We start from the raw sequence: 144,179 nt of genomic DNA, 5'->3' as shown, positions 1-144,179 counted from the left end.
GTCGCACGCACGCACGCACGCACGCACGCACGCACGCACGTACACACACGCACGCACGCATGCACACACGCACACGCACACGCACACACACACACACACACACACACACACACACACACACACACACACACACACACACACACACACACACACACACACACACACACACACACACACACACACACACACACACACACACCGGGCAGGACCTCTGAAAGAAAATCAGAGTTGAACTATTTGAGGACTGAACCTGATCCCACTCGAAGTGACGTGAAGGTAAACTTGTGGATGTTATGAGAGCAGCCCACTGGTGTTATGAAAATGCACATTTTGCTGTTTACCTGTTGTCAGGTTTTGAGTAAAAAAAGAATCGACAGGAAGTCATCGCCAAGCTAGTTCGTAGCCCATAGGCAGAAGTATCAATAATGATTAGTTTATGAAAAATGTAAAGCTCCATGTTGAAGTTGAAAAATTATTTAACTACTATTGAAAAATCACCTTATCCACATAAGGAATAATAGTGTAGTCCTTTTCTCTCTCTCTCTCTGTCTCTCTCTCTCTCTCTCTCTCTCTCTCTCTCTCTCTCTCTCTATCTCTCTCTCTCTCTCTCTCTCTCTCTGTATATGCACTGTGTGTGTGTGTGTGTGTGTGTGTGTGTGTGTGTGTGTGTGTGTGTGTGTGTGTGTGTGTGTGTGTGTGTACTGTATGTATATAATGTGTACGTATATGTCGCTATTATGTACAGTATGTATGTATGTATGTATGTATGTATGTATGTAATGTGTCTGTGGTGAGTTTGTTGACCTTGTGGTAGATTTCATCTCCGCTACTCATAGGGATGATACAGTTTGCAATGACATCTGTATAGTGTTGAGCAAAAATGAGCAGAACTTCTTGGGTTTGCACCAAGGCATCCTACTTCCCATCCTGTGTGTCTGGTGGTGTGTTCCTTGTCCTTGAAGGTTGAACTGGACTGAGATCCCGTCATGCAGCTTTTCATGGCTGTGTGTGAGAATAGCAGCAGCAGCCAGCAGGGTGGCCGGTATTCCCCTGCGACACCACCACAAGGCACTGATTCATCTGCCTTTACATACACTAGAACATTTGTGAAAGTTTGTGGGTAGGATGTGTGTGTGTGCGTGTGTGTGTGTGTGTGTTTGTGCGCGCTCTCCCTCTCCCTCTCCCTCTCTCTCTCTCTCTCTCTCTCTCTCTCTGCTTCCTCGCTCTTCTCTGATTGTCCACCAGGCAGTGCAGATTTTGCAGCCATGGTAGAAAGTTGAGTGTATTTCCTTTCAAGTTGTCCCCATTTCCCCCCAGAGCTAGCTGCTGGTGGGGCAGTCTGAGGACAAAATGAAGGGAATTTGGTAAAATGTGTTGAAGAACAGGCTCTGAGCCATGCACATAGCTCGACATGAGATAATAATAATAATAAGCAATTTGTAGGCCTACTTGACACAGACTGGCAGGGATGGGACAATACGGTATATCGAAATTCAACATATCACAATACAAAAATGTGACAATAGGCCTATGTATAGTGACCCAGGGAAAAAAAATATTGTGATATTTTATCCACCAAGTAATATAATCTACACAATAGTCACTAATTGTATGAGCATTTATCACGACAAAATAGAGTAGAAAGAGGGCACTGCCAATAGAAAGTCCAGTCATGAACAAATGAGAGAGGTTATAGCTCTGGCTTGTGAGGGACAATTAAAAACAATGTTTGAGGCGTTACGGGTATCTGCTGCCACCTACTGGAAAAAGCTTTTTTTGTGAAGTCCAATTTTCTATCTGGTCATTCATGCTCAGCTGTGATTGAGATCATGGATCCAAGCAAAGAATACTAAGTACAAAGAGCCAACAGTCATCAAGAGCATCATCCCACGTTATGAAATCTTCATTGTGTAAAACATGACAAAGATACAGGTTCTTCACTGCCATCAGTGTCAATAGGTCAAGGTCAAGGTTATCTTTATTATCCACGAGGAGCAATTTGTGGTACAGCCAGCAGTAACAACAACATAAACAATCAAACAAATCATCAAACAACAGAAACAGAACAAGGTGAAAGTTACATACAGTTGTTTAAAAGGCAAATGGCAGCAGGAACAAATGAATTTTAAATCTATTGGTTCTGCATCTTGGCATATACTGTATCTTGGGCCAGACAGGAGCAACATAAACTCTGAGGACAGGGGATGGATGGGGGTCAGGCAAGATAGACTGGGCCTTCCTCAAGGACCTAACCTTGTAGGTTGGGAAGATCACTTAAGCCTTAACCTTGACTATGCTCTGCAGTGTTTTTATTCTTGAGGGTTAGTACCAGCTCACGAAAGCAAAGGTGAGGACTGATTAGATAAAACAAGAATAAAACATTTTCATAAACGTGCTATCCACATTAAAACTGAGATTAAGGTTGAAAAACATGCGCTGATGGGCTTTCTTGCACACAGCATCCGCATGAGGCTCGAAGGTCCACTTGTCATTGATTATATAGTGCCGAGGTACTTATATTGCTGTACGGTCTCTACAGCCTGACCGTTGATCATCACGACCTCTACAGCCTGACCGTTGATCATCATAGGGGAGATGAGTGAGGGGGACTTCCTGTGCTGCACAACCTCTACAGCCTGATCATTGATCATCATGGGGGAGATGATTGAAGGCGACTTCCTGAAAGATTTGCACCACTCAACGAAGTCGTCAACTACAGGGCCATGGTCGGGGTCATCATAACTAAGGATGACAGAGTAATCCGCAACCTTGATAAAATGGCGCTTCGCATGATGGCTTCGACATAAATTAATGTATAAAATAAATAAAAGAGCGGAGAGGACGCACCGCTGGGGCGATCCGGTGACAGAAAAAATAGTATGATAGTATGACAGTATAGTATAGTATAGTATAGTATAGTATAGTATAGTATAGTATGATACAGTGTAATTAAGGTCCTGATAACATTATATCACAGCTTGTAAATAACCTCAATTTAAAGTATGTTTCTAACCCTAACCCTAAACCTGTAAGGTAAATAATGCATACTATTACTAATAGTATATTACTAAATATTATTATTATTATTAGTAATAATAATAATAATAATGACAATAATGATCAGAATTGACTAATTAAATAGTTTCATGATATTATCACCACGATCAAAACAAAATCCATCAAACCTTTTCTGAAACTTAAACTACTAAAACTTTGCTGAAGATAAATCTTATGCCTGTAACTTTCAGTGCTGTACCGATACAGAAAAAAAATCAAACTGTTCTGAAAGTCAAACTAAAGTTTTCTTTAAACAGAGCTAATTGTAGGGGTTCCCTGCGGAAAATATAGTTTTGATGTACAGATACACTAGCAGCCTATGTTTATAATTCTTGTGACTTTCTCTTTGCGACATAATGGATAATACCTCCTCAAGTGAAGTGGTACAAAAATGGAAAATGAAAAGCATCATATGAGGTTACAGCTCATCCTTCTCCTCCTCTTCTTCCTTGTGGAAGATCTTTCCATCTGGCTGCTTCACCCATCTCAGCTTGATGTCTCCATTCAGGCCATGGTCCTTCAGTCTCTGATTCATCTGACAAACATAAACATTCTTTATTATTATTGTCTTGTTGTTTTGTGGCTTCCACTTTATAGCAGCCGCCTTTCCTCTGACATTCAAGCCGGAGATCAGTTTAGTTGGATTGGTAAATGCCTTGTTTTCCTGTCTTAACTTCCTTTCTTCTTTTGCTTAGCTTGTTTCTCATGTTTCACTGCATTTGGCTATTATCTTTCATCAGATGCAAATACAACCAGATTAATTACTACAGTTGTTTTTAGATGTGTCCAGCTAGTTAAAGCTCTTGCTTTGTCTTATGTGCTTGGCGATATACAATGTTCACTATCTGTTTGCACTGAAGCACTTAACAATTGCCTTAGCTACAAAATACTACTACTACTACACAGTTGTGCAGAGTTACGATCTGGAACTCTGCCCTTGGCACTGGAGACTGATAGGTTTAACGCTACCCCTGAAGAAGACATACTCTGTTTACTTTGTGATTTGTGTGAAATTGAGAACGAGATCCATTTTCTATTCTATTGTACAGCTTATGATGATACGATACTTTTCAGTAAAATGTCCTCTATTTATTCAGATTTTTTTTAGATGGATGATTATGAAAAACTTGAGTTGTGTTTCAAGAAAGGGACCGTCTTTGTAGCAAACTTTATTTCCCAGGCCTGGGAGTAAAGGCAGAATGTTCTGTTCAGAAAGTAATGATCTGTTTTGTTGTTTAAGGAGTATATTGTACTGTGATTTAGTTGTATTTTTATAGTTGGCTTATGTTATACTGTATCTTGTGTGTCTTGTAAGCCCATGTGGGCTGGGCACTGCTAAGTGCATGACACAATGAATAAAAACAAATCACTACTACTACTACTACTACTACTACTACTAATAATAATAATAAACGTAATCTTTCTGCATCATGCTCATACATCTTTACCTGCTGCAGGATGGCTTTCTTCTGGTCTTCCAGGTCCACCGAGGAGTCTGTTTTAGTCAGCTTCACTCTCACTCTGATCACCTGCTTTGTCACAGGAACTTTATGGATAGGTATGTTAATAAAATAAACTTTCCATCCATTAAAAAAAAGAAAAAAAGAAAAAAGAAATGAAAACAGAAAGTTTTTGTGAATATTGAATTGTTTGAATTTCAAGATGATTTAATTGTAGATCAGAACTCACCACCACTGTAGCAGGCAAAGAACAATTTGCGACCACATTGCAAATTCTCCCATTCACCAGACGTTGAAGCCACACAAGATTCTGCAATTTTGGAGGTTGGTTGATTGTTCTCAGCATTCCAGTTGGTGAATGACAACATGGCACTCCCATCTGACCACTTCCACGAGTCCCTGAACAGGCCGATCCACGCATAGTTTACCTTCCCTTGCATCTGTCGTATCTCCTCGTTCTCAGTTTGGTTCCTCACACTGGCCATATCTGTGTGGTGCTCCCGGCAGTAGCTCTGAGCCTCGGTCCAGTTCTTTCTTTCTTTGACAAAGATGAATCCGTCCTGGGTCTCTGAAAATATTTTGTAGCAGAAGTCATGATACTGCAGTCTCAATGACCATGAAGTTATTTCTGCACAATACATTTGAAAGCCTTTGCTGGTTTACAGGCTATCCACTCAAAGTAGTAGGCCCAGAGGCCTATTCATAGCTTTCAAGGGGCGTTACGTGCTGCCGGGAACGCCCACCTGACGGTCCAAAAAAAACTTGTTCATTCTGCTGCCCGCCGAGTCGTCTAGTTTCTCACGCTGTTTGTTTTAGAGCTGCACGCTTTGCATATTAAGGACACGTCAATTGACAAGCAGCCGCCCCGTGAAGTACTGTTTGAGCGGAGACAGCCCAGGCATCACTACAGTAGGCTATCTTCTCTTTTAGCAATAGTCTCACTAATCCCACAGTGGTTTACCTGATTTTGAGATCTGCAAAAAATAGTTTGCTTCTGTCTCACCCGTTCTCCCTCTCTCTTCACACGCGACGAGGGCTGTGCTCTCTGTGTCTATAGGCTAGGTAGCGAACACTATGTAGCCTACGCTGAAAGAGAGGAAAGGGATTATGCAGATTAAGGGCCAAATTAAAATATCTGTTGTTCTGTTTACCTATTAGAAATTATGTCAACAAGAGTGTTTGGTCTGTTTGTTTCTATTGTAAATATGAAGACAATAAAATGTGTGGCTGGAGGGAGAGTCAACGCTTCCTGAAATTTCCCCACGTAAATATTTTCCAAACCTCAACCAGGTAACTATTAAAGATTTAAGATGATCTCTCCCACAGTGCAAAGCAAATTCAACCTTTACAGTCTTTTACAGTATATCCTCAGGGAAGATGTTGTTATTGGCTATATGCTTATCATCTGAAGATGGTATCAACTGTTATTTATCAAAATAATGTTTTTGATGATGTTGCTGATTATTAATATGCTTATCATAATGGTTATTATTTTTGTACTTTTTGTCTCACCGTTGTAGCAGGTGAATGGATATGTTACATTGCAACGAACATCTCTCCATTCTCCAGATGATCGTGACAATAAAGCACAGTTCCTAACGTAGGTGTTTCTGGGTGTCATAAGGGGCGTCCTGAACTCGGCCTCTCTTTCACCATAGTAACCCTCCTTTTCAAGAGACCACCTCCAACTGTTAATGTCATCATACAATCCTATCCACACTTGGCCATCATCATATCTGTCAATGATGTAATTCAGCTTGGCCACATCTTCCTGGTTGTCTACAGTGGCCAGGTCAATGAACTTCTCCCTGCAGTAGGTCTGGGCTTCAGTCCAGGTCTTCAGTTCTTCAACAAGGTGGTACTGACGAGGGAAACATGACAGGAGGGTGCACAGTCCTGTGATGAGAATCAAAGCATTTAGTGAAAGCACATTGTACAATGACTCCTGCATTGAATGGAATTGATGTGTGAATGCTGCCTACACTCACTCATTGATATTTATGACTTAAATATGAGATGGGTCAAGAGATACAAGCACAAGGGATGGATAAGGCCTGATTTGTCTCTCTCACACACACACACACACACACACACACACACACGCGCACACGCGCACGCGCACGCACGCACACACACACACACACACACACACACACACACACACACACACACACACACACACACACACACACACACACAGACACACACACACACACACACACACACACACACACACACACAAACAAACACACACACACACACACACACACACACACATTCTCCATCAGCTTGTTTTCTACGGCCAAATCAGATTCCATTTATTTCTTCATGTTCTTGATTACAATAACTCTATGAAATAAGTTTGACGTTAATATTGCTTTGAAAATGTGACCATCAAATTACACTAACCTGATAAGAGCATGATAACAAATGCCTTCCCTTCCATGACGATGCCACAGCTCACTGCACCTTGCTGTCATCAGAATAAGATCATTACTGTCAGAGGAGAGCTGATCAATTATTTTCCCTTTTAAAGCTGCTGTAGATACGTTTGGGAGGAAAGAGAACAAAATCTGCAGAGATTCAAACCAACAAGGATTGACACACCTCCCACTCTTCCCAGTGAGTGAGTGATTGACAGGATGATGGAGTCCCGCCTTCTGCCTCAGACTTCTCCTCATTGGATGGATGTGTTTCTACACATTTCATTTTGAAATCAGGACAAGGGGGAATGGGGCTACGGGCTACCACTGTTTGTAAGACAGTGTTTATGTCCCATTTTTGGCCACCAAATATGGTGATTTGTTGTTTTACCTACTGAAGTTTGTCTAATATTTGAAGAATCTATAATGAAGGACAAACTTGTTTATATCCCTGTAACAAAATGTATTAAAACACTAAAAGATTGTATGACTTTTAGACCAATGCACAAAAGACATGATATGAAGAGTTGTCAACTCTTCATATCATGTATTTTGAAGATTCAAGATTCACATAATAGCTAACTAATCAGATTACAAAGAATGGAATTTGACTTAGTGCAATGCAGTGCAGCAGTCACATCAATAGTAGAACACAAAGCAATACAGAAAAACAATCTCAAATTATAAAGTGGAAAATATACATTTTGTGCATTGGTCTAAAACCCATACATTTAATAACTCTACAAATATACAATAAATTCAACATTCATTCACTGTGTATTTAAATGTAAACTAAACGTATATTTGTGGACTGATGTGATACAGTATGTATAACATAGTCAATTTTCTCTGAAATACATTTAGTGTCTCAAGCAGCTCAGTGTAACATCACAAGTGTTTTGCCATTTTGTGTTAAAGAGTTGATTTTTATACATTTGCATTCGCAACAAACTTCAGAATTATTATTATAAAGAGTTGATTTTTATACATTTGCATTCACAACAAACTTCAGAATTATTATTATAACACTAGCATGACAATTAGCGTACCTGATTGCAATAAATGTAAAATTATCTTTATCAAATAGCTGAGTATTCTTTCAAAAAAGGTTTAAAAAAGGAAAGAAGATGAATCCAAAGAAAATATGCCTTACCCTTTTTTTAGTAAAAGTGTCACTCAATTTTTCTGTCTCTCCTCACTTCTGACAACACTGACTTGGCACTTGGCATTGATGGATTAGACTTTCGATGTTTCCACACAACCTCACCACACGTCCTTGATCACCTTCATTTGTGCTTCTTTCATTTGTATAAGACAGATGCAAAAACATGCATAAACATATTATTTGCATTGCACCTGCAGTCTGGAGTAAGGAGACAGGCAGTCAGGACTCATGAGGTTCTGAAAAAGGAGTGTTACATGCCAAACACTGGGACTGGAGTTTCAGGTGTTCATGTTCAAGCTGTTCTCATTCACTGTTTGTACAATGTACATATACAAAAAGTAATTCACAATTTGTTTGTGCATAATTTGTCCATGTTTGTTTGAACGCGTCACGTCCACCCACACAGGAGCAGAAGTGACATGAGTGTGTGTAGGCTATGCTATGTATCTCCGACAGCTATAGCAAAACATAATGAGAATCGCTGTTGCCTTCTTATGTTATTGAACAAAAACTCAGTGTCGTCCAGATGTGGTGAGATTTACCTGTTCACTTATAGGGTTTCAGGAAAGTTATGCACTGTATGATGGCCTTCCTGATGTTTGTGCAGTCCCTTTCTCCCTTTTGTACAGGTTAAGAAATCTTCTGACTATTACTATTTTTTTCTCTATGCTTGAGTGTTCACACTTGTTTGTGCATCTAGAGAGGACTACACTGAGTTTCTGCTGGACTACATTTCCCAAGTTTAGATCTGAGCTAGAGGAACACAACACACAGGTTGAACACAATGGTTCTATGGATTGCGCTGCTGTTCATGAATGGACCATGTTCATTGTGAATGTTACTTTGCCCTAATGAAGGTCTTGTGACAAAAACCTTGGTATTTTATTGAGTAAAAAGAAACTCACATCTCTGTGCAGAGTCATTCTTCCTCTTGAACATACTACTAAATATTACAATTTGTTCAAATGGAGAGTTTGATTGCCACAAATAGAATACAGAAAACAGAACAGCACAAGAGCACTGTATACTGCTGGGTCATGTCAGATCAACCATGGATGGTTTAGAAAATGTTTGCTGTGGCCTTGGGGGTTCAAAGGATGCAAAAAGGATGTAAAGTCATTGTGCCTCGCCTGATGCAAACCACATGCTAAATTGACTAGTTTGGATTAGTCTACAATCCATCAAGTAAAATATGGGTTATACAAACAAGCATTGTTTAGTCATCTTCCTTGAGTGACTGATTGTATTCTCTCTACGTATCACAGGCACAGTAGCATACAATTAGATAGCTACTGTGCATAACCAAGTGAACTTTGAATGTCTAAATATTAAACTATATATATTTTTATATGCATTCAAATTTCATGACAGAAGGTAACAAAATAAAAATGATTTAGATCCTCTTTATTTTAGAGATACTGAATTATTAACTTCAGGTAGTAATGATTTTACTTCTTAGAGAAAGACAGAGATAGAGAGAGAGAGAGAGAGAGAGAGAGAGAGAGAGAGAGAGAGAGAGAGAGAGAGAGAGAGAGAGAGAGCGAGAAACAGAACAGACAGATAGACAGACAGACAGACAGACAGACAGACAGACAGACAGACAGACCGACAGACAGACAGAGTACTGTACTGTAAGTATTTTCATTACATTACACCACTGGTTTTCATGATGCCAATTCCAACATAATGTAGATAATGTTGTACATACATCCATCCATCCATCCATCCATCCATCCATCCATCCATACAACCATACATACATACATACATATATACATACTGTACATACATACATACATACATAGTTTTGCCCTTTTATGTGTTTTATGTAGATATAATTATATCTCTCTCACACACACACACACACACACACACACACACACGCTCGCGCGCACACGCACGTGCCCGCGCCCGCCTCTGAAACGGGTGCAAGGCTTTATGAATGACCATTATCTTCTGAGTGGATTATGAAGCCAGAAGGTGGAACGGGGGAAAAAGTGAAGGTCTGTGGCGGACGGGAGAGTAATCCTTTGAGCTCCCGGGTGGCGAGATGGAGAGATGTGTAGGAACTCTTTGGTTTCGGTCTTGGTCTTTTTGTAAGGGACTGATGTCCTGAAGAGACAGATCCATGCATTTTGCCTCATACCAGGACGTGGGAATGGCCCTTATAATTTGATGAGGTGAACACGCTTTCCAATATTCTATTTGCTATTTGACACATCGTCAAGGATCAGAGATGGTGCTCAAACTTCTGCTTCCCATTGGTAAGTGTCGTCTGCCTTTTTAGTTGTGGAAGCTATATTGCATCTGTTTTGAACATCAGGCTTCATGCCATAAGAAATCACTGTGTTGACCTGTAGGCCTATATCACATTTTTCTTATAGGGAATTCTGTTATTGTCTATGTGCTATCCCAGAAAGCTGACAGTGACTTTGTCGTAGCCAATCTTACAGTGTTCTGTTCTAATGTAGCCTATGTATCTCCTATGGCATACATGGGCAACATACGGCCCGCGGGCCGTATGCGGCCCGCGGGCGCCCCCTGTGTGGCCCGCGATGGAATTGCAAAAAAAAAAAAAAAAAAAAAAAAAATTTTTTTTTTTTTTTTTTTACAGTGCACTTGAACGCAACATGCAATATACCCGCTGAATAAGTGTCCAAATGTTCATGTCATTCTGGGAAATACTCTTCTGTTATAGCATTTCAGTCTGAAATATGGAATATCTTTCAATAATATTTATGACTAAAAGGCTAAAAGTAATCTCATGTGTAAGAAATGACTGTTCTACATTGAAGTAGAAATTTAAATAATTAACTTGTTGGTTTTGGATTTATTTAGCTTCAAGAGTGCATTTTTGTTCTTGTGTGACCCTCAACACAGGCTTTGAGAATCCCGGGCCACTTACTGATACTTATGCTTAAATTAACCCACTCATATTCTGGTTTATTTCAAGAAAAACATTTCGGCTAGTGGAAATTCTAATTGGCTGGTAACTTTAAAATCTAGCAGCCATATTGGCAGGTGGTGAAAAAAGTTAATTTCAAGCCCTGCAGGGAGAGCAGGTGGTGACATAGGAGTGAGTGAGGAAAAGGATCAAATATTGGTGGTTAAGACTGAATAATGACATCACAATTGTTAATTTAAAATGAGTTATTCCTCTAAACCTGGCTTCAAATGCCCCAAATTTTTCGTGCTGGCGCCGTTCAGCCCTCAGCAAAATCTTGTAGCGAGGACATTTTTTTGTGGCCCTCTCTATCATCAAAGTTGCCCATCCATGGGTTACGGCATGACAATATTTGTTCGGCCCCCGGCAACAATCTGGGTTTCTCATGTGGCCCCCCATGAAAAATAGTTGCCCACCCCTGTCCTATGGTATCACCGTTACATTCCCATATTCCTATAAGGACTTATTAGTTTTCAATGTTATTTGTATCCATCTAAATTTGAGAATTACAGGTATTTTGAATCATATTTGTGTACAATCGCACATTTATCACAATATCTGGATTCAATTCACAGTCTTTTTTCGGATTTCTTCCCCATTTTCTCCCCAATTGTACTTGGCCAATTTTTCCCCTGCTGCCCCGGTCGCTGCTCACCCCTCTGCCGATCTGGGGAGAGCCGATACTAGCACCATGCTTCCTCCGACACATGCACAGTTTCTAGCTGCTTCTTTTCAACTGACAGGGGGAACTTCACCGGCAGCGGCAGGATGTAACATGTGAGAGGAAGGATCACACTATTCCCACCAGTTCCCTGCCACCCTGACCAGGCGCCCTGACCGACCGGAGCAGGAATTCAGTCTTTAATTTAGGCTATGAGTGGGATATCGGTAACCTTGCGAGTCAGCTGGATTCGCGCAAGATCATGAGATCATGATCACATGACAAATCCATCTTGCCATATGCTCCAATCTATTGTTTTGAATCTGAACCACCAGTGGTTCTCACCAATCAGCGTCCAGAGGCAGCTATACGGGTGGGATCTAGGTGTGACGTCGACAGCGAGAAGCGACCCCGTGATAGACGTGATAGACAGATAGTTCATCCAATCACCTGGCAAGTAGCTTTTTGAAAAGTGCCTGCCCCTTTCAAAGGTTTTCAGAGCGTGTTCCCAGATGGTTCTGTGAAAACAAACCATGCGGCAGCATCAGGTTAGGATCCAATGATAATGTAAATTCAGCTCGAGCAGGAGCCTGGCCGTTCACACCAGACACCACCAGACATCATCACAACTTGTACAGACTTCCTGCCTGGCTTGACCCAATCGCTGGTGGCTCGCGCAGCCGGTCTGAACAGTCTAATCTGTTAACAAGGACACTGAAATGAAACTGGCTGTGCTTCCAGAGGCTTTGCTGTGTGTCCAAGTTGCTTCAGCATCTGGTGTGTTTTCAGTGTAATGACAGAATAGCTTTTACCTTTAACTGCATTCTCTTTCTCATTCTCTTATTTCAGTTTTAGCTGCGAGCCTCATCACACCTGAGCTGTCTGCTGCCACAGTTACTAAAACCAAATCTCAAGGTATCACATTTAAGTCATGTTCATCATTATTGCTTTGGGCTCATTGTTCTCCACCAAAGAGAGGAACTATGGATCGTTCTCTGTCCGTCCGTCCGTCCATCCGCCTGTGCCGCTAGGCTAACTGACAACTTGAGTAAAGCCAGTCTCTGTGCATTTATTCAGTGGTATAGGAGTAGTTGAGGTGGTGTCCACATTTTGTATCACAAGTGTGAGTAAATATAAACTCATCTACCATAAGTCAAAGGCAATTAGTGGTTGCGTCCACTATGGTCCAGATCAACATGTTGCCGAGCTGCTTAGACAGGTTTCCAGGTTTCATCTGCTGTCTTGGGGTTTGTTGCAGCAAAATGACACAAAAGCAAACTTAAACCACTCTGTCCTGTGTTTCCAGTAAAGAACAACTCTGGGGTGACACCAGCCGGGCAGTGTGGGGCCTGGGTGAAGGAGCCTGATGGAGGGTCTTTTACCTCGCCCAACTACCCCGAGAAATACCCACCTGAGAGGGAGTGTGTCTACATTCTAGAAGGTGAGACTTCAATAAATATGGAAATGGTGCATGTCTATATCTAAATGATATGAGACCTCACAGAGAAAGCATCATGGCAAACCGAAAAGTTATGGACAAACATATAAGCCTGTAATGCCTGTTCAAAAGGCTGGACCCAATAATGCAGTAGATGGACACACTGGAAACATTTTAGAGTATTTTACTGACTCAAAGGGATCGAAACAGTATGTGGGTTTGATTCCCAGGCAAACAAACAGGCAGAATAATGTGACATGTGACCTGTATGGTTCCTGGGATGAATTAATACCAGTGGTTCCCAAACGTTTTCACATCAAGGACCCCTAAACTGACAGAAATTAGAGCACGGACCCATCCCCCATCTGATACGGTTTTTCCTTTTAGATGTTTTATTACATAAAGTGTATGAAACCCATGACCAAAATAGTCATACATTTAGTCATTGTGTTACACACAGATGGAATTATAGTGAAAATAAATGATTCACTTTGAGAACTACTGCTCTACACATTCCTCTGGGCACAGACTTCTCCCTCTCCCCCGACCAGCCTCCCCCCGACAATGCATCGACTTGTTCTTCGATGAGAAGTATTCCATAGAGCCATCCTGGGAGTGTAAGTTCGACCACATCGAGGTCCGCGACGGCCCCTTCAGCTTCTCGCCCATCATTGGTCGCTACTGTGGTCAGGAGAGCCCTGCGTACGTGCGCTCCAGCGGGAGGTACCTGTACATCAAGTTTGTGGCTGACGGCGAACTGGAGGCCATCGGTTTCTCCGCCCATTACAACTTTACACAAGGTGAGTGGTGAAGCCAATAAGCCAGCCAGAAAGGGTCTGCCGATCAAGTCTTTGAGATGAGCACTGATGTCCTAGAATGTAAGTATGTGTGATGTAGTGAGAAATGTGAGAGAAATAAATTTTTCCATGAAAAATTTCACATGAAAATCAGTGCACTATAAGTAAGGGTGTGGAGGTGTTATCAGTTCTGATTACCCAAGTTCAATTCTCGATGGATGCAGAGATATTTTCTATCACTGAAGTTTTGAGTTGAGAGACGACGCCTACAACCAATACTTTTTCTAGGTGTTTTAGGTCCATAAACCGATATCTGCATGAGGCGTCATATCCCAACTCCAACTTCATTCTTGCGTTACAAGTTACTAATTGGACTGTAAATATTGACCTGCGCACAGAAGAGGAATTCTTGGCTTGGATGTCCGCTGGCTACACCGGAAACCACAAAATATTGGCCGTCGCCCCCGAGTGTACGCCTCTGTCGTCAGACCGATAGAGGATGGGTTCTGATTGTCCCATAATCCAATTTGCGGTGGAGGAATGTGAAGGAATATTCACATAATTTGTCTAACACATAATCTGTATTTCATAATTTGTGTTAATTTAACAAAATTGTATGAGACTGTGTTGGAGAGATACCCAAAATAATATTAAAAGTAATCTTATCGTGACTTAATAGTAATAATAATCATCATCCTCATAATAATCATAATAATCATAATCATAATCAAATTAAGTAATAATTAAATTATAATATATTAACATATAATTAACATTACTAATATAATGACAATGCAGTTGGCCACACAAAACAAATGGTGTACTACACCCCCAGATTATACTGAACATAATTGCAATGCCAATTTCAGGCAAATTGGGTGTGGGGAGGGGGGGGTATTTAGGCAGGAACACACAGGGAGACAGACCAATGTATCCTATTTATATTATATTTTTATATATTTTATGTCAAAAAGTTGCATATTACAGCTTTAACAGAGGTCTGGTTGCATGTCACTGGAAATGGTGCACACCAGCTGAGGTTGGGGCGGGGGGATTTCTTCAAACATGCACACACACACACACACACACACACACACACACACACACACACACACACACACACACACACACACACACACACACACACACACACACAAGCACTTGTTCCCTCAGTCACACACAACAGTTAATGAAAGCTTGTCTTCAGGGGAATCCAGCTTGTCACCGCTGAGCCGCGGGAGCAGCTTAAGGGAGACCCAGGCAAATACTTTAATAACAGCAGATTTTATAGGCCACCTACAATGACGAGAGCCAAAGATTAATCTACATCTCTCCATCCATCCAACCATCCAGCCAGGCAGCCAGCCATCTCTCTCTCTGTTCAATCTGAAGTAGACTTTGGGTGCACAGATAGCTCCCTTGCTTGCTTTCTTTCTTTTTTCTTTCTTTCTTTCTTTCTTTCTTTCTTTCTTTCTTTCTTTCTTTCTTTCTTTCTTTCTTTCTTTCTTTCTTTCTTTCTTTCTTTCTTTCTTTCTAGGATATTAGTTAGGAGTGTTGCTTTAATGCATGTTGCAGATACCATTGATGTTATGTGTATAGTTTGTTTGACTGTTGCACTAGCTGATGGGGACAGATGAGCAATCACCTGCCAATGTGCCGTGAAACACCATTCTGATTGGTCGGCTGACAAGAAGGCAATGCTTCTGCCTTGCAGAGGCTATGGACGCTACTCATTCATTTTAATCTAAAAAGGCAATTTAACAAAAATGTAATATTCTGAACACCCTGAGTTTACATGTTGCATAAATATGACTTGCTAACTAACCCTGAGACTGCCCACATGTTATTCCTGTGCTGTGCCCCACGGACAGTTCAGTTAGTGTTTGTGAATTTGCACTGCTCTTTGAGAACACCATTTGATTTGAGAAATGCGGTGGTGTGGTTGTTAAACTGGTCTTAATTCAGGCTTTAATCTGGGTACAGTTGGCAAATTTTTCCAGTTCAAAATGTACCAGCCTTGATTTTTAGGCCTAGCTGGAGAATTATAGACAGCTCAACAATTAATTAATAAACCTTTAGTGCATCTGTGTGTGTGTGTGTGTGTGTGTGTGTGTGTGTGTGTGTGTGTGTGTGTGTGTGTGTGTGTGTGTGTGTGTGTGTGTGTGTGTGTGTGTGTGTGTGTGTGTGTGTGTGTGTGTGTGTGTGTGTGTGTGTGTGTGTGTGTGGGGTGGGAGGATTTAGGTAAACCATCTTAAATCTCATCTTCATCTGATCTGATCTTTTCTTTTTTTCTTTTTTTGTATCTCTTTATTGGGTGTAAAGCCTCTGTGCACACATAAAGTGCACACGCACACACACACACACACACACACACACACACACACACACACACACAGGAATCAGTGTGAATAATCTGTCATAGGCCGAAGCAGAGGTAAAACACATGAGAGGATTAATAAAAGGGACGCGGTTGGTTGCATGGAGTTCATCACCTCCTCTTACATCATTGATCTTTGACCTTTGCCTGATCTGCAGCCAAAAGTTGCTTAGGAAATTAATTTCTGTTATCTAGCTAAAGAAAGAAATAAACTAGGTAAGAAAGTAGTATAGTGCTCAGCTGACCCACAGTGTTGCCAACTATTTTCCAAGGAAAGTAGTCTCCCTGCTTGTACCCCCCCTCTTCCCTCCACCCCTTGCTCTCAGCTGCATCCCTGCCCCCGCATTTTAGTCAGCAGCATTTCACTCAATCTCTCACTCAGTCACTCAGTCACATAAGCCACTTCTTAACATGCAGTGGAATCCGTATTATAACCTGCTCCTAGCCGGTTGGCCTGCATGTTAAACAACAATTAGCCGGCCTACGCGCACTCCCGCGACTCCGTATCTTATCTACCTCGACCACCGGTATAAGATCCGCTTCCACGCAATCGCACCTCATGTTAAACAGTGGCAGGTCATTATCCGCAGATCTGAGTGGGCGGGTGTGACTCACTTCACTTCACTTCACGTTCACTAGTTTATTAATTAATGAATCGTTCGGGCAATCGCTTATATCAACGTGCAAACTCACGGTTTCCTCAAGTGCTGCAAAAAGGGCTTGAATTGTTTGGCCGTGTGGTCCCAACGCGCTTCAGCTGCAGCCAGGCAGCCAGGTCCATTGCATCAGGAGGGACGCTTACTGCTGCGCTGCTTGCTTGCTCCCATGTCAGAAAAAGCCTAACTTTTGTGGAGAGAAATACATTGAAAACTAGTCAGATATGACTTGAAATGCCACTTGTAAAATAAATCACCCACAGTGATTGACGACAGTCCGACCACTATTTTGACTGGGCGGCTTTATGTAACCTAGGCGAAGCGCTCATTTTTGGCACATTGCCACCCCTCGTTGGAATGGACTCCGTTAAAACGGCACGTTTTTTGAAGTCTCCAGATTTGTCGCTAACGTGATGCAGCCAATTCTATTGTGTGAGGCAGGCAGTGTTGTGTGACTGTGCGTCCACACTGCGGAGAGGATAGGAGCTGACGGACTGATAGGCTATCAAACTTTTGTGGGGAGAAATACATTTAAAACTAGTCAGATATGACTAGTTGCCACTTGTAAAATAAATCACCCACAGTGATTGACGACGGTGCGACCACTATTTTGACTGCCTCATAGCTAAAGCTGTTTCCTATCACATTTCTTGTTTTCGATCCCCCCCCCCCCCCCCGGCCGCCCACTGGCAGAAAAAACGGCTCATATCCAGTTGTTTCTTAACAAAGACCCCTCATGTTTAGAAAGGCAAAACCTGAAAATATCCTGTTCTCTCTAGCTGGACATGATCCAGAGTTCATGTTTAAAAGGCACTTCAGTCACTCAGTCACTCAGTCACTCAGTCACTCAGTCAGTCAGTCAGTCAGTCAGTCACTCACTCACTCACTCACTCACTCACTCACTCTCTCTCTCTCTCTCTCTCTCTCTCACTCACTCACTCACTCACTCAGCATCTGAGAATGTAGAGCTGCCGCCCCGCTATCGCGGGCCAGCTTAAAAACGCCTCCACGTGACTCTGCTATTACATTATATTTACCCTTCTCATGATATTTCTCATAAGGTAACTGGATTTCTCCCTCACACATAATCAAATTGGGTGCTTCTGGGGGAATACTGCAAAATTAAAGCATCTTTCTAGCTGTATTTTATTTTTATTTTATGTTGTTAATATTCTGTGATGATACAGTATTGAAATTTAGTTTTTCACTACTGTATTATTGAAATGATTTTACACTTAACCATCTAAACGAAAACATCAGTAGGACTGTTTATCTTAGTACAGGAAGAATACCAGTATGTTGCAAGTATATAGGTCCGTGTATATACACGGACCTATTATATTTTAGTCATATGCAAAATTTAAAAAACATATGTATTAATTTTTACATTATTGTCATTTGTTTTCAGATGTGTTTCAACATCTACAATTTAAAGAAAATCCCAAAACATGTAGATAACAAATGTTTTTTATTTTATTTTATATATTTTGGTCACAGTATTTTAATTAATATCATCTATGTGTACAAATCCACCCTTTTGGCAATTATCATATTTAAACATATTCTGAAGTATACATGATGTAAAAAAAAAAAGCCATATGGTATTATGGTAAAACCCTGAGACTCAATAATACTAGGCCATTTTGACTTGAGCTATGAGCCCAAGTTAAAGAAACACAATGTTGTTTACATATACTGTGGCCTACTTTGTCTAAATTGTCTCTAACCAGACTGGTGCTGTGTTCTGCTTTTAGATCCTGACTTCAAAGATGTCGGAGCACTGCCACCTCTGCCTTGTGAGTATAGAATGTGTGTAAATAGGCCGTAAATAATATGGACGTATAGGCATGTAGCTACCGTGACGTGACCCATTGATTTTTTTGACTCCTGTTTTGAAGCCTAGTGTGGCTGTCGCCATTCTTCGGGTCCTTGCACAGCTCGCACTAGACAGCACAAGGCGAGCGGGGTTTCCCAGCTGTTGCTATTGGTCCGTAATCAGAAAGCTGCACGATCACTGGACAGGCGACGTGTCAATCAAACCATAGACTTTTCTATCATCTATTTTACTCTAAACAGGGGAGTTCTATAAAAATTCACCCCCGTACAGTTGTTATGAAAGGTGAAATTAGTTATATAGGCCAAAACCGTGTTTTGAACCAGGCTGTAAACATGCTTAATCCTGTTGCAAATTCTGGCATTTTAACATGGACTTCCTTTTGGATAGAGCCTCTCAAGTGGCCATTTTGGCAACTGCAGCTTTCCATATCACTTCCGGCCCGGGGCTTCCTCTGTCAAAGCATAAAGCTAGCCTAGTCCTATCATTAGTATTGACAATATTTAATTTTATTTGCAAATGAAAACAATTTGCGACTTTTTAAGTCAGCCCCTACCCAAAACATACAAACATATACGCATAAATGCAAATATACTACAAACACCAATAAACACACCCATTACTACAAAGACATATACAAATACAAATACAGAATACAAATACATATACATAACTAAATGCAGTAAACAATACCTGATCTCAGTTTGTATATTACAGTATGTTGGTTAGACACATGGGCCTACACAGGCTGAACTAGCCATCTGGCATACCGGAAAAGAAAAAGAAAAAAGGAAAGTTGCTGAGCTTTATTTTTAATCATAGCATTATTTTAAACTTTTACACAAAAACAATGTTGTCCTCCCCAGTTTGTGACTTTGAGTTGAGCGGTCCTGAAGGCTTTGTAGAATCATTCCAGATACCCAGCCAGACCGAGGCAGTGGACTGCAGGTGGTACATCAGAGCTCCGCCAAAAGCTAAGGTCTGTATGTCAACTTGTTGCGTTGGTGGTGGTGGTGGTGGTGGTGGAGTTACCTTTGCTGTTGTGGTTGTTTGCTAAAATAAGGATTACATCTGTACCATTTTGACCTAGAACCGAAACCCATGGCAGCCCAGGATCTGGCATCATTGCTAATAATAAACCCCATTAAAGGGATACGCCAACATTTTGAGAGTTTAGGCCATTTGCCATATTGCCGATATTAATAAGAGACCAAAGGTTGTTTTTGACGTTGAAGGTTGTGAGTAATGACAGGAGGAGCGAATGACATCAAATCTCCATCAAGCCTCTATTTTTATGCACCTGGTCCATTCACTGCACCTTAACTTGGCTCCACGTGACCTTTCATCCGCTAGATCTACCTCCGTTTCATAGAGTATGAGATGCACAATTCCAACGAGTGCAAGCGCAACTTTGTGGCGATCTATGACGGCAGCAGTTCGGTCGAGCACCTGAAGAACAAGTTCTGCTCCACGGTGGCCAACGATGTGATGCTGATTTCCTCCGTGGGCGTGGTGAGGCTGTGGGCAGACGAGGGCAGCAGGAAGAGCAGATTCAAGATCCTCTTCACCACCTTCCATGAGCGTGAGTGAATCCGTCCCGTCAATTCCAGTTCAATGAAAGACATTTCATTCAGAGCAATCCCTACCTGTAGCTGCCGGGCTGTGGTGTCTTTCACTCTTGAAACGGTTAACCAATCAGAAAAGAGGGGTCATTAATATTATAATATTACCTTTGAAGACACAGCGACAGAAACAGCCTGTTGTTGGCAGCTCAGAGAGATGCTGCAAAATGAATGTGTAAAAATGGATTGAGAGCGTTTTTGGTTCATGGCACCACGCACAGGTTTGAATGGACCTCAAGACAAGAAGAAAATAAACACTGGGCAGAATATGGGACTTTATATATATATATATATATATATATATATATATATATATATATATATATATATATATATATATATATATATATATATGCTGTAGTATATATATATATTTCCATTTCCATTTAATACTGCACTCATGATTGTAGAAAAATATTTTCTCTAGTGCTGTTCTCTAGTGCTCTAGTGCTGTTTGATCTATTAGATCACCACCAACAATCTGCTCACAATTTTAAATTGTGGTAATTTGGTTTGACTTTGATTCATACAAACAACCCTTAGATCACTTTTACCTTTTGTTTTTCAGCTCCGTGTGAAGTAGACACTTTCTTTTGCCACAGCAACATGTGCATCAACCACACACTGGTCTGCAATGGCATCCAGAACTGTGTTTACCCTTGGGATGAGAACCACTGCAAAGGTAACCTGACACTGCCAGATGGGGGCGGTATTGTTTTCACAAACCAAACCTCGCAAGAGAATCCAGCTTGCTTGCAAGGTTACTGCAAATGTGCTCTATCAGCAATATAATTGATCAGTGCTACGTGTCAGCTTGAATCTCTTCAAAAACATTTTCTATTTATAATATTTTAACAAATCTCTCTCAGTTTTGGAACAAAATGTGACATTTGTCTGTTTCCCCCTCTAACCAGAGGAGAGGAAAGCCAGTATCCTGGACAGCCTGGATAATACCAACCTCACCATCATTGGAGTAACCTGCAGCCTGGTCGTCATACTACTCATTATCTCTGCCATCATCCAGGTCAAACAGCCTCGCAAGAAATACATAATCTGCAGGTGAAACGTTTTAAATAAAGTAAACATGAATTTCCGATTTTTTTTAAATAGGTGGAAATGTGTCCAACGGAGATTTCGAAATGTTTATGAACGTCAGATGAAAGAAGGGACAGACAGAGGGGATGGCATAACAAAACACTGTGAATGGGTGTAAAAAATCAAATCAAACTTTACTCTAAGAGAGACCTGTGATGGGAGATGATAAAACTTACATTTATTTAAATGCAGATGAGGAAAATGTATTGAAGTTTGCTCAAGCTGTAAACCATTAAATGTCAAATCAAGAATTACAAATCTAACAATAACAAAATTATATTTTGGAAAGAGAGTAAGAAAGTTTACTCTAACAAACCAAAGGAGGGATTTGGGCCCCAGTCCTCCGAAGCTAGCATCGTTTGTTTCCCCATGTTAAAGGATGGCTTTATACCCGCAACCCACTTTATTGTATCATTAATAATCTCGGTAATATAAGCACACGGGCAGTGTTAGGCTACCTCTCTCTGTTTTCCTCACAGAGATCTCCCATTTCCTCCGTTCTGACGCGTTTTATGTCACAATGCGTCACAACGGAGCTGCAGAAGTTCTGCTGGAGACATGGAGGTGCCAAAAATTTCAAATAGCCTAAACAAAAACCAATAAGCAAAATGGAGAACTGAAAGAATGTAACCCCGGGTGACACGGTCTCTGCGTCACTCAAGGGAAAACATTTCTTTAGGTTTAACTCTTTTCCGATCTCGAGAAATAATATAAGCAGCCAATGAGAGTAAACAGTTAGGAATGAGAAATGTGTGTTTTTGCAGGCATTGAGAACATTTAAATGTTTCAGTGTGTCTACCAAACACCTTCAAGGTCAAACTGCACATAAAATGCAAGGCAGTGCAGAGTGCCGATATTTTTTTCTTTCTTTGTTTACCATGTGTGTGTGTGTGTGTGTGTACTGTCCTCTCCCTGTCTACAGAGATGACTTCGACCCCGCCCTCCTCCACCCCGACTTTGAGCCTCCGCACTACGAGCTCTGCACTCTGCGCCGCGCCCCGTCCGGCGACCTGACCGACGCTGCCATGGATGAGGACTTCGAGAAGTCCCAGAAGCTCCGCAGATCCTCCTCCAAGTGCATCCGCGACCACCACTGCGGCTCGCACCACGGGAGCATGCACGGCAGCCGCAGCAACCTGAGCGTAAGTGATGCCACCACTTTGGCCGATGGGGGGCTTGTGGCGCTGCCGTCGATGCCACCGGCGATGGCGGGCGCGCAGGCCTCGCACCTCTCCCACCACGCCACGCCGTCCGGCCGAAGGAGCATCCTGGTGATGAAGCACAGCTACTCTCTGGACGGGGCAGAGGGGTGCGAGGCTGATGACTTGATGCTGGACGATGGCCGCACCACCAGCCAACGCCACATCCACCATCATCAGCTGCACCACAGCTTGTCAGGGCTGCAGGAAACTGTCCACCGCACCATGTCCAATGACCAATTCTAACGTAACGCAGCGCGTGGGAATCAAGCGAGCGGTGGAATAAAGACCCAAATGGAACAGAATTCAAATATATTGCAGGAAAGAATAGCAAGGCTAAAACAAAGGTTTGATTAAAAAGAGGCCATCAGACGCAGACACGCAGTTCTTTATTTATTCAGGTTAGGAATGAAGAGCCAGATACAGTATATAGTAATTTGGAATAGTGTGGACTCATCTTACAGTGTATTGCTAACTGCAGTATGCAGCAGCCTAGAGCTTGGGGAAACCATCTTAAACATGGGAAATACCTTTATTTTATTTTTTGTTTGGCTTTAATTGTCCATCATTATGTTTACATCATACTTGAGGTTATTTTATGACTGATGCAAGGCAGTGTTTCCCATATTTTCAGACCACCAAAACAAGAAAACTGCCATCACTGTTAGATAAATTCTTCTTCTTCTTTCGGCTGCTCCTGTTAGGGGTCGCCACAGCGGATCATTTGTTATCTTTTCGCATAACTTTACCCTCTGGTGTAATCCCACCTCCACCTTGGTCCCAGGTGAAGGGGTTAGACAGGTATAAGATGGCCCAGTGATCCGCATATTTGATTTGGCATATGTTTTACTTTGGATGCCCTTCCTAACGCAACCCTTCCCATTGATCCGGGCTTGGGACCAATTTACGAGATAAATGCGAGATATCATTTATTTGTACATCTAATTGATCCAAATTCCCCCCAAAATGCACAGATATAGATCCATCTAAACCAGTGGTTCCCAACCTGTTTTGTCTTATGTACCCCTTGAGCTGTTTTGCCATGCCAATACCCCCTCACTCATGCGTTTTGATGATTCTCCTAAATTTGTTCTATTAACCTCATATTAAACTTTTAGTAGGCCTCTCTAACACTAATGACTCCCCTTTAATACTATAATAATATATTAGTTAAATGTGTTTGTATGTTTTTTATGAGTCCGTTAATAAAAGTTGATTAATACAATTCTTCCAATTCCAACTGGAAAAAGTCATCAGTTTTACCAAGATGGGCCTTTAAAATTTCTTGGAATATTGTTTTGATAATTTTGGAAATAAATTGTAATCCCCATGTACAATGTGCATGCTCAAGTACCCCTAGGGATACACGTACCCCTGGTTGGGAATCACTAATCTAAACCAGCTTTTGGAAGCACCACAATGAATGCACTCACTGGTAGTTTGTCATTATCATATTCATAGCATTGTCAATTCACAAAATAAATGATTTGCAAGCATGTGAGCTTGTATAGGCTTGAATGATGTCATGGCATATTAATGACAAATTCTGAGATCATTGAGCAATACATCAAATGTATACATGGTGGGATCCGATAATGGAATGGAGTGCAACTTATATTTTCTATTTCTCTGTGAATGGTTCTATGATTTTATTGTTTGTTGAGTATTTGTTAGTGTTCATGTGTCACACTGTTTTGATTCTTAATCTGTGGTGCACCAGTCTTTCTTTTGACTGTTTTATTTATTTATTCATTCATTGATTAAATACTCTCATTAAATACTCCACGCAGTTGTCACTTCTCCATGTATCTCCCAAAGACAGACATTTGTTTTTACTCATGTTTTATCCATTTCATGCTTGTTCCCCTGCTTGTTCCTGCAGATATTTTGCTACCATTGACCAGGGAAAGGCAGAGAGGGTAGGAACCATAGTTAGGTTCAGATGGATCGAACCAGATTTTTTGAGAAGTGGCTGGACACTAGCAGTCTTGAAATGATCGGGAACACAACCGGAAGAAGAACTGTTAATGATTGAACTAAAATTCAAAATTGTGAACTATGAATATGAACTAGTCAATTTCAAGCTGTGTGAACTGAACATTGAGCTAGCTCTTATGTGAGCTTATATTGCATACTTTGTACAAATTATTATTATTGGTTTTCTGAAGTAGAGACCAAGTATAATCCAAAGATAGGGTTTCATGTCTCTGCACATTATTGTCGTTTTCTTTTTTTCTTTTTTTAATAGGCTACCTTAGAGTGTTTTAACCCCCGATTTGTTTATCCCATTTTTATCCCCCTTAGTGCTAATTTACTTTTTTTTTATTTTTTATCCTGGTTGCTACACCCTCTGCCAATCTGGGGAGAGCCGAAACTGGCTCCATGCTTCCTCCGAGACATGGGCAGTTAGCCAGCCGCTTCTTTTCACCTGACAGAGGAAGCTTCACTGGTAGGACATAGCACGTGGGAGGTTCACGCTATTCCAACCGGTTCCCCTCCCTCCGAACAGGCGCCCTTAACGACCAGAGGAGGAACCACATTAGCAACCAGGATATTGCATGTTTTGGTGAAGGGGGTTCCTATATGAAGGAAACCCCCGGGAAGCACGGGGAGAACATGCAAACTCCACACAGAAAGGCCCTTTTGACGACCCCACCCGGGCGGTGGGCACTCGAGGACATGCGGACGGGCACGCATTCCTTCAGCGTTCAACGAAAACGACAATAATGCCTTCAGCGCATTATTGTCGTTTTCGATTTGTCCATGTCTGTTTTTAAAAATGGGCAAATAAAGAAAACTTGCACAACACTGAGTAGCAGCAGTCCGGGTTTAACTAGGCTTGCCCAGTCTTGTCCTTAACTGATAGTTTAACATGTTAACAATCAAGTCGGTTTAATTAACAACAACAACAAAAAAACTTACAAAACACGTTTTTCCCCCCTCGGTTTAAATTTTATTAAAACATTACAAATTAGTGGCACATTAGATGTAACATTCATGTCATGAATCACAAACAAAATTATAACAACAAAAACTAAAGCTCTGGCTTGAAGAGCTGCTCTTGTCCACCTGTCCTTATTCAACAAATGGTGGTGCCATTTACTTGTACTGTATGTCCACTGGTTAATGTAGCGCAGCCCACGAAATCTATCAACATCCACCACATTTATCTGCATGCTTATCGACCATAAAACAAATCCTGAGTTATTGTTTCTGCATGCACATCACTACAACTTCTTCTAGCTACTAACAGATGTGATAGTTTGTTGAGAGGATGCTGTTCGCTGGGACCATCGGGTGCTGACTGTCGTACAACATTAACAATGTACTCGAACTGTATTCGAGAATGGCGTTGCAATATACAGTACGTTTGCATTGTCCTACGCTGACTACATTAGACCATTTCATCTTCCTTCACCGTTTTCCCTGCCCTGTGACTGCTTCTTCTTCTGTTGCATGCACCAGTAGCTTGGGTGAAGTATATGCCCTCTGCTGCGCTGGTATAAAAGTTAATACGGTATGTGAGCTCCAGAGAAATGATACAGAAACCACTAATTGGTTGATACATTTTTAATCCGTTAAATTCATCACGGCAATTAACTCATTGAGTGCCAGCCACTTTTGGAGAACGGACGCTCCCAGTGCCAGAGTTTTCAGAGCGTTTTCAGTGATTTCTCGAGGCCCACAGAATATTGTGTGATATTACTATGTAAACACAGAACACGCAAAAAGAACAAGGAGACTCTATTGTATCATCAGCAAAAAAAAGTTTATTGATACCATTTTCCGTTCTTTAGTTATGAGCCGGAGAAGATAGGTTGTTTTCAGCGTTTTCAGGCATTTCAAATTATAAGCTGAGATATTCAGCCTTTTGTGAAATGCAGCATTTCAAGCACATTCACTGACTCTAGGTAATATTTTCTGATGTAGTGATGTGGTGTAGTTGTGTCCTGCCCTGCGTGCCCCAACCCCCCTCCCCCCCCCTCAGCTGAAAACTCCTCCCCACACTAGTAACACACAGCCTCACGCACGCAGCGTCTATTTTCGGAGTGCTTTTGGTGCGCCGCCTCCCAGGCAGCGCAACATGGAGAAGCCACACGCGGACTGCAGTAAAAGGTTTGGCTTTTCATTGTCGGCTGCTGCTTTTCTAGCGGCTAATCGTGTGGAGAAACTATGCTGACAGACAGACAGAGGCAGAAGGGCTCAGTTGTGTGCGCGGATTGACTGTGTTCGCAGCCCCCGTCAGTTGCAGCCAGAACAATCTACATGGCTCTGGGCTGCAGCATGAGCGGGTTCACTTTGATCACGGCTATTTCAGGCTGTGTATTCCTGACATTTCTGTAATCTGGAGAGCACTGTCGCCACCTAAGGGTTCTGTAAAATAGGTTATAGACCTCCAATAGCTACAATAGTTGTACAGGAAATGCGGAAGGCTTTGATCGACGTCCCACCGTCAAAAAACGCATTGGACGTCGAAAGACGTCCGTGGCACTCTACGTCACTATTTAATTGGACGTTGAAAGACGTCCATGGCACTCAATGAGTTAACCGACTAATGGTTATTCATTCCCTAGTCCAGAGTGAACTATCATCTCAGCAGCTGTCTTTGGCCAGCAGTGTGAGGGTTTCTCTCCATCATCTATCCAACAAGAGACACTGAGGCACCAGACCAAGACCTGGAACCTACCCCAGACTCAAACCCGAACACAGGAAAGAGTGCTTCTGTGAATGTGGAGTGGAAGGTGTGGATGTGGATCAGTGTGTCAGAGGAAACACTGTAGAAGGACAGAGAGCCAGCAGGCCAGTCCAGATACACTGCTACTCTGTGAGAAACAGAGGAGGGGGGAGGTATGAGTGTTCTTCTGTTATTGTGACTGGGAGAGTAACCAACATCAGAGAAGTCCAGACTCCAGGACTTTTCATTCCCTCCAATCCTACACTCATCACCATTTCCTTCCCTACTGATTCCTCTGTAAGTCACTCCTATATCAACCTTTCCTTTCCAATTGACCTCCCAGTAACAGCGACCAGTCAGACCATTTCTACACAGCAGCTGAGGCCAGTAATTAAATCTCTCTGGGTGATTAGGATATCGCTGCTCCTCTGTCACCAATGTCACCTTTCTGTTGTTTTCAGACAGGATGAGGTATGGGTGTGCTGTGTATGGGTCCAGTGTGAGTTCACAGGCATCTGATGGAGAGAACAAGACTTAATACAGCAGCAGATTCCAATCTAATACACATGTTGTGTTTATTATTGGTTGATTTATTAACAGATTGAATCTTCATTTCTTCAGTTTCATGGTGACACATTTTGTCAGCTATATTTTTGATTTGAATGAATAGATGTAGAAACTGAATGTGCTTTGTTATATGAATCAAACTAAATTACACACTTACACTTCATCAGACCTGGTTTCAACCACCGCACTGCATCTTGGTCCACACTAGGGCAAGGCGAGATAAATAAAGTCAGACAGCATAATCTTTGTGACTCTTTGATCATGAAGAAATAACCTTCTATGAGTTGATTTTACAGACGCTGTTACTCATATCCTCCATTCAACATGAAACAATAGTCCCCTGCTATTCAACAGCTCCGTCCACACTGAATTTATGAATCAGAGTGTATGTTCATATGTTGATAAAAACTGGAGCATAGCGGGATTAAATGACCAGAATGATTCTGTAGTACAGACTCTGTATGGTAACAGACCAATATGGCAGCTCCCATCGCCTGTGTTTTCAGTGTACTGGACACCAGTAACACCAGTAAAAAGATGCATCAATTTATCCATCAGATTTTAATAAACCTCCACTCACAGCACATTGTTTTACTGAATCCACTCTCAGATTCAATACAACACCCAAATGTTTTAAGTAGTGAGTTTGGTTGTAGAAACTCTCCTTAAAAACGGAACTGTGTGTGAACTAAACAGAATGAAGCTCCAATGAGGAGTGACAGCTGTATTTAGGTGCAGTGCGGATGCAGCCGGTCTGAGAAAATGTGCGTGACTCTCAGGCAGCCTTCTTGCAGATGTTGCCTCTCCATACCTGAGAGAGTCCAGTGTCCAGCGCAGCTTCATTCCCGAGGCCCCTGGACCATTGTAGCTCAGGTCCAGCTCTCTCAAATGGGAGGGGTTGGAGTTCAGAGCTGATACCAGAGAAGCACAGCCTTCCTCTGTGAGCAGACAGCCTGACAGCCTGCACAGATATATATGTATAGAAAATCGAAAAAACACCTTTTTCAATGTCAGAATTGAGACTTTGACTATCAATTTCTCCAAAATGGCACAGTGAAAATGGCCCATTTCATGACAGTGTATACCCAGGGGTGTAGTGTACACAAATATGTCAGTCATGGTCTGGGCTTATGGAGCTATGTGATTTTACAGTACTTTACAGAAAATCGAAAAAACACCTTTTTCAATGTCAGAATTGAGACTTTGACTATCAATTTCTCCAAAATGATGATGAAATGAAAATGCTTCATTTGATGACAGTCTATAGGTATAGGGATATACTGTGCCCAAATATGTCAGCCTTTGTCTGAACTTATGGACCAATGTGATTTTAAATCTACTTTAATCTAATAAAGAAAGACGATTACAGGGAATAATGATTTTCCAATGGCTTCTGTGTCGAGAGCATTTATTTAGCTCAGAGGTCTAGACTGGAGTCAAATTGTGCTTTTATTTTGAAAAACCAGTCCCGGAAATGCTTGCTTTTCCCCATCTTGTTGATAGCATCAACATGCTAGTACCAAGCGAAACTCCTGCTACGATCGGTCAATAAGGTAGGACTTTTGTGACATATATATATATTTTGTAACAACAATCATTCCATACACTATGTGTGTTGTAATGTCAATCTAGTGTGGTAAAGTAAATGTGACAAAGGATCGCTGAATTGTGACACTCGACTTTTGAGCCCGCTCCGAACACCGGTGAAGCAGCGGTACCGTTACAGCATGAATAGATGCACATCAAAATCCAAGTGGCGGCTGGCTTGACCGTGGTTTCGCAAACGACGGCTCAGTTGACCGGAGTATTTAAAAAAGGGAGGAAGTAGACCCGGCCAGCTACAGACCTATAGCGCTCCAGAATTTTAACAGAAAAGTAATCACTAGCTAATAATTTAGCCAGCTACCCGGCTAAATAAACATTTGTCATCCATCATTCATCCTGATCAGATGGGGTTTATCCCAAACAGGTTATCTTTGTCCAATGTCAGGCGCCTCCTCAACACCATGTACGCAGATCCCAGTAAGACCAGTGGTGCAGCGATCACTTGATGCACAGAAGGCATTTGATCAGGTTAAGTGGCCTTATATGTTCGAATCACTGCACAGATTTGGGTTTGGCAAGTCGTTTATATCCTGGGTAAAGCTCATATATGCTAGTCCAACATGTTCAGTTATATCCAATGGTGACAAGTCAACCAGGTTTCCACTACTTCGCTCGGTCCAGCAGGGGTGCCCCTCTCGCCTGCCCTCTTTGCTGTTGCGCTCAAGCCCCTTTCCTTAAAAATACGTAGTCACCCAAGCCTTGCAGGTCTGGAGGTCGAAGGTATTGAGACACATTAGTTTGTATGCCGACAATGTAATATTATACCTACGCAATTCAGAAAAGTCGATCCCCCCTCTCCTAGAATTAATCACCTCCTTTGGTAAGCTGTCTGGTTACACAATTAACTGGACAAAGAGTGACTTTATGCCCCTATCTGATGTCTTCACTCCGTGTCTGTTGAACTGTACAGTAACATTGATTCTGACCTGAGAGTCGCCAGTCTACAGTTTTGACTTCCCAGTCCAGCAGAGAGCAGCTTCACTCCTGAATCATGCAGGTTGTTGTTACTCAGGTCCAGCTCTCTCAGACTAGAGGACTGGGAGCTGAGAACTGAGGCCAGAGATTCACAGCTTCTCTCTGACAGCTGACAGGCACTCAGCCTGAAGGACAAGGAGACATGTGGAAATATTTATGTTCTGTTATATTTCATGTCATTGTTGTATTATTTCTACTGACAGACTGCATTGATGAGGCTGACTGACCATTATATTTATTGTCATCATTGTATTATTTCTACTCACACATTGTTTTGGTGAGGCTAATTGACCCTTTATTAATGTCATTATTGTATTATTTCTACTGAAAGACTGTATTGATAAGGTTCTGGTCTACAGCAGGTCCCAGTGTGTTTGCATGGTGCTGTATACTACACTGTAGGGATGTCACAACACTAGAATCTCAACTTCGATACCGATACCCATGAAAATATTGATACTTGATACCATTTTCGATACTGAGGGGGGGGGGATGACAACACATCAAGAGTCATAAAAAAGAAACAAAGACAGATGAATGGACAGATGGACAGACAGACATACACTTCTCCATAATCAAGGCCTGTTAAAGCTCATTAACAACTTTACACTCACACAGCAGATTACCCCTGCTCTAGTCATCAGCCTATCAGGAGAACACCTTGAGCTTGTTGAAGCAACAGATACCCACCAATGATAGGCAGGGGGTAATCAGTAGTCTGCTTGATTTTTCATTAAGAGAAAGCACTGCTGGTATACTGTTCTAAATGAGTATTGTATCTGTTTCAAAGTTTTAGTATTGATACTTATTGATACTATCGATACCTGTTGCAAATTAGTATTGTATGTTTCACATTTTTAGTATTGATTTTTATAGATAATAATAATAATAATAATAATAATACATCGGATTTATATAGCGCTTTTCCAAGTGCTCAAAGACGCTTCACAATACAAAACAATACAATACAATAACTTAAGAATAGAGAAGAAAATAAAGAAAATAAATAAAAGGTGAGAGAGGAAGGAGTTCATGGGTTGAAAGCAAGGGTGAAAAGGTGGGTTTTGAGGGCGTGTTTGAATGATGACAGAGTGTCTGCTTGGCGGATATGGCTGGGGAGGGTGTTCCAGAGGGTGGGGGCAGCTGCAGCGAAGGCCCTGTCGCCCCAGGTCCGGAGCTTCGTTCTGGTGGTTTGGAGGAGGTTAGCATCTGCGGACCTGAGGCGACGGGTAGGCGTGTGGAGGTGAAGGAGGTCAGAGAGATAGGAGGGGGCCAGGTTGTTGAGGGCTTTGAAGGTGATGAGTAATAATTTGAATTGAATCCTGTACGTGATGGGGAGCCAGTGGAGATCGTGGAGGATGGGGGTGATGTGGTCGGAGCGGCGGGTGGAGGTGAGCATGCGGGCAGCGGAGTTTTGGACGTATTGGAGTTTTTTGAGGGTTTTGGTGGGTGTGCCGTATAGGATGCTGTTGCAGTAGTCCAGTCGGGATGTGATGAAAGCGTGAGTCAGTGTTTCGGCAGCAGAGAAGGATAGTGAGGGGCGTAGATGGGCAATGTTCCTGAGGTGAAAGAAGGCGGATTTGGTGATCTGGTTGACATGCGGGATGAAGGAGAGGGTGGGGTCGAGAATGATTCCAAGGTTGCGGACTTGGGTGGAGGGGGTGACAGTGGAGACGTCAATGTTGACAGAAAAATCCTGGGTGGAGCGGGTGAGGGAATTTGGGCCAATGATGATGATTTCGGATTTGTCACAGTTGAGTTTCAGAAAGTTTTTTTGCATCCAGATTTTAATGTCAGAAAGGCAGGTGATGAGGGTGGAGTGGGTGGCGGCAGTGATGGTCTTGGTGGAAAGGTAGAGCTGTGTCTCATCTGCGTAACAGTGGAATTGGAGGCCATGTTTACGGAGGATGTGCCCAAGTGGTAGGATGTAGAGGATAAATAGTAGGGGACCAAGTACTGAACCCTGGGGGACACCGTGGGGGACTGGGGCAGTGGGGGATTTGGAGTTATTGGTGAAGATGAATTGGTGTCTGTCGGAGAGGTATGATTTGAACCAGGAGAGGGCAGTGTCGGTGATTCCAATGGTGGACTGGAGGCGAGAGATGAGGATGGAGTGGTTAATGGTGTCGAAGGCGGCGCTGAGGTCGAGGAGGATGAGGATGGAGAGGGAACCAGAGTCCGCGGAAAGTAATATGTCATTGGTGACCTTTAATAGAGCGGTTTCTGTTTCTCCGATACTATCGATACTTTTGACAACGCTACTAAGCTGACGGGAGCACTACCACTGACAGGGAAACTGTTTTCATTCCCATTGTGCCGTCCATGCTAACAATGTATTCACACATGATCAATCATCTACGGTGATTGGACAAATAAATCCACCAAATGGTACATGCTTTGTTACACCGCACGAGCCATAAAAAAAGAAAATAACGTGGATATAAATTAGAAAACAATTAAACAACAAGTGGATATAAAATAATAATACAACATATAAACATGAGAAACAAGATGAAGATGTGAGGAGAGACAAAAAAGATAACAAAATGGCACAAACTTAAGTAAATAAAAGTGTGTTTTACAAAGACTTTTACAGATGATAGTAAAGCGCAGCCTCAGACCCTCAGGAAGGCTTCCCACAGTCTGGAATCCATGAGGACTAAAGTGAAACCACCTTCAGTGTTGAGTTTGGACTGAGAGTCAGGAGGACCTGAAGATCTCCATGGTGTAATTCACGACCAAAACTACCCTGCTTTAAATGTGTTAAGTGACATTTTAAATTATGAATTCTCTATCTAACTGGTAACCAGAGGACATAATTGGGGAGATGATGATGTCACATTACCACTGGTTAACACCTAGCTCCTATATTCTGGATCAGATGAAGATGTGACACTGAATTATGCCTGAGAAGAACAGAGAGAGGTGCGTAATCTAAGTTCATGATATCAGAACATGGATGATCTTCTCACTGAGCTTCACTGATGTGTATGAAGCTGGATAAGTAAAACTCAAATCATGATGTAAAACATACAGGGCTACCTTTCCAGATTCAGGAATCCTGTTTTGATAGAATGGACCTTAGTTTAGAGAAATGTCTCCAATCAACTGAGAAAAACTCTATCTGATTTTACCTGAGACTCTCCAGTCTGCAGTGTGGACTATCCAGTCCAACAGAGATCAGCTTTATTCCTGAATCTTGCAGGTTGTTGATACTCAGGTCCAGCTCTCTCAGATGGGAGGGGTTGGACTTCAGAGCTGAGGCCAAGAGTTCACAGTGAGTCTCTGACAAGCTGCAGCCACTCAATCTGAATAAAGAATAAAGCAAATAGCTTTCAAATAAAATATTCCTGAAAGCTTTCAACAATTCAGTGTTTCATAATCTCTGACTTCTGCATGCTGTCAGTGTGTGAATCAGCATCATGTCGGCCTTATATAGTCTTTCCATCTGAAAGCAGACAGGCTGTCACACCTCTGTCTCAGGGCTGGTCCATTTTCCTTGACCAAATTCTGTCTTTGCCCACATGAATAAATCTGCAGTTTCGGCCCTAAATTCCAAGTTGTTTAAATTAAGTTAGGGTCAAGTTAGAGTTAAGATAGGGTCAAGTTAGAGTTAAGATAGGGTCAAGTTAGGGTCAATTTGAGTCAAGTTAGGTTCAAGTTCCCCATCCCTCCAATCGTCTCTACTGAAGCAACAGATGAGCGTGAATCACTTTTTTTTTATCAAGTCCAGGAAGCTACACCCCAAGGTTGGTTCTGCTACAGTTCACATTGAATTACATTTATGAACAATTCATTTTTACCATGAAGAAATTACCGTACATCAGGAAGATCAAATGTTGCAGACATTAATGCCATATCACCACGCTTAATGTGAAAGATACAAGAGTGTACTAATATGGACACACTTGACTTTTGAATTCCTGAAGATACATAGGAATATACATTATAATACATTGTGTATCCATAGTTTGATCAATACCTCTGTGATTATGTATTCTATATTTACATTCTGGGTAGTTACCACAATAAAAAAAATCTCTAATTTCTTTATTACCCCAACACTCTCACATGAATGTTTTGCCCTCAATAAATTGAGGCCAATTTTGAGCCACTCCTGTATCTTTAAACTATAGAGAATATCATCAACAAAGTTCATCTGATGTACTTCATCGTTATTCATTTAAATACAAAAGGATTGTGTGAAAACGAGGATAATTTGAGATCTAAGCCTCTAAAACCAGATCCTGTCGGATTTCAGGTGGAATGACTATACAAACGTCCTCAAATTATAATATTCATATCAACACATTATTAAATATGATGGCTGACGTGAGAGTCTCCAGACTGCAGTGTGGACTCTCCAGTCCAGCAGAAAGCAGCTTCACTTCTGAATCCCGCAGCTTGTTGTCACTCAGGTCCAGCTCTCTCAGATGGGAGGGGTTGGACTTCAGAGCTGAGGCCAGGACTTCATAGTGAGTCTCTGCCAACCTGCAGAACCTCATTCTGAACAAAGAATAAAGGATCTCAGAGTTGAGACTTCAGAGCTGAGGTCTCTGAGAGTTCACAGCCAGAAAGTCTGTTTATAGATTTAATATACAATGATTATTGAAGCAGTGCCGAGACTAGCATACCAATAAAAACGTATAGTCATCAGTCATCAGAACAACAGTTAATATGGTGTATGTTTGAGGAACTATAGTTATCTCTCGTGTCGACTCTCTCCAACATTGGATATATCTATCTATCGTGATTAGCGGCAGCTGACGTTGATAACACTTTAAGACATAATCACCTCACCTGTTGGTGAATCACTTCACACCTGTGGGTGATTGGGGCGGAGTCCTGATTAGCTGCAGTTTCAATCAAAAAAATCACCACTGGTGATCCGCGGGTGCCCCCTAGTGGTCCGCGAGTAGATTTATATTATATTTCCTTTTCTTTACCTCACACTATCCAATCAGAGAAATGTTTACATTTTCTGGGAAACTCAAGGTCAAGTCACGATGCCTATAAAGGACTATATGTATTTTTTCACCCTGAATCCACGCCACCACCACTGACTCTCTACGACTTACGCTTGCGGAGATACGTCCACTCTGCCTGCAGGGCTACAGGAGAGAGACAGAGTACAGCGGGTGGTTGGGAGTTCCAAGTTACTGACCAAACACTATTTCAGTAATTGCTGTCAGAATATAGAGCCATTTAACACTTATTTGAACACAAAAACATCACTGAATGCAACTTGAAGATGGCAAAAGATAGCCGATTTGACTTTGGCAACATTGCATTTATTGAACTTGAAAAAACTTTCTTTGAACTTTGAAATTTGAACTGAACAGGAGAAATAAATGTAAAAAAAAAAAAAAAGTAAATGGACTAACTAAAATAAATTACATGTATATATTTTTTTATATCGGTTATCTTGTTTTCATAATTGTGGGAAGCCAAAAATTAGATTAATTGTACTGCTATTTGTCATTTAATTTGCATGTAATTTGTAATTTACAGTTGAAGTAGTAGGACTATTGTTTTTGGGAGGATGTTTTGGGAGTTAGGTGGTTTTTTTCATTGGTCTAAGTGGTCCTTGGTCTGAAAAAGTTTGAGAAACACTGTTATAGAGCTATTCAATGTCAGCTGTCGCTAATCAGGATATATCCCAAACATATGGAATGTGTTGATAACTTCGGTTACAATGTAACCAACCAATCTTTATTGTAATTCTGATGGTCAGGTATGAAGGTTGCTCTACACTGTTCTATTGGTATTCACATCAGGACTAACCGAGCTTTCCTGCAGTTCCTCACAGCTGGGATCAGTCTCTGTCGTCCCTCCACAGATGTGTTGTAGGCCTCCAGGTCAAACACATCCAGAACCTCCTCTGACATCTGCAGCATGTAGGCCAGAGCTGAGCAGTGGATCACAGAGAGTTTCTTCTCTGATCTGGTCTCTGACTTCAGGAACTGCTGGATCTCCTGATGTACTGACTGGTCGTTCATCTCCATCAAACAGTGGAAGATGTTGATGCATCTGTCTGGAGAGATTCCGGAGCTTTTCATCTCCTTCAGGTTGCTGATGGCTCTCTGAATGCTTTCTGGTTTGCTCTCTGTCTGACCCAGCAGCTCTCCTAAGAGTCTCTGGCTGGACTCCACTGAGAGGCCATGAAGGAAGCGGACAAAGAGGTCCAGGTGGCCATTTTTACTCTTCAGGGATTTGAGCATCGCTTTCTTCAGGAAGACATCCAGGGATTGTTCACTGTCTTCTCCCAGGAATGCATCCAGTACCTTCTTATCCCTGTTTGTGTGACAGTGGAGCATGTAGACAGCAGCCAGAAACTCCTGAACGCTCAGATGGACAAAGCAGAAGACCTTCTCCTGGTACAGCCCACACTCCTCTTTAAACATCTGTGTGAACACTCCAGAGTACATTGAAGCTGTTGTGATATCAATGCCACACTCTGTCACATCTTTTTCATAGAAGATCAGGTTCCCTTTCTCCAGCTGCTCAAAAGCCAGTTTTCCCAGAGAGAGAATGCTGTCTGTAGTCGAGTGTGGATCTTTCTCAGCTCCCTGATACGTGACGTCCCGTTTGGACTGAACCAGCATGAAGTGGATGTACATCTCAGTCAGGGTCTTGGGCAGGTCTCTTCTCTCACTGGTTTTCAACACATGATCCAGAACGTTAGCTGTCATCCAGCAGAAGACTGGGATGTGGCACATGATGTAGAGGGTTCGTGAAGTCTTGATGTGGGAAATGATTCCACTGGCTTGCTTCTCATCTGTGAATCTCTTCCTGAAGTACTCCTCCTTTTGTGGGTCAGTGAAGCCTCTCACCTCTGTCACCATGTCAACATACTCAGGCGGGATCTTACTGGCTGCTATAGGTCGTGTGGTGAACCAGAGGCGAGCAAGGGGAAGCAGGTTACCCTTGATGAGGTTTGTCAGCAGCACGTCCACTGATGTTGACTCTGTAACATCAGTCAGGATCTCGTTCTTCTGGAAGTCTAGAGGAAGTCGACACTCATCCAGACCGTCAAAGATGAACACAACCTCGAACTCTTCAAATTTGCAGATTCCTGCTTCTTTGGTCTCAGGAAAGAAGCGATGAAGAAGTTCCACCAAGCTGAACTTTCTCCCTTCCAGCACATTCAGGTCTCGGAATGTGAACAGAAATATGAACTGTATATCCTTGTTGGCTTGGTCTTCAGCCCAGTCCAGAGTGAACTTCTGTGTTAAGACTGTTTTCCCAATGCCAGCCACTCCCATTGTAATCAGTATTCTGGTTGGTTTATCCCTTCCCGGTAAAGGTTTAAAGATGTCTTCACATGTGATTGGTGATTCTGGTCTCTGGTTTCTGGATGCTGCTTCAATCTGTCTAACCTCATGTTCATAATTGACCTCTAAACTCTCTCCCTCTGTGATGTAAAGCACTATGTAAATCCGATTCAGAAGAGTTGACTTTCCTGCTTTAGCAATCCATTCAAACACACACAGATACTTTTTCTTCAGGCTTTTTTTGTGTTCACGTTGACACCCAACAGGAGTTTCTAAATGAACAAAGAACAGATGAAATCAATGAGAGGTGAGTAAAGAGTAATGCAAACATGGACTGATAATTTACACCTCACATTCCCAACTTCTTGGACTCTATTCAGCTCATTACTGGTGGGTGGACAAGCAGGTCCTGACTGGGTGGAAGGTATATGATAGCTGTTGTAGAATTGTTTATTATTACTCAACCAAGAGTTTCATGCAACCAATCTGATTCTTTAAGGATTTGGCTGGTGTTTTTTTTATGCATTGCCAACAAATCCTATGAAAATAACAAACTAAACAATGCTTTTGCTTTGCAAATAAGTCGCGTCCATGTAAAAATATATAATAAAAACTCTGTTGTGTTTAAAAAAAAATCACACAGCCTCTTCACCAAACAACTTAACAAGCTGGCTGTAAACACATTTGTGATCTCAGGAAAGTAGTTCTACCACCGAAAATAGAAGAATTTGTTCCCATTTGAATTTGATTTGGTAATATACAACAGCCTGACTTTTCATGGTAACAGGTAATGATTTTTTTTAAAATTGAAACTATGTTTTTGTGAACTGTTTAGCTGTTTAGAAGGCTGTTTGTGCCGCTACGCGTAGGTCATGTCCAGCTCTTTTAACATGCACTAGCTATGTTTTTAAACTTTTCTAAAATATATAGCCATCTAAAGTAAATAAAGGCTTTTTACTTTATGCCAGAAGAGTGCCTTGGACCTTTCTTCTTTTTTTAACCTGTTTAGCTTACAATCGGAGCCAATGATTTCTGGGTTGACGGCTAAAAACAATACGTGGGAAGTCAGAACTTAACAGTTGCATTGTTGATTTCGTTATTTTCATAGGATTTGTTGACAGTAAGCAATGAATGCATTATAAAACACCATGCCTTATCCTTTAACAATCTGTTTTCACTCCCAACTCAAATACTGATGATAGGACCCCTTTTTCATAATTTTTCAACCTGCAGCCCAATATAGTTTTGTAGAACTCCCACAACATCTGAATTCAACGTCATGAGACCGTAGCAAAAAACTATGTCATGCAATGGCCGGTGGTTTATGTTCAATAATTATTTAAAGGTCCAAATTCGTGCAGCTGTATAACCTCTTAAAAACGTGTGTCTCTGGTCCATAAAACATGATTCTGGATTAATTTGTCGAAAATATAGCAACCCCGTTTGTCGTGACGGAGTTGTCCCTTCCTCGTCCCAAGAATGGTCTGTATCTATAATATATTCAGAACTAACAGTTCCCATTGGCCGCTGAGGGAGAGCCCGCCCCAGGCTCCCAGTGGCCAATCAGATTAGCGTCTGTGGACCAGCACGCTAGGTTGTGTCTACAACTAACGCTATCGTTAACTTAACGTTGCTACGCTAAAGAGGACATCTCAAAATGCCTAGACTTACCGAATGCACCTCCGCAGTTGCTGGATCACGTACAGTTGGCGTCGCTCCAGCTAGAAGTGTTAATTTTGTGGCTATAGACAAAATGGTGCAGGTAGCTTGTGTGAGAGAGACCCGCGCAGTATGCGTGAGGAAGCTCGTGACGTCCCAATTCCCCTCTGGGCAAACGAAGCGTTTGGGGGTGTGGCTTGGAGGAGACTGCAGGGGGAAGCTGGATAGGGACAAATCCAACTGTGGCAGTTCTGAGCTTGTGACCACTCATTACAGGGAGGGCTGACAGCAGTATATATGCATTTACAAGTAAAAACAGCTTTTGCACGGAATGGGACCTTTAACATAAAACACGAAAGTGTCCTTGATAACTTAACTTTGTCAGTTTTGGATGATAGCGGAAACAGCTACATTAGCGTGCTCTACCCAATACCCATGATCCTCGGCAAGCATTATGATGGTGAAGCAAGACACCAGATAAGCCATAACATAACCTACACAACCTATGACATCTAACATTTCTCAACACAAAAACACAAAAGTGTCCTTGATAACTCAAGAATATGATAGCTTAATGTTATGGCCATTCGTTTGAATTATTTAGTCTATTTAGTTTAGTATTGTGTATTTGCAGCGTGTTTATTTCAACAGATTCTCATTCCCAGTGCATCAAAATATGTCGATTTGTCACGCCTCCTCAGTGTCATTATTGCCGACGTGAAATGGTACCTTTCCTGTCATATGTGCACATTCCTCCAGGCTCCAACACAGACACCGGCTCTTCCTGGTTCCACGGCTATTGCAGCTACCGGCCTGGTAATGTTTCACGGGAGCCACGGCTTGAATTGCCGGTTAAGATTAGGCAAGCACAACAACTTGGTTGGGTTTAGGCAAGTAAAACAACCTTAGGTTTAGGCAACAAAATCTAGTTGGGGTTAAGGTTATGGTTTGGTTTAGGGTCGGGATTCGAACGAGCTCTCTCATGACAAGAAAGTTACAACTCAGAAACAATACAGGTCTACCACTCCCACCCCTTCTCCCGAGTGCGACTTTGACCTATTTAAACCTCAGACTGTTATTACTGCTGGGGGTCACCACGAGACGGTCCAGCGGTCCTTCTTCTGCATATTCCGATGCAAAAGGTACCATTTTGCACCGAGGGGGCATGACAAATCGGGGCATTTTGACGTTTTGATGTCCCTCACTTTTCATCTGCTCTGTCTCATCCTCCTTGCAGTCCGGCCTGTCCTCCTCTCTGTTCAATATCTTGCACAGCACGCCGAGCATCTCCACCTGCACATCATGCTGCTTCTCCTGCACGTCGAGTGCCTTCACCTGCATGTCGCGATGCTCCACCTGCACATCATGCTGCTTCTCCTGCACGTCGAGGGCCTTCACCTGCAGGTCGCGATGCTCCAACTGCACATCATGCTGCTTTTCCTGCACGTCGAGTGCCTTCGCCTGCAGGTCGCGATGCTCCACCTGCACATCATGCTGCTTCTCCAGCACGTCGAGTGCCTTCGCCTGCAGGTCGCGATGCTCCACCTGCACATCATGCTGCTTCTCCTGCACGTCGAGTGCCTTCGCCAGCAGGTCGCGATGCTCCACCTGCACATCATGCTGCTTCTCCTGCACGTCGAGTGCCTTCGCCTGCAGGTCGCGATGCTCCACCTGCACATCATGCTGCTTCTCCTGCACGTCGAGTGCCTTCGCCTGCAGGTCACGATGCTCCACCTGCACATCATGCTGCTTCTCCTGCACGTCGAGTGCCTTCGCCTGCAGGTCGCGATGCTCCACCTGCACATCATGCTGCTTCTCCTGCATGTCCAGCTGCTTACTCTGCAGACTGCAGGAAAGCACTTTTAAGTGGTTGTCAAGAGCATCGTGCACCTCGCTGAAGTCGCCTCTGTGGCTGCTGCACTTCACCATGCGTATGCACAGGTTGGCTGAGGTGAACTCCTTGATCAGCTTCTCAGCCGACATCAGGGTTTTGAGGAGCTCTTCCAGTGCTTTGTCCATGTCCCGACCCTGCCGCTGCACCTCATCCACCAAATTCTGCACCTCTTGGACATGCTTGGCAACTTTCTGACAGCGCTTCTTATTGGCCCTCACCTGCTCACACAGGCTGTAGATGGATGTCGCTAGACTCGCTACCTTCAGGATGAGGCTGAACTCCATGACCAGCTGGAGAGACAGAGTTAGCACAGAACGCAATGGAATGCATTAATGTCCGTCTGTCTGTCTGTCTGTCTGTCTGTCTGTCTGTCTGTCTGTAAGAAGTCAGCTCAGATCCAGGAAGTGGAACCCGAGCAGGTCGACAGGCGACACTTTTCCATCTACTTCAGCCAGAGAGAATCGGAGCTGTAGGAGTTTTTACCTGTCATTCAGAGGGTGACGCTGAGGTGAAGCTGAGGTGAAGCTGTCTCGTCTCTCCCCATCTCTCTCTGTCACTCTCCGTCACTCTCCATTACTCTCCATCTGACAAAATGAGTTTGACATTTACCTTTCAGCTCTTCCCACTTCCTGTTCCTATTTAAAATTAAAGGCCCATTTTTTTAGCATCAATATTGGCAGCCATAGCGATGTGCTGTATAATGATTGTCTGATACAGACAAAAAGACTCAAATGATTAAAACTGTGTCTCAAGTCCAAGTCATGTGACTTGAGTCCCACCTCTGGCACAGGCTAAACTAAAAGTTGATTTCCTCATGCAGTCAGCTGGACCCGATTCTGGCTCAAACAAAAACTACATTCATGTCACAGTGTTTTGCAAGGTGAAGTTTTTGTTCATCTGTTGGTTGCAAATTCCATGCATTTTCCTTAACCCTCATGCATTTCTAAAAGTCGCGTCACACTATGACGTTTAATTAATCTACTGAATTTTGACAAAAGTTTGCCTCACTGCAGCCTACAGTCAATTCAGAAGTCTGTCACTATATTTTTCAAAATATACTAAATCGATTAACATTAGCATCTATATATTGTAGTGTGATCATAAGACCTACCTGCTATAAAGAAAGAATGTTTCATAGCACTATACTGTATATTTCCCCATATACTTCCACCAACAGGATGCGGGGGCTTTGGAAACAGTCTCCCTTTCCCAGCATCCCTGAGTGCCTTATCAATAGGGTCATAGATACTGTCTCCAGACCCTGTCCGAAAAGGGGGGGTCACTTCCCCCCTTTCTTCTCCTTCCTGAAGTCAAGCTGACTCTCTGAAGATAACTCTTCAAAGAGTCAGATGGGTGACAACAACTGAAGTGGTGAGTCTTCTGGGAAAGGGACAGGGTGTGTGTGTGTGTGTGGGGGGGGGGGGGGGCATTTTCAAAAGAATGTTCAATAACTTTCTGACATGCAGTCAAACCAGTCATGTAGGCTATTGTGCATCTGTTGTGGGGCTGTTTGCCAGACCAAAATGTTGTGCAAAGTGCAAATACCTGAACAGTGTCATTAAAACTGACAGCTGTCTTGATCAGAGGCCAAAAGCTCTGATATGAATCATGCCTCGTAAATCTGAGGCAAATTAATTTTTGCACAATGGCAAGTATCTGGAGCAACAGAAACAAAAAACATACAATGACATAAAACCCACAAACTATGCATACGCATACTGTAGCTTAATCATATTTCCATGTATAAAATGCTGCACCCTGCTTTCGCCATGCTGCAAGAATTTTGCAGAATATGGAGGAGGAAGTGTTTGGAGAGACAATTCAATGGTTGGGTAGCAAGGAAACTGTTCCACCTTTGTTTTCACCTCACGCCCTGATTTCCTGTATTGCTTTCATTGGCTGTTGCTCAAACTAATGAGGCTATGGCCAGTTCAGATTTTGTGCCAAGAATTTAAGTTTGAGAATGTTGAACGCGCCTCTGAACTGTCCCGATTTAAATCAACAGGCCTCTTCTTGTCCTCCAGTATGCACACAAGGAATCAGACAAACACAATTTACTTGTGGGTTTTCCTATCAAAAATGAAAATCTCTGTTTAATCTATCAATAGAGCTGATAAAATCTTTGAAAACTGTATGAACCGTAGCTTTCTTTTCAGGGCTTTTTGTGGTACTAGAGCCCGACCGATATATTTTTGAGACCGGTTTTATCGATTGTAGGCGGGGGGAATTCATCGATTACAGATAGGCAGCCATTATAGTGATTTTGTTGTATGCCAAACATGCCCCAATATTGACATTCTCTAGATAGGATGGTAGATATCACGTGTTTCAAATCGGTCAAATGAGGCTTTCAATATATTGCTGTAATTTGTACTGTGTGCACATTGATTTTCTATTTCATCCAATTTATTAACAAATATCACTAACATATTTGACAATAAATTTGGGAAAAGCACAACAGTTAAATTGTTGGGAAATGTTTAAGTTGTATTACCTCCCTCTCTCTGCCTTCATGCTTGTGAGGTTGGTTTGGCTTCCTGGCTCAGGAGCAGCCAGTGGGTGGGTGTCAGGAAACTACGTGCAACTGGGTAGTTGTGGCTTCTGCAAATATGATGTCATTGCCTCAACTTGTGAGAAGGTAAACCATGCAGCTCCCCATTGGTGCAGGCAAAATGTCACTGGTTTTTACTGCACAAACTGAGCTGGGATAAATAATGATAAAAGGGCATTTTCACAGGGTCACATTTTGGAACCTTCGACTTAAAGGGATAGTTCACATTTTTTAAGGTCTAGCCCTATTTGATACTTACCAATGATGATGTTGATTGGTAGAGTTCTTTCTCAGCACAATCCATGATATTCCTCATAGTAGCTCTGGAAAGTTGTGTTAAAAACGAATGCCAGGTAGCTGGATCACTGAAATTTCATCCACACTTCACACAAAGTAAATTTCACTGAGCCGCAGGAGCGTGACCCCATTGATCTTACATTTCATTTTTGCTCAACTTTCCAGAGCTACTATGAAGAACAACATGGATTGTGCTGAGAAATAAATCTACCAATCAACATCATCGTTGGTAAGTATCAAATAGGGCTAGACTTAAACAAAGTGAACTATCCCTTCAATATGACCTCAATAATAGAATGAATGAATGAATGAATGAATGAATGAATAAGTTTATTTCGGTACATATAAAAGACACCGAAAGGGTGTAGGTAGAAGCAAAGCTTATACTGACCTACCCCTTTTACCTTACAATTATATGATTCTCACAACAAATAAATAAGAAATAAAAAAGAGCAAAGAACAAGATTTGAAATCAATCACAGTGACACTCATTGTCACTGTGTTTTCAAAAGCGTTTTCAATAACTTTCTAGTCTCGCTCGCCAGCCTCCTCTCCCTTCCGTCCGAGGAGTCTGGCGCCGCAGGTCTCCATAACTGGGATAAACCCTCCCCTGCTCTACTCTGCTCTCCCATTTGAGCGACTGTTTCGGTGGCAGCCGGATGTCCGCTCCCGGCTTATTACAAGCTCTGTCATTGGCTCCGACCATGTCAATCAGGCTTCCGCTCCCTCCTCCCTGTGTGTCACTGTAGTGCCCTGCCGCCGCAGTGAAAACAACAACTTAAACTATTTTCCAAGGGCACTGCCGCTAAGCGCAGCCCATCGCAATCCCACTATGGAGACCTGCGGCACCAGACTCCTCAGACGGAAGGGAGAGGAGGCATTTTCAAAAGAATGTTCAATAACTTTCTGACATCCAGTCAAACGTTAGGGTTGTGCTACAACCCGGGTTTTACGAGTGAGAACGAGAGCTCTCACTAGTGCCTACAACGCTGCGACGCAGCCCTATGGAAGACTGTCATTTTGCTCCAAAATTACTTTTCATTAAAACCGACCACCCACCCGTAGGTGGCGTGGTACCCCCCTGGGGCTGACACGGATCCACGTGACTATGTCACGTCCTGTCAGCCCAGGGATAATCACTCTAATTTCTTCCAGCCAGCTGAGATCCGACGCACCCCGTGACGCATCGACACAGCAAGGCTGGGTAGTGAGAGCTCTCGTTCTCACTCGTAAAACCCGGGTTGTAGCACAACCCTAATGTTTTACTTCGTTTCGAACTCAAGCTCTCACTAGTGCCTCAATTCAACCGACCTTGCTGCCGGGAGCACCCACAGGGCGACCCGAAAGGCACCGGTGAACCACGGCCATATGGCAACGTTTATGCCTAACCGAATGACATATTAGAGTGGCAACGATACTACTTTCTTGCCACCGACAGCACCGCGTGCGCGAACTGCGAACCGGACACGTCGAGACTGTAGTACCTGACAAAAGTGTGATGAGAGGACCATGAGGCCGCGGCACACATGTCCTCCACCGACACACAACGCAACAACGCAGAGGATGTCGCAACACCTCGCATAGAATGCGCCTTGATACCCTCCGGGGGAACCTTGCCCATGGCAGAGTATGCCAACGCGATCGCCTCCACTATCCAGTGTGATAAGCGATCCTTGGAAAGGGGTCCGCCCTGGGCCCTTTGCCCAAAGCAAACCAACAGCTGATCTGTAATGCGTAATGAACGCGTCCTGGCCACATAGGCCGAGAGCGCCCTTACGGGGCACAGCATGTGCAAACATCTCTCCTCACCCAAACTGAACGGCGGGGGACAGAATGCCGATAAGACTATAACCATAGACCTATAGCTGGCATTAATGTTCTTGGGCTGGTACGCCGGGTTAGGTCGCAATGTAACCCTGCGCCCATCGTCCCCAAAAACCATACAGGCCTGCTGCACCGAGAGGGCAATCAGGTCACCGACTCTCTTTCCTGACGATAAGGCCAGCAGCAGCGCGGTCTTTAAGGACAGAACCTTCAAATCGGCGGAGTCCAAGGGCTCAAACGGATGACCCGTTAGCCCGTCCAGCACCGTAACCAGGTCCCATTTGGGAAAAACGCACCGCAACGGCGGGCGCAGTTTACGCGCCCCCTTCATGAAGTGCGAGACCAAAGGGCACACCCCCACGGGGGTCCCTTCAATCCCCATGTGGCAAGCCGAAATCCGCTGACACTGAAAGGAGACGGGGATACACCCACAGGTGAATCCCCGCTATGGTTCAGCGCCCCCGACCGCACACCGCCCTGTTTGTTCAGGTGGGCGATCGCTGCCATATTGTCCGAGCGAATAAGCACATGGTGCCCATGTGTGAGCCGCTGGAAGTGTTACCTCCGCAGGCTGGGGGGACTGCGGAGGCAACGTTCTCTTTCGAGTCTGGCCGCACGCGGACTTGTCCGGCAGTGCGGTCCCCAAGAGAGCTCCCAACCAACAATGGGCCCACGGCGCCATTGATGGTGGGCTTGTCCTGAAGCAGAGCCCGGCGAATCGCCTTCAGCTCTAGCACGTTTATGTGGCGAAGCTCCTGAGCCTCCCACCGGCCGTTCGCCGAAAAATGCCCGCAAATCGCACCCCCTCCCCAGAGGGAGGCGTCTGTGCGAATCACCATCCTGAGCGGGACAGGGCCCCACCGAGTACCTCTCAAGAGGTAACGGGGGTCCGCCCATATGGCCAGCGCCTGCCAGGCCTGACCTGTCAGAGGAACCCTGCAATGACGGTCCCCGGCCGAGTCCAGGCGAAGCCTGAGAACCATATTTGGACCACGGGAGCATGTGTAGCCTCCCCAGCGGGAGCACATGCAGTGCTGAGGCCATCAGGCCCAACATCACTGTGCACTGATGCACTGACACCGAGGGCACAGACCTAACGTCCTTGGCTTGCTGTCCGAACCGTGCGAGCCTGTCGCTCTGGCGAAAGGCTCGCAGGAAGTCTAGCTCGAGCCCCAGGAAGGTCGCCCTAAGGTTTGCCGGTGATCGGTCACCACCTTGGTATGTTCCGTGGCACGGACCCTCGAGTCGGCCGCTAAGCGAACGTCATCGAGATATAGGAAGACGCGGATCCCCCTCGCGCGGAGGGGAGCCAAGGCTGTCTCCACACACCGTGAGGGTTCGCGGGCTCAAAGACATGCCGAATGGCAAGACACAGAACTCGTAAGCCTTCCCCAGGAAGGAGAACCTCAGGTATTTCCTGTGTCTCCTGACCACGTGGACATGGAAGAACGCACCTTTCAGATCCCCGGAAGTACGAAATCCCCCTGTCTCAACTCGTTGAACAGGCGGGGAAGAGAGCATTCGCAACGGGACTTCATCAGCGTCTTGTTGAGACGCTGAAGGTCCAATTTTGGGCGCATGGAGCCGTCCTTCTTGGGCACGATAAGTACCTGTGGTAGAAAACCCAAGCGCACATCTGCCTTGGGAACCGAGCGAATCGCCCCTCTGGCGAGGAACGAATAACCTCCTTCTGGAGTATGTCCATGGCCTCCCCCTCCACGGTCGGATCGGGGGTCCCGTCGAACGTGGGTGTGGGCCTGGCAAACTGTAGAGCGTATCCCTTCTGGAGGGTGCGCCGTAATGGGGACGGGGAACATAGATGCTCCCAGGCATCAAGCCTCCCGTCATGAGCATATTGCTGGGCACCGGGACCTTTTGATCCCGTACCCTGATGGGGGGGCGGGACGTGAGAGGCTACGCCCCCCCGCCGCATGGTCAGTTCCGTAGAAGCTGTGCATGCTGGGGGAGAACTTCTTACGCAAGCTCCGCCTACTGACGCGCTGTTGTATCGAAGTAGCCCCCCCCCCTCCTGCCGTGCGACTTTCGCAGGCTGGGGGGACTGCGGAGGTAACGTTTTTTCTCGAGACCGGCCGCACGTGGAGCTGTCCAACAGTGAGCCAACCGGTGGGCTTGACCTGAGCGCTGCCAACCGAGGCCAGGCCGTGGCCATGGACCAAGGTGCGCTGTGCCCCCTGCCAGGCTCCCTGCACTTGCAGGGGGCGCCCCAACAAGGGAGTGCGACCCATGGAGAGCTCCCAACCACCCCGGGCCCTGGGCACCAAGGGCGGTGGGCTTGTCCTTAGAGCTACAAGCCAAAGGCTGGCACTGAGCCCAGACCTTGGCGAGCTATAACCCCTGCTGGACGCGTAGCGCCAGCACGGGGCGGTACGTCTATTGTAGCGGGGGTAGCTCGCGCCCAATGTACACACAGATACTAACTGCATGGGTGCACGCCAGCTATCTGCAACAATACTATAGTTCTGTGCTAAACAGTACTAATGCTATCTGCACGTATGCGAGCTAGCTTTCACACTCTTTTGAGAGCGGACCTTGGTCCGCTGTCAAGAGCTTAGCTGCGGCCCTGGGCGTCGCCCCACGAACTGCTCCCTTGGAGGGCTCGCTCGTGAAGATAGCCCAGCAGCTGCAAGACCGAGGGTTCAAGGCGCCTGTGCAGCGTGCTCATGCCCAAGGCAGAACACGCATTTATCGTGCCGGTTCATACTCGGCCAATGCAGTGATACACACGGCCCATCCCCTCGCTGACTTTCCCTGCTAGTAGCAAGAGAAAGCCGGAAGCTAATCACTAATAGCAAGCTCCCGCGGGCCGCACCCTGTTAGCGGGAGTACCGTTTAAGCAGGCTAGCAGGCTAGCAAGAAGCACAGGCTAGACAGTAAGCAACCCGGAGGCTAGCGAACGTGCGCATGCAACGGTAACGTAAGCAGCAATAGCCCAGCCCGAAGGGGAGGCAACAATACCCACACAGAGGTAGTCGTTACCCTGTCTGGGGACACAGCCAGATAGCTGGAGTGCTACAAGCTAGTCCAGCTAGCTGCACTGAGCAACTCGCTAACTATCTATTTAACGTTACTCCTGGAGTAACGTGCGCGCTCTGACAATATAGCCGGCGCCTAAAACAAGCAAACGGACGCTAACGACACGGGTGCACGCTAGCTTATCCGCAAGAACCAGGCTGGCTAGCCTATGTTCTAGTGCTACACTGTAAGCTAACAGCACGTATGCAACCTAGCCTAACAGTTTTGAGCGCGGACATAAGTCGGCCCTCAAACGATAACGCTGCCCCAGCCAGGGGAGCGAAGCAAAGCTACACAGCGGCAGCAATAACCACTACACAGCGGTAGCAGCAGAACTACACGGCGGTAGCAATAAACAGTTAACTAGGGAAGATACTCTTAGCTTTTAGATGACTTGTTCCGACGCCGCTGGTGAAGGGTACAGGATCGGGTCCCCGAAGCCTGCTTTATCCCGTCCACGCAAACCTCTTGAGGTGGGCAATCAGCCGGAACGAGCCTAGTATCTAAAGCTATGTAAGAGAGCTATACTCAGAGTTAACCGCGGAGCTTTAGAAAACACGTCTTCTCAGCGGCTGGAAGAAAACGTAAGTGATTATCCCTGGGCTGACAGGACGTGACGTAGTCACATGGATCCGTGTCAGCCCCAGGGGGGTACCACGCCACCTACGGGTGGGTGGTTGGTTTTAATGAAAAGTAATTTTGGAGCAAAATGACAGTCTTCCATAGGGCTGCGTCGCAGCGTTGTAGGCACTAGTGAGAGCTTGAGTTCGAAACGAAGTAAAACCAGTCATGTAGGCTATTGTGCATCTGTTGTGGGGTTGTTTGCCAGACTGAAATGTTGTGCAAACACCTGAACAGTGTGTCATTAAAACTGACAGCTGTCTTGATCAGAGGCCAAAAGCTTTGATATGAATCATGCCTCGTAAATCTGAGGCTAATTCATTTTTGCACAATGGCAAATATCTGGAGCAACAGAAACAAAAACATACAATGACATAAAACCCACAAACACTGTCTATGCATACAGTATACACATACTTTATCTTAATCGTACTGTATTTCCATGTATAAAATCCTGCACCCTGCTTTCGCCTGCAGCAAGAATCTTGTAGAGAGGAGGTGTTTGCAGAGACAATTCAATGGTTGGGTAGCAAGGACTCTGTTCCACCTTTGTTTTCACCTCATGCCCTGATTGTGTAGTGCTTACTGCTTTCATTGGCTGTTGCTCATCCCGTCTTCAGGACTTGTCATATGCTGCTTAAACTTGAGACTATGGCCAGTTCAGATTTTGTGCCAAGAATTTAAGTTTGAGAATGTTGGACGCGCCTCTGAACGGTCCCGATTGTTTTCTTAGAATTTCACAGCTAGGACCAATTCTTTACTAGGAAGCTTTGGATACGGCCCCCGATCTCCATTATGCTCATGTAAAGATATAATAATAATAATAATAATAATAATAATAATAATAATAATAATAATAATAATAATAATAATAATAATAACAATAATAACAATAATCATAATCATAATCATAATAATATACAGGTAATAAGGCTCAGACAAAAGACAATAAACCTATCTTTCAAGTGCCATGCAACATGCCTGTTGCAGGTCAGATTTAAAATACAGTAGGTTTTGCCACTGATCACTATTAGCTCATATAGGGAAGAAATTAATCTGGGTTATTCTTGATTTAAGCGATGCAGAGGCTACAGTAGATGTGGCCCAATGTCCATGGGCCACCAGTTGCCCATCATTGATCTAAAAACATAACATAATAATGTATCTTAGAGTATTTGTTAATTAACAATATTAATACATTAATTTATTGACTTACCATGTTGTTTACTGGCCATGTTTGGGAGTGCAGAGTAGATGTGCTGCTGGAGTGTACTGTAGATGCAGACTGCAGTGTCTGTCTACAAATGTCCCTCTTTATATAATAGCTTCATGGACCAACCCATGCCCATGGGTGTGTTATGTCAGAAAATACTGCAGAGTCATCTAAAACATCCCATCCTGTTCACCCCTCCCTCCAGCATTTACAAGTCAAGTGGTTGCAATTCTTTTAAGCAGGTATGAGTGTGTTTGTGACAAATAATGAAATTGACTAGACCAGATCAGACCAGACCAGACCAGACCAGAATATAATATAATATAACTGTATTTTCAGGTGTGGAAATTTAGGCTAGATAGGCTAATCCTAATTAAAATTCAATGTAATATTCCTATAATTCCTATAATATTTCTAATATTAATAGGGACTTATAGTGTGTCTGTTGTAGCCTACTCAGTGACTTTAGAGTGACATTATTATAATTTGTTTTGATTTTTTAATCTCTTATTGCATCACTATATTTATGATATTCTGATATGGGGCTTTGGGGTTTATGCTGTGTGCATAGTAGGCTATGGCTCAAAAAATGTATTGGAGTTTTCAAAGTCTGAGAGTGGGAGCCTCCCTTCAGACAAAGTTGCCGCACCTTAGTTTACTTGCTTAATTTGGATACATTTCTGGATGCCTGGCCCTATGGGATCATGATTGTTATTTGACCCAATATAGACAGTCAACAATTGAGCCACGCGATAGCTTCCTCATATTGCTGTTTGACATAGGCTACATCAGATGACACCAAATAAATAAAAACAGGACTGTCATAAGGCATTTATGAGTTTCTGGTTCTGGGAAAGGAGGAGAAACAGTAACGTGATCTCCTTTTGATAAGTAATGTAATATTTTTTCACCTCCATTCACTGAGACTCGCTGAAACTGTTTGGAGCCCCCCTGGGGAGGCCCGCCTCCCACTATGAAAGCCTCTGGACTAACAGGTTAATTTACACCCCTCACGGAATACGCCCACGTTCCTTTGTGGAAAAATTGGGTGACATATTGTTGCCATTTCTTTTCTCTCTCCTGTCTTTCTTTTCATTTTTGGAAGCCAGATATTTTTTAGGAAGCTGAGAGACATGATGCTCCACTGGCACTCCTCACCCTCAATTCACTGCAAATACCAAATAGAAAATATGGATTGTTGGGCTTCTTCCTCACGGAAGACGCAGGCTACGGCGCTAACCCATACTGCTCCCGGGTGCCGTCCCTGTTCCGGCTGTCAACTGACTCTCCAGTAGTCACTAGTCTTTCCTGGTTGTCACGTAGTCTATTCCTATGAGTCACTGGCTAAGCCAGACTAACTAATAAAGAAAAAAAACATCGCATGGATGCAACTGGGACGTATCCTCAGGTCCTATAGACTTGGTGAGACGAGGGAGGAGCACGGCCGGGTGGCAACCCACAGAGCCCGGTCCCTCTACGTACCAGACCCCTCCCCCCCCCGGTCCCGGCAGAGTAGTTCCGGAGCAGCGGATTGAGTGGCCCTGACCACGTGACCACCTTCGACCCTTCCTAGAGGGCTGACCGTGGGTAGCTACTGGGATGTAAGTTGGGGCTTGGCCAGCCCCGGCTGGGTCACCTGGGCGAGGGTGTATGATGTTGCGAGACCCGAAACATCCTATGACCCCAGGGTACATCACTGAGGATACGTCCCAGTTGCATCCATGCAATGTTTTTTTCTTTATTAGTTAGTCTGGCTTAGCCAGTGACTCATAGGAATATACTATGTGACAACCAGGAAAGACTAGTGACTACTGGAGAGTCAGTTGGCACCCGGAACAGGGACGGCACCCGGGAGCAGTATGGGTTAGCGCCCCAGCCTGAGTCTTCCGTAAGGAAGAAGCCCAACAATCCACGAGAGGCCTTTTAGGAGAGCCATTCAAGCCGCAAGTGGAGTCTGCAGTGCCACCAAGTACTGGTTACACGCGACGCAACAAATAAACAAACACATTTCCCAGTGTCTCTGGACATCAACAGTAGCGGGAGACGTCTCCCCTTCCAGCAAATATACATGAATGTTATGCGTAAGGAACATGAACATCTTACCGCGAGGCAGAGAGCTAAGATAATACTCAATAACTCTTCTCTCTCAATCCGCGGACATCTGAAACAACCGTTATATCGCTAAACATTAGCCTAGCCGCCTGCTAGGCTAACGCAAACAAGAGCTGCTAGCCACCAGCTAGCAGCTAACGCTAAACTGTTTACAATGCCCTCGCTCTCCCCCCTGGATAATCACCATGCTACGGGACTATTCAATACGACGACGCTTAGTGGATCCGTGGAATCACGCTCATTTCCTTCGGATGATGAAGTTTTCTTCAAGCTGCCTGATGCTACTTCAACACCAGTTCCCTCAGTATCTCGGGTCCTGTCCATCGCGCAACAACTAGCTACAACATCCGAGCGACTGGTCCGTCAACCTAGGCTACCAGCCTCCGCTCCCAAGGCCTCGGGTCCCCGGGCATCGCAACGGCGTGAGCTGCTTCTGGCCGCAGCACTACGACACGCTCCTGACATGGCTAACGCCAGCCATCCCCCTCCCGAATCGGGTAAGATCGATCCAACTCTTACTATCCACTCTCTCTTAGATATGATTAAACTATTAGAAAACCGTGTTTCCCAACTAGAGAACGATAAACGCCAGTCACTTAATGATAGTCTTGTTACACTTAACCAGACTGGCTTCCCTGATAATTTACAATGTACCCCAGTAGCTGATGTGCATTGTGAATTAAGCGAGGATGCTAGCTGCGGTCCAGCTGGTGCCCTCGTTAATGCTACCCCGCAGCACGAGCAGAACAACCCGGCCAATGTCTCGTTGGCCCCACAGTCTGTGGATGATGGGTTTACAGTTGTCTCACGCTGCCGTGGCGTTAAACGTGCACAGCCCGCCGCTGTGCAGCCCGTTTCCCAAAAAACCACTTCGGTTGAGATTCGGAATAGATTCACGCCGCTTGCTAACTCTCCTGTTCAGCATGCTGCGTCGTCCGCTCCACCCGACAATATTAAACCCTCTATTCTATTGATTGGAGACTCTATAACCCGCAATATCAAGCTTAATACACCAGCCGAGATAGTTTGTCTGCCCGGGGCCAGAGTACCCGACATTGAAGCTACTCTTAGGGTGCTAACAAACAGCCATAGACAGACAATTACCCAGGCTACCCATGATAACATCATACTACATGTTGGCACCAACAATGCTAGGTTTAAACAATCGGAGATCACAAAGCACAGCATAACTAGGACCTGTGCTTTTGCTAGCAAGATAAGTCGGCATCCATTAATTGTCTCTGGTCCCCTCCCTGTCACACTTACTGTAACTCTGACATTTTTAGCAGGCTGTTTTGGCTCAACAACTGGCTGGCCAAACACTGTGCTGATAAGGGCTACCTATTCTTAGATAACTGGCCCTCCTTTAGAGGCATGACTGGCATGCTTAAGGTGGATGGCATCCACCCTACCCCATTGGGCGCCAGCACTCTATCAAAAAACCTGGATAGTTGCCTACGGCAAACCCAGACTACTATCCTTGATTGACGCTCTCGTCCACCCCTCAAAACGTTAAACACCAACCTCATTGAGATTAAATCTACTCTTGGTGTTGATGCTCTAAATTAACTAACATTGATGATAAACCTATTCGATTTGGATTCATTAATATTAGATCAATCACCAAAAAAGCCCTCCTGGTCAATGACTTAATCATTGAACATAATATTGACGTTATGGGATTATGCGAAACCTGGCTAAAACCGGACGTTGTTCTTCCACTCATTGAAGCCTCCCCACCTAACTTTGACAATTTGCATGTTGCCAGAATGTCAAGAAATGGTGGGGATGTTGGCCTAATTTATAACTCAAATCTAGGTCTTTTGCAGGATCAAAAGTATAAGCTCTTATCTTGTGAGATACTTACTATGAGACACTCTAATATAGCTGGCCTCGGAGCCTTCTACCTAGTTATGCTTTACCGCCCACCTGGGCCCTATTCATCTTTTCTTGATGAATTTTCCAATTTTCTCTCTGACCTCGGAACCCGCACGGATAATATCCTTATCATTGGCGATTTCAATATTCATGTTAACTGTAAAGCTGACCCACTCTGCAAAGCCTTTCTATCTTTAGTCGACACCCTTGGCTTTGCTCAGCTGGTTCATGAACAAACGCATTCTAACGGCAACACGCTTGATCTCGTCCTCGCTCGTGGGATTAACGTCTCAGATCTGTCAGTCATGATATACCCTCCAGCACTGTCAGATCATTACCTGCCCCCCCCCCCCCCCCCCCCTCACGAGAAAGATCAGCTCTCAAGTTCTCGTGGCAATTATGTTTTCCCCTCCCCCCTGTAACTCCGACTGGAATGGTTATGTTAGGCTAGGGGCCCAAAGCAGAGAAAGTTGAAGTTTAGAACATTCTTGTGGGAATGATTAATTTAGCAGAGATAATGAAAATGAGACAGAGAAAGAGGAGAGAGATGTGCCTAGGTGGATTATTCTCTTCTTTTCTTTTCTTTTCCTGTCAACCATTTTATGTGAACCACTTTGAATTGCCGCTGTGTATGAAATGTGCTATACAAATAAACTTGACTTGACTTGACAAAGGGCCCTGGGCACACATACCTACCCCGCCCCCACAATCAGTGCTGCCACACAAAAAGAAGACATTCTTGCAACGAGTGCAGGCACGAGGGCCATGTATACACAGAGGCAATTGCACAATATCACCTGAATTCACCTCACCAGACCCATCACCTCAACTCAACTCAACTCAACTGAGGGTTTACAGATCAGAGTCAAAGCCAATCTTAGAAAAGCACTTATCTGAATATGATTTTGGATTATATTTAAGTCCCAAAATCTACTGGCTGGTCACACAGTCTGGTTTATGAGTCAGTGGTTCCTAGCTGCCAGCTAATAGCTGGCTAGATAGTGTTAGTGTCCGAGTATAATAATGCATCTACGGCCGTGTCGCAGGTCAGCCACCACGTTGCGTAGATGTGCGTGATAAAGTTGGCAAACGCCCAAATCTTCAGCACCTGCTGCCGCGTGGTGATGGTGCCCTGAGGAAGCAATGCAATGTGCTGCTCCATCAAGGCCAGTTTGAGTGTGTAGAGCAGCTTGGCCATCCATCGCGCCTTGTGCAGTGCTCCCGGCCGTTGGAAGGTAACTGGAGTGTGCGCTGGACCGTCTGTACCCAGATACACACGACACAGCTGCACGAACTCACGGTAGTCACCTCGCTTGTAGTCCAGCACTCCTGCAGCACACTCAATGAATTCACCACGCAACTTGACCAGGAACAGTGGTTCGGCGGCGTCTGGAATGTAACAGGACAATGGGTCGCTGTGCTTGTGTGGCACCCGGTTCGGTAACACTTTATAATAACGTTCAGTAGTAAATCATTTATAAGGTATTATTTAATGATGAACTAATGATGAACTAATCATTTACAAAACATTTGTAGATGATTAATAAGTGCTATGTAAACATATTAAAAACGTGTTGTAAGTCATCTATAAACTTTCAGTAAATCATGAAATGATCATAAATAAAACGTAAATTGTAAATTGTTCATAATTAATCAATATACTATGAAGTTTTTATATTCCAACAATTAGCTCTATAAACATTTATTAATCATAAACAAATGATGAACAAATCATTAGTAAATGATCTGCATATAGACGGTTTTCACCAGAGCGCAACCCCACAGCACTTCCTTTTTCTCAGCATTCGGCAAACTGCAGAAATATTCACTCGACATTGTTACTTTTGTTTTCGCCGCTCAGCTGTATAGACGGTTTGCATGGAATGGTCAGTCCTGCACTTGAATGTTTTTTTTTCTTTTATGTCCATAGCAAACACTGCAACAGGAAGTGAGCGGGGGTTCAATTTAGAATGTTTTTGTTGTCAAGTTAAAACCGTCTATAAGTTGTGGACTCATTGAAGCTGCATTCAGTGATGTTCCGTTTGGAGGAGTCCCCCCTCCCCTCCCTACATCGTTCACGGGAACGCACACACGCAAGCTGCGTCTGCAGCGCAGATCCAACATGGCAGCGGTCTGCAAACTGTAAACACAGCAGCAATGTAAGTACAATATCAACCGTGCCACTTTCCAGCCACCTACTGAAATTAAATCAGAGACGATACTGTGGCGATTCTGGTTTTTAGAGTGATGTTGATGTCTGACTAGGAACTGAAGTGCATGCATGTTTCCAGCCGGAACTGTGCTGTTGTTGCTTTCATGTGCTAGACATGACTGACGTCCATGCTGAGAGTTGCTGGGAAGCTGTGAATTATTAAGCCTGTACCAAAGTAAGTCTCCTGCCTCCTTGACTCTGACGGGGGTTGCTAACACCCGGATGGTAACTTTAGTATGATTATGGTGTTTGCTAATAAAAATGTGTCCTAATGGCTAACTTAGATCGATAGCTGTCCACGGCTAGCGTAGCTAGGTTAGCGTTAGCCGAGCTAGCCATCAGGAGGAGTAGATAAACACCACTGTCTAACCAAGCTAGTATTACAACAGTTTTTGCAAACATGTCTAGAGCAAAGCCAATTAGTTATTTATTGCGAGCAAGTTATTAGAATGGGACTCGCTAAAATGGCAGAAAGCAGCAGTTAGCGTCCCTCGCCATTCAGAGAAATCTGAATACTTTACACAAACGCACATTTTTTCGCTCAATCTTGTGGCCGCGAAAATATTTTGTTTCAGAAATAAATGCTTGCTTGTGTGCCTTGCTACAGTGAGACGGTAGTCTCCTCCATCTGCCATGACCATTGTAACATAATTTTCTTTATCAGGCAGACGAACCGCTGGCTGTGGTGGCAGGGGAAACAAACACAGGGACGTCCGTCTCAAGATCTGCCTGCCTGTGGAGTGGACTTTGGATGATTTCAACAACCAGTTTCATCGATACAATATGTATTGTACATGTTGCTGAGATACTAAATGAACACCTTTTTCTTTGCTTATTTTCCATTTGTGCACTTCTAGTTTATAAGTCATCATCTGTAAATATATCCGTACAGTATGGTGTCCTATAATTTGACAACAAAGCTATATGGAGAATATGTAGGCTTTCTCCTAAGGTTTAGAGACACTGACACTGTTTTATTGTTGTAATTATTGTGTTTTCAATTTGTAAATCATGGTTCCACACATTTTCGATTGAAAAAAGTATTTCTTTCCCCCCAGACCTTGATTTTTTGGTATATTACCCCTTTTTGTAATTGGAATGCTGTATTTTATTGATCCAATAAAAAAAACATTTAGTAAAAGCTGCACAATATAGATGTATTCTGCTGGGGCCTGGGGTCCATTAATCATTTGTAACAGGTGAGGAAGATCTACAGATTATATGTAACACATTTATGAGTGATGAATTGTTTACACTTTAGATTAGGGGATAAAGAAAGTTTTATAAATGATTTGTATACATGTACAAATCATTTGTAACCGTTGAGGAAGAACTACAGATGATATGTAACACATTTATGAGTGATGAATTGTTTACACTTTAGATTAGGGGATAAAGAAAGCTTTACAAATGATTTGTATACATGTACAAATCATTTGTAACCGTTTAGGAAGATCTACAGATTATATGTAACACATTTATGAGTGATGAATTGTTTACACTTTAGATTAGGGGATACAGAAAGCTTTATAAATTATTTGTATACATGTACAAATCATTTGTAACCGTTGAGGAAGCGTTATAAGTGAGTTGTAAATTATTTACACATCATTTATTACAGTTGAGCAAAACTTTGTAGTTTGTGCTGCAGTGCTTCTAAGTGCTGACTGCTTCGGTCGGCGTGGGGATACATGGAGTCAGTCCCTGTTCACCCGCATGGGAGAAGCTTCATTAACAGGTCATAACCGGTACAGTATCATTGTTTTGAGGCTTTTAACAGGCTACCTTACAAGTAATTAATGAGACATCCACAAATTATATGCAGATCATTTACAAATGATGAGTTCATCATTTGTTCATGATTAACAAATGTGTAAGTGGTGAGATACTGATAAACAGAAGTTGCAATATAAAAACTGACTTAGAAGTGATTTATAATGTATCAACTAATTACTTTTAAATAATTTACTAATGATTTGCTCATCATTTGTTCATGATTAATAAATGTTTATAGAGATAATGGTCGGAATATAAAAACTTTGGATAGAATATTGGTTAATTAACAATTTACTAACGTTTTATTTATGATAATTTCATGATTTACTGAAAGTTTATAGATGACTTACAACACGTTTTTAATATGTTTACATAGCACTTATTAATCATTTACAAATGTTTTGTAAATGATTAGTTCATCATTAGTTCATCATTAATTAATAGCTTATAAATGATCTACTACTGAACGTTATTATAAAGTGTTACCAATGTGGTAAAGGAGCACCTCGCCGATGTGGTGCTGACACCCAGACCAGAGCAGTGGTCGACCCATTGAGAGCTGAATGGCGATGCAGGCTGCCGTGAGATGGCCAGTGTTTGATGCGGTGGTGTCAAATGCCATGTTGACTCCTGCAGCAGCTTGCACGTCAGCCGGGCGATGATCGTTCCACATGCTTCGTCTGTCCCCTTCATGAATGCTGGCACACCGAGCAGTTTGAGCCGCTCCGCATCTCTGACCACCACTGTCAGACGCTCCTCTAACTGGCGTACATTGTTGAGCATTGGCGTCAACTTACTGTCCCAGTGTCGGCTGTGTGGTGTCCACTGCTCGTGCCGTTCCTCACTGATTGCCTCCAGCACGTGGCGGCGTGCTCGGTCTGCTGTCGCATAGGATGTAGAGACCTTTGCCGAATTACCACCTGACTCCTCGATCAGGCCGCGCGTGAAGGCAGCGTGCTGCATTGGTGTGATCTTCAACCGTGTAGCCAGTGACACAAGACTCGGCCGGCTGAGGATGTTGGATGGAATGAAGGCTGTGGTGCCAGTCTTCGAACCACTAACCCCCCCCCCCCCCCCCCCAACCTCATTGAGATTAAATCTACTCTTGGTGTCGATGCTCTAAATTAACTAACATTGATGATAAACCTATTCGATTTGGATTCATTAATATTAGATCAATCACCAATAAAGCCCTCCTGGTCAATGACTTAATCATTGAACATAATATTGACGTTATGGGATTATGCGAAACCTGGCTAAAACCGGACGTTGTTCTTCCACTCATTGAAGCCTCCCCCCCTAACTTTGACAATTCGCATGTTGCCAGAATGTCAAGAAATGGTGGGGACGTTGGCCTAATTTATAACTCAAATCTAGGTCTTTTGCAGGATCAAAAGTATAAGCTCTTATCTTGTGAGATACTTACTATGAGACACTCTAATATAGCTGGCCTCGGAGCCTTCTACCTAGTTATGCTTTACCGCCCACCTGGGCCCTATTCATCTTTTCTTGATGAATTTTCCAATTTTCTCTCTGACCTCGTAACCCGCACGGATAATATCCTTATCATTGGCGATTTCAATATTCATGTTAACTGTAAAGCTGACCCACTCTGCAAAGCCTTTCTATCTTTAGTCGACACCCTTGGCTTTGCTCAGCTGGTTCATGAACAAACGCATTCTAACGGCAACACGCTTGATCTCGTCCTCGCTCGTGGGATTAACGGCTCAGATCTGTCAGTCATGATATACCCTCCAGCACTGTCAGATCATTATCTGACCCCCCCCCCCCCCCCCCCCACGAGAAAGATCAGCTCTCAAGTTCTCGTGGCAATTATGTTTTCCCCTCCCCCCTGTAACTCCGACTGGAATGGTATACCTACCCCGCCCCCCCAATCAGTGCTGCCACACAAAAACAAGACATTCTTGCAACGAGTGCAGGCACGAGGGCCATGTATACACAGAAGCAATTGCACAATATCACCTGAATTCACCTCACCAGACCCATCACCGGTCTCTCTCTTGGTAGGTACTCAGTCTTCGAACCACTAACCCCCCCTCCCCCCCCACGAGAAAGATCAGCTCTCAAGTTCTCGTGGCAATTATGTTTTCCCCTCCCCCCTGTAACTCCGACAGGAATGGTTATGTTAAGCTAGGGCAGGGGTGGGCAAATGTTTTTCCCCGAGGGCCATACTGACTTAGATGAAGTAAGCGAAGGGCCACACACTGGAAAATTGAATTGAAACATGAAACACAGCACCTATTTATGTTAATACATGGATTTGGTAGACATCACAGATTACTAGGCTATTTGCCTGCAGAGAAGGTCTGAGTCCTTGTTTCAAAAAACAATAAACCTCTGTTAGAAAATGTTGAGACTTTTTTCCTCACAACTGGATGTATGAAAATATTTGCTTGCATAAAACCATCTTAAATGCAGTATCAACTTTTAAATTACACCTACATCTTGCCAATTGTCTGATATGCACCACAGGTCACTGATGAAACACATTGCATTATGTAATAAATATGGACTCAAGGCAGATTGGTTTACTATCAAAATTTTATCAAGATGTAATATTTACCATTAGAGTACATGCCTGCATCAATGAATGAAGAAATTATTCACCAGGGAAGCAAACTAGCCACCTTTAGGTGACAGTCATCTTTTTAATGCTAAAATAAGCAAAAAACGTATTTGCATACACAACTTCAAATAATGCAAACCACTACAATCTTAAGTGTTTTGGCATTAAAAAGGTGGCTATCACCTAAAGGTGACTAGTTTGTATCCCTGTTCACACTTAGGAACAGGTCAAGTGCATGAATACATTATATTTTCCTCAAATCACTTTCTGTTCTGTTTTTACTTGTGTACTGTAACTGTGAGACTGTTATACTTGTGTAGCTCACTCAAACCAGTATACTGAATGACACTGTCATGAAAGGCATTGCCTACCCATGTCATTCAGCCTAATGGGAACAATGCAGACGGTCACTTCTCTTTGCAAGAGCATCAAAGTCTGGCATCAGGTCTGATGTTGAAATCCGCAGCACTGAAGACAGGTGTTTATCTGTCAGCCTGGATCTGTAACGTGACTTGTTGTAGCTCATCACAGAAAACGTTTGTTCACACACATAAGTGGAGCCAAACAAAACAAGCATCCTCTGAGCGTGCCTGCGCATGTTTGGGAACTGTGTTTCCTTCAGTGAGTCGTAGAAGCTGTCCAGTGTGGATGAAGTGAACTTCTGCTTGAGAGCAGGGTCGCACTGGATGTCAATCAGTTCTAGTTGCACGTCCGGTGGCGCTTTGTCACTGTCCACTGAAAGGGGAGAGGACACCAGCTCCAGTTCTCTTTCAATCTTTGCAAAGTCAGCGAAACGCCGGTTGAACTCGGTGTGGAGATCTGTCAGAGTAGTGGCGTATCTGTCAGCATGGGCGTGGCAGGTTGGCGCATCCATGGTAGCCAGCGTTGGGAAGTGTGTGAAGCAGTTTTTTGTCATTTGCTGGGAGAACAGGGTGAGCTTGGCTTTGAACGCTCGCACATGTGAGTACAGCTCGTGCACAAACGCATTCTTCCCCTGCAATTTCAGATTTAGGTCATTCATGTGCTCCATTACATCCACCCCAAATGCAAAGTCACACACCCAATCCGGGTTTTGCAAATCTGGAAACTCGTCCGTTTTGCTGACAGTCACCAGAAATGTGCCAATCTCACCTCTCAAATCCCACACGCGGCGAAACACCTTCCCCAGGCTCAGCCAGCGGACGTTTGAGTGGTACTGATCTGTGTGTTCTGCCTCGCTTTCCTCCAGTAGCCGGATGAACTGGCGGTGGTTCAGCCCTCGGGCCCGGATGAAGTTCACGAGTTTCACCACCGTTGTTGCGGCATGATCAAGTTGCAACACAGATTCCTGGTGAATTATGCAATGTAGAAAGATCAAATCTGAGCTGGGATTGTCCTCTCGTACCCGGTCCTGTATCCTCCGCAGCAGTCCGACGTTCTTCCCAGTGAGGTTCGGGGATCCATCAGTGGTCATGTTGAGCAGTTTAGTCCACGGGAGGTTCACTCTCTCCAAACACCCTGACACTCTGTCGTAGAGGTCCGATCCCCTTGTTGTTCCCATCATCTACTCCATTGAAAGAAATTCCTCCACTATTTCAAACCTCTCTTTGATCCCCCTGATGAAAACAAGTAGCTGGGCGGTATTCTTAATATCCGTGCCCTCATCCAGCGCAATGGAAAAATATGTGAATTCAGCTGCCTTTTTATGCCTCCGCCGGCGAAGCCAGGCCGAAGGCATTATGGATCCGGGTTGTCCGTCCGTCCGTACGTACGTACGTACGGCCGGCCGTCCGTACGGATGTCCGTCCGTACGGATGTTTGTTAACGCCATATCTGAGGAACGCCTTGACGGAATTTCATCAGATTCACCTTAAACATTCACTTAGGCTCAAGGATGATATGATTAGATTTTGGTGGTCAAAGGTCAAAGGTCAAGGTCACTGTGACCTCTCGAACGCCATTTTCAAGCTTGTTAACGCGATATCTGAGGAACGCCTGGACGGAATTTCATCAGATTCGCCTTAAACATTCACTTAGGCTCAAGGATGATCTGATTAGATTTTGGTGGTCAAAGGTCAAAGGTCAAGGTCACTGTGACCTCTCGAACGCCATTTTCAAGCTTGTTAACGCGATATCTGAGGAACGCCTGGACGGAATTTCATCAGATTCGCCTTAAACATTCACTTAGGCTCAAGGATGATCTGATTAGATTTTGGTGGTCAAAGGTCAAAGGTCAAGGTCACTGTGACCTCTCGAACGCCATTTTCAAGCTTGTTAACGCCATATCTGAGGAACGCCTGGACGGAATTTCATCAGATTCGCCTTAAACATTCACTTAGGCTCAAGGATGAACTGATTCCATTTTGGTTATCAAAGGTCAAAGGTCAAGGTCACAGTGACCTAACAAATGCCATTTTCAAGCTCGGTAACGTCATATCTCAGTAACACATTGACTAAATTTCTTCACATTTGGCTCAAATATCCAATTCTGCACAGAAACGCCTTGATGCAATTTCTTCCAATTTGGCTCCAACATCCACTCAAGAATGAACTAATGGCGGAGGCATAAGTCCGCCTTGCGGTCGTTCTAGTTTAACAATTCAACAGACAACTCCTCGTCAATTACTTCCACATGCCGAGTGACTGTGCAACGAGACAAACTCACGTTTTCAAACTTATCTTTGTTTTCTGGGTACAGTATGCTAGCCGCCTCTAACATACAGTCTTTCAGAAGCTCACCATCAGAGAAAGGCTTGCTGTGTTTTGCTAGCTTGTGTGATAGCACGTAGCTAACTTTCGTTGCCGATTCTTGGATGGTCGCCTGCTTTGTAAAGTTATTCTGCCTGGCAATTAAGTTTGAAGACAATTTCAGCGCTTTTGCGTCTCGTTCCTTCAATGACAAGTTTGTATCATAGTTAGTATGCCTGGTTGAAAAATGTCTCTTGACGTTGTATTCCTTGAACACTGAGATACTCTCTTGGCATATCAAACATATGGCCTTTGAACCAACACTTGTCACGAAGTACCCCCTGTTGCCGAAAAAGCTGATGTGCCGTTATACCCCTAGATCACCACGTATTGCAAAAATATTTTGCATGTGTTGTTTTTCCATGGATGGTAACACTTTAAGCACCCAGACAGATCAATATTCTGAAAATGTGTATTTTGATGCACCCTAACGTAGGTATCCGGGGCACTGCCCTATCCTGGCTAAAGTCATATTTGTCTGATAGGACACATTGTGTCTCATATAAAAATATTATGTCCACCTTCTCCTCAGTGAAGTTTGGTGTACCGCAGGGATCAGTCCTGGGTCCCTTACTCTTTGGTGTTTACTTACTGCCTCTTGGCGAAATTTTCCGTAGATATGGCATTAACTTCCACTGTTATGCCGATGATACCCAAATTTATATACCAATTAGACCAGATGATCGCTCTAAACTCGCTAATCTTGAATCCTGCTTAATCGCTGTTACAGATTGGATGTCAAATAATTTCTTGCGACTAAACGCCAACAAAACTGAACCACTAGTTGTTGGCCCAAAAACCCAACTTCCATTTCTCACTGATCTTAGTCTGAACATTGAGAACTGCGTAATTACTCCAAACTCAAAGGTGAAAAATCTAGGTGTTACCTTTGATCCTACTCTGTCATTCGATGCTCACATTAAGGATATCACTAAAATAGCTTTCTTTCATCTTCGCAATATCTCAAAGATCCGTCCCTTGCTAAATGCAACGGATGCCGAAACCTTAATACACGCCTTTGTTTCATCTAGACTCGACTACTGTAATGTCTTATTCTCTGGCCTTCCACTTTGTAGCACAAGTTTGATTATATAACTCCGGTCTTAATCTCCCTCCACTGGCTCCCAATTCAGGCCAGATCAGACTTTAAGGTGCTTCTGTTAACCTATAAATCTTTGCACGGGCTCGCACCCCGTACTTATCTGAGCTAATCATTCCTTATGTTCCCACGCGTACTCTCCGCTCACAGGACGGTAATTATCTTACGCTCCCTAAAATTAAGAAAAAATCAGCAGGTAGCAGAGCATTTTCTTACCGTGCTCCACATCTCTGGAACCAGCTTCCTCTGTCAGTTAGGGAAGCTGGCTCCATTGAAATCTTCAAAACTAGACTCAAAACCCATTTATTCTCCCAATCATTTGGTTGTGCTTGATGGTTGTGTTTGATGATGTCATTCTCTAGAAATATTTATTAGCTCTTGAGTACATACAATCCTGAATTGCTGAGCGGGCTGTCTCAAGCCAGCAATATCAGTTTAAACTTAGACTTGACCTAATTTAATAATATGGCATCAGTCGACCCAGTAGCTTAGATAGAAAATCTAATAGCTGGTGAATAAACTTAGTCCTGAACTGCTGAGCGGGCTATCACAAGCCAGCAGTATCAGTATAAACTTAGACTTGACCTAATTTAATAATATGGCATCAGTCGACCCAGTAGCTTAGATAGAAAATCTAATAGCTGGTGAATAAACTTAGTCCTGAACTGCTGAGTGGGCTATCACAAGCCAGCAGTATCAGTATAAACTTAGACTTGACCTAATTTAATAATATGGCATCAGCCGACCCAGTAGCTCAGATATAAAATCAAATAGCTGGTGAAAAAACTTAGTCCTGAACTGCTGAGCGGGCTATCACAAGCCAGCAGTATCAGTCTAAACTTAGACCTAGACTACCTAGACCTGAATTAGCAGTATAGTATTAGTCATCCTAAATAATCCTAATAAATTTTGATTTGACCTAATTTTATTGTTGTCTATAGAGTTAGTTCCACCTCTGCGCAGATTCCTCCGCTCTCTTCTCTCTCTCCCCCTCAGGTGTCCTTCATTGGCCTGACGTACACCCCCGCCGCTGCAGCCCTAGGTCCGGCCGTCATCGCCCTAGCCACCTGTCGTCACTCTAGGCCATCTACCCACTACTCCTTCTCCTGTCTGACACCCTGACACCCCGGGCTCATCATCACCACCGACCCCTATCCTCATCATCCTCGTCACCTGCCTGCCTAAGGGAAGGGGGGATGCCCCCCCCCCGGCCTCATCATCACCTCCAACTCCTATCCTCCCCTCCTCTTAATCATCACCTCCGACTCCTATCCTCCCCTCCCCTCCTCTTAATCAATGACACCAACGCAGACTCATGGATTCCTCAGATCATCCTCATGGAACTCCCAATTTTGTTACCCCTTTTTTTTTCACCTAGCTAATTAGCTAGTATTCTCTAAACCTACGAACACTTAAAGACTACATTTTCTATTTCTTTTTGGACTCTACTTTTTACATTTTCAACTCTCTTCCCTGATCTTAGGATAATTTAAAAACTACATTTTTATATCCCTTTTGTTGGACTCCTTTTTACATTTTCAATTTTCTGTTCTTTTGTAAATTTTATTTCCATAATAAACCATTTACAGAGTTTCATTATTGGAAAACTCTGTACATGGTTTAGCCCGGCATCTCTCGGCCTGTCTCGGAGGGGAGTCCCCGGATGGGGTCCATTGCTGGGCCCCTACAGCACAACGACCTCACAAGGTTCCTCCTCAGCCAAGTCACTGAGGCAATCCATGTGGCGATCCATGTGTGGATTGCCACCATATGGTGGACAGGTTTTCTTGCGTTCACTTGGGGTGAGGGGGCGCCGCTGTGTCCCGGCCTGGCCTTCTCTCCCACGCCTTATGTGGGCGGGGGGCATCGGTGCTCTTCATCACTGGTCGAGGGCTGCCGGTTGGTTTAGAATAGCTTAGGCGATAGATTAGCTACAGCCTAAGGCTGACCTGTTATAGTGTTCAGGCAAAGATCAGACTAGAGCAGAGTAAGATAGGCCAGATTAGGCTGTAGATTAGCTAGATCCCCTATGTCCCAGTTAGCTCTGGTTAATGTTTAGAGTAGTCAGTTGTCTGATCTTCTCCCCCCCCCCCCCTCTCTTTCTCTTTCCCCCTTCCCCCGCTCCTTCCCTTCTTCCCCCTTCCTGTTTTCCCCTCTCCCACATTTCCCACTCCCCCCCCACCTCCTGTCTTTCCATGCTCTTTCCTCCCCCACATCCCACCGCCCCCCCTCCCTTCTCCTGCTCTCTCCTCCTTCTCCCCTCCTCTGCTCCTTCTCCTTTCTCCTCTTCTCCCCTATTTTCCCGAATCCCTGCCACTTCCTGCTCTCCCCTCTCTCACATTCCCCCTGCTCTCCCTCCCCTGCACCCTCCCACCTCTCCTTCTCTGTTCTCTCCTCCTCCACATTTCCCATTTTCTCCCCACCCTCGCCCTAATCCGGGCCCGTATCCTACTCCCTCCCCTCCCCCAACCCTAGACCCCACCTCTACCCTGGCTCTCCCTCCCCTGCACCCTCCCACCTCTCCTTCTCTGTTCTCTCCTCCTCCACATTTCCAATTTTCTCCCCACCTCCTCCCTCTCCTCCCCCACATCCCCCCGCTCTCCCTCCCTCCTCCACTCTCCTGCTTTCTCCTCTTCCCGGTGTTTCTTCCTCTTCCCCCCTTCCCCCACTACTCTAAAGCATAGTACACATTCTACTCCAAAGCATGGCACCCACTCTATCCCCTCCAATATTTCGCCACTATTTAAAGCATGGCACCCATGCTCTTAGTATTTCGCCACTATTTAAAGCATGGCACCCATTCTTCCCTAAAGCAAGGCACCCATAAGCTCTATATGTGAACATGTGTTTATTTGGCAAAAGGACTCACTACTAATTAGCTTGCAGCCAATTAAATTAGGCATAGTTTGGTTGCTAAGAAATTGACATATGTCCGTTTGCAAGATGTGTGTCTATATTTCTCTATCATATAATTGCTCGATATGTTATTATTACTATTGTAATTTGTTAAGGTTGTGTCAGTTAGCCCTCCCTTCCCTGTTCTCTCCATATAGTCTCCCATACTCCTCTATACTCTCATACTCTTCCTTACGCTCTCTCCTCCCCCACATTTCCCATTCTCTCCCCACCTCCTCCCTCCCCCTGCTCTCTTCTCCCCCACACCCCCCCTTTCCCCTCTCCTGCTCTCTCCTCTTGCTCCTTCCCCACCTCCTATACCCTCCAACATCTCCCATTCCCTCCCCACCCCATCACTCTTTCACATTCTCCCTGCTCTTCTCCTTTCTCCTGCTCTCTCCTCTGCTCTCTCTTCATTTCTATATTTTCTATATTATCAATTGTTCAAATGTTATCTTTATTCTGTATATTCTTGCTACTGTTGTGTCAGCTAGAATTAGCTAGACATACTTTCTGTGAAGCCCTCTGAGACATGCTTGTGAATTAGGGCTATATAAATAAACTTGACTTGACTTGGTACTGCATGGTATCCACCAAGATACCATCACCTCGGAATGAGATGTTTGGAGCGGGGGAGTCTGGTGCAACGCACAGGTCCTAGACCTGGTAAGACGAGGGAGGAGCCCGGCCGGGTGGCAACCCACAGAGCCCGGTCCCTCTACGTACCAGGCCCCTCCCCCCCCCCGGTCCCGGCAGAGTAGTTCCGGAGCAGCGGATTGAGTGGCCCTGACCACGTGACCACCGTCGACCCTTCCTAGAAGGCTGACCATGGGTAGCTACTGGGACGTAAGTTGGGGCTTGGCCAGCCCCGGCTGGGTCACCTGGGCGAGGGTGTATGATGTTGCGAGACCCGAAACATCCTATGACCCCAGGGTACATTACTGAGGATACGTCCCAGTTGCATCCATGCGATGTTTTTTTTCTTTATTTATTGTACAGAACATTCCACATGTTTGAGAGAAATATGTGATTTAAATGTTCTGCACTGATGAATACTCACAAGATAGCCTTTATACCATAATTTCAGATGTTAGACTAGCAAAAGCAACAAGCAGGCAATGTGGGTCACATAACATAAATTTTACCTTACACAAAATGTTCATAACACTTAACTGCCACATTCTACAAGTTTACATTTGGTCATCTATGGACAAAATAGGTCAGGTTTACTCGGTTCTAAGACCTTGAAGTGACCATCTGAAGAGACCGCTGGTCACTTTGTGCCGTGAAATAGTGTGTTGTTAGTGAATCCACTTCCTCTGTGGTGAAGTGTTTTAGTGAGTCCACCTCCTCTGTGGTGAAATGTGTGTTGTTAGTGAATCCACTTCCTCTGTGGTGAAGTGTTTTAGTGAGTCCACCTCCTCTGTGGTGAAGTGTGTGTTGTTAGTGAATCCACCTCCTCTGTGGTGAAATGTGTGTTGTTAGTGAGTCCACCTCCTCTGTGGTGAAATGTGTGTTGTTAGGGAATCCACCTCCTCTGTGGTGAAATATGTGTTGTTAGTGAATCCACTTCCTCAGTGGTGAAATGTGTGTTGTTAGTGAGTCCACCTCCTCTGTGGTGAAATGTGTGTTGTTAGTGAATCCACCTCCTCTGTGGTGAAATGTGTGTTGTTAGTGAATCCACTTCCTCTGTGGTGAAGTGTTTTAGTGAGTCCACCTCCTCTGTGGTGAAATGTGTGTTGTTAGTGAATCCACCTCCTCTGTGGTGAAATGTGTGTTGTTAGTGAATCCACCTCCTCTGTGGTGAAATGTGTGTTGTTAGTGAGTCCACCTCCTCTGTGGTGAAATGTGTGTTGTTAGTGAATCCACCTCCTCTGTGGTGAACTGTGTGTTGTTAGTGAGTCCACCTCCTCTGTGGTCAAGTGTTTTTAGTGAGTCCACCTCCTCTGTGGTGAAATGGTTGTGTTTTAGTGAGTCCCGTGACCTCCTCCTGTACACAATGCTCAGTATGTGAAACTCAGAAGTGACATGCCGATGGTAACTAGGCCATTATAATGCTTAAGGCAAATCGAGCAGGTGTTTTGCTCTGGAATGTGACAGAGCAAGTGACAGTCATGAAGAAGTTTAACTTAATTTGTCATATGTTCACACAAAGAACAGTGTTTAAGAAACAACAAAATGTTTATTGGCTTCCCATCGCATCATCCCATCAAAGTCAAAACAAAAGATAACATGCAGTCAGTGAAGCTTACACGCCTAGAGCGACGCTTTAAGCAACGCCTAAAATTTAGGCGTCCTTGTTAACACGTTCACTGCCAACGACGTATTACTCCGTCAAAAAAAACCAACGGTTCACTGCCAATGACGTATTACTCCGTCAAAAAAATGATTTTTTTTTTTTGACCGTGGGATGTGCATCTAACCCTTTTACATCTCTTATATAATTATTGGAACCACCGAACGTTTACAACCCATTCCACCGACCCACTAAGTGGCACTGGCGACAGTGCTCTCCTGACTAGAGGAAGGCAAGCATTTTCATGAGAATGGCTTCCTCGAAGCCATTCTCATGAAAATGGATTTGCGAAAACGCTTTCGTTTTCGCGCTGATTGCTGGCGGTGCGGGATTGCAAATTTGCATAATAGATTACGGGTGGAACACACTTTGAAACACGCAGCATAAATATGACCAGAATCGCAAAAGCTTCATCAAAGCTCTCAACCAAAACTCCAAGAAACGAGCGAGTCCATCCAGACTTCCTCAAAGAGCGGCCGCGCAGACAGGCACAGCAGCAGCAAAGCAGTGAGACTGGTGACGCGATGTTACAGCAGCAACAGAAACGAGCTTGTGACACGGCCGCTGCAGCCAAGAAGAACACACACGGAGGGAGGAGTTGGAAGCAGAGGGGGGTTTCCTGCTGTTATGGAGGAAATTACTGTTCAAAACTATTGTTTAGATGTCTGACGTCTTACTGATGCCAAAAATGAATGGTTAAAGTGACTGTTCTATCGAATTTCACAAAAAGCCGTTTATCTCTGAATAATTTTTCAGACGCTGAAACCATGCTGTATTCAACTGCTAATGCTTACATAACTACTAACTCTACAAACTAACTCTTTTAGACAGAGAAAGCACACATTCTATTAGTTCTTTTGAGATATTGTGTGTTCACAAAATCTTAGCAGAAAAGAATCCTCGGGTCTTGAAAGATGAGCCAGAATCCTCAAAAAAACCCTCTGGCAGAACCTACCTACAGTAAAAAAAAAACGGCTGGCAGTGAATGTGTTTTAACAGACGAGAGCGTTCACACATACCGCTGCCACGCTGCGCTGAAGCCACGCTCGCGCTGTGCCTACGCTGCGCTGCATTTATCGTTTAGGCGTCTGTTCTATTTTTCAGCATTTATCGTTTAGGCGTCTGTTCTATTTTTCAGCGTCTAGGCGCGCTGAACTGTCAAGCTGGCTGTTGTTTCTGATGGACTTGGGCCATATTTTCTACCGAGTTTGCCCAAAAGGGAGGGTGGAGCGCGAGTTAACGAGTGCATAGTAGGAGAGCTGTCCTTCATGTGTTCGTAACGTCTTTTCTGTCAGATGTATATATACCTCCCCTGTCTCAATGCATGTATCACTCATGGTGTTGATGACTCATAGTCACATGATTACCCGAGGGAAAATAACAATTACAGCCGGCCAGGAAATAGACAGACATCGTCACTTGCACATTACAATAAAAAAGAGGTTTATATTACTACTCACCCATGCTATAAATCAGATCTGAAAAGTGTAAAAAACCACTGCTCATGTGATCAGCGTAGCGCAGAGCGGGGCTTCAGTGTGGCGTCCTGTGTGAACGCAAATAGGCGCCTAGCATGCATGAAGCAATGCCTATATGCCTAGGCGTAGCTTAAAGCGTTGCTTAAAGCGTCGCTCTAGGCGCGTGTGTGTGAACCCGCCGTTATACCTTGCCAAGTTAGACTGTTATTGTCACAAAAGATATGCAGAAGTTCCAGAGCTGCTCTGGCAGGCTGGACAAGTCTTTTTATTGTGCTTTTGAAAACAACAAATACAAAGATTCTTGTCACACGTCATTTCATAGGAAAGATATGAGGAAGTCTCAGCTAGAGCTGCTCTGGTTGGACTTTTGAAATCTTTTTGAAAAGAACACAAGGACTACACATAACTCATTCCCCATATTATATTCCAACCGAACCCTATAAACTAACACACAAAACAAATAGAACAAGACACCTGAGACACAGCAACCATCCTTGGGCCCTTACTGTGCAAACACACCAGATGCTGAAGCACCACGAATAGCCGCGATGCACAGCCATGCAGTCTTCCAGTGTAACCATTGATAGTAAATGTATGAACTGAACTGCACAGCCGCACTAGATAGCAGGATGAACTTAAGAAAAGAAAGCAAATGTCGGCATCAAATCACCCCCCCCCCCCCACGCGCACACACACACACGCACGCACGCACGCACGCACGCGCGCGCACGCACGCACACACACACACACACACACACACACACACACACACACACACACACACACACACACACACACACACACACACAGATAGCCTACTGTATGAAGAAAATCTAATAATACAGTCTTTATTATAAAAGGTTACATCAGGTTGGTCCAGGAATTCATATAAGCTAGTTGTGGTCAATTGATTTCAGAGAAGTCACAATAAATGCATTAATCAACTTGAAATTCAAAATAAAAGCGAGCACACGCATACCCAAGTGGGATTGCACTGCCTTCTGTGGAAAATACATGTTTTAAATTTACGACAGATTATTTCTTAATAACATCCCTAAAATACTCGTCTGACTGCTTTGCAGAATTCTAGAATTTAACGCTTCAATAAAGGTTTTATTTTGAGGGTTTTGACCGGAAGCCTTTCTACGTCATTCTGTGTAGCTTGATACTGGTGGCTAGTTTGACAGCCACCATGCTTGGCACTTGTGACCTAGCTTTTACAGCAGTTTTCCATTTGTAAATTTGTTGTAATAATTCAGCTCAACGTATATGTGTATGTTGTAACGTTAACGTCAACAACGGCAGCAGGATCATGCCACAACAAGATCAGCTGTTTGTTGAGACACCGCCGGGAGAACAATGTCAAAGGAGCAGAGGTGGAGTGGGTCTGGTGGTTACAGGGCTGCTGGGGGGCTCGCTGGTCGCCCTGTACGCCGTGGCAACGCCGTTCATCGCCCCCGCGCTGAGGAAAGTCTGCCTCCCGTTTGTCCCTGCGACCACGGCCCAAGTGGAGAACGTCCTCACGGCGCTGCGGGCCAGGGCGGGACAGACTCTGGTGGACATTGGCAGCGGAGATGGGAGGATAGTAAGTTCGTATTATATACAGTCTATGGTTCGTACCTAGCTAGCTATAGCCTTTACCCCGCTAGCCGGGCGCTTGTCGCTCATACTGAGCATTAGCGCCCGGCGAAGTCAACGCATTTCCCATCAAACAATTGTGCCGCTCTCACTTCTAGGTATAAAAGCCAACCCTTACCTGAGCTAAAAACGTGAAGTGAAGACGCTATCCGATGCGCAACATCCTCTTCTTTTAATGACATATAGTTGACTCTTCCAAATTGTTGCATAAAATCCACTTTTCTGTCTTTGAAAAACCGAAAATGTAGGTGCAATACCATTTCGGAAGTGTGGGGGGCATCAGCGGGGATGTTTACATTTACTTCCGGTTACCCCTGGGTCCACACATCATAATGGCGGTGAACGGCACAAACTGATGTGTTGAAGACAAAAACAGACAAAGAAGACAAAAATGGTTTGTTCGTGTTGTGTTGTTGTTTAATATCATTCATAACAACACTTTCACTAATGTTAGTGGAGACCAGACTAGCTAATTTACCTGTTGGACCAGACCAGAGTAGACTTGAAGCTAAATTAAATTAACGTGGCTTCAGTAGCTCTGTCGTTAACTATCATGCGTTCCTTTATCGCAAAATAACTGGGATGTGGAGGCTAAATGACATCACATCCGTTTTGTTAGCGTTCCATTTGCAGAAAACTTGAGCTGGGAAGTTCACTGTTCATTGGTCAGATCCAGTCGCTAGCCAGGCTAGCCATTGTTAGCAATAACAATTGACAACATGCCATTTCGCAGCAATATGCGCATACAAACACTGCAGCCTCATGTCCACACAGATAGAAGTTAGGCAGTGCTGTGTGTACCGCTGATTTAATGAGACACAAACGAAACAGAAGTGCTAAACGATATTACTACGATTACTACTGTTGTTGCGCGGCGCAGCCATCTTGGATTTTTGAGGTTGGGGCTGCTGAGGCTCCTACGAGTTTGGAATGGGAAATACCAGCTCTGATGACGTCACCGCCCAGCTCATGACCTTTGAAGTCGTAAGATTACCAGTCCCCAGTTATAAAGGAATGCACGACGAGTCTGCAAAAAAACAGCGAGTTTGACATTTGTAAACAAACGTTATTAGCTAGCTAACACTACATAAAACAAACACAGAAGAATGGCTAGATACGTCGGACAAGCATGTTTACCAACCGTTTGAACATTTAAATTGAAAGTAGTCGGCCGAAAACAACGAGAGGGTTTGACAGCATTTATTTGACAACACGCACATTTAAACCTGCCGCCTTCCCAAAGTGGTACGCGGAAGTAATGTTGTTTACATGGTGACGTCACGGTGATTTGGTCTATACAGTGAGTAAACAGTGAGTCGTTGTTCCGGGTTGCTCCAGATGAATGATTTTCGGTTTTTCAAAGACAGAAAAGTGGATTTTATGCAACAATTTAGAAGAGTCAACTATATGTCATTAAAAGAAGAGGATGTTGCGCATCGGATAGCGTCTTCAGTTCACGTTTTTGGCTCAGGTAAGGGTTGGCTTTTATACCTAGACGTGAGAGCGGCACAATTGTTTGATGGGAAATGCGTTGACGTTCGCCGGGCGCTAATGCTCAGTATGAGCGAGAAGCGCCCGGCTAGCGGGGTAAGCTATAGCCTAACTACTTTCTTGGTGTGTAGAGGCACACATATCATCAATAGGCCCATTTCACAGCAACCGTTTTGACGTGGTAAAGCAGGAAGCAAAGCAGGTGTAACCAATACCATTAATGATTGCTCCATTCCATTAGCACCTCAAAATGGTCTTAGGTCTAGGGCCGTTTGTGGGCCTTTTGGGGCCCTATGCGACATCTTACCGTGGGGCCCCCAAACCACTGTCATCATAATATCCCTGAATAACCATGAATTGACGAGGCATAGTTCATTATCATAAAGCTTTTAATTAATAAATTAAGCACAATATGAACAATAACTATGTTAAAAAAATTTGAAAATAAAAGTTCACAAGTATTAGTGTGCAAATGCATTATAAAAACAAAAAATCGCTAAGATTTGTATAGAAAAGGAAATGGAGAGCCGCAGGGATTACGTGAAGTCCCAGACTTCATGGTTCTTCACTGTTTCTGCCTAGGCCTATGGGATTTTTGAATGGGTTTTTGGCACTATGCTTCAAATAAGGTCTCTGAGCAACGCAAGCTTAATCAAACGCGAACCAGTCTTCAGCGGGATAATCTTCACACATGAGGACCACTTTCATGAGTGTTGAAGCGTAAATGCGAGCCCTAGAAGTAAAAAGCTTGTGCTAAGCTAATCCAGAACTACACACAGTGTCACATAGGCTTCCACGTCACCTCACCACTCAACCTGGAGTGTTGTTGATGTGTGCGCTGCTGTGCACTGATTACCCTGGGCTGAACCAGGTGAGGGAAAGAGAATTTCCGTGTTCGTCCTTTGAAGTGATGACGTTATTGACGTATAATATCCCCATCGACTCAACAGTGTAGTCTCATTTAGCCGTTTGCTAGCTAGCCATCCTTTTAACGGCACGTAAAAGCTTCAAAACTGATAAAAGTGGTCCTCATGTGTGAAGATTATCCTGCTGAACACTGGTTCGCATTTGAATAAACTTGCGTTAACCACAGACCTCATTTGAAGCATCGCGCCAAAAACCCATTCAAAAATCCCATAGGCGAAAACAGTGAAGAACCGGGAGTGTTAGCATCGATGTTTTCCGGACTCATTCCTGCGGCTCTATTACACAGGGAGAACATGCAACCTCCACACAGAAAGGCCCTTGCGATGAGGGAGCCCACTTGGACACTGGGCATGGGGAGACATACCCCCAGTGCCAACAGTGTCCCAGGTGAGATTCAAACCCAGGACCTTCTTGCTGTGAGACGAGAGTGCGAGGCTAGAACGCTACCACTGCTCCACCATGCCCCATCTTTAATCAATCACTTTAATCAATTTAACCAACTTTAATCAATTGGTCTATTGAAATATCTGTCTGGCACCGACTGACTGTCCTCCTTGTGCTCGCAGGTGATAGCAGCAGCCAAGCATGGGTTTCGGGCATCAGGCTTCGAGCTGAACCCGTGGCTAGTGTGGTATTCCCGCTACAAGGCCTGGAGAGAGGGAGCCCACCACTCCACATCCTTCCACATCTCTGACTTATGGAAGGTGAGTAAACATACATGGTGTGATCAGTCAGTATTCTGGAGAATGTCAAATATCAGTTACTGGAAGCAAAGGCAACAGGTGACCTCGGAGGACATCGATAATATGATAGATAATAGATTTTGAGGGATAAGTGAGAGGCAATAATGTTTTAATGTTTTCCATGTTAAATTTTAACACGCATATGTTTTGCCCAATCAACGATCACGTTGGCTGGTACATGCCCAAATGCACCATTTTCATTCATAACATTTGTCAATTGAATGGTACCTTTGATGGAAGGGTTGATTCATGCCAAGTAAACTAGACAAACTTCCCAGACTCATCCAAACTTTGCAAGGATTTTACTGATGGCTTTTGTTCATTTCCCATCCTTGTGCAAAGCAGACACAAATATCCTTGTCATTGATCAGGACTCCTTATCTATTAAGCCTCATGAATAGGAGGGCTACTGACCAAGCGCCCTTTGACTATCTCATTTACACTATAATTCTCTTTCTAGGTCAGTTTTGCACAGTACTCCAACGTTGTCATTTTTGGAGTCCCTCAAATGGTGAGTTCTTCTCTGTTGAGACTGAAGCATTGTGTGAAAGTGTTTATGCATTTTACAGAATGCTTACTTACTAATTATGTATACTAGTAGGTTCAGAATAAACTTTAGGTTTGGTGTGCATATCTTGATATACACATCTGTCTGGCTGTGTTTGCAGATGGACCAACTGGAGCTGAAGCTGGGCAGTGAGTTACAGAGTACAGCCAAGGTTGTGGCCTGCCGCTTCCCGTTCCCCAACTGGGTCCCTGACCACACGGCCGGAGAAGGCATAGACACTGTCTGGGTGTACGATGCCAAGACATTTAAATCACAACAAGAAGGAATGACAGCAAAGACACCAGCGGAACAAGAGCAAATGCCAACTTCACCCACATGATGCAAACATCCAACCCTTGTTACTATTACCTTGTCATTACACACTGCAGACTGGTGGAAAAGGAATAAAACAAATTGACTGGCACTGGCCTTGATGAGCGGTTAGTACAGCTAGAATACACACGGTTATCAGTAGAGTAGTAAGGTTTAAGGTAGTCTTTATTATCCCCAAGGGGCAATTTGTGAAGCAGCCAGTAGAAGCATAAAAAACAACAAATCATCAAACAGCAAACAGATTCCAGCACAACAAATTACAGCAGTTACAGTGGAAATCTTATCCATGTGATTTAAATGTAATTCTCATCCCTTGAAAATGCTCCTTTGTAAACATGCCTGCAGACTAAGCCAGATGATGTTCAAAGCATGCTACATCAGGGTCTTCAATCTTTTTCAGCCCAAGGACCCCATGGTTGATAGAGAAACAGAGCAGGGACCTAACCTGACGCTGCCAGATGGATGTAAGTTCGTTCACATTTGTGGAACAATGCCGCCCCCATCTGGCGGAGTCAGGCTAGCAGGGACCCCCCCTACGATTTGAAATGAAATAAAATTGTGTTGCATTTTAAACATGGCCTATGATAACATTTATAATCCAGCACACACCATACATTATTTGTATTAATAGTTACATTAAAAAAGCAAGAAGGAGCAAACGTGTTTATTGCTTCATCAGATTCATTTTGTAAATCATTTCTATCAGAAGTATAGCTTTATTATTATTGACTATTAATGCTGGGAGTTTACTCAATATTTTTTTGTCAAAATACTTAGAAAATAAATAGCAACTTTGACCAAAATTGGCAAACCCCCGCAGTACCTCTGCCGACCCCCTGGGGGTCCCGCACCTCCTGTTGAATACTACCAAAGAACTTTTATGGAAAGAAATGACAGCTCCATATTGCCCCATTGCAACATCAGCGCCCAGCAGCCTCCGCCATTTTTTATTTTTGGAAGCGTGACAGCGCCAAAAGAACCTCGCACAGGCTCGCAGTGGTCAGCTGCGGTAGCGCTGGCCCCTATAATCAGCCTCTCTAAACAGTAACTCAACGGGAGAACACTCAACTTTGTGGATTCACATATTTTCCGGGCGTACTGCAAATCTTGATTGAAGTGGTGTAGTGCAGGGATGTAAAACAACAATCATATTGTGGAAACTAAGCAACATTTTTCGTTTTCTTTGTTTAGTTTTTTCAAGATAAATACCTAATGAAAAGGACCCGAGGTTCAACTCCCGTTGAGTTACTGTTTAGAGAGGCTGATTATAGGGGCCAGTGCTACCGCAGCTGACCACTGCGAGGCGCATTCTGTTTCCAAAAATGGCCGCAATGTCGTCTCTTTCCTTCCACGCTCTTTGATACTACTGTGCTATAAACTTTCTTTGATGTAAACGAGATCAGGCAGACGGGCCTGTGCACTTCCTCATAGCAGAAAGCCATAGATACCGGTCCGGCATGAATTATTACATCTCATTCTCATCATAAAGCTGTTTGCAAGAGGCCAGCAACACAAACAGGCCTGTCTGATACAAAGAAATATCCACCTCACGTCGTCAATTTAACATACTAGCGTTAGTTTATTTTGGGGAAATTCCAGCCGGTCACATGACCACCGTCCACCAAGAAGAAGAAGCGACTTTGCTTGGAAAAGAGTTGGCAACACTTTTTAATTGTGTCCTGACCAATGGTCCTCCTGACCACCGTCCACAATGAAATAAGCTAAAGTCCTATCCTTTCAAGGATCGTTGGAGCCCGAACTGAAAACCAACTTGAGCTGTATTTATTTTGTAGATAGCGGTCCGATGATTACCGACTACTAGCGTTACTACAGCCTGAAGCAGTCAAGAAGATGGACATCGCTGAGGAAGGTATCGTTATGTCAGAATCTGTTTTCTTTAGCGTTGACAAACGTTACAATACCCGATAGGATGAAATGGCTAGCTTAGCTAGTTAACTAACTTGGTTATCTAACCGTTGTAAACGAAATCAGTCAGTGTCTGCTGTGTTTGCATTAATACTCTATTATTACGGGCAGTTAGCGCTTACGTTATGCGAAATATTGTAGGAGAGTGTGTTCATGACATGCAACACCAGCCTAGCCTGGATGGAAAAACCTCACTCCGAAAACACTGCAGCACAGGCCACCGGAAGATGGGGGCGGGTCTTCTTCTTCTTCTTCTACTATTGTTTTATGGCGGTTGGCAAACAACTTTTTGTGCATTACCGCCACCTACTGGAGTTTGATGTCTTCTTCATAGTGGAATCTATTTACAGTGTTCATCATGTATCCACCGATAGTGCTCCCATTCACGAACGGAACTCATCCCTCAGCGCCTTCTCAATCTCCTCTCCGGAAATGTCAACAACATTCAAGAACCTTCTAGCTGCATCCATCATCATCTTAATCTTTTCCTTTAACCTGTTCCACACAATTAATTACCATAGCCATGAATGTCAAAAATCCTTTCTTGTCCACACAGATGTTTTGTTCAGTTCCACCAGTTCCACTCTTCTGCTGCGATTCATTTTGCACTTCCACTTTTTCCTTTCCCTCAACCTCCCTGCACTTAACAGCCTCAGCATACGACACTCCTTTCTCCTCTCTGATCCTTCTCACTTCAATCTCCTTAACTCTACGTGGACACTGTGCTGATCCTGTATTGTGACTCCCCTCACAGTGCAGACATTTTGCCTCATCTTTACATGTCCCTCCTGCACTCGTTTTTTCCACCACACCGTCCACATCTCCTTTGTCCTCTGCACACTGCAGCAACATGACCGTACTCCTGACACGAATAACACCTGAGAGGAGCCCTCTCATACTCCCTCACCCTATAGCTGACACAATCCAAAAATACTCGATCCGGGATTTCTCCTTCAAAACTCAAACACACTGAGGTACTCCTCGCTTACACCATCTCTAAACCGATTGATTCTCTTCGCCTCAAATACACCTTCCACTTCTTCAAATAAATCACAATCAACACATACTGGCACTCCACTGATCACTCCTTTCTTCACTGTCACTGGACCCGTTCCATGTCGGAAACACATCACCTCACAAGAGTTGAACCTACATAAATCTAGAACTAGAACTTCCACCCCCTGCTTCTTCGACACATTGAGAAGCAACAACACCAACAACTACATCGCACCAAAGCATACAATGTACCGCGGTTATTTGACTTTCTGACCACCGGCCTCAGTGCTTAGTATGAGGCCAGAATAAGCGATGCCGCCCTTGGCCATTGGGAAGGCTAACCCTTTACTTTTGGTTTTATTGATTGTGTATATGATTAAACTTTTTATCTATGATTTTATATTATTGCATGTTTTTGTAGATTGTTGGGACTTCACTGGCCTGGAACAAACGGCTGGACTGGGGGGAATGAATAGCTGTGCCAAAAAAAGAAGAAGCTAGGCCTATGTGCTGTAGCCTATAGGACAAATCAGTGTGACGTCACTTGCCACCCAGAAATGCGGAACCCCGCGGCAGTTAATAGTATGAGTTGTGCCAAACAAACATTAATATCTCAAAAACTATACATGACATCGCTTATATTTTGACATTCTGAGTGAGAGCAGAAGTAGCTCAAGAGTTTGATGTATAATATATGCATGTTGTGTTAAAGTTGTGTGAACTGTCACAGTTTTTAAAATGTAAACAGTTAACTGGCTAGAGTCAGACACTCACGCCTCGCGCCACTTGTGCTCCATAGGGTTCCATTGCCGTTGCCACCCAGAGATGCCGTTTGTGGAACCCTAAAAAACTACAAACAATGATTGAAATGGAAACTTGTAAGATGCTAGGATTATCTCATGATGTGCCATGATATGTTATTGTGTCCCAACAGGTGACATATGCCGGGTGTGTCGGTTGGAGGGGACCCAGGACAAGCCTCTCTACCACCCGTGTGTCTGTACCGGCAGCATCAAGTTCGTCCATCAGGAATGGTATTTGTGTTTTACTCCTATCCGCATGATGATCAATATTAGAGAATAGGGACTAGGAGTGAAGTGCAGGGTTCCCACTGGTCAATACTACTTCTTGACTTTTTAGAGGTGTATTCCAGCCAGGGGGAAGGGCAGGAAAATTGATGCATGGAAAAGTCATCATGGCATAGCATAAAATGGGATGAAGAAAGCACACTCATCATGTGTCCTTTTGTTTTCACAGTTTGCTGCAGTGGCTCAAACACAGCAGAAAAGAATACTGTGAAATATGCAAACACAGATTTGCATATACACCAAGTAAGTTTTCCTGGAAACTGGTTCAATAAAACCCCGCCCCTGAACTAATTTGATTGGTCGCTGCAATTGCTTCTTCCTTAAAATGTGCGGCAAGGGAAAAAAAAAGTGTTTTATTTGATTGGTCGCTGCAATTGCTTCTTCCTTAAAATGTGCGGCAAGGGAAAAAAAAAGTGTTTTAACACGTTCACTGCCAATGACGATTTGACTCGTCAAAAAAAATCCAACGGTTGACTGCCAATGACGAGTTGAGTCGTCAAAAAAAAAAAAAAAAATTTTGACGGTGGGACGTGGATCAACGCCCCCCACGTCTCCTATAAAAATATTGGAGCCACCGAACGTGTACAACCCATTCCACCGACCCACTAAGTGGCGACAGTGCTCTCCAGACTAGAAAAAGCAGAGCCAAAACTGCAGGGGAACGCGCGAGGAAACCATTCTCATACTGTAAAATGGATTGGCGAAAACGCTTTCGCTTTCGCGCATTATCGCGCTGGGAGCTGGCGGTGGGGGATTGCAAATTTGCATAATAGATTATGCGTGCAACACACTTTGAAACACCCGCAGAAAGCCCACAATCGCACGCAGCTTCATTGCAGCTGAGCTCACAACCGAAACGACTCATGCAGACTCGCCCAAAGAGCAGCCGCCAGCAGCCAGGCAGCACAGACAGGCAGAGCCTCGCTTGTGACAAACGCTGCAAAGCCACCAGAGACACACCCATGGAGGGAGGAGTTTGAAGGAGAGGGGGGTTTCCTGCTGCTATGGAGGAAATTACTGTTCAAAACTATTGTTTAGATGTCTGACGTCTTACGCCAAAAATAAATGGTTAAAGTGACTGTTCTATCGAATTTCACAAAAAGCCATTTATCTCAGAATAAATCTTCAGACGCTGAAACCATGCTGTATTCTACTGCTAATGCCTACATAACTACTAACTCTACAAACTAACTCTTTTAGACAGAGAAAGCACACATTCTATTAGTTCTTTTGAGATCATTTGTGTTCACAAAATCTTAGCAGAAAAGAATCCTCGGCTCTTGAAAGATGAACCAGAATCCTCAAAAAAAACCTTGGCAGAACCTACCTACAGTATTGAAAAAACGGCTGGCAGTGAATGTGTTAAGGAAAATGTAAGCACAAGATTTAAGGGTGTTTTGTGCAGCCGATTCTATTTTATGGACACCTTAACTAGGACTCTAAGGAAAATCTTAACTTAAGGTGCTTTGTGCAACCGGCCCCTGATATAGAGAAAATGTAAGTTACATTGGCTTTTATTACATAATAATAGCTATAAAGCAGATACACATAGTCATCAAAAGTACAGGAGCGCAGTAAAGGCTTGTGGGGAGAATATATCCTTTATAGGTCTGACATGGTACAATCTGTGTGTTTTGGCTATCTAGCAGAGGGGGGAGAGCGGCAAAGCTGCAGCTGGGTATGTCAAAGGGTGTGCTCCTTGGAAAAGCCATTCTACAACAGGGCCTTATCTTAAGAAAAATCGACAGCATTAGGTGAACGGGGAGAAAAAAGGCAAAGTGAACTTGGTTGAGTAACCAATGCTGTGTGGAGGGCCACATATTGTATATTTTGAGAGACAAGCCGCGGGCCATTTAAAATCGATCCGCAGTCCACAATTGGCCCCCAGTCCGGACTTTGGACATGCCTGCTGTAATTGATGAAGGTCGAACTCTTAGTCTATGGGCCCTATTCTCCCACAGGCCTTTGGCGCTAAAACGGGCCTTAAACGCAAAAAAACGTGCCTTGCGCCTGCTTCGGGAAGATATCAATATGGCTTTACGCTGCCAAATGCGCTTTAGGCTGAATGGGCGTGGTGCAGTCCCAGAATGGGCCAAAATGGGCGTGTCGGCCTTAAATCTCGGCGTACTGATATCTTCCCACCTGGCGTAAATTTAGCGCTTTGCGCTTTTGAAAACCAGGCCTATTCAGTGCGCCAGTTGCAAGGAGCGCTCTTCTGCCTCTCCCCTGTCACCCTTCTCTGTCTCTCTCTGAAACCAGGCCTATTCAGTGCGCCAGTGCTCTTCTGCCTCTTCTCTGTCACCCTTCTCTCTCTCTCTCTGACTCCCTCGCTTAGACAGGCACAACACACTTCCCATAGGAAAAATAAGTTGTAACTTGCCTGGCATGTCCCAGCATGCATTGTGCTTCTCCATTTCGCTACTAAATAGCAACCAAATGAGGCGAAATAGATATAAAAGGTCGATCTAAATTAATGTGTAATGGTAACACAACCTGCAATTGTACACATTTCAATATTGGACCAAATGAAACATCGAAATGAATACACCACCCTATGTGAAACATATATGTCCTCTTGGGCCTATATATATCTCTTGTGGATTTAACGTGATTTAGATAAGTGACAGCGGAACGCGCTGCGGAACGCGCTTCTACTGTCATGTGCTATACTGTGATGTCCGCTCCAATAACTTGGCCCTACTTCACATTTAGTTTTACAATAAAAACACATTTATGCAATGACTTTACATAATGTAGGGTATATTTATGTGCATCATTCTACCTGCAGCAGGGGAGAGAAAACGATATCTTTCTGGACAAACTTTCACCAATATAAAATTAATCTCATCATATAGGGATAGGCTATATTTTTCTAGCTGATGCCTTTAGAACATTCTTTTCACTTTGATCTTGCTATAGTGTAGCGTATTTACATGCTTGCAGTATTTAAACTGCAGTTAGATTGGTTTGAGAAGCATCATAATATGGAATAATAGCCAATATATGGAGACAGACAGACGGGATGAAGGGAGGGGGGGGGGAAGCAGAGGCTTGGGTTTGTCTGGTTTTACTGGACCACTGGAATTGGAGCTTAAAAGGCAAGCTTGTGATTCGTTTATTGCACTTATCCAATGAACTGACGGTGCATAATTTTACGCTTAAAAGGCGTGGTTGTAATGCGTTAGGCTGAGTGGAGCGCCAGCACCAAGATATCAAGTGCGCTGGTCCACGCCCACTGATCAGCGCTGCGCCAGGCGCTCGGCCTAGAAACTACGCCGATGCAACGATAGGGGCCTATACCTTTGTTTCCCTCTATCTACTTCCACCCCTCTCCCATTCTGTTTTCCCTCCAGTCTACTCTCCCGACATGCCATCTCGCTTGCCAGTCCAGGACATCTTTGCAGGGCTGGTCACCAGTATTGGAACAGCCATCAGATACTGGTTCCACTACACACTGGTGGCCATTGCCTGGCTGGGGGTGGTGCCCCTCACAGCATGTAAGTCACATCGTCCCATTTTAATCAAACATTCATTTAGATTTGATGGGCAAACTAGTCCCATTGGTAGCACTAATTATTGTACACACCCCTGCTCATGTGAACTACAGATTTAGGGAAAAGAACTCTACTCATTCTAAAAGAATATAAGTGTCAATATTCACCTTATTCACCACGCCCACTTTTTCTCTCTTCCGCGTTCAACGCAAACGTATTTGTTCTTCCGGTTCAGCGCTAGTTGCCTACTGTGGCTAATATTAGCCGCTAGTTAGTTATGTTATATGGCAGTAAAATGCCACTGAATGACCAAATTGATATAACTTTTAACCATCGAGTTACATCGAGTAACACTGTTTCCATACGGTTCACCAGCGTTAGTTTGTTGTTTATAACGTGGCTATATTCATAACATTTTCTATCTCGGATGCGTTATTTCGAATCCCACATAGGTTACGCTGGCGCAAAACGTGTGGGTTTCAGGACGAAACAGTCTCGAGCCACTAAGGTCATCTTTAGAGCACAATATTCCTGGAATGCAAGTTTAACTAAACAGTTACATGTCCTCTGCATTCTACATAAAATTAAGATATTACGGGTTGTTTTATTTTGTATGTTACATACTTATTGGCTAAGATATGTTAGTTTATGGGGGAGTAATTCTGCCAGTTTTGGAGGGGAGTGTGGGCGGCCATCTTGCCTGCGGGGTATTTGGTAAGTCTAAAACGGAAATACTATTACGAAATGACGTAATGCGGAAGCGTCCATGTGTGGGCAAAGAATAAGGTGAATAGAGACACTGCATGAAATAGGCCACGCCTATCACGGGGGAAAAGCTCCGTTCATTTCCACACACCAGCATCATTTTCCTTGAATTAAACATAGCTAAAAGCTGTTGTGTGGTGGGCTGCGCAGACAACAAATGTAAAAGAAATCGCCAGTTAAAGTTTTTTTGTACTCCCGAGGAAAACAAGGAAGCCATTGAGAATTGGCGAGAAGAAAAATGTGGATGTTGCTGTCAATGAAGTAAGTTGGAGTGTTCATCTTCCGTATATACGATCTTTTTGTTTTGTGCAACACCCGGCCTTGCACGCGACATAGGAGAATGCCAGGATTGGACTGGAGTTTGTGTTTTCCCCCATTTTGGGCGTGGTTTCTGAATGATGACGTGCTCCGCAGTGTCTCTATGAGGCCATTTACACCTGGCATTAACATGCGTTTTCTGCCATCAGATTGCAATCCGATTGTATTTTATCACTTCAGCCTGATTCCATTTACACCTGGCACTAACATGCGTTTTGGGTGAACAGATTGCAATCCGATTGCTCTCCAGCTCGAACGTCATAACGCGCGCGCCCCCTGAACGTGTGCATGCATGTTTGCATACATGCACAGGGAAATAGAGGTTATTGTTAAGCTCAAATGCACAGTGAACGTCCCCTTCACCTGGACAAAACGATGGCCGATCACGCAGCACTGCATCTATTTCTTTATAAAAAGGACACGTTGCTCTGCCCCTGCCACTTTTCTTGTTCTTGTCCTTGGCCTGTCTGTAAGCCGTGTTTCCATTACCCTCAGAAATGCGCAAAATCTAAATATCGCAATAAAAATCGGGTAATGCAAACACGTAAATTTCGAAAAACCTCCCAAATATTGCAAAAAGCTTTTGCGCTCTCATGAGGTAGTTTTTCAGACGTGTCGATATAGCAGTTTTCTCTGTAGGTTATTCTCCCATGGAGCTGTTTGACACTGGGTCCGAGACACACACACATACGTTTTCCGTGCATGTCATTGGCTGTAACCACCTGTGTTGCGTTCAGGTAACATCCTAAATTACAACGTTATACAATTGAGAGCATAATTTATCTTTTATATCAACACTTCTCCTTTGGAAAAGGAGCGGAAAATGAAAGGAAAATGAGGGAGAAAGGGTTCGATAAGCCGTGGCAAAACCTCCGCTCCGCAGCAAAACTTTGAAGCAACGCTACCTAGCAGAAAGAGAGTGTTGTGCAAAAGCGGAGCGGGGGGGGGGGAGAAAGAGAATTTTTAGCCGGTCCGTGACAGGCTGCCTGTGTGTGTGCGCATTTGACACAGCGGCGAGATGAGGGCACACACCGGTGCGGTGTATTTCCGTATGTTGCTGAATGCGTTTTGAGAGGACGCATTGCATTTACACTTGTGTTAAATGTTGTCATAATGCGTCCCTGACCACCTCCGGAGGTGGTTTGGCCGATCAGATTGCAATCCTTCTTCAATGCGTTTTGGGGGTGTTTACACCTGTACTTTCAAGTGATAAAATACAATCGGATTGCAATCTGATGGCAGAAAACGCATGTTAATGCCAGGTGTAAATGGCCTCTATGGAACTGTTAGATAGTGTAGTTTTGGATACTATTAGTCACCGAATCACTAGAGGCTTAACCCTTTCCCCGCCATTGACATGATATCACCTATTTGTGTGTTTGCTCTCTCTTAACAGGTCGAATCTACAAGTGTTTATTTCCTGGCTCTGTGAGCTCTCTCCTTACCCTGCCGTTAGACATGCTTTCAACGTAAGCGCGGTTAATTATCTTGTCTTGCTTTTATGCTTTTTCTCTTAATTTTCATTGCCTTATATACTGTAAATTTTCTCCCTGTCTTGCACAAAAAACCCTAAGAAAGCTAAAGGAATTCATTTGTGAACAAATTGCCCATAATATTTAACCACAAATATTCACATTCTGGTGCATAGTATATAGGCCAAGTATATACTGTACACCTCCATCCATCCATCCATCCCTCACACTCTCTACCTCCATATTTATAATATGATATTTCCAGTCCTCGGTCATGTTCGAAGCTGTTGTAAAACACTTGATGGACATAACTGTGATCGCATAACAGTTAATCTAAAGATTAATGCAGTAACCCACCCAGTACCACCACTCTTATTGCTATTTATATGTCGCTTAGCTCACTTTATTTAGCTACTATTAAAGACTGTATTTGGTGGAATAATACTAGTTACTGTTATCAAATTAATTAATTAATATTAATATTCATTAATTATAGCTTTCGTGACTTATTGTATAGCTGTTCTTCCAGTCCCTCCCATATTGATGACATACTGTCAGATCGCCTACAGGGCAACGTCTGGTGGCATAATTCATAATCCTTCCCTTCTTCACAGACATAACCTGCTTGCCGACTGCCTGCAGGGCTGTTTCGTGGTGGCGTGCACGGTCTGTGTCTTCAGTCTCCTGGTGTTGCTCAGGAAGATAATTTTCCATTTACACTTACCCCAGTGGTTAGAGCAACACCAGGTGCCTTTGGTTCCCAACCAGCCCAATGGCCCTGCACCAGCCAATCAGGTGAGCTCAGTTGACTTTGAAGACCAACTAGATTTTGTAACCCCTCTTTTCTACCTGCAAGTAGAGCCTGGATTTTAAAGTGATAATGTGGAAGATTTTCATGTAAATAAATGTCTGTAAAGTCACTATATACAAAAACAAACAAACATGTTTTTCCATGTTGGGTCACATTTGCACTCGCTAGCGATGACGTTGGCTTGCGTTTACAAATACCAAAATGAGTAAAGCACTGCAGTGATTGTAGATGCAATCAAATTCTTTACTAGTCTGGAGCGATGCAATTTAGGATTAAAATATTATTTGGACAGGTGACAAAGAATCCCTCTCAAATACCATGCCATGATCTCGAGGAATGCAGGTCCAAATATTGTCAGGCTAGACATATTAACTCATTCTCCGCCATAGATGCAACTTTGTGTTATTTCAGAATCAACGCTTCCCCGCCTATGGGTCTTTTCACTGCCATACGATAGATAGTGCTCCTGGCCACCTTTGAAGATTACCATGCTCGTCTAGTCCTCTGCAAGCCAGAGTTTCCCTCCCACAAAACCAGTCAGCCGTCAAATATCCTCCCAGACCTCCACACATCGAGTACCAGGAAGCACCAGCCCCACCCACTTTGCTGCACAAAAAGGCAGTTTTCTCAGCTTTCTGGTGAGAGACGCACGGTGTCAGTGAAAACAACCCACATTCATGTGTCGATAATGGAAGAACGGAGAAACAAACTATTTTTTCCCCATCAAAGCAGAGGCTTTGTTCTGTCTTTAGGGATATTCGGTGTTTAAATAGTCATAGAAGAAAAGATTCTGTGGGTTGTGGAAAATCACTGAAAATGCTCACAAACCCTGGCGGTGGCTAGTGACTTTTTATTTGGAACTCTGGCGGAGAATGAGTTAATCGCCAAATCCAAAACTCTAGCCAGCCATGGTTAATAATCAAACACAAAGTAACAACCAGTCAACAGTGAAAGTACGAGTGAGTGATTAAAAGGACTGTTTGAATGAAGGCTGTGTTTTAGCATGTCACATATTAATATCGTGACTCCACAGGGTCCAGGCGGTAATGTTGCAGCGAATGGCCCGGCAGCCGCCCGCCCACGCCAAGCCGCCCACCAGGGAAGGGAACGGCATTTTGATGGTCAGTGGCCCTCAGGGATGTAGGCAGGCAGTCCATCCTTTGATACACTTTACTTTTACTTTTTTTATACACTTTTTTTTTTTACTTTTTAAATGTTTAAAGTTTGAATAAAACTTCCCCCATTAAGAATAAAGGAAACTGGTTGCAACACCTTGCTTGCTTCCCTGCTCTTTCTAAATGTATCCACAACTCTATTAGGGGGATGTGATATAAACATATATATCTGTCTGTTATGGCACTACTCCAGAATCTTCCAAAAGTATTTTAACTGTTTTTTTTTCCGAAACACAAAATATGGTTTACACAGGTGTCGTGCTAATTAAACAATTCACTGACCTCACATTTGTTCACACCTGGAAGCTGACCAGTACAACCACAGTCTGAACTGTTGGCCACTGATCAGCTCCACTGGCGCAGTTAAGCAATATTACACGAGAGGGTGTACTTTACCATGGTTGTTGGCACGACGGTGATGTGGCAGGCCCGTGGCTTCAGCCGAGGGCCGTACACATCACTGAAGTACTACAAAAAGTGCTTAAGTGCTTAATCCTCACAAAAAAACGGGTCCATTGGAGTGAATGGAGATGTTGCAACTCTTCTATAGAGAGCCCCAGGAACGAGTCCGGAAAACATTGATGCTAACACTTCCGGTTCTTCACTGTTTTCGCCTATGGGGTTTTTGAATGGGTTTTTGGCGCGATGCTTCTAATGAGGTCTCTGGGCAACGCAAGCTTAATCAAACGTGAACCAGTGTTTAGTAATATCATCTTCACACATGAGGACCAATTTTATGAGTTTTGAAGCTTTTACGTGCCGTTAAAAGGGCGGCTAGCTAGCAAACGGCTAAGTGAGACTACACTGTTGAGTTGACGGGGATATTATACGTCAATAACGTCATCACTTCAAAGGACGAACACGGAAATGAGCTTTCCCTCACCTGGTTCAGCCCGGGGTAATCAGTGCACAGCAGCGCACACATCAACAACAGTCCAGGTTGAGTGGTGACGTGACAGGGAAGCCTATGCGACACTGTGTGTAGTTCTGGATTAGCTTAGCACGAGCTTTTTACTTGTAGGGCTAGCATTTACGCTTCAAAACTCATGAAAGTGGTCTTCATGTGTGAAGATTATCCGGCTGAACTCTGGTTCGCGTTTGATTAATCTTGCGTTGCCCAGAGACCTTATTTGAAGCATCGCGGCAAAAACCCATTCAAAAATCCCATAGACAGAAACAGTGAAGAACCAGCAAGTCCGGGACTTCCGCGTTCCGACTACAGAAATACGTCATCCCTGTGGCTCTCTATTATATGGCTTTGGCGTTAGCTAATGATCGCATGGGTGGGAAAGGGGGTGTTCACTGTGACGTAACGGTAGACGAAATGGGCGATTTTGGAGGCCCCCCAAAAAAGCAGGTTTGAACACATAGAGGGCACTCTCACTACCTGAAAATGATAGTGTGGAGAATTCTAACCAGAATCCTTCAGTAACACACCATAAAAGTCATACACTACATTTGTTTAAAGCTGAAAATAATTGTTTTAGGGTTTAGTTACCCATTAAGAGCTTTGCTCAAGGGCACCTCAGTGGTGATAATGAGGGTTACGGACAAGCACTGCCTGTCATTTTCCCCACTCAGATTTATCCTGATGGTCCCGGAGGTTGAACCGACAACCTTCCGGTCAGAGCCTGCTTCTCTAAGCTTTAGGCCAACACTGTCATCTTGGTTAAAACAACACTGAGATAGAAATGATTCATGGATTAAGGATGCAGGAGTGATCATTCACAAAGTCTTTGTATATACCGTACTTTTCGGACTATAAGCCGTGGCTTTTCCCCCATTTTTCGACCCTGCGGCTTATATAACGGTGCGGCTAATCTATGGATTTTTACAGCTAACGGCCACTAGGGGACCTCCTAAATCTATGGATTTTGGTACGAGAGACAGAACGAGAGCAAGACAGACATTATGAGAGCGAGACCCTGATTGGATGATGTTGCAAAAAATGTGCCTCGCGACCTGATTGGAGCACTGTGCCACTACGCTCTCTCAGCCACTACTGTAAAACACCCTCCCTCCTCCCACCCTCCCTCGCTCCGGGGGAAAAATGGCGGCGATTGAGCCAGAAAGACAGTCTGAATGAAATTGAATGTAACGTTCCCAATTCTATGTATAACATTCTAAAAAATTAACGGCAACATTTTGGAAGGCTAAGCCACACAACTAGCTCGTTGTAATCTAACATCATGCTTCAAAAGATGGAGAACTGGCTGTGTTACGACGATGAGGGTAAGGACTCAAAACGGTCTCCACTGATAAGACACGGAGATCTCTGTTACAGGCAGGCGCTACGCCTCCTCCTGACCAGTTTTAAACATTAAAACACCTGCGGCTTATAGTCCAGTGCGGCTTATATATGTACACATCATTCAATTTAGCTGCTGCGGCTTATATTCAGGTGCGCCTTATAGTGCGAAAAGTACGGTACTGTTTTTGATGAGGGATTACGGCTCTATAAGGGATTAAGTGGACCTAAATGAAGACGGCAGTAGGGCGCGCACATCAGCTCAGCAGGTCAGGTGCAGGACAAGTGGACCTAAACCATGCCAAGAAAAGACATCCTACCGCCACAACCCTGCTTTTAGTAGCCTATATTTTGTAGGTTCATAGGTATACCTGTATGTCGTCTCTGATTCTCCTTTGTAGGAAACTTTATTGGGGAGTTGTGGAACCGCAGACCAGAGGAGCTGAACTGGGAAAGGATTGGAAACCTTTTGTTTTGTTTTGTGGGTCTGGATGGCTCCCTAGTTTTCCTGGTAAGTATTCTCACTTTCAGCCTGGGTGGAATTTAATGGTGGCCCCCTATCTTCCCACTGGCCTTAGGCACTGAAACTGGCGTTAAACGCAAAAAAACGCGCCTTGCGCCTGCCTCGGGAAGATAGCATCATGGTTTTAGGCCCCAAAATGCGCTTTACGCCGAAGAGGTGTGGCACAGTGCCAGAATAGGCCAGAATGGGCGTTTCGGCCTTAAATACCGGCCTAACGATATCTTCCCCCCTGGCGTTAATTTAGCGCTTAGCGCTTTTCAAAACCAGGCCTTATTCAGTGTGCCGCGGATATTACTGTGCGTATTTACGCACAGCTCTCCTCTGCCGATCTCACACTCTCTCCCCCTTCAGTGCAGGGGAGAACAAAAGGTAGCAAAACGATATCATTCTGGACAAACTTTCACCAATCTTCTCATCATGACATAGGGATAGGCTATATTTTTCTAGCCGATGCGTTTAGAACATTCTTTTCACTTTGATCTTGCTATAGTGTAGCGTATTTACATGCTTGCAGTATTTAAACTGCAGTGAGATTGGTTTGAGAAGCATAATAATATGGAATAATATATATGGAGACAGCCGGGGATGAAAGAGGGAGGGGGGGAGCTCAGAGCGCCTCGGCTTTTCTGAAGCCGGACTGGATCGCTCCGTGGAATTGGAGCTTAAAAGGGAAGCTTGTGATTCGTTTACTGCACTTCTCCAATGAGCAGGTTGTGCATAATTTTACGCTTAAAAGGCGTGGTTATAATGCTTAAGGCTGCGTGTAGCACCGACACCAAAATATCGAGTGCGCCGGTCCACGTCCACTAATCTGCGCTGCGCCTGGCGCTGGGTGCAGTTTTTAGGCCGATGCAACGATAGAGCCCATGGTGTGTGTTTTCGTCTATTGTACAGCTAGCAATAATATGTTTGTTAAAGATGCGTGTGTGTGTGTGTGTGTGTGTGTGTGTGTGTGTGTGTGTGTGTGTGTGTGTGTGTGTTTTGCAGGAGAATGTCTTCTGGGTGGTGTCTCTCAACACTCTCTCCATTCTGGGGTTTGGTAAGTCCAAACTTCTATGTAGTTGGTACTACATACATTCATCTCTACCATACAGAAACTAGGTTTTTGGTGTCGTGGTACGTGTGGAATTTAACCTTTATAAACAGGTAGTCCACCAGGTAGTCAGTGATGGAAAATGCTGTACAATGACTACTGATTTTAACCTCACCTTTTAACTCGTGTGTTTCCCCTAGCTTTTTGTCCATATCACCTCGGCCATTTTGCTGCTGTGGAATTTGAGTTTGAGGAATATGTAAGTGCACAGCACCACACAAGGAAAACATGTAGAGTTTGAATACACCCTTAGTATTTGCATTTGCTAACCCTGTCTTAAGTGGATGCTTTTTGGTAATGTCATGTCCTGTTGCAGATGAACGGTCTTTTCAGCACCATACTGGGCTACATCCTCGTGGCTGGCGGTCTCATGGTCTTCCATGTATCCTCTACAATGGAGAAGTTACGCTGTGTGTGGACTGGTTTATTTCACACACCTACTTTTATTATCGTAATTTGTTTTTATGAATTATGATTGTTAAGATATTTTACGAGTGCAGTAGTAATATGTTTTGTTTTGTGTGTGTGTGTGTGTGTGTGTGTGTGTGTGTGTGTGTGTGTGTGTGTGTGTGTGTGTGTGTGTGTGTGTGTGTGTATGTGTCTTCAGTACAGGCTATGAGACCGTTAACCCAGAATTGTATTGTCACTTCACACTTTGTGATTTCCTGGTCTCATTATTCCTGCCAATGAGAAGCATTTAGAGTACAGCTCTATGCTACTGCATCATTTATCAATAATGTAGTATTAAGATTTAAGATGCAGTAAAACATATAATGAGGTAGGATTTTATTTTTTGCTTATTTAATTTTTTTGCCCTTGTCAAAATATTTTGGGGGCATTTTGGATAATTTCCAGGGCAATTTGATCAAATGTTGGGAAATACCATAGTTCTTCTATTGGGAAATACCTTAGTTCTTCTATGTTGAATGTCAGACCAATATTCAATGATTCTTATCCAAGCATATTTCACCTTATCCAACCCTAACCCTAACCCTCATAAACAATTATTACACAGTTAAAAATCCCAATTTCCTATAATCTCAACAACACTGTCTGGCATGTAATGTAATAATGTACTTGGCAAAAGCATGTAGACCGACAGTACATAGGTACATGTTGCTATCCAGTCCATGCTCCAACCCACAATAGTAGACTCTTTGACAGCTTTTTTAGGCCGTGGGCAGACCGGGAGAGGGTCAGCGACCGATTCTATTAATTTCCATCTGTTTCTAGTCCTGACTCAGCAGCTGGTTTGCATCAAACTAGTTAGCTAGTGAACTAGCTGGCCAGTTAGCTTGCACTGCCTGTCACTGAGGTAAATAATGCTAGTAGGAGGAGGGGGGTTGGGGTTGTGCAGGACAGGTACGGTTGACACTTTCGAGTCGCGCTTTGCATACAGAACTAAATCCAGACACGCATTGCAAATACAGAGTAACATTAAAATACAGAAAGTTAACTATTTATTTTGCATATTAAGCCCAGTCATCCCAATTACAAGCGCGATTTTAGATAATGTTTTTCACTGACAATTTGCCCTGAGCCCCTGCTAATTTCCAACCCTGGTGTTAACAGAAAAAAATCATTATATAGTGATCAAATACCACTGTGTAGCTTGAGTGAGCTGCTTTGTATCTGTGTCATTGTCTTCCCCCTCTGGTGCTTCTGAAGCATAACTTACCAGTGAAAATACAGTAACTAGCAGCTCATTGTGGCTAATGATTTAAAGACTGTGATTGTGTTGCTTTTCTACAGTATTGGGCTGTATCTTCACCGTTGTGATGGCAATATGTTTGAGAAGATACTGCATTGTGATACTTTTAATAATTACGGTACTGAAGACAGGGATTGTCTGATTTCCCCAAATTTTTTCCTCCCCAATTGTACTTGGCCAATTTCCCCCAGCTGCCCTGGTCGCTGCTCCACCTTCTGCCGATCTGGAGAGAGCCGTAGACTAGCACCATGCTTCCTCCGCCACATGAGCAGTTGCCAGCCGCTTCTTTTCACCTGAAAGCGGGGAGCTTCACTGGCAGGACGTAGCACATGGGAGGATCACGGTATTCCCACCAGTTCCCTTCCACCCTGAACAGGCGCCCAGACCGACCAGAGGAGGCGCTAGTGCAGCGACCAGGACACATACTCTCAATCCGGCTGACCACCCGCAGTACACAGCCAATCGTGCCTGTCTAGACACGCGACCAAGCCGGAGGTAACATGGGGGCGCAAACCTGTGACCCACGTGTTGGTAGGCAGGGAATCTACCGCTACACTACCCGGAACGCCCCAGGGAGTTGTTTTTACCACAAGATTGTGTGTTGTCCTTAACAGTACCTCTCTCAGGGTTTGGCATCATTGGTTTCAAGGTTTCAGCATTCCAGACGCCTCCTGGGGGTCTGCTACATTGTTGTCAAGGTAATTAAAACCAACTGCCATTGCCTTGAATTAAATTGACACTGTACCTAATTAAGTACAGTACAGTACCTATACTGTACTTGTGGAAAATGAATGGTCACAGAAACAAATCTTTGTATTTTTTTTATTCCAGGTTTTCTTAATGGTTGTCATGAAGATGGTCTTGTTCCCACTGTTTTGTGGCTGGTGGCTTGACATTTGCTCACTGGTACGTCAATCAGGCAGATGAAACTCTGCCACTGACCCTGTTGATACAATCGTCCATCGACCCTCAACGACTCATCAAAGAGAAGGACTGTCCGGGATCTAATCAAGTCATCATGCAGTGCATAAGACTAGGGCTGCAACTAATAATTATTTTCATTGTCGATGAAACTGTTGATTATTTTCTCGATCAATCGATTAGTTGTTTGGTCTATAAAATGGCAGAAAATGGTGAAAAATATTTAATGTCTCCCAAAGCCCAAGATAACGTCCTCAAATGTCTTGTTTTGTTCACAACCCAAAGTTTGCTGTCATTGAGTAGTAAATTAACCTGAATATATCACATTTAAGAAGCTGAAATCATAGAATTTTTGCCTTTTTTCTGGGGGGGTGGGGGACGTAAACCAATAAATAATACACATAAATAATAAATTATCAAAGTAATTGGCAGGTAATTTAATAGTTGACAACTAATCGATTAATCATTGCAGCTCTACATACTACTTTTACCAATCCAACACGCAGTGCTAATGCTGTGTTTGATGAAAATCAGTTTTGACATAGCTTTCCCTATACCTTATAGACAAATGCCGTTTTAAAGTGCACGTTGAAAACTTACATTCATCTCAAAACTATCAACTATAACACAAGAAGTCAGAGAGTGATTTCCTAAGTCTTTTAAAAACACAAACAACAAATGGTGTCCCTCTGTGTGTGCTGCAGGAGATGTTTAATGTGACTCTAAAGGAGAGGCAGCAGAGATTTGACTTGGCTCTCAGCACCACCATGTTCTTCCACTGGCTGGGCGGCGTAGTCTACCTCTGCTACTTAACCCACCTCATCAACCTGCTCAGAGAGGTGAGTGGAGCAGTCCTTGTTTGAGCCTTTCACATTCATGCAGTCATTATCTATGCAGAAGGTCACGATACATAATGATCTAATGAACCCAGGGAGGCTGGGAGGGTCAGAGTCAGAGTCAGTATACCCTCTGAAAAAAGGTAGACTACACCACTGTGGTATACCACAATGTAATGCGGTTGTCTTTACCGAAGGAGAAGAAGAAAGTCGTTAGCTCGCGACCTAACAAGCTTGTGAGCTACCTGACCAACAAAGCTTGCTATTAGGCGACAGCACAATAGTTGACAAAACCACACATGCACGTAATGATAATTTCAACAATTTATTTAGGATTTAGCAGTCAAAACATGCAACATCAATACTACCTGAGGACATCTCAATCTGCTCGCGAGCTCAGTTGTTTATGTGATAGTGGGCGCGGATTGCTTGCGTCACATGAATACCTGGCGCATCTGGTGACGCAATGATCTCCAGGAAAAAAATCTGTGTAGTGTCCGAAACTCATTTTGCTCATTCCCCATATAGTTCACTTGATAAACACTATATGGGGAATAGGGGAATTGTCTTCAGATCTTACCTAGGTGTAAACGCAATCCCTACAACGTGCTCATATCCCAAAGATAGTAGATGTGATTTGTCACTACTCACTTCAGATGAATGTACAGAGGTAGAAACTGAGACAGTTCACTCACTAGCTACTTCCACCATCATCATCAAACGTCCACTTGGACTCAAGGATGAACTGATTACGGTACATTTTAGTGGTCAAAGGTTAAGGTCACTGTGACCTCGCTCATGAATGCGATATCTCAGGAATGCCTTGACTGAATTTCGTCCCATTTCGCTCAAATGTCCACTTGGACTCAAGGATGAACTGATTAGATTTTGCCATTTTGGTGGTCAAAGTTCAAGGTCACTGTGACCTCACGAATGCCATTTTCTAGCTCGTTAATGCAATATCTCAGGAACGTGAAATTTCGTCACATTTGGCTCAAACGTCCACTTGGACTCAAGGATGAACTGATTACATTTTGGTGGTCAAAGGTCAAGGTCACTGTGACCTCACAAACTCCATTTTCAAGCTCATTATCGTGATATCTCAGTAACGCCTTGATGGAATTTCTTCACATTTGGCTCAAACGTCCAAGTCTGGACTGACATGGATGTCGACTGTTCACTTGTTGGCGGAGGTATATCTGTGGTGCGGTCATTCTAGTTTTTCAGGTCTGCTTTCGGCAACATTGAACACTATTAGCCTATTAATTTTGACTGGAGTTACACCTCTTCTCTTTCACCTCCGACTGTTTATTTGAGATCTGATGTCAGTGACGATAATGAGGACGCATTTAAAATACCATGTATAAACGCAAAGGCAAGATTGCATTTTAATACGAGGTGTAAATGGGGTCTGAGAGACAAACACAAATATGATATACAATTAAAATTTGACAATCCCAAAGTTGGGCTGTCTTGGTTTTTCAGAATAAAGGTTTTTGAATAAATCATCTTTATTTAATTTCTTGCAATTGCATCATCCTCTGTCTTTTTGTGTAAAGGGTACCTAAGGCACCTTTAATTCTAGTTTTGTACAAAAGACACTCATGCTTGTGTGTTTATGTGTAGGTTCTCCTGCCTGGTGTGTTGTGGTTCTTGTGGAACCTTAACGACCCGGACTGGAACCCAATCATAGACATGATCAACCTGCCCATCTTCATACAGCTCCGGAGGTTTATACTTTCTGTGGTCAGTCAAACGTCCCTCTGCTCTGTTCTATTTGAAACCTCACCTTTAGTGGCAGAACATTACACTCAGATCACAGTTTAGTTCAATACAATATACACAAAAACATAGTGTCACCTTATGAATGGGTTTTACAAGGCATTCTTCAAATAGCCTTCCTCATTTCTGTCTTTATTGTTTGCAGTGCCTTGATAATTCAACCCTTTCTCCTAGTTATGCCTCCCAGGCCGGAGGCATTATGGATCCGGGTTGCCCATCCGTACGTCCATCCGTCCGTACGTCCGTCCGTCCGTATGTCCGTCTGTACGATGTTGTCATCTGAGGTCATCTGCGATATCTGAGGAACGCCTTGACGGAATTTCATCAAATTTGACTCAAACATCGACTTAGACTCAAGGATGATCTGATTAGATTTTGGTGGTCAAAGATCAAAGGTCAAGGTCACTGTGACCTCTCGAACGCCATTTTCAAGCTTGTTAACGCGATATCTCAGGAATGCCTTGACGGAATTTAATCAAACTTGCCTCAAACATCGACTTGGACTCAAGGATGAACTGATTAGATTTTGGTGGTCAAAGGTCAAAGGCCAAGGTCACTGTGACCTCTCGAACGCCATTTTAAAGCTTGTTAACGCAATATCTCAGGAATGCCTTGACGGAATTTAATCAAACTTGTCTCAAACATCGACTTGGACTCAAGGATGAACTGATTAGATTTTGGTGGTCAAAGGTCAAGGTCACTGTGACCTCTCGATCGTCATTTTCAAGCTTGTTAGCACAACATCATAGAAATGCCTTGACGTAGTTTCATCAAATTTGCCTCAAACATCGACTTGGACTCAAGGATGAACTGATTAGATTTTCGTGGTCAAAGGTCAAGGTCACTGTGACCTCACGAATGCCATTCCCAAGTTCGTTAAAGCGATATCTCAAGAACGGCTTGATGGAATTTCTGCCAATTTGGCTCAAACGTCGACTTGGGCGCAAGGATGAAAGGATTACATTTTGGTGATCAAAGGTCAAGGTCACTGTGACCTCTCCAACGCCATTTTCAAGCTTGTTAACGCCATATCTCAGGAATGCCATGACGGAATTTCATCAAATTTGCCTCAAACATTAACTTGGCCTCAAGGATGAACTGATTACATTTTGGTGGTCAAACTTCAAGGTCACTGTGACCTCACGAACGCCATTCCCAAGTTGGTTAACGCAATATCTCAAGAACGGCTTGATAGAATTTCTTCTGATTTGGCTCAAACGTCCACTTGGACTCAAGAATGAACTGATTACATTTTGGTGGTCAAAGTTCAAGGTCACTGTGACCTCACACACCCAATTTCCAAGCTCTGTAACGCAACATCTCAGGAGCGCCTTGACGGAATTTCTTCCAATGGCGATTTGGACTCAAGAATTAACTAATGGTGGAGGCATAAGTCCGCGTTGCAGTCGTTCTAGTTTTTATCAGGCATCTGTCTCCATAAACATACTACAAAAAATACTACTAAAAATAATCCTACCGAACAATATCCCTCCTAATTTGACGAGGAGACATGGAATTATATTCTAAATAGGATCCACTCCTCTTTTAGTGTAAGGCATTGCCTGATCCAATTTAAAGTAGTTCACCGCATCCATTGGTCTAGGCCTAGGGCTAGACTTGGAAAGATATTCCAAAATACTGAGCCTACCTGTCCTCAATGTAAATTGGAACCAGCCACTCTATTTCACCAATTCTGGTCATGCCCAAAATGGCAGATTTCTGGGGATTTATTTTTAAATGTTTTTCTGAAGTTTTTGAATTTGATTTTGAACCTTCCCCTTTTACAGCTATCTTTGGCATTCTACCAGTGGGCTGTCCATTAAGACAAACCCAATCTGATACAGTGGCATACGCTACTCTTTTGGCTAGACTGGAAACAAACCTTTTTGCCCTTCTACAATCATTGGGTCAGAGACTTACTAGGCTGCCTGGAGACTGGAGAAACTTAAATTCAGCTCTCGTGGAAAACCTGAAGGTTTCTATGCGACCTGGTCGTGTGTATCCTTTTCCAAATGGGGTTTAGATGAAACCACGCCCCAAACTCATTGATTAGTTGCCCCGACTGCTTCTTCCCGCCCTGCCTCCTCCAAACTCATATGAGGCGCACACACACACACCGCTTCCCCCTCGCTGTGCATCTGCCACAACTGGCAACAAACTACCGTAAACAGCAGAGGCGACTCCGCTGCACCCCGAATGCCTCTCCTTACAGCCAGGCAGGCACCGGTCAAAGATAACTCTTTCCCTGAAGTCGAGTGTGTTTTCCCCGTTTATTTTTCTCCTGGAGATGTGTGGCTCAGAGAACTAGGAGCGGACAGAGCATCCCAGCTTTGTTATGCAGCGCTGCCCGCTCCTAGTTCTCCGAGCCACAAATCTCCAGGGGAAGGAGAAACAGGGAAAACACACTCGACTTCAGGGAAAGAGTTCTCTTTGACCCAGTGCCCAATTCAGCCTCCCTCTGTTTGAAGCCAACCCGGAAATTGCATTCTTTCGAATGGCCAGTGGGAGGCGACGTGGGTGCTGCAGAATCAAAGTGCAGTGCATGCAAGTCAATGGGAAAACGACCCGACTTCTCTCTCGGTCTATGTGTAATACTGATTTGTGTGCATATTTTTCCAGGTGGGGTTTGGGTCGATAGTTCTGCTGATGCTTTGGCTTCCTATCAAGATCCTTAAGCTGTTCCTTCCAGTCTTCCTTCCTTACAACGTCATGCTGCTTGGGTAAATATGATATTTTCAGGCTATTTTCCATTTTTTTCTGTCCCTGAAATACAAATATAGTAGTGAATAAAGTCAACAACCGGACTAAATGCCTGTACTTTAGCAGCAGTGATATTTTGTATGCTCTATTCAGGCATGAACAAAATGGAAAGCAACTAGAGAAAATAAACTGCAATTTGAAAGTGAATTGAGTGGCTCTGCGGTTTCCATAGCGATGAACCTTACATCCAGTTCGTGGAGGTGATGAACCTGCTGGTGTTGCTGATAGGCATGCCCTCGCTGCTACATCCGCATCAACCCCGCCAGTGGCTCAAACGCCTGGTGCATGCCTGGACCTTCACCGCTGGATACATGCTGTGAGCTGAGCACACACACACACACACACACACACACACACACACGAACACAAACCAGAGATGGGGACTTGGACTTGAGACTTGGACTTGAGTCAGACTTAAGTTGCACACACAGGGACTTGACACTTGACTTGAGACTCGTCCTCAAAGACTTCAGACTTGACTTGGACTTGAGGTTTAGGACTTGTGAACAATCTTTATTTTTGATTTATTTTTGATTTTTGGTGCATTAACATTAAGGAAATGTGTACTAAAGTAATCTAATCAATGCTGATACTGTATGCTAATAGCCTAGATAAATGCGTGAGGATAAGACAGTAGGCTACTTGCTTTGAATTCCTTCGTTTCAGCTCTGCAGTGTTCTAAGCAGACCGGATGGCATGCAGCAAATGATAGAACGCTCTTCCATAAGAGACTTTAGACTTGAATTGGACTTGGGACCAAAGACTTGAGACTTGACTTGGACTCAAGCTCAAAGACTTGAGACTTGACTTGGACTTGCAAAAATTGACTTGTGAGCATCTCTGACACAAACACACATATTTCACATTATGCAACAACCCTTCTATGAATAGAAATAAGGCTAAATGCATTTTGAAGCCCTAGTAGGGCGATTTGAATTAATGCAGAAGGTGGCAATGAAATAAAGATGCACCTATCGGAGATCAGAGGAATGGCCGCTAAAGGATGTTTGCCTACTCTTGATCAGGCTAAATGGGGGTGGGCTGGGTGCCGCCTACAAAGATGGCTGTAGATCATAAACTATTCATACGACGTGGCTGAAGAAAAAACATACATTAAATTAAACCATACTGTCCTAGTGCCATTTCAGATCCACAGTAGTTGGTGTATGCAGCAAATGTAATTGCTCACCATATATGGCTCCCCCACAGTGACCTCCACTCCTACCTTCTAGACGATCAGCAGGGCACCCAGCCCTACCACCGGCCTAGCAACTTCCCCCTTAAGGTGACTGACAGCTTGGCAGTGAATCATGTCATTGTCGCGTATCTCTATCATTGTTTTGCTCGAAATATCTTTTGGTCTCATTCGGTGTGTTTCTGCTTGTCTAGATCGTTCTGCTGGTTGTCTTCACGTGTGTGGCGCTGTTACTCACTAGTTTGACATTCCTTACACTGCCAGGTAAGTTGCACATACATGCACAGTACACAAGGTTTTCATTAGGGGTAAGAGTCCCCACGATACAATATTATTGCGATACAATATTGTTCAGATTTTTTTCAACTGTAAATTATGTCCCCAAAGGGAAAATAATCTTTGTCAACATCTATCTGTTTTATCTAATGAGATAAAGTTTTCAGTCTGTTCATCTCACTTCAATCACTTTTATAGCAGCAAAATGGGATTGTCAAGCAGATGGACTGACCAACACTGTCAGAAAAACCTGTTATAAATGTTGCATGCACCTGACAATTTATATAATAAAAAATATTGCGATACTTGCCATTTGTGCAATAGGATGTATTTCCACACAAAATATCACAATACTATGCTGTATCGATTTTTCTCCCCCACCCATAGTTTCCATCCTCCCTCTCCACCTCCATGTTCCCTCTGTATGACCTCTTTCCTCCCACCTGTCCTCCTCTCTCAGTGTGCGCGGGGCGCTGGTTGATATGTTCCTGGATGGGCATTGGCGAGGTGCACGAGCTGTACACGACCGCCAGCGGCATGTTCATCTGCTGGCTGGCCGTGCGATCGGCCACCGCGCTGCTGGCCTGGATACGGCAGGGACCCTGTGCCATCCTGCTCAAAGTCTACGAGTGGACGCTCATGGTAACCTGGTGCCTCTGAAGCCTCCCAGCTAATGGCTACAATAGTGTTGTTATGCATCATGTGGCAAACTGTTTTGATATACATGTATATGAAGCTGAGATATAGAATTACCAGGCATGAAATGGCTTTTTGATAAGGAGGCACCGATATGGAAATTTTGGCCGATACCGGTAACCAATATTAATATTGCTGTTATGGCCGATAACCGGTGTAGTATTTACCGATGCCGATATAACCTGTATAAAAACACATTTCTATGATAATCAAATTTTGTACATACTGAAAAACACATTTAAACACTGAATTTGAAAAAGTAATGCATTTCTTTATTTCCAAAACAAAGCTGAAAAGCCCATCCATCAATCATAGATTTACCGCATTGTTCCCTCTCAATGTGAAAATGTTCGCAGATAACCGATAGTTAACATTGCAACATCAGGCCGATGCCGATATATTAAAAAAGTAACAATATGATTGCCGATATATTCTGCATCCCTACTTTTTGAGCGTCTTGCTTGAATAATTCAACACATTTCAGTTTGAAACGACATGTGGGGGCGGGGCATAATGTAGGGAGGGATGGTTGATAAATGGGCAGTGGTGATTCATAGCAAACATGGAAAGTGACTGCATTCATCCTCCATCAAAACATTATTAGGGGTGTTTGCAAGTTTTGTGTTCACCCACAGCAGCCGCTCAATATATGATGCTTTCCAGGCAAGAAAAGTAATGGTGTTGTGATATGATATAGATATACAGAAAAGTATTTTATTGGCATATATTTATCTATAGGTTAAGACAGTTAAGACATTTTGCTAAGGGGGTGTCATTTTTCACGTTATTTTGTATTAGTTATAAGCCACTTTGCCTACCAAATACAAACATGTCTGTGAATTCAATTATCTCTGCTTTGGAATCAATCTGCTTTGATCAATTTAACCAGACATTTTAGAGCATTATGGAATGAAACAACACATGGAGTACATAAACAATGTATTAGAGGAAGAAATTTATTTTTGGTCCATTCCATGCAGATCCTAAAGATGGTGGTGGTGGCGGTGCTCATATCCGGGCCGATTTCTCTGCTGCTGGGTCTGCTGATTAAGCTGGCCATCCTTGCTCCTCTCGGATTCACGGACCCACCTCTGAACCACCCCTTTGATGTAGGGCTGTGTGTCCGCGTGCGTGTGTGTGTGTTAGGGGTAGGAATTGCAGAGTAACTCATGATACGATACTGTCATGATACTTGGCCCTCGATAACGATGGTATCACAATACAGCGATTCTGCGATAATCGATACATTGCAGGATATTTCATGTACGATATATCGCAATATCTGTGTAGCTCAAGAGGGAGAAATACCCCTAAAAAGGCAAAAAGCAGGAATTATGTATTTATTCGCAGAATTGACATGAAACAATGTACAACAAAGTGCAGACTGAATAGTGCCTCTTTACAGGCTGAAATATATTTCCGCGATCGCCTCAACTTGGAGCGTTGCCGGCAGCAGCTGGTCCTATATACCTGTACGCGAACGTCTGACGAGGGGTCGCAGGGGAGTCCCCAGCAAAATGAGTAAATTGTGTGATTTCACTAGGATTTCAATGACTACAAGTTAGCCCAATGAGAGACTGTAGTGCATATACTTTGTAATAGCTTTCACTCTCTCCTGTTATCTCCCCATCTCTATATTATATTATACTTGCGCTGTTCGTGTCAACTGTGTTGAGTCACATTTTCAAGGAGCTGCACGCAGGCTGCGCAACAGATAACAGGTAGCCTATCAGCCGTGCCAGGCTGCTTCATACAGTGACATTGTTTGGGGAAAGGAGGCTGTCGTAATTTCGAGCAGCACAGCAAAACTAAATACTGTAGTTGTAAACAGGACAGAGGAAACTCTCCCATAGAAATATGTTTTAGACAGATGACGCATGATTCAGGGCGCTGCTACAGATGTTAGACTGAGTCTAAAATTGACTTTTAATTGTCTGCGTTCTATGTGTTCTGTGTATTTCGGATCACACAAAAAAAAATTGTAACATGCATCAATAAGGCTTTTAGTTTATTTAATTGCCATTATTGTGAAGTTTTAACCAGACGTTTCCGTTTTATTGTGACTTGCTTTGACACTGCTTTTTGCAGCTCCAGTCTGCAAGTGAATCGTTATCACAAACGCTGTGCATAAATGCAGAATCAAAGGCCAGAACACAACAACAGTTTGCCGTTTTATGAACATGGCCTTGGTGTGAATTAACAAAATAAGGGTTAAACATGGGTCAAGAAACCCTGGTACGACCCTGGTCGTTCGTATGCAAGTGGTGTAAGTGTGCGTACAGTACTGTACTATATGTGTGTGTGATGAAATCATATGACACCATGTCTAGAGAAATCATGACAAACCTCACTGTGTTTTGGCTGTGTGTGTGTGTGTGTGTGTGTGTGTGTGTCAGGAGTGGATACTGGGACTGATCCCTGCTAAAACCATCGCCGCCATAACACTCCTGGGCCCCCAGTGGTGGCTCAAAACGGTCATCGAGCAGGTCAGTGACACAACCTTCTAGCTCAATTAGCAAGGAACAGCTCTTATTACACAGCATGTCAGCATGCATTATATCAAACCTAAATCAAATCCAGTCAAGAACATAGGCAAATATGCAATTTTAAAATTGAAACCGTGTAGGATCCCTGACCATCATCTCACATATTCTGATATTTGTCGCTGTGAAGAACAATCTTCATCTATACAGTGATATGACCTACTGTACAGTAGTTAGCAGGGCCAAGATGTCTGCATAACTAATACCAGAACAAATCAATGTCTGAAAAATATGTAATTTTTTAAATTGAAAATGTATTTAACGCTGTATCTCTCTCTCTCTCAGGTGTATGGTAACGGTATCCGAAACATCAACCTCTATTTCATTATCCGAAAGCTGGCTGCCCCCGTCATCTGCGTCCTGCTGCTGTGTCTCTGTGTGCCCTACGCCATCTCTAAAGGCATCGTGCCTCTGCTGGGTGAGTCTCTGTGTTTTGTCTCTGTGATGTGCATGCAGATTTTAGGGTGTCATCACTTTTCCAGGTAGTTGGGGTGGGGGGGTGGGGAGGGAATCGTTTGAAAAGCAGTTGAAAATAGTGCCCAAGTTAATACAAGACTAAAAGTGATTTAAAATAATTGTGTTACCAAATTTAGACAATTAATCGTGATTAAGAATCATGATCGCAATATACAACAAAATAATGGGAATTAGGATTTTAGCATTAGTTCTGCAGCCCTAGTGGGAGTCATTTTAATTGTATCCCAATCGTCTGCTTTCTTTTACTCCGTTCATACATCTCTAAGAGTAAAGCCAGATATGCAGACTCTATCCCCGCATTCAAACAGCAGTTACTTCCTCTCTTCCTCTCAGTCCATCATCTCTCCATTTGTTGTTCCCCGTCTAGGTGAAGGAACGCCACAGATATGCAGACTTTGACCCCCTTCACATTTTGAGTGATCAGATTGCAATCGGATGTGCTTGACCGATTACGGACTGATTATGTTTACACCTGGTATTAATGTCTCCAGTGTCCACATCGAGAACCGATCGCTCTCTTCAGCTGTTCCCCACCGAGTGACAATCGCATTGGCTGCCTATGAGCGCTGCTGTTTAGACACTGCGCTCTGCAGGCTGTCCGGTGCGTCTCCGCGGTCGGTCGGGATCGTAACGGGCTTCGCTTTATGAATGAACGAGAGGAAGAAATGCAAAGTGACTGCCAAACTCTCCAGCCGGCCTCCAGGGGCACCAGCCACAGGTAAGAGAAGCGGAGCCATGCCTCAGAGTCTGACTGCAGACTCCATCCCAACACAGACTCCCATGAAAACCCACCGTGAGGGAAAGGGTCTTCATAGTAACCTGATATCAGACTGAATTGTCAACTCGTTACACTCCATTTCCTTCTTCAACATGGTGGAGTGTGCGGTTTCAAAGGTCTGGACCCAGGCAAGCTCCGTAGCATAGAACAGCGGAAAAACGTGGTGACTGCTGTTGTATCATACAATAACTAAATGCAAAATGCTTTCTTAATCCACATAATGTGGATTGAGAATGCATTTGTGTTTACACTTGTGCTCAATGTGGTCACAGTCCGTCCTCCATGCGTCTTGGGCGAATTTACACCTGTACTTTCATGCGGTCAAGGACTATCCGATTGTAATCCGATCACCCATAACACATTTTAATGCCAGGTGTAAATGGGGTCTTTGACGCACAAGAGAATCTGTCCCAGCGGTCACGCTGAATTCCCTCCCTCCCTCTCACTCACTCCCTCTCTCTCTCCCTCCCTCTCTCCTTCCCTGTGTAGGCGTGCAGCCGGAGATGCAGACCCTGGTGGAGCACAGGATCTACCCCTTCATGCTGATAGTGGTCATGCTGTTGGTCATGCTGTTGGTCATCCTTTCCTTCCTGATCCGGCTGTTTAAGCGCATCTACGAGCACATCAAGAATGACAAGTCAGTACAGACCGAGTTAGCATGAAATTCAGCTCTGCAGTCCATTAGGTCCCCCTAAGCCACGGTTGTCAAACTCATTTTAGTCCAGGGGCCACATGTGGCCCAATTTGGTGTCAAGTGGGCGAGACAATGAAAATCAATAATCAATAATAACCTATAAATGACAAAACCTCAAAGTTTTCCCGTTTCTTTTAGTGTAAAGAATGACAGGTACAACCCTACAACACGTAGGGTTATCTCTGATACCATCAAGCACATTGTCTACCGTCTACTGTGCATTACAATCAGGGGTGTAGTGGAGGGTAAACGCAATTTACCCACCGCTTGCAGGGGTACGGTGGCGCAGTCGGTAGCGCTGTCGCCTCACAGTTAGAAGGTCCTGAGTTCGATTCTCACCTGGGACACTGTGAGCGCTGTGGTTGTGTTCCCCCCCATATCTTCAGTGCCTACTGCCCAGGTGGGTTATCTCGTCGTAAGGGCCTTTCTCTCTGTGTGGAGTTTGCATGTTCTCCCCGTACCCCCCAGGGGGTTCCTCCGTATATAACCCCCCCACTAAAAACATGCAGAAGATCAGATCGTCGTCGTCATCCGACCAGTGACGACAACATCCGAAGTTGGTCCCCGGGCGCTGTACGAGAAAGCGACCACTGCTCCTGGCCTGCCCCTCGGAGGAAAGGACATGCCTGGATGGGTTAAATGCAGAGGACACTTTTCACCGGCCACCGTCAGCATGAGTGTGTTGTGGCCGCATGCATGTATTGTGGTGTTCGTGTGACAATAAAAGACGGGCTTGTCCGTTACGAGAGAGCTTTGAAATGAGGCAGATAGTTTACTCACCTATTTTCAGATCAACTGTATCAATCAATGAGGGAAAACAAGGTGGGTAAACTACTCACCGGATAGTTTACCCACCTCTGTATTTATCACTACACTCCTGATTACAATTGATGGCAACTGTGCAATTCTCTATAGTCAAGCAAAGGTAATGAAAATAGCTGACTATTTAGTGATGAATACAGATAACATGAATAGGCTACTTAATATTTAACTTGCTCCTGAAACCTGGTACCTCTTAGCCTTCACAAGTACATCACATTGGATTGAAGGACTTCTCAGTGCAATTTTCACACTTTGCAAAGTTATCCTTTGGGCCGGATTGGACCCTTTCGGGGGCCGTATCTGGCCCCCGGGCCACATGTTTGACACCCCTGCCCTAAGCGCACTCCCAAAGTTTGAAGTCAATCGGACAAACGGTTCTCGAGATAAACCACTTTTGCGCTATCCCGAGTCTGTGTGTGTGTCTGTAGATGGTATTCTTATCCTCGACAGGTAATGCGTAATAAGGTAGTGACATGATGCCAGATCTGGAGGGATCACATTTTTTCTTTTTGTACCAGTTGAATGTTTAATGAATTGTTTTGCATATTCCTAGAACTGGGAGCCACCTCAGTTGTAAGTGGTAAAAATCACATACAAATAAAAGTTGTTTGTCCTGTTTTTCCTCCAGATACATGGTCGGTCATCGACTGGTGAACTACGAGCGTAAGAGGAGCGTCTCCACCTACAGCACCTCTTCATAGACCCCAGGCTGCTCTGGGATCAGTCTTGATATGTTTTTAAACATGTCTGGATGTCTGTCAGCTTCACGCTTTGACACACCACCTCCAAACTTTTCTCGACAGTTCCAACCTAGCTTGGCTGAACCCAGCCTTCAATGTGACGTCACAGACTATGCCTGCAACATAAGTTTCATGACTGATAGTACATAGAGGTCACGTGAAGGCTGGGTTTACCCAGGCTAGCCCCAACCCGGGAATCAGAACCACTCAAAATGCAAGAATGTTACTGTACATCCGGTTGAATGTTCCCGTTTAACATTTATATCATTTCACAAAGGGTTCGGTCGAAGTCGGGATAATTCAGCATAACTACCTCAGCAGGTGCTTCCCCCTTCTTCTTCTTTTTCATTTTTTTAATGATTCTCTAGTGACACTACATTAAGTGGCATCTTGAGACGAAAAAGGTTGGGAACCGCTGCAGTATACAGTATATGCAGTATGCTATAAGTGACCTTTTAATATCCTCTTGAACCGAGCTGGACACTTTTCAGCTTTTGTCTTGTATTACAATTTCTAGAAGCAAATGATTCTATTTTTATATGTGCACAGACAGAATGTGACATGAAGGTTTACTTAAGGTCAGTTGTTGATTTAGTACTGAATGTCCAGTCAATGTGTAGACTACTAGAGCATCAAAACAAAGTAATGTATTTTCTAATACAAGCTTTTTGGGTGTTGTTTATTTATCTGCTTTAGCTTTTCCAACTTTTTGTACACAGATATGGTAATAATAATGATAAAAAATTATGTGAAATTGCATGTTTGTTTTTTTATTGAAAAACATTAAATTTTCATGGGGGAGAACCCAAATACATTCACCTGTCTTCCACAAACCTAGGGAAAACGCACTATAGCATTATTGTATGCAAATTAAGCTTGGCTGATGTTTGGCGAGGCAATAGTTGAGTCGTGATGGTGTCCGGGGGATTGAAAAAGTCCTAAGGGGGGCCTTTGAAAAATCCGGCCTTGCTTTGATGAGAGCAATAATCGATTATGGATGTTTTGTTTATGGGGCAGCAGCCAAATCTCACCTGTCCAAAATAGACAGAACACAAAGTAAAGCCTTTAGGATTAGCATTGGTGCAATGAGAACAACTCCCAAGTAATGCTGTGGTAGAAGCAGGAGAAATACCATTAGATATCAGAAGGGACAAACTTGCTTTAGCTTATTGGATTAATCTTAGAGGATGTGGGGATGAAAACACCAAAAGTGTCTTAAATGAATGTTGAGAATATAATTTTTCAGGTAATAGTTTTGGATGGACGACAAGCGAAATAGGGCACTCTGCAAACCAGTACATAAGAAGTAATTTTTACAGATATTTACGGATGGATCAAAAGATCAAAATGATCATGTAGGAACAGGAGTATACATCCCACAATTTCAAATTAATATAGGAACAAGAATTTCAGATGAATTTTCAGTTTATACGGCTGAGATGATGGCAGTAATTGTTGGTCTTCAGTGGGTGGAAGAAGTGAGGCCAGACAGGGTGGTGATGTGTATTGACTCTGCAGCAGTCCTTTTTAGTTTACAGTGTATGGAATCAATCAGGGAAGATCTTTTGTTTTAAATGTTTCAATGCATATTTAGAATTCAGAGGTTGGGAATAGAGGTAGAATTTTGGTGGGTACCTGCACATGAATCCACAGACAAGACAGCTATCAAGAATCACTAAATATGGGGCACATAATGGATATATCGTTTGGTAAGAAGGTATAAAGCTCTAATTAAAAAGAAAATATCACAGCTTTGGCAGAAAAGGTGGGATGAGGACACTAAGGGCAGAACATAATATAGAGTTCAAAAGACAACACGGTCTTCAAGGGAGAAATAGAAGGGAGGTGGTAGTTCTATCCAGGCTAAGATTCGATCACACTGGTTTAAATAAGACTATTTTGGGAAAAGTAAATTTGCAAGATTATGCACACTGTAATATTGCTGAAAATACTGAACACGTATTAATGCACTGTGATAAATAATGAAGAAAGGGTAAGCTTACAACAAAGGGTGAGAGGCTGTGTGAGGATGGGATTTGAAAGGGATATTAGGAACAAAATGAGATAAGGTGTGGATTACACAGAGAGGGGTATTTGAATTCTTAAAAGTTACAGAGTTGTTTAATAAAAAAAATTAAGTTAAAATTCTTATTTAATTTCGTTCATAGACTGTCACTGATGTAAGTAAATTTGATCCTGTACTGCATAATCCGGTACAGTAGGTGGCGGTATACACCTTAATAGTTGGATTGCAATCTGCCCAAAAAACGCAAAGAAGAAGAAGAAGCGAATTCGTTTGCTTGGAAAACATGGAAAAGAGTTGGCAACAATGGTGTGTTCGTTGTGGGAAGGATGATTGTGATGTGATGAATGAGTGTGAAGAGCAGGTAAATGCCTGCATTGTGAGGGAAAGCATCATACAGGACACTGCCCAAAAAGAATCAGAGAAGGAAAAGTGAGTAAAGTCAGAGAAAATCAAGGGTTGTCATACTGAGGCTGTCAAAAGTGTGGAGAGGAAACGTGAGAGGGTGGAAAGAAACAAGGACAGGGTGGGTGTAGAAAAGGAATCGAAGAAGGAAAATGACAAATCGAATCGGAGTAATGTTATCTGCGTGGATAAAAAGCGATTCCTGGCCTTTATCGCTATGGTGGAAAACTGCTGCTAGTATGACTGGGAAGACGGGGAGGACTGAAATGGTGGTTGATGCTGCAAAGAGGTATGTGGTGGACGCATCGGGAACAGATATAACGCTAGATAAAATATTGAGGGTCGCATTTGCCCAAACTCAGACAATTGCGACTTATGAGTATTATGGACAATAATTATGAATGGGAGCATTTTGGGTGGAAACTTATTTTCTGTTCACTGTAAATCAATGCATTGTGAAACTACTAGAACCCAGTAGGTGGCGGTAATGCACAAAACATGTTTGCCAACCGCCATAAAACCCGAGAGAAGAAGAAGAAGTTGGCAACACTTTTGATTGTGTCCTGATCAATTGTTGTATCAATGGTCCTGACAACCGCCGGCGCCCACAATTAAATAATACAGCTTCAATTAGTTTCAAAACGAAAGCTAAAGTCCTATCTTTTCAAGGATCGTTTGAGCACGAACGGAACACCAACTATAGATGTATTTATTTTGTAGATAGCGGTCATCGCTTACTACTAGCGTTACTACTGGTAACTAGCCTGACCTGAAGCAGTCAAGAAGATGGACACTGCTGATGAAGGTATTAGCTTATTGTTAGCTATAAAGCTAGCTTGATTAGCCTAACTGCTAATAGCTGGTTGGTTATAACTGCTATAACAGCCTCAATCACTGCCCGTCTGTGTTTTCTTTAGCGTTTCTTTATCATGATATGCCATGTTGTGTCCCAACAGCGGACATATGCCGAGTGTGTCGGTCAGAGGGGACCCAGGACAGGCCTCTCTACCACCCGTGTGTCTGTACCGGCAGCATCAAGTTCGTCCATCAGGAATGGTATTTGTATTTTACTGATTGATGCATGGAAAAGTCATCATGGCATAGCATAAAATGGGATGAAGAAAGCACACTCATCATGGGTCCCTTTGTTTTCACAGTTTGCTGCAGTGGCTCAAACACAGCAGAAAAGAATACTGCGAATTATGCAAACACAGATTTGCATATACACCAAGTAAGTTTTCCTGGAAACTGGTTCAATATGGTCATTGTGGTATCATCATTGTGCTTAGATTGTGTGGGAGTCCGCTATGATGTGGGGCTCAAGATAGCGGTCCATCCTGTAAGTCAGCAGTGTTCAAACTTTTTTGAATGGGGGCCAAATTAGATGATGTGAAAATACCTGGGGGCCATCTGCTTCTTGCATCATATGGGCTATTAAAAAAACGGATACAATACAAATGTACTCAGTCAGTGCCATATTAGGTGAACAGGGGGGTGAAACGCAAAGTGAACTTGTTTGAGTAACCAATGCTGTGTGGAGGGCCACATATTGTATATTTTGAAAGACAAGCCGCGGCCCGTTTAAAATCAGTCCGCAGTCCACAATTGGCCCCCGGGCCGGACTTTGGACATGCCTGCTGTAAGTGATGAAGGTCTAACTCTTAGTCTATCCCTTTGTTTCCTTCTATCTACTTCCACCGCTCTCCCATTCTGTTTTCCCTCCAGTCTACTCTCCAGACATGCCATCTCGCTTGCCGGTCCAGGACATCTTTGCAGGGCTGGTCACCAGTATTGGAACAGCCATCAGATACTGGTTCCAGTACACACTGGTGGCCTGTGCCTGGCTGGGGGTGGTGCCCCTCACAGCATGTAAGTCACATCATCCCATTTTAATCAGACATTTAAGTAGATTTGATGGGCAAACTAGTCCCATTGGTAGCAGTAATTATTATACACACCCCTACTCATGTGAACTACAGATTTAGGGAAAATAACTACTCATTCTAAAAGAATATAATATAGAACTGTTAGTGTTGTTTTGGGTACTATTGGTCACAGAATCACTAGATTCTTAATCTAACGGTTAGAATCTAGAATCTAACCCTTTCCCTGCCATTGAAGTGATATCACGTCAATCGTGTTTTCACCGTCATGTGATAGAGGGATCTCTTTGCCACCTTATGAAATGCTACTGCACTTCCAGAGTTGCCCAGAAGCAGCGGTTATTGTCCACCAAAACCAGCAAGCAGAGAAAAGCAACAATCTTCCTTCAGGAAAAGGCTCCATAAAAAACCTCCAGCCTTGTGCCTCAAAGCACTGCAACGATCAGCTTTCCCCAAGCTCGACGTGCTGTCAAATGGACTCGTGACAGTCACTCAAAGCTGAAGGATTTTTTTCACCAGACGCTGGTAAACGTACACAAATCACTTCTCCTGTCAGGTAGAATAATAATCCGGTTTGTGAGCCCTCACACCATGTCCAGACAATGAGCACCAGAAGCACCCGCCCCCGGGCAAGATAAGAGTGTGACCCGCACGTCCCCTCTCTGAGTGCGAGGTAAATCTCTCCCTCACTCCGCTGGTACTAAAATGCATTTTTCTCTGCTTTCTGGAGACAGATGGGTGTTTTCGGTGAAAACTACTTACATTCAAGTGTCGATAACTAAAGAACGGATGAACGCAGAAACAAACTTTTTTTCTATGAAAGTAGAGGCCCTCTTCTTTCTTTTGAGATATTCGGTGTTTACATAGTCATAGGAGAAAATGTTCTGTGGGTCTTGGAAGATTAGTGACAATGGTCTGAAACCCTGGCGGTGAAAGAGTTAAATAGTCCTAAACCCTGAGTCACTCAAGCAGCTTTTTTAGATGCTAGGCTTTGGTCACACCAGTAGTTATGTACAGAAGCGGTTCTTCTGATATTGTAATTTACATCGCCTATTTGTCTGTTTGCTCTCACTAAACAGGTCGAATCTACAAGTGTTTATTTCCTGGCTCTGTGAGCTCTCTCCTTACCCTGCCGTTAGACATGCCTTCAACGTAAGCGTGATTCATTATCTTGTCTTGCTTTTATGCGTTTTCTCTTAATTTTCATTGCCTTATATACTGTACATTTTCTCCCTCTCTTGCACAAAAAACCTAAGAAAGCTAAAGGAATTCATTTGTGAACAAATTGTCCATATTATTTAACCACAAATATTCACATTCTGAGAATGCATAGTGTATGTATATATATCCCTCCATCCATCCCTCACTCTCTCTACCTCCAGCTCTGCCTATTTATAAAACCGATATTTCCAGTCCTCGGTCATGTTCGAAGCTGTTGTAAAACACTTGATAAACACAACTGGGATCACATTACAGTAACCCAGTATCACCAGACTTATTGCTATTTATATGTCGCTTAGCAATCACTTTATTTAGCTACTGGTAAAGACTGTATTTGGTGGAATAATACTAGTTACTGTTATCAAATTACAATACAATTAATTATAGCTTTCGTGACTTATTGTATAGCTGTTCTTCCAGTCCCTCCCATATTGATTACATACTGTCAGATCGCCTACAGGGCAACGTCTGGTGGCATAATTCATAATCCATCCATCTCTCCCTCACTTGTAACCCTTCCTTCCCTTCTTCACAGACATAACCTGCTTGCCGACTGCCTGCAGGGCTGTTTCGTGGTGGCGTGCACGGTCTGTGTCTTCACTCACCTGGTGTGGCTCAGGGAGAAAATTCTCCATGGCCACGCCCCCCAGTGGTTAGAGCAACACCAGGTGCCTTTGGTTCCCAACCAGCCCAATGGCCCTGCACCAGCCAATCAGGTGAGCTCAGTTGACTTTGAAGACCAACTAGATTTTGTAACCCCTCTTTTCTACCTGCAAGTAGAGCCTGTACTTTAAGACCACTCTAAAGGTCCTTACACATCAAGAGCGATGCGAATATACGGCACGAAATTGCGATGCGAGTTTTGACTCACCTGTCAATCACAGCCACAGATGTGTACACGTCGGAAGCGAATTTCTGAAAAATCGAACGTGGTTCGAAAAAATAAACACCGCAATAACGCTCAGCGAAACTTCGCCGTCGGTATGCACGGTTGCATTGACTGATATAGGTTCGGAAAATATTATTGACGTGTGAATTAATCGCACGAAAAAAACGTGCTCGGTGTGTAAGGACCTTTAGAGTTGAATTTGATAACATCAAATCATGGCTCACTGATAACAAGCTGTCCCTTCATATGGCTAAAACAGAATACCGGTATATTTTATTTAGTTCTAAACCCAGGTTGCGCAGACTGGCATCGTCTGATATCGTCCTCAGGAGGCTTGACCCTCCCTTCCAAAACCTCAGTGACCTACCTGGGTTGCATCTTAATTGACAGCAGCCTGGCTGGGGAAACCATGGCTCTAAAAATAAGCAAGGTTAATGGCAGAACCAATTTCCCAGCCAGAAAAGCTCCTTTACTGGATGCAGCCAATCTGGTTTTACTGGCTCGCTCTCTTGTTTTATGTTGATTTGATTATGCCATTTGCTCCTGGTATGAAGGACTGTCAAATCTTCTCAAAGAGAAATTAATTAGGGTTGTCTTGGGTTGTCTTGGGTCTATCCTCTAGAGACCACATAGGGAAACAGCACTTTGAGCAGCTTGGCTGGCTCCGTCTTGAGGCCAGGGCGGTTCATTTGCAGCTCAGTATGGTCCACAATATCTGTAACAGGGCCCCTGAGTATCTCAAGGATCATTTTCAAAGGAGTTGTGACACTCATGCTCACCAAACTAGAGCCAGTATCGCAGATCTCTGCCTGCCCAGGTTTAAAACCAACATGGGCAAATGTTCTTTTAGGTACAGTGGAGCTGTCAACTGGAACATGCTAGCCCTCCCGATCAAGACTACTACCAGTCAGCTCTCTTTTAAGATCAAGGTCAAATCCTGGCTCTTAGAAAATGTCACAGCCTAGCCTAGTTGCACTTAAGGCTTGGTACTCCTTTATTTATTTTATAGTATTTTATGTACAGTATCTTATTACTTTTAGTATTTTAGCATTGTTTTAGTATTTCAGCATTGTATAGTAGTTTGTAGTTTCTATAGTTTTATCATTCTCTGTACCTGTACCTATGCCTGTTCCTTGTTGTTTTGTATTGTCTGTTCAAGACCAAGGACCACAATGGAAACAAGTCTGTGACTTCATTGTGTTTTTATCCTTGATGGTTTTTCCGAGATGCATGTCCTCTGTTCCATGTGTTCTTTGTTACCAAACATCAAATAAAATCAATCAATCAATCAATCAATCAAACACCTGAGTCACATCGTTTTGGTTTCATTTGTGAATGTGATTGTGACGTAATCCTAGACCCATTTAACATGACAAGAGACTCATTTTTAGTCACAAAAAGTAACGTCAAAATTCACTTTTTTGATTCAATAATTATTAATTCAAAGCAAATAATCTGCCAAAATTCCTCATGTAATATCCCATTTAATGCTCTGAATGCAAAAATAAAACAAGTCTGATAAACAGACAAAACACTTTCTACCACAGAATGGCTGTTTTTCCATGTTGGGTCACATTTGCACTCGCTAGCGATGACGTTGGCTTGCGTTTACAAATACCCAAATGAGTAAAGCACTGCAATGATTGTAGATGCAATCAAATTCTTTGCTAGTCTGGAGCTTACAAAGGACCACAATGGAAACAAGCCCTTGGGCTTTATTGTGTTTTATTCCTTTTGATCAATATTTTTGTTGTATTGTCTTGCACAATTCTGCTCTTATTGAATCAATAAAGTTATCAATCAAAAAGCGATGCAATTGAGGATTAAAATATCATTCGGACAGGTGACAAAGAATTCCTCTCAAATACCATGCCATAATCTTGAGGAAACGCAGGTCCAAAGTTTGTCAGGCTAGACATATTAATCGCCAAATCCAAAACTCTAGGCATGGTTAATAATCAAACACAAATCAACAACCAGTCAACAGTGAAAGTACGAGTGAGTGATTAAAAGGACTGGTTGAATGAAGGCTGTGTTTTAGCATGTCATGTATTAATATCGTGACTCCACAGGGTCCAGGCGGTAATGTTGCAGCGAACGGCCCGGCAGCCGCCCGCCCACGCCAAGCCGACCACCAGGGGGACGCAGAGGAGGAATGGGAGGAAGACGATGAGGACGATGAGGACGAAGGCCTGGAAGGGGATTTTGCTGGTCAGTGGCCCTCGGGGATGTAGGCAGGAGGTCAATCCTTTCATACACTTTTAAACGTTTAAAAAGTTTATATATAAACTTTTCATATACCGTATATATATATATATATATATATAAAATTATATATATATGTCTGTTATGGCACTATTCCAGAATCTTCCAAATGTATATATTTTTTTGAAACACAAAATATGGTTTACATAGTTGTCGTGCTAATTAAACAATTCACTGACCTCACATTTGTTCACACCTGGAAGTTGACCAGTACAACCACAGTCTGATCTGTTGGCCACTGATCAGCTCCACTGGCGCAGTTGGGGTTAAAGGGGGCCTTGCTGAATGGCACCTCAGTGGTGACAATGAGGGTTTACGGACAAGCACTGCCTGTCACTTTCCCCACTCAGATTTATCCTGATGGTCCCGAAGGTTGAACTGACGACCTTCCGCTCACAGCCTGCTTCTCTAACCTTTAGGCCAACACTGTCATCTTGGTTAAAACAACACTGAGATTCATGAATTAAGGATGCAGGAGAGATCATTCACAATGTCTTTGTATGCACTGTTTTTGATGAGGGATTACGGCTCTATACGGCAGTCGTCCCCAACCACCGGGCCGCGGACCGGTATCGGGCCGCGAGCCGGTAATTATTATTACTATTTTTTAATAAACATAAACTATAATATTATAGGCTGTGTGTGGTAGTTGAAACATAGTTTCAAGTTGACATTTATTTATGTTTGTACTAGTTAAAACTAAAACATAAATTCTGTATAGGCTACATACAGTACAACACAAAAGGCTGTTATTTACCCTTTGTCGCCACCTGGTGAGTAAATATATATGTAACTAAAACCATTAAAACTGACAACCGGTCCGCAACTTTTTTTTTCATGTATCTACCCGTCCTTGGCACAAAAAAGGTTGGGAACCCCTGCTATAAGGGATTAAGTGGACCTAAATGAAGAAGGAAGTAGGGCATGCACATCAGCTCAGCAGGTCAGGTGCCAGACAAGTGGACCTAAACCATGCCAAGAAAAGCCATCCTACTGCCACAACCTTGCTTTTAGTAGCCTATATTTTGTAGGTTTCAATTATGGAGGTAGTTACCTGTACATCGTCTCTGATTCTCCTTTGTAGAAAATTTGATTTGGAATGCAGAGTTGTGGCACCACGGACCAGAGGAGCTGAACTGGGAAAGGGTTGGACTCTTTTTGTTTTGTTTTGTTTGACTGACATAAGCTTTTCACTCTGTTTGTTGTTGTTGTTGTTCATCTTCTTCTTCTCAGAATTAGTAATAGTAGTAGTTCTTCTTCTTCTTTTTCTTCTTCTCCTCCTCCTCCTTCTCAGAATTAGTAGTATTAGTATGTACAGTATCATATGGCCATGTGAATGATGTGCTTTTTTATTTACATCCCAGATGCTGGGTCTGGATGGCTCCCTAGTTTTCCTGGTAAGTACTGTATTCTCACTTTCAGCCTGGGTCCATGTGGATAGGGTGCGTGTTTTTGTCTACTGTACAGCTGTTAAAGGTGTGTGTGTGTGTGTGTGTGTGTGTGTGTGTGTGTGTGTGTGTGTGTGTGTGTGTGTGTGTGTGTGTGTGTGTGTGTGTGTGTGTGTGTGTGTGTGTGTGTGTGTGTGTGTGTGCGTGCGTGCGTGCGTGTGTGTGTTTTGCAGGAGAATGTCTTCTGGGCGGTGTCTCTCAACACTCTCTTCATTCTGGGGTTTGGTAAGTCCAAACTTCTATGTAGTTGGTACTACATACAATACAGAAACTAAGGTTTTTGGTGTCGTGGTACGTGTGGAATTTAACCTTTATAAACAGGTAGTCCACCAGGTAGTCAGTGACGGAAAATGCTGTACAATGACTCCTGATTTTAACCTCACCTTTTAACTTGTGTGTTTCCCCTAGCTTTTTGTCCATATCATCTCGGCCATTTCGCAGCTGTGAAATTTGAGTTTGAGGAATATGTAAGTGCACAGCACCACACAAGGAAAACATGTAGAGTCTGAATGCACCCTTAGTATTTGCATTTGCTAACCCTGTCTTAAGTGGATGCTTTTTGGTAATGTCATGTCCTGTTGCAGATTAGAGCATCCCCCTTGGACGGTCTTTTCAGCACCATACTGGGCTACATCCTCGTGGCTGGCGGTCTCATGATCTTCCATGTATCCTCTACAATGGAGAAGTTACGCTGTGTGTGGACTGCTTTCTTTCACACACCTACTTTTATTATCCTAACTTTTTTATTAATATGCATTTAATTGGTAGATATATTATTATTATTATTAATATATTGTATTATTATTAATATATTATTATTATTATATTTTATATGTTTTTGTGTGTGTGTGTGTGTGTGGGGGGGGGGGGGTGGTTGTGTTCAGTACAGGCTGTGTTAACCCAGAATTGTAGCTTATTTGATGACAGCAAATAGCCATTCATTCCTTTGTGAGGTTTTCCCTTTCCTCTACTTGTATATTGTCACTTCACACTTTGTGATTTCCTGGTCTCATTCCTGCCAATGAGAAGCATTTAGAGTACAGCTCTATGTTACTGCATCATTTATCAATAATGTAGTATTAAGATTTAAGATGCAGTAAAACATATGGTAAATGGCCTGCATGTATATAGCGCTTTTATCCAAAGCGCTTCACAGTCAGTAGGTACATTCACCCATTCACTCACGAGCAATTTGGACTGGAGGAGCCGGGAATCGAACCACCGACCTCTTTTATCCAAAGCGATTAGTGGACGACCCGCTCTACCTCCTGAGCTACAGCCACCCCTACAGCCACATATGAGTTAACAAGGGTAAGATTTTATTTTTTATTCATTTTTTTTTTTTTGCATTTGTCAAATATGTTTTGGGGCATTTTGGATCATTTCCAGGGCAATTTGATCAAATGTTGGGATATACCTTAGTTCTTCTATGTTGAATGACAAATATTCAACGATCCTTATCCAAGCATATTTAATTTCTAAAAGTTCATAAACACACAGTTAAAAATCCCCATTTCCTATAATCTCAACAACACTGTCTGGCATGTAATGTAATGTACTTGGCAAAAGCATGTAGACCGACCGTACATAGGTACATGTCACTATCCAGTCCATGCTCTTTGACAGCGTTTTTAGGCCGTGGGCAGACCGGGAGAGGGTCAGCGACCGATTCTATTTCATTTCCATCTGTTTCTAGTCCTGACTCAGCAGCTGGTTTGCATCAAACTAGTGAGCTAGTGAACTAGCTGGCCAGCTAGCTTGCACTGCCTGTCACTGAGGTAAATAATGCTAGTAGGAGGAGGGGGGTTGGGGTTGTGCAGGACAGGTACGGTTGACACTTTCGAGTCGCGCTTTGCATACAGAACTAAATCCAGACACGCATTGCAAATACAGAGTAACATTAAAATACAGAAAGTAAACTTTTTCGATTTTTTTCGATTTCTTTTTTTACTGACAATTTGCCCTGAGCCCCTGCTAATTTCCTACCCTGGTGTTAACAGGAAAAAATCATTATATAGCGATCAAATACCACTGTGTAGCTTGAGTGAGCTGCTTTGTATCTGTGTCATTGTCTTCCCCCTCTGGTGCTTCTGAAGCATAACTTACGATTGCATTTTTTTTTTCTCTTTCCCTGATTTTTCCCAGTTTTTTCTCACTTGGCTAATTCCCCCCCACTGCCCCGGTCGCTGCTCCACCCTCTGCAGATCTGGAGAGAGCCGTAGACTAGCACCATGCTTCCTCCGCCACATGTGCAGTTGCCAACTGCTTCTTTTTACCTGACAGCGGTGACACTTGGGAGGATCACGCTATTCCCACCACTTCCCTTCCACCCTAAATAGGCACCCTGACTGACCATAGGAGGGGCGACCAGCAAACATACTCTCAATCCGGCTTCCCACCCGCAGGACACAGTCAATTGTGCCTGTATGGATGCCCGACCAAGCTGGAGGTAACATGGGGGCGCGAACCTGCGACTCTCGTGTTGGTAGGCAGGGAATCTACCGCTTCACTTCCCGGACGCTTCAGAGAGTTGTTTTTACCACAAGAGTGTGTGTTGTCCTTAACAGTACCTCTCTCAGGGTTTGGCATCATTGGTGAGGTTTCAGCGGTCCAGACGCCTCCTGGGGGTCTGCTACATTGTTGTCAAGGTAATTAAAACCAGCTGCCATTGGCTTGAATTAAATTGACACTGTACCTAATTAAGTACAGTACAGTACCTATACTGTACTTGTGGAAAATGAATGGTCACAGAAACAAATCTTTGTATTTTTTTTATTCCAGGTTTTCTTAATGGTTGTCATGAAGATGGTCTTGTTCCCACTGTTTTGTGGCTGGTGGCTTGACATTTGCTCACTGGTACGTCAATCAGGCAGATGAAACTCTGCCACTGACCCTGTTGATACAATCGTCCATCGACCCTCAACGACTCATCAAACAGAAGCACTGTCCAGGATCTAATCAAGTCATCATGCAGTGCATAAGACTAGGGCTGCAACTAATAATTATTTTCATTGTCGATGAAACTGTTTATTTTCTCGATTAATCGATTAGTTGTTTAAAATGGTGAAAAATATTGACCAGTGTGTCTCCCAAAGCCCAAGATAACATCCTCAAATGTCTTGTTTTGTTCACAACCCAAAAGTTGACTGTCATAGAGGAGTAAATAAACTAGAATATATTCACATTTAAGAAGCTGGAATCAGAGAATTCTGGGAGAAAAAAAATCTTGGGAGAGAAAAATGTAAACAGATTAATAAATTATCAAAGTAATTGGCGGTTAATTTAACAGTTGACAACTAATTGATTAATTGTTGCAGCTCTACATACTACTTTTACCAATTCAACACAATGCTAATGCTGTGTTTGAAAACTTACATTAGGGAGGGGCATCCTCCACGCTAATTTGAGTAATTTCACCATTTTCAACCTCCGTGTCTGTAACGTCCCTCGTCTGTTCAAACAAAGCAATGAAAAGGAGAGCATGCAATCAGATGCAGATCAGTGCCACCATGTTCAGCTCATGTTCATACATATTGTCACGTTTTGATATCGCGATATATCGTGGGACGATATATTGTGACATCCCTACTAACAAGCCTATTGTGACAAGACTGATCAGTGATGTCATAGGGGGGCACACACACTGATGATGTCATCAGTGATATCATAATGGGACACGCACAAGGAGGCATTGTGACATCACTGATGCATAGTGAGCAACACACACACACCCGCTCACGCCAATAGGGCAGGCGAGGCCGAGCCTAACACGAAAAGTCAGAGAGTGATTTCCACTGTAGTCTTAAAAACACAAACAAATGGTGTCCCTCTGTGTGTGCTGCAGGAGATGTTTGATGTGACTCTAAAGGAGAGGGAGGAGAGTTTTGACTTTGTTCCCGGCGCCACCATGTTCTTCCACTGGCTGGGCGGCGTAGTCTACGTCTGGTCCGTCGACTACTTCATCCGCCTGCTCAGAAGGGTGAGTGGAGCAGTCACATTCATGCAGTCATGATGTATGCAGAAGGTCACCATACCCAATGAACCACACAGCACCAAACAGTCTCTTTGTGAGAGTTTCTGTACTGATCAGATCTGCCTGACTACATTTGGAGGTAGTCTGGCTCACATTGTCTTCAGATCTTAGCTAGGTGTAACACAATCCCTCCAACGTGCCCACATCCCAAAGATAGGAGATGGGATTTTGTCATTTCAGATGAATGTACAGAGGTAGAAATGAGTTGGTTCACTCACTAGCTACTTCCACCATCATCGGTGGAAAAAATTAATAAATAAGCAGACCTCGGTGCCGGCGATTGTTTTTCTCCTACTGTTAAGTCTTCACCCAGTCCCATCATATGGTATCGGTGTCTAGGGGCAGGTTGGTATTAACACTCAACACATCCGCGATTGCCTCTGGCGGTCACTATAGTCCCAAAAGTAGGACATAATAATCTCTAAAATGGTGCTCCAATACTAAACCCTAACCTTGGCTGGTAACACGCGGTCCTCCGCTAAGATCTGTGTGAAACAACTGAGCCCCCTGGCAGCCGGTACTCTGGCTACCCCAAAATAGACACAAGGGCGCCACCTGCCGTTACAATTGTACACTACACCTCATCACAGATAAAACCAGCCATTATCAATAACACTGAATATTATGATATCTACACGTGGAGGGCGACTGAGGGTGAACTGTAACACTACCAATAAATGTACATATTAAGGTTTATTCGACATTTTAACATATGACATTTACTGTAGGTTATTATTATGCCTCCACTGGCGATAGCCGAGCCGGAGGGATTATGTTTTTGGGGTTGTCCATCCGTACATACGTCCGTGTGCCGTACGTACATATCATAGACTGTAAATATGGTACAAATGTACGTACGATGTTCGTTAACGCAATATCTCAGGAACATCAAATTTGGCTCAAACGTCCACTTGGATTCAGGGATGAACTGATAACATTTTTGGTGGTCAAAGTTCAAGGTCACTGTGACCTCACGAACACCATTGTATAGCTTGTTAACGCGATATCTCAGGAATGCCTATTCATTTTGACAGGAGTTACACCTCTTCTCTTTCACCTCTGACTGCTGTATGTGAGATCCGATCTCAGTGAGGGTAATGAGGAGTCGGACGCATTTAAAATCCCATGTATAAACGCGAAGGCAAGATCACATTTTAATACAAGGTGTAAACTTAATTTAATTTCTTGCAATTGCATGATCCTCTGTCTTTTTGTATAAATGGTACCTATGGCACCTTTAATTCTAGTTTTGTATAAAAGACACTCATGCTTGTGTGTTTGTTTGTTTGTGTGTAGGTGTTCCGGCCCGGTGTGTTGTGGTTCTTGAACCCAGACCCGGACAGAAACCCAATTCAAAAGATGATCCTCCTGCCCGTCTTCAGATGGCTCCGGGGGTTTATACGTGTTGTGGTCAGTCAAACGTCCCTCTGTTCTATTTGAAACCTCACCTTTAGTGGCAGAACATTACACTCAGATCACAGTTGGGTTGATACAATATACCCAAAAACATTAGTGTCACCTTCTGAATGAGTTTTACAAGGTATTCTCCACAGCTTTCCCCATTTTCTTTTTCTTTATTGTTTGCAGTGCCTTGAGAATTCAACCCTTCCTGCTAGTCTTTATCAGGCATCTGTCTCCCTACTCTTATAAAGACCCACTAGAACCCGGATCCTACCGGACAATATCCCTCCTAAATTCGGAATCTAAAATTCTGACAAAGTTACTAGCACAGCGTGTGGAAGGCCCACTACACCAGATGATACATTCCGACCAAACAGGATTTATTAGTAATAGACATTCATTTTTCAACATTAGACAGCTCCTCAATGTGCTGTACTCCCTCCCTTGCAACAGATGATTCTGTGGTAGTGGTGTCATTTGATGCAGAGAAGTGCGATGTCAGGCATGGCGGAGGACAGCGACGTGTATCAGGGGGCGACCAATCAAATGAGTTTGGGGCGTGGTTTCATCTAAACCCCATTGGGAAAAGGATACACGCATCCTGAGGTCTCCATTTTGGGCCTATTTAGAATGTCCCACCCGCTGAGTCCTCCCGCATTCAACACTCCCACTACTGCTACCCTATACAGGTCTATAGGTACACAGGTATATACCTCTGAATGTGATGTGAGGTTCTCTGGATGTGGTGTAAGTTTCTTTTGTCTGATTTGTATTTTACATTATTATTTTGTGTATTTTATGTTTGTAAACCATTTAAATGCTGTTATGTATCTATTTGCTTTGTTGATTGTTGTGTGCTCTTATGTTGATTATTGCCTTGTCAAGTAACGAAAAACCAATAAATAAATAAAAATCTTAGTGTCACCATATTAAGTCAAGATCAATTTTAGTAGAGTGCTTTTAGTAAACAGGACTGTCAAAACTGTAGAAAACAAAAGACACACAAACAGTAGAAACAAGCGATAGGACAAGAACTCCACAAACTCCCTGAACTGAGGCCAGAGCATGTGTGTGTCTGTCTGTAGGTCTGTGCACACATAGTTGCGTACAGACCTACAGACAGACATAACCTTCACATGAAACCGTTTGCCTTGGCAGACCAACCATAGGTTTGCCGCATAGATTCTTCCTTTGAATGAGAGACTACATTGATCACAGGAAGACTAGTGTAATACTGATTTGTGCGCATGTTTTTGCAGGTGGTGTTTGGGTCGATAGTTCTGCTGATGCTTTGGCTTCCTATCAGGATCATTAAGCTGTTCCTTCCAGTCGTCCTTCCTTACAACGTCATGCTGCTCAGGTAAATATGATATTTTCAGGCTATTTTCTATTTCTTCTGTCCCTGAAATACAAATATAGTAGTAAATAAAGTCAACAACCGGACTAAATGCCCGTACTTTAGCAGCAGTGATATTTTGTATGCTCTATTCAGGCATGAACAAAATGGAAAGCAACTAGAGAAAATAAACTGCAATTTGAAAGTGAATCGAGTGGCTCTGTGCTTTCTGTAGCGGCGCCTTTTTCAACCGGCTGCTGCTGCTGCTGCTGCTATATCTGGGTCTGCCGGCGCTGCTGCTAAAGCTGGATCAGTGGCTCAAACTGGTGCATGCCTGGACCTTCACCACTGGATACGTGCTGTGAGCTGAGCACCCTCCACACACACACGAACACACATCTTTCAGATTATGCAACAACCCTTCTATAGAAATCAGGCTAAATGCATTTTGAATACCTAGTAGATGCCCATACCGTGACATCACAGGACGAATACACGTACCGTGACACCCCTAGCCATTTCAGATCCACAGTAGTTGGTGTATGCAGCACATGTAATTGCTCATGTATATGGCTTCCCCACAGTGACCTCCACTCCTACCTTCTCGGGGACCACAAGGGCGACAACGACCACCGACCAAACAACCCTCCCCGTCCCCATAACAACAACAGGGTCCCCGGTCAGCAGGGCAGGCCTGTGGGCTTCCAGCCCTACCTCCGGCCTATCAACTTCCCCCTTAAGGTGACTGACAGCTTGACAGTGAATCATGTCGTTGTCGCGTATCTGTATCGTTGTTTTGCTTGAAATATCTTTTGGTCTCATTCGGTGTGTTTCTGCTTGTCTAGATCGTTCTGCTGGTTGTCTTCACGTGTGTGACGCTGTTACTCACTAGTTTGACATTCCTTACACTGCCAGGTAAGTTGCACATACATGCACAGTACACAAGGTTTTCATTACGGGTAAGAGTCCCCACGATACAATATTATCGCGATAGTTAAAGGATGGCCTTACCGGTAATCAACCCACTTTGTATCATTAATAATCTCTGTAAAATAAGCATATGGGCAGCCTTTATCTTCTCTCTCTGTTTACCTCACGGAGAAAAATGCTCCCGTCTGCCGAAACTCCGCCCCCACCAGCTGCTAGTCATTAAGGCTCGTTAAGGCTCTCAATGCATTCTCCATGGACGTGTTTTAAAAAATAAACAATAAACAATAACAGCCGCCCTCGGAGCAGATTCCATATCTCCAGCAGAACTTCCGCAGCTCCGTTGTGATGCGTTGTGACGTAAAACGCGTCGGAAGAGTGCTTTGGCAGAGGAGGAAATGGGAGATCTCCATGAGGAAAACACAGAGATGGGTAAACACTGCCCGAGATTATTAATAAAACAAAGTGGGTTGATTACCGGTAAATCCATCATTTAAGTCACGATACAATATTGTTCTGATTTTTTTCAACTGCAAATTATGTCCTCAAAGGGGGGGGGGGGACCTTTGTCAACTTCTGTTTTATCTCATGAGTTTCCAGTCTGTTCATCTCACTTCAATCATTTTTATAGCAGCAAAATGGGATTGTCAAACAGTTTATATATAGTACAGTTTATATAATAAAATATCGCGATACTTGGCATTCGTGCGATAGGATGTATTGCCACACAAAATATCACAATACTATGCTGTATCGATCCCCCCCCTCCCATAGTTTCCATCCTCCCTCTCCACCTCCATGTTCCCTCTGTATGACCTCTTTCCTCCCCTCTGTCCTCTCAGTGTGCGCGGGGCGCTGGTTGATATCTTTCTGGAAGGACTGTGGCGAGGTGCACGAGCTGTTCACGACCGCCAGCGGCATGTTCATCTGCTGGCTGGCCGTGCGAGCGGCCACCGCGCTGCTGGCCTGGATGCCCCAGGGACGAGGCGCCGTCCTGCTCAAAGTCTACGAGTGGACGCTCATGGTAACCTGGTGCCTCTGAAGCGTCCCAGCTAATGGCTAAAATAGTGTTGTTATGCATCATGTGGCAAACTGTTTTGATATACATGTATATGAAGCTGAGATATAGAATTACCAGGCATGAAATGGCTTTTTGATAAGTAGATTTTGGGCGATACCAGTACCCAATATTAACATTGCTGTTATGGCCGATAACCGGTGTAGTATTTACCGATGTCGATATTACCTGTATAAAAACACATTTCTATGATAATCAAATTTTGGACATACTGAAAAACACATTTAAACACTGAATTTGAAAAAGTAACGGATTTCTTTATTTTCTTTATTTATTTCTTTATTTTACCGCATTGTTCCCTCTCAATGTGAAAATGTTCGCAGATAACCGATATTAACATTGCAACATCAGGCCGATGCTGATATATTAAAAAAGTACTTACATCGGCCGATACCGATATGATTGCCAATATGGAAAGTGACTGCATTCAAACACCCCATATACACCCCATATAATGGAGGCATCACCACATTATATGGGGTGTTTGCAAGTTTTGTGTTCCCTACAGCAGCCGTTCACTGATGGTTTCCAGGCAAGAAAAGTAATGGTGTTGTGATATGATATGGATATACAGAAAAGTATTTTATTGGCATATATTTATCAATAGGTTAAAGCTGCATTCAGCGATGTTTTTGTGTTCAAATAAGTGTTAAATGGCTCTATTCTGACAGCAATCACTGAAATAGAGTGTTTAATCAGTGACTTGAAACCCCCAACCCCCCACTGTCCTCTATCTCTCTCCTGTAGTCCTGCAGGCTGGGCGGACGTATCTCCGCAACCGTAACTCGTAGAAACTCACGGATTGGATTCGGGGTGAAAAAATACATATAGTCCTTTACAGGGATCGCGATTGGACCTTCGGTTTCTTAGAAAATGTCAACTTTTCTCTGATTGGATAGTTTGAGGTTTGGGAACCAATCTATTAGAGGCAGAAATTTATTTTTGGTCCATTCCATGCAGATCCTAAAGATGGTGGTGGTGGCGGTGCTCCTATCCGGGGTGATTCCTCTTCTGCTGGGTCTGCTGATTAAGCTGGCCATCCTCGCTCCTCTCGGAGTCCCCGCGGAGCCACCTCTGGTCTACCCCTGGCAGGTAGGGCTGTGTGTGTGCGGTCTGTGTGCATGTGTGTGTTAGGGGTGGGAATCGCTCATGTAACTCACGATACGATACTGTCATGATACTTGGCCCTCGATAACGATGATGGTATCACGATACAGTGATTCTGCGATAAACGATACATTGCAGGATATTTCATGTACGATACATCACAATCAATATCTGGGACCCAACCTCACGGGAGCGTGAACTCAACCCACGAATACTGCTTCAGGGGCAAAACAGATAGTCTTCGGCATGACATCACTGCCCCCGCTAACATGCAACTCATCACCCCCTCCATGACAGCCAATAATTAATTAATGACATAATACAATTACACACATCTCGTGGTTATATGTGAGAGGGGCTGTAACAATATTACACCACGTCTAGAGAAATCATGGCAAACTTCTCACTGTGTGTATGTGTGTGTGTCTGTGTGTCAGGACTGGTTCCAGGGAGTGATCCCCGCTAAAACCATTGCCGCCATAACACTCATGGGCCCCAAGTGGTGGCTCAAAACGGTCATCAAGCAGGTCAGTGACACAACCTTCTAGCTCAACTAGCAAGGAACAGAATGGGCCTACTGACATTTACAAAATACAATGTAAAAGATGACAAAGCTTAGGTGGAAATGTCTGTCATATACCTGTACCCATAAAATGGAACATATTGTCCACTTTGGATTGCCTTTGCCACGGGAGGGTCTGGTGAGACGAAGGAGGAGCACGGCCGGGAGTAACCCACAGAGCCTAGATCCTCCATGCACCGAAGGGCCAATACTGCGGCGTAGCACTAGCTCTATTGCAGCGGATTGGGCGTTCTCGTTTACCCCTCCCGCGGGCAACGCTGCAGATAGAGTAGTAAGGCTGATCCGTGAGCGGCTTCTGGGACACGAGTCGGGGTCTTAATTGGCCTCGGCTGGGTCTACTGGGCGAGGGTGTATGATGTTGACAGACCCGAAACACCTAACGACCCCAGATAACATCACTGATGACGCGTCCCAGCGCATGCGGCAGTAGTGTATTTGAGAATATAGAATTCTGGCTTGCCTCTGGCCAGTGACACTTAGGAAAGACTAGGTGACAACCAAGTATAGTTTGGTGACGAGCTGGAGAGACAGTTGACGGCCGGAGAGACGGCAACCCGGTACGGGATGGGATTAGCACCCCATCTTGGCTCTCTCGTGAGGGAGAAATCCACAAACGCTACGGATTAGCCTCCTGAAAATCTGCGCAAGATCGGCGCGGCCTGAGGTCCTCCAGGCTAGAGCGAGGTGCTCGACGCAGGTAAATGACGTGCAGCGCACAGGCCCTCTTGAGGCGTCCTTGAGGTATTCTCTCAGCCTCTGGATTGCCTTTGCCACGGGAGGGTCTGGTGAGACGAAGGAGGAGCACGGCCGGGAGTAACCCACAGAGCCTAGATCCTCCATGCACCGAAGGGCCAATACTGCGGCGTAGCACTAGCTCTATTGCAGCGGATTGGGCGTTCTCGTTTACCCCTCCCGCGGGCAACGTTGCAGATAGAGTAGTAAGGCTGATCCGTGAGCGGCTTCTGGGACGCGAGTCGGGGTCTTAATTGGCCTCGGCTGGGTCTACTGGGCGAGGGTGTATGATGTTGACAGACCCGAAACACCTAACGACCCCAGATAACATCACTGATGACGCGTCCCAGCGCATGCGGCAGTAGTGTATTTGAGAATAGAGGATTGCCTTAACTGCAGCAGTGTTTAAAAAGTCAACATGAGGATTTTTTTTTCTCCTACATATACAGGTTATTACCGGTGAATTAAACCATTATGATACTATATTCCTAAAATTGCTGATTTGCAGGGAAGTGAAATGAAGCCTCAGTATCTCCAGGGTTCCTACGCAGGTCTGGAAAGTCCGGAAAAGTATTTAAAAAAAAAGTTGTATCTTTTCCAGCAAATTCCAGGTCTTGATAGTTTGGGAATTTGAAAAAAGAGAGAAAAAAAACATCTGGAAACGTATGGAAAAAGTTGTGGTTCAGCCAGGTCCGATACACACATAATTAGTAGACACACTTTCAGTCCAGTTTTTGTTGATGTGAAGAATAATGTTCAGATAGACGGACGTTCTTATTACACAGCATGTCAGCATGCATTATATCAAATACCCACCTAAATCAAATCCAGTCAAGAACATAGGGTCTGGGGAAAATATGCAATTTTAAAATGGAAACCGTGTAGGATCCCTGCCAAAAAGTAAATTGAAAATGTGTAGTGAACGCTGTATCTCTCTCTCCTCTCACAGGTGTATGCTAACGGTATCCAAAACATCGACCTCCATTTCATTATCCAAAAGCTGGCTGCCCCCATCATCTGTGTCCTGCTGCTGTGTCTCTGTGTGCCCTACGCCATCTCTAAAGGCATCGTGCCTCTGCTGGGTGAGTCTCTGTGTTGTGTCTCTGATGTGCATGCAGATTTTAGGGTGTCATCACTTTTCCAGGTAGTTGTTGGGGGGGGGGGACCGACCGATGATATAGCAACATTGCAGAATGCTCGCTGCAGTTGAAAATAGTGCCCAAGTTAATACAAGACTCAAGGTGATTTAAAATAATTGTGTTCCCATATTTAGGCAGTTAACCATGATTAATAATCATGATCGCAATATACAACAAAATAATGGGAATTCGGATTTTAGCATTAGTTCTGCAGCCCTAGTGGAAGTCATTTTAATTTGATCCCAATCGTCCGCTTTCTTTTACTCCATTCATACATCTCTAGGAGTGAAGCCAGATTATGCAGACTCTATCCCCGCATTCAAACAGCAGTTGCTTTCTCTAGTCCAGCCATTCTCAACCACTGGGTCGTGGCCCACTGGTGGGCCTCAGAGCACCGTGTAGTGGGCCACGGAGGCAGTGGTATTGCCAAATAGATTAATAAAATAAAATAAAAAGCATGATTACAGCTAGTTATTTATTTTTATATATCTAAATGTGCTCAACAGGTGTAAATGGGGTCTTTGATGCACAGGAGAATCTGTCCCAGCGGTCACTCTGACTTCCCTCCCTCTCGCTCCCTCCCTCCCACCCCTCTCTCTCTCGCTGCTTCTCCCTCCCTCTCTCTCTCTCCTTCCCTGTGTAGGCGTGCAGCCGGAGATGCAGACCCTGGTGGAGCACAGGATCTACCCCTTCATGCTGATAGTGGTCATGCTGTTGGTCATCCTTTCCTTCCTGATCCGGCAGTTCAAGCACATCTACGAGCACATCAAGATTGACAAGTCAGTATAGGCCTACGAGCACAACAAGAACGACAATTCAGTATAGGGTCCCCCTAAGCGCACTCCCCAAGTTTGAAGTTGATTGGACAAACGGTTCTCGAGATAAAATGCTTTTTGTGTTGGCCAGTAGCTGGCGCTATGCCAAGTCTGTGTGTGTGGGGGGGTGCCTGTGTGTGTGTGTGTGTGTGTGTGTGTGTGGGAGGGGGGGGGGGGGGGGTGGTGGTATCGGTCAGCTGGGGCCTCTGGCCCGGCCAACGCCACAAACATGGCATTGGGTCACTTTTAGTGACGCAAATCATGACTGACAGACAGGCACCGCTACCCGCCGCTCACCCGTCCACCTCCGACCAACGTCAAGAAAGTGACATTGGTTCACTTTCGTGACACAAAGTGTGATGCAAACTGTGACTGGCCCGCCCGTCCACCTAGGCAATTTTATTATAGGATGTAGACTAGTAATAGATGGTATTGTTATCCTTGACAGGTCCAGGTTAAGTGACCTGATGCCAGATTTGGAGGGATGTCTTTTTGTACCAGTTGAATGTTTAATGAATTATTTTGCATATTCCTAGAACTGGGAGCCACCTCAGTTGTAAGTGGTAGAAATCACATAAAAATAGAAATAAAAGTTGTTTGTCTGTCCTGTTTTTCCTCCAGATACATGGTCGGTCAGCGGCTGGTGAACTACGAGCGTAAGAAGAGCGCCTCCACCTACAGCACCTCTTCATAGACCCCAGGCTGCTCTGGGATCAGTCTTGATAGGTTTTTAAACATGTCTGGATGTCTGTGTCAGCTTCACGCTTTGACACACCACCTCCAAACTTTTCTCGACAGTCCCAACCTAGCTTGGCTGAACCCAGCCTTCAACGTGACGTCCCAGACTATGCCTGCAACATAAGTTTCATGACTGATAGTACATAGAGGTCACGTGGAGGCTGGGTTTACCCAGGCTAGCCCCAACCCGGGAATCAGAACCACTCAAAATGCAAGAATGTTACTGTACATCTGGTTGAATGTTCCTGTTTAACATTTTTACCTCACGTTTATATCATTTCACAAAGGGTTCGGTCGAAGTCGGGACAGATAACGTTTATGCTTTTTTTTGGTTTTGTTTTATGATTCTCTAGTGACACCACATTAAGTGGCATCTTGGACATTGAAGATTTGTGGAGACATGGATATTTCATTACTATAATTTGAACTCCTCGGTTGTGTTCCCATTGTAGATTTAGTCTGTCAACGCTGAGGAGGGACGAACACCATGAAGCAATGTGATTGTATATATATATATTTTTTTACATACTGTATTTTTTAGCCATCTTTTCATTCATTTTTACTATTACAGTTCTGGTGTGAGCAGTTAGGTAGCCCTCTAAGGGTGCTTTTAAGTGAAGTTGAAAAAAAAAATGTAATCTCTATTTTAAAGGTAGACTGGGGCTGTGTTCTACCTTCTTGAGCTTGTGGTGGGTCACAGAGACTTGGGGCCCTATTCTCCCACAGGCCTTCGGCGCTAAAACGGGCCTTAAACGCAAAAAAAACGTGCCTTGCGCCTGTTTTGGGACGATATCAATATGGCTTTACGCTGCCAAATGCGCTTTAGGCCGAATGGGCGTGGCGCAGTCCCAGAATGGGCCAAAGTGGGCGTGTCGGCGCTAAATACCTATCTTCCGAGCTGGCGTTAATTTAGCGCCTTGCGCCTTTGAAAAGCAGGCCTATTCCTCCCCTCTCTCCTCTGTCACCCTTACCTGTGTCACTCTCTCCCTCTCTCCTACTGACAGGAGCAGGCATAGGTGTGCGTTTACCAGTTTATTGTGAAATAAATCCTTCCGCGTTGAGTTACTGTCACAAGCCTGTGTGACAACGCGTCCAGCCTGGGTAAAACAACTCCGTGTACCGCTTTGAGGCTGCAGGCAGTCTGACAGGCACAATACGACTGTCTCTCTCTGACTGCCTGTGAATGCCCCAGCATGCAATTGGGTACTCAATTTCGCTACTAAATAGCAACTAAATGAGGCGAAATAGATATAAAAGGTCGATCTAAAATAATGTGTAATGGTAACACAGCCTGCAATTGTAGAACATTTCAATATTGGACCAAATAAATAATCGAAATTAAAACACCACCCTAAGTGAAACATATATGTCCTCCTGGGCCTATATATATCCTTTGTCGATTTAACGTCATTTAGATAAGTGTCAGAGGAACGCGCTTCAGAACGCGCTTCTACTGTCATGTGCTATACTGTGATGTCCGCTCCAATAACTTTGCCCAACTTCACATTTAGTTTTACAATAAAAACACATTTATGCAATGACTTTACATAATGTAGGGTATATTTATGTGCATCATTCTACCTGCAGCAGGGGAGAGAAAACGATATCATTCTGAACAAACTTTCACCAATATAAAATTAATCTCATCATATAGGGATAGGCTATATTTTTGTAGCTGATGCCTTTAGAACATTATTTTCACTTTGATCTTGCTATAGTGTAGCGTATTTACATGCTTGCAGTATTGAAACTGCAGTTAGATTGGTTTGAGAAGCATAATAATATGGAATAATAGCCTATAATGCAGACAGACAGACTGGATGAAGGGAGGGGGGGGGGGGGGGCAGAGCGTTTGGCTTTCGTCTGGTTTTGCGGGATCACTGGAATTGGAGCTAAAAAGGCAAGCGTGCGATTCGTTTATTGCACTTATCCAATGAGCATGACGGTGCATAATTTTACGCCTAAAAGGCGTGGTTGTAATGCTTTGGGCTGCATCTAGCGCCAGCACGACGATATCAAGTGCGCCTTTCCACGCCCACTGCTTTGCGCTGCGGCTGGCGCTCGGCCTAGAAACTGCGCCGCTGCAACGATAGAGCCCATAATGCGCGTGCGTGCGCATTTCATATTTTGAGCAAGACACCAGCCCCCCCCCCCCCCCCCCCCCCGCTACATTTCAGCGTTCCAAATATTGAATTGAATTTGAATATCTTTATTGTCATTGTGCCAGTCAGGTACAACGAAATTAGGTTGCGACTCCCAACACTCGATGCCATAAAAAAGGTACATTGCACTAAAACAATTTGACGTTAAAAATACGATGGTTAAGAAGAAAAGTGCATTGCATTAATGCCCCTGCTTGCGCTGCGCATGATGTTTGTTGCACAGTGCCAAGGAATGCCAAAACTCAAAAACGAAAACCATAGATGTCAGAACATTTTGAATTACAAGGGATGGTTTTGTTAGTGGTCACAGCGGTAGACTTCTAGACATCCTCAACCCTTCTTTTATCTATTTCTGGCTGCTGATGCTAATTCTCTGATGGGTTCTTGTTCCTAAAGTTTTTTTTTTATGTTTTAAGTTCCTCTGAAGTGTAGATTTTTATTTTCATTTTTTATTTGTATTATTTTTTGGCCATTATCGGCAAATAGAGTTAAGTATTTTTCATGCGCAATTTTCAAACTGTTGCACTTTATAAACTCAATCTGCAAACATTTCAGAATCCACTGTAGCATCGTCAAGATACTGGTAGCAGGGGTTTAGTTGTTTGTTTTTATTTTTCATACTGAATGTTGTCAGTATTTCACTGTGGTGACTCCAAGAGGAGTTTCATTTTGCAGACAAGTTTTGCAATTGCATCTCTTTTTTTGAGACTGCATTTATGTTACAACTGTTCGATTAGGAGTTTCTTCACTATGCTAGGGATTGTGAATCACAATTATGTTAATATGTGGGTAGTGCTGGCAGCAGCATTAATTCACTGGTGCAAGTGTATTGGAATATTAACAGTACTGCTATATATATATATATATACACAAGCCATTCCCAACCCATTTCTCCAATGTTAAATGATACTGTTATTTAATTTATAATCAATGATATGTTAATTAGTCTATTGCAGACAGCCCCTCAGTTTAGTTTCTGATTTATGTGTGGTGCTGATGGACAGCTTATTTTATCGTTAAAATAAAAAGTGCTCTGAGAAGGCATTATATGACCTCCGTACTGTTTATGGACAGATGTGGGCCACGAACATTTTTGAGATTTCTAGTGGGCCATGAGTTGAAAAAGGTTGGGAACCGCTGCAGTATATATATAATATATATGATGCTATAAGTGACCTTTTAATATCCTCTTGAACTGAGCTGGACACTTTTCAGCTTTTGGTCTTTTATTACAATTTCTAGATAGATAGATACTTTATTGATCCTTTGCAGGAAATTCATGTGTCACGTAATGCAGCTACATTCAACATGTCAGGACCAAAACAGGAAAACATGAGGACATTGAAACATGTAGCAAGGCACACAAAAAGTACTGTCAAGTACTAAGAAAAGAAAAGAAAATGGGGCAGCAAAATACTGATAATAATAATGCTAAAGTGCCAAAAATTTGCATAAAGTGACTTACAAGTATCTAGATAAAGAACAGGCACTGCTGGCCAACAAGATAAAATACAATATAAACAGCAACACGCACACAAAGCACACACAAAAAACATACCCCGGTACATTGCACGAATATCGAAAGTGCAGGGAAGTGCATATATGCACAGCATATAAAGACATTATTTGATGTGTTGATTAGACAACCTGATGGCAGCTAATAGGAAGGACTTCCTGTAACATTCAGTTACTAGAAGCAAATTATTCTATTTTTATATGTGCACAGACAGAATGTGACATGAAGGTATACTTAAGGTCAGTTGTTGATTTAGTCATGTGAAACTGTAATAAATAGTTGTAATAATTTGCTTAGAGCTCTGTTGTCTTATTGTGTGTGTGTGTGTGTCTTCCACTTAACAATATGTTCTATCTATGGGGTGACCAGCAGTGTTGGGGAAGCTACTTTAGAGGAATATCTCATTTTAAATCAACATTAGGATTAGACTGCAGTATGTCATTAACCATCAATATTTAAACGGTATTTAAAAATACGGTACATTTCTTTTTAGATTTTGGTAAATTATTTGTGCTTTTTATGCTTATTAGCTTAGTCACTCACTTCTACACTGCTGCCACTTTTCTTGAAATAGCTAAATATTGCTTCACCCAAAATGTTATACACGTAAAAAGACTATATCCACAATGCTAATTATTTTAAAGAACTGCATCTTGACCTGGAGACATCACATGCAATTCAGTGTTTTGCTAACTACAGTGATGTGATAGTGGTGGTAAAAACTACAGCTCACTGCCATAATAGCTCTGGCTAACATTACAATGCTAGCTTTAGCTGCATGGTATAGGTACAACTAACTTGCTATACAAACTATGCCTATAATAACTAACATTTCATTTTCACATGTTTGAAAAGGGGATTGATGCTCTATGACTAATGACCGGCATGAATTTTGCACTTGCATTTTTTTCTTGTCCCCCCCCCCCATCTCTATCACATCTATATCCCATAGAGATAAACAGTGTCTATCTCTATGCCATTTATATCCCATAGAGATATCGTGCATTCCTTTATAACTTGGAACTGGCAATCTTACGACTTCAAAGGTCATGAGCTGGGACGGTGACGTCACCAGAGCTGGTATTTCCCATTCCAAACTCGTAGGAGCCTCAGCAGCCGTGACCTCAAAAATCCAACATGGTTGCACCACGCAACAACAGTAGTTATAATCGTAGTAATGTTGTTTAGCACTTCTGTTTTGTTTGTGTCTCACTAAAACCGCTGTACACACAGCACCAGAAGCGTCATGCCCGAAAAAACATATCACGCATAAAAGTTAAAATTTCACAATGAAACACAAAAACAACATGGAAAAAATAGTATAAGTACATACAAGAGATGGCAAACTATTAACAACTATATCACTAATTCACTATGAGCCCAGATCTGATTCAGGGTAATGTCTAGGACAGCTTAAGGTAACAGGACATACAGAGTACCTGTAGGGTTATTTGTGCAGGATCCAATTACCCTTCTGCTAATGCCTTAACGGTTTCTGGAGCCAACCACAGATTAGCAGCGTATTGCACATGAAACAGGATTTCTTCTGCCAAGCTAAACTGATTGTTTCCATCTATAGCCTACTGTATGCTTTAATTTACATAGGCACAAAACAAACTGATTTAAATGGTTTATCACACGGATCCAACCTTTTCATGTCCTAGTCCTGAAGAGAGTACTGTGTCATAAAGCGTGACATTCTCCACTATAAAATCAGCCTTGTGGCACACCACTGATTTTAGTGTCAAATCTACCTTGGATTTCCTGGTATAGATGATTCAAGATTCAAGATTTTTATTGTCACTCCATGGTACAAGTATCACGTGTGAAATTCTTGTGCTGTGGACTCCGTTTACGACATAGTACAAATAGGCAACAAGCAATGAGCAATAGGCAATAAGAAATAGGCATCAATAAGCAATACTAAGCAGCAATAGGCAATGAGGCAGAATAGCGATAAGACAAGTCAGTGGCATATGAATGGTTTTGCACAAAACCTCCAAAAACTGAAAATATATCACACCTGGGTCAAATAGTATTTCAGGTCATGACCATGTGAACTTAAGTGTGCACTACAGGGCAAACTGCTAATTGGATTCTGCACCATGCATAATGTGCAAATCTACCCATCATCACATGGGTGGTTTGAATTGGATTGCACTCAACAATCATCACAATCATAATATGCATTTTAATATTTAGACTGAAAAACTATTGCAACTGATTTGCTGCGCGATCCCATTGCCTCAAATAGCATGAGGCAGACAACTCTGAGCAGCCTGGCTCCCACAGTATGTATGCAAATGAAGTCACATGGGTGAAAAATCCAATTGAAGCTGCCAGTGTAAATGCAGCTAAAGATGAGAGCAGAAGGGGGTGGAGTCAGGCTGAGAAGGGTGCACTAATGTGGTTAATTCACTAATAAGGATATCCCCGACCCCTTCAGGACTAAGGTAGTAAGGTAGTAAGTAGGTTTGTCTAAAACACAAGCATGAATTGTATTATTGTATTTATTTTAGGTATTATATTGCTTCAGTGTTTAGTGCCCATTTACTTTGACCTTGTACACAAAGCACAATAACTTCTGTCTGTTTCACCATACAAAAATAAAGGCTATTCAATTGTTGAATTGGGTTCAATGCATTTGCTTAAGAGAACATTTTTTCAAAAGTGAAGACAATCCCCACTGAGCATGTACCATTCAATTTCCCAGCTTTTGTATTCAGAAAGCATTATCATTGTGTCACAGGCGAAGTGGGGGAGAGAGAGAGAGACGGAGAGAGAGAGAGAGACTAAACGGATTATCAGGCGTCAGTTCAAGGGAATGTGTCTCTTTCGCATATGCCAGCCATCATCAGAAGAAACCCAACAGTCCTCCGCAGGGACACACAGGATTAGTTGCTCAACACTGCTACTCGGACTACATCACTGTGTCCAACCGAGAGGGGTGTGCTTTTTCTACTTTTCAAAAAGGACAACTTCAGCTGTATTTTCTCATCATCTAGGCCTGGATTTCCAATCAAGCCGCCTGTCTGCTTGTTGCTGCCATGAGAATGTGAAGTGACGGAGGAGCTCTTTGGTGCTGTGTTGGGAAAAGTTGCATGGAACTGAACAGTGGCTTTTTCAGCACTACGAGTAATATGTGTGCTGGTAAATTACTATGGGGCCTATGAGACTCCCTTGGTTTGGGACATGTCTAGCATTCACAGAGACTCTATTAAGAGAGATTTGAGTCTTGAGTGCAGACGCTTCTTTACCATTCTTCATCTTTTGTATCCTCTCTGGTCGCGTCACCGGTACTGCAGTACCGCAAACAATGCCCATGAGCAAAAGTATCTTGATGACATTGTCTTCTGGAGTTTTGGGGACTTCCATCAACGTGAGATTTATTCGACAATGAAGGAGCATTGGCAGCTAGTGCAATGATCTTGTGTTCCTCCAGTGACCTGCGGTGACCCCGTGTCCCATGGCAAACCTGACATAGAGGGAAAGGAATAACAGGGGGACCACAGCTAAAAGTCCAGCTGTCACCAGGATTGCGTTCCTGTGTCGTAGGATGAGACAGCATGTTCGTGTTGCGGCGGGCCAGTGGACATAAACTCTAGGTCCTCCTGGAGTTGGCCTGGCACCCCGCGAGGATTCCAAAAGGCAGGGGGGGTGGGGGCAGGGAGGGATTAAATGGTGTTGATAACAGAGGAATCAGGTGAAGGTTCAAAGGTGAAAGAGAATGGAGTGGCCGGAGGAGTGGGAGTGGGCAAGGGTGAGACTAGAACCAAGGCAGTGGCCGCAGACATCCCCATCATGTCCATCACCAGGGTCGAAGAGGATGAGTGCGAGGGGTCGGGAGGGGATGACAATGAAATGTTGGAGGCGGATTACATGGATAACTATTGGGAGGACGAGGACGATATCTACCAGGAGGACTTTGAGGAGTTGGACTTTGAGACGGATCGCTTGGACATGCGGAGCGTGGCCTCGGACGATTCCTTCTACCCGCCAGACAATACCATCCCAGATCGGACGCACATGTTCCGCTCGCCGAGCCCCGAGAGCCCTGAGCCCATCTCCTTCTTCAAGGCCTGCTGCAACAACAACCCCATCATCGTCAAGATCATGATCAGACAAGGAGTGACGGAAGAGGAAGTGAAGGAGACAGATAAGAACAGAAGAGTGGGTGTTTAGGTTCAACCCTTTTTTACTGAAATATATCTTTTACTATAATAATAATGCGGCCCGGTTCTGGTCTGCAGCACACAATTGCTGGAGTGACATCACTGATTACATCATAATTGCTTAAGCGACATCACTGGTGACATCACACGAAGCACACGGATTTCTAGTTCATGTTTAATGTAAACTACACATCAGGCACGTCCGGGGTTTTTTGACTGCCAACGTGAAACTGGCATAAGTCTACAGTGGAGAAAAGTGATAAAAAAATGTCGAGGGTGCAATCAGGTTTTCAAGGTTCTCTCAGTTAATATGTGAGGTCGGTCAATTCAGGCCCTAGCCAATCAACCGCTCTACATGTGGCTAGTAGTAACCAATCCGACACGTGACACCAGTTGCTCTAACTTTCCTATTGGAAACTAGAATCTTCATCCGTTCCCCCTCAAAAACATCTGTTTGTGCTGCCACCATCGACAGTAAATAATATGGACGAAGCCTACCATTGGTGCAGGATCTGGGGCAGGTCTTACAGGAAGTCTTCTCCTTTGAGAGAGAGCCTGGTGACGTGAGGTGTTCCTGAAGTGTAGTTGTTTACATTATGTGAATAGCACTATGACGACCAGGTGTGGGCGGGGGCAGATCAGCAGCGGTGGAAACAAAACATCCATCGGGTCGAAACAAATAGAGCCGAGTGGTGACGGGCTGTGCAGGGCTGTAAAATGTGGTGGAAATGAGCCAAAAGAGACAGTGCCAGCGGGTAGAGACTGCCAAGAGGGATCCCATGGGGTTAACTTGTGGAGAGGCATTTATATTTATCGGAATTCACAGACTATCTTACGTCATGATTGTGAGTTCATTCAGTAAACAAATTCCGTTAATATAAGCCAATTTAGCATTCCTCAGTAAATGTGTTTTTGGCCTAAAAATCAGATTATTTTCATTTGATAAAGTACAACTAAAATGTGTCTGGAATTTAGTGCTTTACAGTAAGCTTTATATCTGTTTTCTTTGATATGTTTCTGAGAAAACTATTCCATAGGACCCAGCAAATCTTCGACTAGAATGGTACAACAGTGAAGCATATTAAACATTTAACTTAACACCAAGGAGTCAGAGGACTTCACTCTCTGCAAGGCAAATCCTGCAGGAGTGTTCAGAGCAATTGCTTAAGCCTCTAGTGACAGATGGGGGGTGTAAATTGTACAGACAGTCTCAAGAAGCAACTTGGCTGTAGGGCTCAGCTGTTAAAGGGCTCGCCAAGGCATCTACCTCAGCACACTGGGTAAGGAATATGCTTGAAGAGTTCCTGGAGAATTATGGTAGCAATGTCCTCATGCTTAAGATTGCTGCTATATATGCTGATGCTTGATTGTGCTGTCATGGAAATGGGTGTGGTTTTGTGTGTGGTGTGTGTGTGTGTGTGTGTGTGTGTGTGTGTGTGTGTGTGTGTGTGTGTGTGTGTGTGTGTCCAGGCCATGGGGTGTCCAAGGTGGGGCACAGACTCAATCAAGGGTGGCACTGAGTGCGTCATTTAGGAAGGATGTACAGTAGATAGGTCCCAGGTCAGAATTTTCGATTCCGAGTGAGAATTCAGATTTTAAACGCAGAATTCTGACTTTATTCTCAGAAACCTGAGTGAGATTAATCTCAGAATTTAAATACATTTTTCACATGTGGCCCTTCAAGCGTAGTTTTGGAAAAATAAATTAACTGGCTTGATGGTCCCGCCTCTAACACGGCCATCAGCCAGTCATAACTCAGGATTTGGGGCTGGCACCTGGGGTGGCCAATCAAACCACCTATAGAAACTTCATGCATATCCTTTTCTCCTTTGGTAAGCAGCTAAGATGCATGCCATATAATTTTGATGATGTTGTCATAAAGCATGGTTTCATGGCACTGAAACTGAAATGCTATTGAAACCAAACAAATTAAAATTAATTGTAAAATAAAAAATGCACAGGTTACTATGGGAACACATCCTTTGTAAAGGTAAGGAACAGAAAACCTGTTTGCAGAACTATGAAAATAACATTTATGGCAAAATAAAAATGTATTTACTGTAGATTTGGAGTTATACTGTAGGTTCTGCTCTTAAAATGCAACACATCACTGCTACTGAATTGCATCAGTAGTGTTTCACAAGACAACGACCGACAATTTTGGTTGCAAACATAAGTTTTGCTCTCGCTTCAAAAATTCTTACTGCAACACTTGTCGATGCAATTTCAAATGTAATTAACACCAGCTCACCATAACTGGCTACGAGCTGCCTCTGGCCACCATCAGGCCATGCAGGTCTCATCTTTGTCATTGTCTCATGACCTATGATGATGCCGCTCAAAGGTTTGATAGGTCAATCAGCTCTAACGCTGTGCTTGGTGAGGTGCTTGGGCCCTGAAAGATTCAGGAAGCAGGAGCTATCTGAAGGTCATTACTAGACTAAAGGCAAGATAGTGGGGAAGGCATACTTGTTACTCATCTTCCTTCATTCAGGAAGACTAACACTGCAC

The 144,179-nt window shown here is 43.6% G+C and overlaps 7 protein-coding genes across 8 annotated transcripts in view; 5 read left to right on the top strand and 2 right to left on the bottom strand.

Annotated features, from left to right (window-relative positions):
• Nucleotides 1–10,341: 10,341 nt before the first annotated feature.
• Nucleotides 10,342–22,974, top strand: LOC310796820 (neuropilin and tolloid-like protein 1; the record flags this gene model as incomplete). The annotated part of the gene is made up of 10 exons (XM_083659053.1): nucleotides 10,342–10,369; nucleotides 12,560–12,625; nucleotides 13,017–13,151; nucleotides 13,700–13,948; nucleotides 18,733–18,789; nucleotides 19,679–19,791; nucleotides 20,166–20,394; nucleotides 21,003–21,116; nucleotides 21,349–21,493; nucleotides 22,452–22,974. The coding sequence occupies 10 exons, from the start codon at nucleotides 10,342–10,344 to the stop codon at nucleotides 22,972–22,974; spliced, it is 1,659 nt and encodes a 552-aa protein (XP_083515179.1).
• Nucleotides 22,975–26,721: 3,747 nt separating this feature from the next.
• On the bottom strand, nucleotides 26,722–50,983 carry LOC310797309 (uncharacterized protein). 2 transcript variants are annotated; one of them, XM_083659680.1, is made up of 11 exons: nucleotides 50,920–50,981; nucleotides 44,188–44,310; nucleotides 41,861–41,961; nucleotides 40,689–41,667; nucleotides 36,335–38,096; nucleotides 34,883–35,056; nucleotides 33,685–33,858; nucleotides 30,502–30,675; nucleotides 28,782–28,931; nucleotides 28,128–28,174; nucleotides 26,722–27,918 (listed from the first exon to the last, which is right to left on the bottom strand). In XM_083659680.1, the coding sequence occupies exons 4-11, from the start codon at nucleotides 41,659–41,661 to the stop codon at nucleotides 27,368–27,370; spliced, it is 4,005 nt and encodes a 1,334-aa protein (XP_083515806.1). In that variant the 5' UTR covers nucleotides 41,662–41,667; nucleotides 41,861–41,961; nucleotides 44,188–44,310; nucleotides 50,920–50,981; the 3' UTR covers nucleotides 26,722–27,367. The 2 variants fall into 2 exon arrangements, with proteins under 2 accessions (XP_083515806.1, XP_083515805.1); XM_083659679.1 differs by lacking the exon at nucleotides 44,188–44,310 and having other exon boundaries at nucleotides 50,920–50,983.
• A 10,883-nt stretch (nucleotides 50,984–61,866) lies between these two features.
• LOC310796819 (general transcription factor II-I repeat domain-containing protein 2A-like) lies at nucleotides 61,867–63,021 on the bottom strand (the record flags this gene model as incomplete). The annotated part of the gene is made up of 1 exon (XM_083659052.1): nucleotides 61,867–63,021. The coding sequence occupies one exon, from the start codon at nucleotides 63,019–63,021 to the stop codon at nucleotides 61,867–61,869; it is 1,155 nt and encodes a 384-aa protein (XP_083515178.1).
• Nucleotides 63,022–73,175: 10,154 nt separating this feature from the next.
• On the top strand, nucleotides 73,176–78,203 carry LOC310796867 (ATP synthase subunit C lysine N-methyltransferase-like). The gene is made up of 4 exons (XM_083659101.1): nucleotides 73,176–73,561; nucleotides 76,599–76,736; nucleotides 77,236–77,286; nucleotides 77,444–78,203. The coding sequence occupies exons 1-4, from the start codon at nucleotides 73,289–73,291 to the stop codon at nucleotides 77,660–77,662; spliced, it is 681 nt and encodes a 226-aa protein (XP_083515227.1). The 5' UTR covers nucleotides 73,176–73,288; the 3' UTR covers nucleotides 77,663–78,203.
• A 962-nt stretch (nucleotides 78,204–79,165) lies between these two features.
• LOC310797292 (E3 ubiquitin-protein ligase MARCHF6-like) lies at nucleotides 79,166–110,453 on the top strand. The gene is made up of 25 exons (XM_083659653.1): nucleotides 79,166–79,525; nucleotides 81,512–81,611; nucleotides 81,835–81,908; nucleotides 85,019–85,162; nucleotides 87,639–87,711; nucleotides 88,329–88,509; nucleotides 89,559–89,646; nucleotides 92,350–92,459; nucleotides 93,459–93,510; nucleotides 93,705–93,763; nucleotides 93,881–93,946; nucleotides 95,902–95,973; nucleotides 96,107–96,181; nucleotides 96,901–97,035; nucleotides 98,659–98,778; nucleotides 101,434–101,534; nucleotides 101,747–101,890; nucleotides 102,784–102,859; nucleotides 102,964–103,033; nucleotides 103,506–103,687; nucleotides 104,722–104,850; nucleotides 106,138–106,227; nucleotides 106,570–106,702; nucleotides 108,029–108,176; nucleotides 109,684–110,453. Exons 1-25 carry the CDS (start codon nucleotides 79,507–79,509, stop codon nucleotides 109,754–109,756), a joined length of 2,514 nt encoding a protein of 837 aa, XP_083515779.1. The 5' UTR covers nucleotides 79,166–79,506; the 3' UTR covers nucleotides 109,757–110,453.
• Nucleotides 110,454–113,009: 2,556 nt separating this feature from the next.
• LOC310796817 (E3 ubiquitin-protein ligase MARCHF6-like) lies at nucleotides 113,010–133,774 on the top strand (the record flags this gene model as incomplete). Its single annotated transcript, XM_083659050.1, has 26 exons — nucleotides 113,010–113,028; nucleotides 113,180–113,279; nucleotides 113,381–113,454; nucleotides 113,949–114,092; nucleotides 115,186–115,258; nucleotides 115,863–116,043; nucleotides 118,289–118,427; nucleotides 119,566–119,627; nucleotides 119,846–119,878; nucleotides 120,103–120,154; nucleotides 120,338–120,396; nucleotides 120,514–120,594; nucleotides 122,509–122,577; nucleotides 122,711–122,785; nucleotides 123,774–123,908; nucleotides 125,259–125,372; nucleotides 126,623–126,723; nucleotides 126,935–127,060; nucleotides 127,284–127,440; nucleotides 127,545–127,614; nucleotides 128,469–128,650; nucleotides 129,665–129,796; nucleotides 130,249–130,338; nucleotides 132,076–132,208; nucleotides 132,909–133,044; nucleotides 133,702–133,774. The coding sequence occupies 26 exons, from the start codon at nucleotides 113,010–113,012 to the stop codon at nucleotides 133,772–133,774; spliced, it is 2,610 nt and encodes an 869-aa protein (XP_083515176.1).
• Nucleotides 133,775–141,174: 7,400 nt separating this feature from the next.
• ankrd33bb (ankyrin repeat domain 33Bb) overlaps nucleotides 141,175–144,179 on the top strand; it is a gene marked incomplete at both ends in the record, with an annotated part of 8,970 nt that continues 5,965 nt past the window's right edge. The window contains one exon of the mRNA XM_083659829.1: nucleotides 141,175–141,666. Coding sequence (XP_083515955.1) covers nucleotides 141,175–141,666 — 492 coding nt within the window. The remainder of the gene's footprint in view (nucleotides 141,667–144,179) is intronic.

The sequence above is a fragment of the Poromitra crassiceps genome (assembly GCF_964638095.1).
Source record: "Poromitra crassiceps genome assembly, chromosome: 23".
NCBI classification, from domain to species: domain Eukaryota; kingdom Metazoa; phylum Chordata; class Actinopteri; order Beryciformes; family Melamphaidae; genus Poromitra; species Poromitra crassiceps.
This window is presented reverse-complemented; position numbering and strand designations above follow the sequence as displayed.

Coding starts and splice junctions, on each gene's coding strand:
- LOC310796867 (XM_083659101.1), top strand. CDS start 73,289: ATGCCACAACAAGATCAGCTGTTTGTTGAGACACCGCCGGGAGAACAA. Junction 73,562..76,598: donor GCAGCGGAGATGGGAGGATA/GTAAGTTCGTAT, acceptor TTGTGCTCGCAG/GTGATAGCAGCAGCCAAGCA. Junction 77,287..77,443: donor TTTTTGGAGTCCCTCAAATG/GTGAGTTCTTCT, acceptor CTGTGTTTGCAG/ATGGACCAACTGGAGCTGAA.
- LOC310797309 (XM_083659679.1), bottom strand. CDS start 41,661: ATGGAGTTCAGCCTCATCCTGAAGGTAGCGAGTCTAGCGACATCCATC. Junction 38,097..40,688: donor TGAGACAGAGCAGATGAAAA/GTGAGGGACATC, acceptor TTGTTCATTTAG/AAACTCCTGTTGGGTGTCAA. Junction 35,057..36,334: donor AGGAACTGCAGGAAAGCTCG/GTTAGTCCTGAT, acceptor TTCTTTGTTCAG/AATGAGGTTCTGCAGGTTGG.
- LOC310797292 (XM_083659653.1), top strand. Junction 98,779..101,433: donor GGAGGTTTATACTTTCTGTG/GTCAGTCAAACG, acceptor ATATTTTTCCAG/GTGGGGTTTGGGTCGATAGT. Junction 106,703..108,028: donor AGGCATCGTGCCTCTGCTGG/GTGAGTCTCTGT, acceptor TTCCCTGTGTAG/GCGTGCAGCCGGAGATGCAG.